Genomic DNA, 139264 nt, shown 5'->3' with positions numbered 1-139264 from the left:
AAAACGAAAGACAAAGTCAGATAACACTGAAAAATGGACGAGCTGAACGACAGTCAGGAGTAGCTCTTCCCTCCATGCAGATATCAGGTGCAGTGAAGGAAAAGCACGACATGATATTTACATTCATGAGCTATTTTGAAGTCATCATTCTTATTCCATCATACTAAAGAAATCAACTAGTACTCTGTGTGATGTATGTGTATAACTTCTACCACTAGGGGGAGTGCGTTAACTGTGTTATGTGGGATTGACCTATGGAGAATTTCTAAGAAGTAAACTCTCTGGGGCTCTGTCCGTGTCGACAATATACAATATTACACTCTGGTTTTGAAGTCACCATTTAACAGCTTCTTCAAGCACTGAAAAAGCACGTCATCTAGCAAAAGTCCTTATGATGAACATGAAATGAAAATTATTCAACTGAGTGGAAACCAAAAATAATACGGTGATCCTAACTATTTCATATGCTGTGTTGTGATCAAGAGAGTCAGAAAACAGGTGGCCCTTGTTGGCATGTTGATGGAATAACATTTTCACTTATTAAATATATATTTATAATTAAAATTATAAGGAGCTCATAAATGGCAGCTGGTTTTACAGTTTTTTTCCCCAACTGTTTAAGAACAATTTTGAAATCAGGGCACTGTCAGATCATGTGCCGCAGCAAGTCAGCCTCCTCCACCGTGTTGAAGGGCAACGCTACCTGCTACCCTTCTACATAGTGGACAAAAATGTCCAGCTACTTCTATGATTTCGTGCATGCATAGACATGGGCATCGCCTCAATTAGCCCAGACGTCCATCATGTGGCTACAGATGGTGAAACGATTTTCTGTACATAGATAATCACCCAGTTTCAAGATGTTTTCAGTGACAAGCTTGGTGAACTCCCTGTCACGTACACCATGACTGTAGATCCCAACGTCCTGTCTGTGGTCAAGAGACCCCGCCATCCCATGTGTAGTGTTGAAGAGGCGGCACAGATATCAGGGGCAACTGTCTTCTCTCTCTTGGCAGAGTGGACAAAAAATCCAGCAAGTGAGGTGTTTCAGCGTACAATGGATGGTTACCCCTGCTCCATCATAGTTGATGACGTCATTGTGGAACAGCTGAACATGATATACATTTAATAAAAGTTCTTGAGCAAGTAAGCGAGGTAAAATTCCAACTCACACCACAGCCTGTCCACAGCGCCCAGTGACCACCAACTGTGAGGGCACCAGTGACAACGGTTCACAGTACATGGCATGAGCTGGACATGTCTGCTGTCGAAATCCAAAACATGTGTCACGTCAGGATAATGTTCTCATGATATGGAGCATTTTTGTTAAAAAAAAAATACAATAATAATTGATTAAGAGTGTTCTGGTAAGGTTTATACATTGACATTATTATTAGTTTATAGTGTACAAAAGCCAAACGGAAAGGATGTAGTGAATTTCTGTAATTATTCCCATCTACAGCCGCCTGTATTGTTGTGTGTGTGTGTAGTAACAGCTCTGACTGCGAATCAGAGCTCCGAATGTTAGAGGCTTGTCAATCAAGACCTATCGAGAACTGGGCATGTGTGTGCGATCCAGGCCTGCTTCCTGGTGTGGTTCTTCAACGATACATTTTGAAACGGACAGTTTTACACTTATGATAATTAAGTGGATTTCTTTGCATTGCGTTATTTATATTGTCCACTAGATGTCTCCAAATATTATATTTTTACGTATTTTCGTCAACATAACTATAGTAACCGGGGAGAGAAATAACAGGTTCAAATTAACAAAAAATAAATAAATAAATAAAAGACTCTATTAATCCCACAGAAATTTTGGTTGTTACATCGGCATCATAGCAACAAAACATTGGAAGCCTCTTTTGCACGGGTCAGTGGAAAGTATCACTACAAATATCGCGTTTTGAAAATTGAATACAAGATTTTTGAGGTTTATCCTTGGTCGAGTTTTATGTTAAGGATTTATATCGAGCTCAGTAGTAAAACACCTGCATTCTAAACAAAAACTAAAACAAAAGTTATGAAAACTCCTTAAATTGTACGTGGATATTTCCTGTCCCTGTAACACCAACTAAAGTTCAATAAAACGTATCGCCAAGTTGGAGACTTTAGGTAATGCTTCACAAAAATGAAAGCCTAAATATGACAAAGATATGACAAACATAAATTGTAATCCAACCTTGCGTCAGAAACACTGAAGGGTCGGCAGCTGGTCAATAGGGGGCACTGCCTCACATTTCATGGTTCTTGCACTAAGTCACGTGGTGTCACATTTTATTTAGCTTTTAGCTAATTTTTTATTTAGCTTTATTTAGCATATTTAGCATTTTTGATTGATGATCATTTATCATTACAGTTTTGCATATGCGAGTGTTGAAGTGTGCACTTACTTCACGTGACTGATACAATATAAATCATAATTTTGGAGGACACTGCTAATTCATTCCATACTGCACGCTAGGCACAGGCAAAGTGCTACTGTAGCACAACACCACAGCAAATGACAAACAATGACTCACTCAAAGTCACTTGCCGCACAGCGAGGTGGGCGCACAACCAATTGGCGAGAGATTGTGTGGCCAGGGAACAGGTGGAAACTGTGGAAGATCTTGCACGCCGCTGCTAAAGGCGGAAATGAGGGTTTATTTAATTGCCAAGTGATGGCTTTTGCATTTGCCTGAAGGCAAGCGGTAGTTTCATGATGTTCATGAAACAAGAAACATGAAACATGACGTCTTCTCATCTGACAATGAGAAGATAAGTCGGTGGGATAAGTTCCCTCCCACCATAGCCGAAAAGTAGACGACCTCAGGAAGCAAGCGTCCGACATCCTGACGTCAGCCGAGGACAAAGAAGCACCTCCAGAAAGGACATTAGGAGCGACCGAGCAAAGTCGATGCCGACGATGAGTATTGTAGGAATACACACCTTTAATGTATCTTCCGCGTGTTTGTTTACTCGTGAGAATGACTACCAAAAACCCACAACTTAAAATCCAAAAGAATTTATTCCCTGACAGAGGAGTCTAATTACCCTAACAGAGCTCTGGGTCCACAACTACACCTGACTTAGCCTTAGCTCAAGTAGTGTAGAGTGACAAAGACTATCTCTGGCCGTGACCCTTTTAATACACATTTCAGTTCATCTTGGGGTGTAGTCTTCACTGATGGTCCTAGTCTCTTGGGGTCCCGGCTGCCATGGCGCCACATTCGTGATCTGGGGTCGACACCCCTTGGTTTGGAGCGATGTTGATGAATCCTCTTGTTGTTGCCCATTTCCTGGCCCTTTTGGGTAGAAAGCTGTAAACTGGCTCGTCCCATCTCTGCCTGGCTCCATAATTCATCCTGCTGACTCATCGCTGCCCCAGAGCTTCCTTATCTTCCACTTTCCTTCACTTGGGGGAAGGTAGATGTTTGTCCCCACAAACTCAGGCTCAACTCAAGCTGTTTGGACCGGTTCTGGGTTAGATGTCTCCTGGGTTCCTCAATGGTCCTCATACCCGGTGGTTCCTGCCTTTCATAACTCACTCTTCCATCCACGCATCTTTCCCACACGATCCTTATCAAACACATACCTCTCATACTGGATCAAACTGAGGTTACTTTACCCATTATCACTGCATCTGTTGGATTCAATCTTTCATTAGACAAAGCATTATAAAACAGTTTATTCAATAGAAGATACTTGATGAATATGATCATAGGTAAAATATCATGATTCCCACAGGATGCCACCTGGCAGATGTCCTCCATGGAAGCACAGCCGACGAGAGCGTCATGGCCCTTGTAGAAAGTGCTCTGAGGCCCTCTGGGACCTTAGCACCCACAGCAAGGTATGCCTTGTTGATGGCTGAGCACACCCAGTCGCTGAGAAGAAACTGCTCTCCCTCTGAGACTCCCACCATGGCAGATAAACAGCCTGTCCGTCAGTCTGAGACCTCCAGTTCTGGTGGCATAACATGACAACGCACAAACTGGACGCAACCGGTGCATTCTGCTAAAGGATGGAACGACAGCAAGATGACCACCTGTGACCGGTAAGCCGATGTGATCACCTTCGGCCTGAAAGCAGGGTTAGGTTGGAGGGTCACTGAGTCCACTTCACCTTCAAAAGGCATACACCTAGGATTGACTGAGAGACTCACCTGCTTTGCCGTTGTCAATGCCAGAAGCAACACTTTCTTAAGTGTAAGATCCTCCAATGAAGACTCCACCAAAGGTTCAAATGGGGAATTACACAGACCTTCCAGAAACACTTGAAGACTTCACCTCTGAGTGTCATGCTGTCATCGGATTAGAGGATCCCCAGGTGTTATGTGGAATTCGTGGGATGCAGTGCACTCTTATGGAGATTGACAGCAAAACGCAGACGTACGGCATACGCTCAGGTGCCTCCTACCTGGATGTCGCCAGAATGAGCCAGTCGTCCAGGTAGGTCAGGATCCTCAGATCTGAGAGGCTCCAAAGCTGTGTCCTCCACCTCGGAGAAGGTCCTCGGAGCCAACAAGTACCCGAACTGGAGTCGGTTGAATTGAGCGTGATCGCTCCCTACTGCGAATGTCAGATAACATCTGTGTGAGGATGGGCACATTGTCATCCAGTCCCTTGGCCTGACACACTAGAGAAGCTGCCTGACCATCAGGGTTCTGAGCAATCATGATACAATGTGAGTATCTAACCTCCGAAGATCCAGGATGGGTCTCAGTTTTCCTGATCTCTTCGGGATGAGGAAATACAACAAGTAAAACCATGTCCTGTACTCCTCCGACGGGACTCTTGAAACTACCCACTTTAGGAGAAGAGTTTGTCTCTTGTTCTAAGCGCACCCATTCCTGATGAGAGAGGGTCACTATGCTGTGCACCCCGTCGAACACGAGAAGTTGAGGACAAAACTGAAGCGCATAACCCGCGCCTAATGTTCTGTCCATCCACGGAGAAAGGGGACTACCCAAGTCCCTCCACTCCCGGAGAAAGTTCGACAGAGACGCAGCCAAGTCAGGGGTAACCGACCTCCATTCCGCGAGCTCTAGGTGCGGGGGTCTTGTCTATCAGTTATTCAAACTCCGAGAGACCGTGGCTCCACAGCGGTCATGTGATGACGTAAAACACAAGCTGTTTGTGGAGCATGCGCATTATCATCAGAGCATGTTCACTCCCAAGAGTGTGCAAAACAAAATGACAGCTAGATGCACGTGGAAGCACTTCATTAGAAGCCCATGGCGCTGGTGAAAGCAGCCTAGCTCTTTGGCTGATAGCTCACCTGGACGATGAGCGAAGAGTTTACCTCAAGCACCGGGTGCCTCTAAATAAAAGCACTTGAAACAGTCCGTATACCGCACTCAGCCCCCAAGAAAAACGTCAGGCAACACAAACACTGAGTGAGTAGGCACCTAGCATCAGATGATGAGAACAAGTCAAAAGCAGAGTGCAAAAAGAGGTTGAGCAGCGGAAGACAAGGGGGTTATAGGTAGTGGGCGGTGGCTACCTGGGCGGTGTGTCATCAATCTAAATCTCAGGTCGAGGCCATTGACTTGATGTGGATTAAGCTGCAGCGAAGGCTGTTCAAGGGCGGAGCACACATGACATAGAACCAGCAGAACTTTGCAAGGGAGGTTGGTGTCCAAACGCGCTGTTAATTACAACAGTCAGTTTCATTTTCTCTGTTCAGGACTTCTGTATGTTCCATTTACGAACTTGACATGTGTGTGTGTTGTGAGTATTGTTCATCTTCTATTTGTGGGACGGTTTGTGCCTTTCCTTGTCGCAAGGGTTATCTTCAGGAATAAAGAGGGATCACCACCTTCACATAGACTGAAATGTAATGCATGCTAAAATGACAAAGGCAAACAACGCCAAAGCGCTTTCTGGGAGTGCATTCACCGCAACTACAGACATCGGTTCTTAGGCATCAGAGGACTCAGGAAATCGGGTGGAATCCAAGACAGTGTGGGTAGAACAACAGTAATAGAGATCATTTATCCTCTTCTGGTCCCCATTTTATATAATAGCAAATGTTAGAGACTCACGTCTTGTGTGCAGTCAAGATGTGTATCTCATCATTTGGGGTCAACATGGTCTGTGGCAGGGTCAGACTGGAGCAAAGCACGCTCAAACTCAGCCTTTGTGACGGTTGTGCACAAGTATGAAAAACATACATTAACTCCAGTGGAAGAGAACAATGGCTCAAACACACTGCACTCCATAAGTCACATTGTCTCAAATAGGATGGGGTGTATTGTGTTTACACAAAGAATTGACAGACGCCGGAGCATCGTTGAGGACGTTGAAGAAAACGACTTCTTTGCGTCTGTTGTTGCAGTGTCACATAAATTCCACTAGATGTCAGCAAGATCTAATGATAGAATTTCGTCAGAATCAAACCTGAAAGAAAATTATTAAGAAGCAGAAATTGGCACAAAGAATCCATTTTCCATCTTAATTAATTCCATAGAAATTAGAGAGAGAGAGATTCGACCGAAATGAAATACTAGGCGATGTTCTGTGTCATAACTCATCTCTGAAAGAGAAACTGAGAAACTTTCATTGAAAACAATGGAAGGATGGAAGTGCATGCAGGAATGCAGTAGGGAAGACAGGTATGTCCCCTGTGTGAGTATTTCCCTGGTACTGTTGGTTTTAGACAATCCAAATAATGGTTACAGTTACAGTTGAAATATAACAAGGGATAGCTTTAAGAAAAATACAATTTCCCCCATAAAAAAACGCCCTTCAATGGATCATCAGTGGTTATCCTCACTGTTATGATCTGTTATTAATCTGATATAATGAAGTTTCTGTCCTGGTCCTTTTCTGATTTGTCTGATGGAATATTACATCACAATTCTCTGTAGCATTTGTCTCACACATCTGTTCTTGATCAAACAGGAAAAAAAATAAGAGTATTTTTTTGCCTTTTGATGATATAGATATTACAGACCGCCATACCATAAATGTACTGTTACTAATTTGACAATTGTTTTGCAACTGAAGAAGTCATCTTGCAGAGCTCTGGCTCCTTTAGCTGGAAGTGAGTATGTTGCCCCTCTGCACTGCCACCGGGGACCCTTTTGTTGGGAGGATTTCATAGTGCTGGAAGGAGCACCATATGAAGGCATGATGGCATGATGAGCTGTCAGGAAAGACAACATCTGAAAGTCACTGACAAAACTGAGAAATTACTGCGAATCTGGACGACTTAGGTGGCTGCTGTGAAGCCCCCTGAATTTTTGGTCTCGCAAGATGAAAACAAAGCATCATGAAAGTCATCTTTGACCCTTAAAAATCAAATGTTCAGGGTTAATAAATCAACCTCTTAATTCCCAGTCTAATTTTGGTGCTGGATTAAAATGTCCCACCGAGATTAAATGTCTATTAAAAACAACATATGTGTTCCTTTATCCCTAAAAAAAAAAACAGCTGCGATCATTGGGAAATATTTTTTGTTTGTCACGCAATAAATAACAAAAAATGGTGTTATTTATATGCAGCGTGTTTCATAGTCGTGCAATAACTGTCTTGGAGTTTCACACCAAGATCAACATAAATCAAACCGAACCTTGAGTAAGCCAAGCAAGAGAGTGACAACAAATGTTTATAATTTTGTCTTGAAGAATAGAGTTTTTTTGGTCTGCCCTGGGAGATCTGAAGAGTTTGTCTTTCAGATGTCAGTGGGGAGCTCGATCCATCATTTGGGGTCCAAGACGCAAAGCAGTCGCGAGTTCCTTGAGCAAGCATTTGGCACGGCTTTATGATGCTAACTTACTACAGAGATATCGATGCTCAGTCTAAGCAATTGTTTTGGTGGTGCTGTTGGCTTCTTTTGTGTTAAAAGATATCAATGAATGACCAAAGTGTATTTAAAGAGCACTTTTCACTGACAGTCACAAAATGCTTCACACGCAATGAATGGAGAGTGAAATCATGGCTAAAAGAACGATAACACAAACAGCAGTACAAAGACATGAAACTGGAGCATGGAGCTGATCAAGCTTGCTTGATTTGTGGAGACAACTGAACATTGTATTTATGTTCCAGCCACAAATCATTACAAAGTCTTTGGTGGCAGATTGTAATCAAATCATAAACACCAGAGATTTTATTTTAGAGTTGCTTCTGAGCAACGATTCGATTAGTATCATGGTTTGAGGGTGCGCATGAGAGTCAAAGATGACATTGGTTCATTTAGAACGATATTCAAAACGACTCAGTGGCTTGACATCGATTGAGTAGCTTTTAAGATGAACATTAGAACCAGTGTAACTTGTGATTGTCATAAGGGAATCAAGTAATACTGGTTACAAAGAAGTCAATAATTTATGGATTCACATTTTATATGAACCCAAACTTTCGGCAACAAATGCTACACTGAAAACAAGGCCAGTCAACAAGGCACGCATCCTTGTGACACTGTGCTGCATTCACCCTAATGCTCAAGAAACAAGTAAGAAACTGTACCGTAGTCCGGTAACAAAGTCTTGATACTCCACCTCTGCTTGAGCGGCCTCTTTTTCATTCATCCCAGGTTTTTATAAAACATGTTTTTCACAATACCATGACATTCAGTTGAGTAAGGAGTGAGTAAGTTTTTTTTCTTTCAATAAACACGAGTATTTTTCAACATGTTAAGCCAAAGCAAGCCAATATAAAAACACTGGTTTCTGGTACTAGGCCGTAATGATCACCAGGGTTTTATTTCATAGGGTCTGTTGTATCTGTTAAACCGCTGTGGTCAGCAACTAACAGTGACAGAGCCGAAGCTCATCGCTGGGCAGCTAAGGCCTGTGTCATAGCACGGGAGTAAGTTAAAATCACTCACAGCAAAAGCCATACTTCTACATCAGTCCACTGAGCTGCTGTCTGAGTGCATCATTTATTGTGACCAGGACACGCATGCGATGGGTGTGATGGCCTAAGGGTGCTGTTTTTTCTGCCCCTGAAACCCATAGAAACACAGTGCCACTAAATGGCCAGACATAGTTACTCCAACCACATTGCCCAATTCTGCCAGGGGAGGCGTGGTTTTTATTAGATGTTTCTCGAGTCCAGTCATTTGAGGTGCCAAATGAAGATAAATAATTAGAAGCTTTTGTGTTTCCAATTTCTGAGCCATGCAACTGTTCATGGTTGTGAAATATTTTTGCTTGTGTTTTCTTTTTTGAAGCTTGGGTTTTATGGACACTCTGGCCATGGCTGTTATTATGCAAATGTCCTGTCCTCATCACGTTTTTGTCAGTGGTTGACGTATTTTACAACATTCATCAGAATTTTGTCATACTAAAAGACATATATGAATATGAAACAGTTAGCGAGTTACATCAGTTGCCCGTGTATGTCAGTTGTGATGATTGTTGATGACTTATTTCTCTGTAACTGACTGAAAAACGGTGACTATTGTAAATTTTGTCCTCACACATGTTGTGTCTGCCGCAAACGTCGTGATTCTGTGTCTCTTGCATCTTCTCCTGGTCCGTCCGTCAATCTGTGCCTCTGCCACCTTTGGCACATTTATCGCCGCCCGCCGCCCACTCGTGCCAAACCTGGCAACCTCAACCTGGCAACCCAAAGCAAGACGCTGCTTAGCGCCGTTAAATTGACTCATTAAGCCGATTGCACCCTGATCTAGTGTGTGGGGCGTGGGCTGATGAAAGGGCACGTTTCACAAATCACACCCTAAATATCAAGTGGGATTCATTGTTCAGAGTTCATTGGCGGATGGTGTGTTCTTCTGCACCGCAGCAGGTTTGGCGAGAGGCTAAAATTGATAATTAGAGGATTGTTTCTAAACCGTCAATATGAGATTAACCTCGTTTTTACCCTCCAACGACACGGACGCGAACAACAACAAATCCATGCAGTAAGTTATTTGCGCGCCGTCCTCTGCTGCTTATTCCATTTTCTCTTTCAGAACAAGTGACAGATGGCGAGTTGCTCTCCCCCAGGGGGGAGCCAGTCTCTGTGAATGCGGCCGCATGTCAATCACCGGCTCTCATGTGATGGCTCTTGCCAATGACGTGCCAGCCATATGGGCCTGGCATCAGAGCTGGTATGTAACCCACCCCTATGAGAGAGGGAGAGAGAGACAGAGCGAGACAGAGCGAGTAAGAGAGAGAGAGGGAGTGAGGGAGAGAGGGACTGAGGGAGAGAGAGAGGAGTGGAGGTGTGTGAACAGAACGCAGATCTTCGCTGACACGTCGTCGGTGCAGGGAGGGCGGATGAAACTCACACCCGCGGAGAGATGGTGTAAACAAACCCGCTTCTATCAGCCCCATCACCGAGCGCCACGACGGAGGTAGGTGCTCATCACAGCGATCCATCTGGGATTTGTCAGATAAAGGTGCGCTAGTTAGGGGATGGAATTCGGTAAAAAATTAATAAATACATACACACGGATAATAAGCGTCTCTGTCAGCGATCCTATCGCATCCACGTATATGTGACTTTCACACACCATCATGCAAAGATCTCCGCAGCGGGCCGCTCCTGAAATGATTTCATGATGTCCTGTCGGATCTAAATGGTGATACGCACGCGTGTGATCGCTCCGTGGGTGTTGAATTCTCCACAGAATGTTCCTGCTAATTGACAAGGTATTGGTTGGCATTAATCACTGCATGCTAACGAGATTGGAGGAACACTAACATTTGGAAGAAATAAATTTCTCAATATATCAGTCGCAGTGGGTTAGCCATTTATGATGACATTTGTCACAGAACAAAAGCCGCACACATGATGAATGTTTTATAATCATTACAACGTTTGCAGTTGTGTGCAACTACTTGGCTCACTAAGGTCTAATTGTTATTTCATGCCTTAAATTATTATTATTATTATTATTATTATTATTATTATTATTATTATTATTACAGGATGATAACAAGTTAAGATATCATTACAAGATTGTCGATTTAAATAGATGACATTCAACATCGTGGAACGTTTGTTGACGCATCCGACCAGTTAAATCTTCAGAATTTAGCAGGCATGCCCTTTATTGAGAGGGAGGGATGTGGTCAAATTAAAAACGGGCGTATTTCAACAGTCGTTTGTTGTTTAAAATGCAGAGTATGTCAAAATGACGGCCTCTGGGTTGACGTGTTTTTTCTAAATTTTAAAAGTTTGCACTCCAATGCCTTTGATTGTATTGTAGGGGGTTTGGCGGGGGATTTTTCTGTCTGCTAGTCGGAAATGTATCCATGTTAGGGTTGATTGGAGGGCCACATGACTCCGCTGAGGGGCCCATGAATGGCCTTTTGACGTTGATCGGTATCCCCGAACATAGAGCTTGAGAATCGTGTGTGCTCATGTGACGTCACACCGCAGTTCTCATACCTAGCCTGCGTATGTGTGTGTGTGTGTGTCCTGCAGGTTGCCAAGATGTTGAGCCGTCTGTTCAGTGAGGTGCTCCCGGACGTCCAGCGACTCGCGGCTGATTGGGTGGAGGACAACGACAGTGAGGACAGCAAAGCCAAGGACGACGACCCATGTCACCACCTGGACGAGGACCTGGACGAGCCCTTGGAGGGCAGCAGCCGGGCCGAGTCAGAGATGGCCGGGGACGATGATGACGACGAAGAGGACGAGGAGGTGGAGGAAGAAGAGTGCGGGGACGAGAATAGCGGGGACAAACCCAAAAAGCGAGGCCCCAAGAAACGCAAGATGACGGCGGCGCGCGTCGAGCGCTCCAAAGTCCGTCGCATGAAGGCGAACGCGCGGGAGCGTACGCGCATGCACGACTTGAATTCTGCTCTAGACAATCTGCGCAAAGTTGTTCCTTGTTACTCCAAAACACAGAAACTGTCCAAGATCGAGACCCTGAGACTGGCTAAGAACTACATCCTGGCTCTGGGGGAGATTCTGCGCAACGGGAAGCGCCCAGATGTGGTGACGTATGTGCAGATGTTGTGCAAGGGTCTGTCGCAGCCCACCACCAACCTGGTTGCGGGTTGCCTGCAGCTCAACACCCGGAACTTTCTGACAGAGCAGTGTTCGGAGGGGTCTCGTTTCCACATGCCCAGCTCCCCCTTCTCCGTCCACCCCTACTCCTACCGATGCTCCCGCCTCTCCAGTCCTCACTACCAGCCTGGCGGAAGTGCGCTCAACCTGCGCGCCCATTCTTACGCCCCTGGCTACGAGTCTGTGTACCAACCCGGCGGGACGTCCCCAGACTACAGCAGCCCGGACTACGAGGGTCAACACAGCCCACCTGTGTGCTTGAACGGGGCGGTGTCGGGCAGACAGCAGGACCCCTCGGACTCGGACCGGAATTATCATTACTCTATGCATTACTCCGGACTCTCTTCTTCTCGAGCCAATCACGGCTTACCTTACGGACCATCGGGGCCGCGCAGCGGCGGCGCGCACACTGAGAACATTCCGCCCTTCCACGACGCGCACTTGCACCACGACCGAGCGCCACAGTACGAAGACCTTAACGCGTTTTTCCACAACTGAGTTCAAGCAATCAACCGATTCTGACAATCCTCATGTGTGCGTGCGTGTGTTTTTGTGGTCAGATTTGGAAAAGAGACACTGACTTTTGATGACATTCTGTAGACCATCCCGACATTATCCCTCACCGTTGTGCATCAGCGTTCAGTGTTGTCTGTACAGAATGGAAGAATTAAAATGTGTACAGACCTAATGTTACGTCATCAAGAAAATAAATAAAACATGTTTTATAATTGTCTGACGTGATGGAACGACATTATTCTGAGCCACAGGGAACTGCCACGCCTGGGACTGGGAAAAAGACAGAGAAAAAAAATAGATATATTTTGATTCCAATCAGTAAATCTATATTGACGAAGGATTTTTTAAATAATTAATGCTGAGGTTATTGTTAAAAATAGTTGTTAACATCAATTTTATGGAATTTCAAACACAAAACAAATATATGTGTTTATGTATTTATTTTCTATATATCTATATATCTATATATATCTTTTTTATTGGAAAAAAACTTGAAAATGCCACTACATAATCAGGAAAGCAAAACACTGTGTTACGCATGAAAAATTCTTGAAAATCTGCCTTTTTAGAAGGCGTTCCAAATTCGAACTATTCCAGTTAAAACTGATAACATTAATGTACAAAATATAATTTAGTTTCCTACATAATATTATCGAAATAACAGGTCGACATATCAGTAGTAAATTGATTGATTCTAATTATATGCATACTTGTACATGCATAAAATGAATGTTAGAAATTAAAGTGACTCATCTAATGAAAAACAAATAGTGACAACCAGTACAATAATAATAATAATAATAATAATATAGGCAACCCTGTATTTTAAAAAGAATAATAATAAATACGTCCACACGCAGGTACACCATGTGTTCATATAATGCGTTCACGTGCGTTTTCTCCTCCCTTTCTTTCTTTCTTTTTTATGCGAGCCGTGTTTCATCTAGGTATTTCAATCGACGAGTATGAATAAATGTCAATGATATTATTTGATGTTTGTTAACATTGCCATGGGTGTTTGGTTTCTTGCTTTCGCCCATCGAAAAATCTGGACACTTTGTAATGGCCAACGGGTTATGAAGTAACTTTCATAGGTGATGGGCCTGCATTTTTTTTTTTTTTTTTTTTTTTTTTTTGAATTGCGCCTGCCTTTCTCCATATGGCGCATCGAAGAACAGGAGTCAACTTCCAGCACCGCGGGGAGGTAATTAACCCACGAAAAAGCAGAAAAGGCACACTCACACAGCAATGGAGTCAAAGTCCATAAAGGGGTCTCAGAGTAAACTGTACATCGCAAGGACAAGATTTTAATTTTAATGACCTTACGACGCATAGAAAGAAAGAGAATTTTTGTGTGTGCCTACACTTGTGTGGGTGTCATAGAGAGTGAGTGTGTGTGCGTGCTCGCGCGTGCGTTTGTGTGTTCTCGTCCCAGGTGTGAACGGTGGAAGAGTTTATTTCGTGCGCGGGAGAACTTTGGGAGAGAACGGAGGTGATGAAAATGCTGGCAGAAGTTGAGCCTCGCTCTGAAGCCAGTTAGCTAAATGTGCGAACACCAGTAGAGCCAGGTGAAAGTCAGGACCAGTAAAACCCACCTCCGCCACCGGCGCCATGATCCCGGTGCCAGCTGCGACACGTGGCAGCCATGCGGCCCCTGCCAAAGTGGCCCTTGAGGGAGGGGCCCGGTGTTTCTTTCCTAATTCACACAGCATCTGTTCCTGATTCTGTCAAGTTAGAGGTAGACGGTCTGTAGTCGGCCGCGCGAGAGCGCTCACGTGGATGCACACACACACACACACACACACACACACTTACACGAGGCGTGTGTTCAGAGTGAAACGGAGATTTAAAATGCATCCAAGAATATTTAAATGAAACATATTGTTATAGCGATTTGGATGAAAGTAATTCAAACGTGCACACAGCAGATAAAACGGCTGTACTGAGATTATTATTATTATTATTATTATTATTATTATTATTATTATTATTATTATTATTATTATTATTATTATTATTATTATTATTATTATTATATTGTTATTATATAATAACTGCAGTCTCACGTCTACTAAATTGTACAAAAATAGATAGAAATAGATACAGTAAATGATTTGAAAATATATGGACTCCATCTCATTATTTAATTTTTAAATTGTTCGTAAACTAATAATAACAATATTAATACTTTTAGCATGTGCGTTTTGTACTCCACGTGTTGCGTTGTTAGGAGTTCTTGTCGACTTGTAATAACATTTAGGGTGTGTTTAGTCTGTTCATGGGCATAGATGGCGTAACCTAAATCCATCAGATGAATTCATGGGAAGTAAATTGGAGATAAAGTCTTCAAAAGCACGTTTGTCAACGACATCAAAACCGTGCAATTACGGTAATAGAATAATCCCCAGCGCAGCTGATAACACTGATCTGCTATAATCGCAACAGAGAAAGTTGAGGTGGTCCTGGCCTGCGGACACAAACCTCCATCTGGAGTGTGTGTCTGAAATTCATCGGATTAGGAATAACGGTTATGGGATTCATTAATGTGAGATTCATCTGTGAATTATAATTGATGTGACCAATCGCGACTGAGACTGCGGCGCAGGGAGGAATTTAAGCCAAAGCGAACGCGTGTGCCTTTGCCGGATGTAATGAGTCAAGTGCCCCGGTCTCTCTGCTCTTGTTTTGGCCGCATTGCATTTCAGTGTTATTTATTACAGTGCTGAAATGTCATTGGTTTATAATTTTCGCGTAGCTCTTCCACCAATGCATAATGTAGTGTGCATATAGACTTTGGATGAGAGTATTGTGCCAGTCTATATACGTCTATATACTTTCATCCTCGTGTCGGAGGACACATAGATCGTGTACAAATACGTGAGGAACATGGTGTGTGATACTTGAAAGGAGTGACATGTGGAGGTGTACATCATTTTATCTTTGTCGTCATGTCTGCACACCAGATGAAGAGGGAGGACACACAACAGGAATGAGAAGAGCTCAAACAGATGAGGTTTGGCCGCTCATGTGACTAAATTTTGGAGTCACCTCCACCAGTGGGTAGTGTGGGCACCGCTGCATCAGCAGCACCACCTGCCAGACAGAGAGAGCGACACGCCCAGGTCTGCGAAAAGAGATGGAGCTGAATTCCGCAGCATCTGTGGAAGAGAAGCAACATTTTGGAGTTTATCATTGTGTGATTTGTTATGTATTTTTGGTGTTCATGATGGTGTTACCCGAATGACTGTCCCAGCTTGTGGCTAGCTGTTTTTGTGCTACACAGAAGAGCAACGTGTACGTGCGAAGGGATCACACCTCAATGCAGCTCTCATTGTCTCTCCCTCTCTCTCACACACACACGTAAATACACACGCGTTTGTTTCGCTATTTTTGTGAGGACCTTTCATGCCCCAGCCTCTCACCCTTAACCAGGACTCCGAGCCAAACTTACTCCCAATTACAATAAACTACTTTGACTCACGTTTCAACCCTCTAAACCTTATGGGGACATGCCAAAATGTCCTCAGAAAGCAAAATGTCCTCACAAGAAGGTGGCTTGTCAAGACTTGGTAGTGACAAATATGGCAAAACATGCCCACGCACACGCACACGTTGCAGAATGAAACCAAGTTTGATGTGTGTGCTTAGCAAAGTATAGAGGTTGTTGTCACTCTGCACAGATGGTGGGTGTGTTATTTATTTATTTATTTTGGAAGAAGAAGAGGGGGAGTGTGATGAAATGGGGGGGTTCAGAAAGAGAGGAGGAGGGTTGCATCTGATGCTGCCATGCCACGGTCACGCGGGCAGCAGTAATTGGCCTCCATATTGAGGGGCTTTGCAGTGCTGCAGGGTGGGCAAACTCCCAGCTGGACCTGTCAGATGGTATTCAATCCAACTCATTGCCCTCACTCTTCCACTCCTAGCTCCTCTCCATCCTCTTCGTCTCCTTCCTGTCCTCCTCCTCTTCGGCCATAAACGCCATCTTTACCCGTTCCACTTCCTCCCACATACCAACTTTAATCAACTTTCCCTCACACTTGCCCGTGTCTTTAATCACACACTTGCTTCTCTCTCACACTGTCCCTTTACACGTTTTGTCATCACACTTCTTTTCCTCATACTCTCAGCTCTTCACTTTTTCAGAGGGGTGGTCATTTATATGTAATACTTTCAGCTTAGAAAATACATCACACCCTCACCCTGGTTCACACGTACACACAGGCACACTCTTCCTTTTGGGTTCAATCCAAGCACGCAAAAATAAAAATAAAATGAAGAATACACACATTTCGTGGATTGGACAAAATGCTTACAAGAAAGACAAATGCGTTTGGGCTATTTTTACCGAATGCTTGAAGTGTTTTTGGGCCCATGTAGAAAAAGATTGATGTACATATTATAGGCCTCAAAGTTCACTACAGATGGTCCACGGAGACTCCTACCTAAGCTCATCTGTCAATCTTCCCATGATAATTTCAAAGAGGAATGTGGTGAGAGCTGATCCCTGAGCCCTCTTCTGCCCTTGGAGCCCTCTGTCACTCCTACAGCACACTCCACCACTGTCTCACTGTCCTCATACATTTCCCCCACATGCCTCACACACTTCTTTGATGCCCTTGACCTCCTCATACAGTACCACACTTCCTCTCTCTCTCTCTGTCATTGGCGACAGCGGTGATCTGTCTCTACATGAAACCATACTGCTGCTCACCAATGTTGACCTCCTCTTAGCCAGGACTCAACCACTCTTTCCCACCCCTTCCTAGTGTTGACAACTCAATCCACCTGTAATTGCTGCTACATTTCTGAGCATCCTTTGTGTTCTTTATCAATGGCACCAGGACTCTTAACCACCTCTCATCAGGGACGCTCATGCCACTACTTTTTTCCCCTGACAAGCAACTTCTGCTTCAGTTTTACAAACCATTTACTACAAGTGAGCAAATGTGAAAAATGTGACTTGAGTAAACTTTCATCCATTGATTCCAATGTCTTCCCCAAGCTTTGGTCATTGGGCCTGCAGTAGGCGACACCCTGGACAGGAGATCTGTCATTTTCAGGACAAACAGAAAAGGACACATCACACCTATAACAATCACTACAAGACTCCTATTGTATCTCATCTTGCCATCAACTCTAGCACTAGCTACATTGCTTCTACTGCGTCACGTGATGCTACATTTGATGCATGTATATATGTGGTTTGATACAAACCTCATGGCTATATTTGAGCAAACACAGGGCTCGTATTGTTAAAACTACGTCATTCGAAAGCCTCAAAAGTCTCTTGTGACATAACTACATTATCATGTATGATGTAGGGCAGTTATTTTATACCTTCGGCATTACCTTAGGTGGTACTCAAATGTACAACCTGTATAAAACAAATGTAACCTCTTTGTGTGCCTGAGGTTCATCAGTTTTGAAAGAACAAGATGGCTTAAGCACTGCTGTGAGTCTTGTTTTTATATATATATATATAGTATATATATATATAGTATAGTATATATAGTATGAAATGTGGAACATTGGATTTCAAGACATTTAGTTCAATTTCATTAAGATTAAGATGACATACTACTAGTTGTAGAAACATTATTCCACTAAAGATGTTCCTGATTCGGAATTTAGCTGATTTTTTCTGGTGATTCAATCAGTTATCGCTCCAACTCCACACCTGTGTCAAAGATCAAGCTACGTAAGGAAATGCAAAAACTGCACTTGCATTCAATCAGTATCAAAAGATAAAAAAAACTATTAACACTTTCTCTAAATGATGAATAAACTAACATTATGACCGTTTCTATTAAAAATGTGGACAGTAACTTGTCCATGACAATTAATTCTATCAGAGTACAGTACAAGTGTTCTCAACACTGTTACATTCAAATGGTATTTGCACGGAGCTGTCTTGATATTTTCATTCTGCTGTTTGTTGTGCTGTTTCCATGTGAGCAGCTCATCTACACTGAAACCCAGAAATGTCACCTCAAATTCAAAAGCCAATAAAATGTTACCGTCAACATTTCAATTAGAAAAGATCATATATATATTTTTTTAATTTAGAGTGAGTGTATTGCTATGTAGCCAGTTTATAATTTTCATCATTTCCTTTTCAAAATTTGTGTCAATGTGGGACCCAGAACTGAGCCTTGAGGCACTCCACATTCTATCCCTCGCTTAATTGATTTAACATTATCTATCTCCTCGTACTGTTGCCTGCTGCTCAGGCAGCTTTTCTATCCACCCTTAAACAGGGCCTCTGATTCCATATCCTTCCAGTTGTGAGACAATATATGATGGTCAATGGTTTCAAATGTATCGCATACTATTTTTATGGTTAACTGCTGCTGTTATGTCATCAATTAGACTCATCAATGCCATATAGGCCGATCTGCCTCTCCTGAATCCAAACTGTGTCATTCAGTAAATTGTTTCTTTCTAAGAATGTCACCTTCACCTTTCACCTTCACCTTCACCTTCTTCTGCCGCTTATCCGGGGTCGGGTCGCGGAGGCAGCATTCGGAGCAGGGAAGCCCAAACTTCCCGATCCGCACAAACCTCCTCCAGCTCCTCCCGGGGGATCCCGAGGCGTTCCCAGGCCAGACCGGAGACATCATCTCTCCAGCGAGTCCTGGGTCTTCCCCGGGGTCTCCTCCCGGTAGAACATGCCCGGAACACCTCCCCAGGGAGGTGTCCAGGGTGCATCCGGAACAGATGCCCGGGCCACCTCAGTTGGTTCCTCTCGATGTGGAGGAGCAGCGGCTCCACCCCGAGCTCCTCCCGGATGACCGAACTCCTCACCCTGTCTCTGAGGGGAAAGGGAGGAAACTCATCTCAGCTGTTTGTATCTGCGATCTCATCCTTTCGGTCATTACCCAAAGCTCATGACCGTAGGTGAGGGTGGGAACGTAGATCGATCAGTAAATCGAGAGCTTCGTCTTGTGACTCAGCTCCCTCTTCACCACGATGGTCCAGTACAGCGACCACATCACTGCTGCCACTGCACCAATCAATCTCACGCTCCCCTTTTCCCTTACTCGAGAACAAGACCCCCGAGATACTCCGCCACTTGGGGCAAGAACTCTCCACCTACCCGGAGAGAGCAAGCCACCTTATTCCGGTCGAGAACCATGGCCTCAGACTTGGAGGTGCTGATCCTCATCCCGGCTGCTTCACACTCGGCTGCAAACCGCCTCAGTGCATGCTGAAGGTCCCGGTCCGATGAGGCCAGCAGAACAACATCATCCGCAAATAGCAGAGATGAAATTCTGTGGTTCCCGAACCGGATCCCCTCCGACCCCTGGCTGCGCCTAGAAATTCTGTCCATACAAGTTATGAACAGAACCGGTGACAAAGGGCAGCCCTGGCGGAGGCCAACATGCACCGGGAACAAGTCTGATTTAGTGCCGGCAATGCAAACCATGCTCCTGCTCGGTCATACAGGCCCTAGCAGAGGGCCCCGCACCCCATGTTCCCGGAGCTCGAACACCTTCTCCAAATCCACAAAGCACATGTGGACTGGTTGGGCGAACTCCCAAGAACCCTCGAGCACCCGATGGAGGGTATAGAGCTGGTCCAGTGTTCCACAACCTGGCCGAAAACCACACTGTTCCTCCTGGATCCGAGGTTCGACTATTGGCCGAAGTCTCCTCTCTAGTACTGGAATAGACCTTTACTACTAGTACTAGTACTGGAATAGACCTTTCCAGGGAGGCTGAGGAGTGTGATCCCTCTGTAGTTGGAACACACCCTCCAGTCCCCCTTCTTAAACAGGGAGACCACCACCCCGGTCTGTCAATAAAGAGGGACAGTCCCCGACTGCCACGCAATGTTGCAGAGACGTGTCAGCCATGACAGCCCTACAACATCCAGGGATTTCAGATACTCAGGACAGATCTCATCCACGCCCGAGGAGCTTACAAACAACCTCTGTGACTAGGTGATGAGAGAGTCGTCCGAGTCCTCAGCCCCCGCTTCCTCAATGGAAGATGTGACGGCGGGATTGAGGAGACCCTTGAAGTATTCTTTCCACCGACCGAGGTTAGCAGTCTCCCCCCGCACTGTAAACAGTACTGGTGAAGCACTGCTTCCCCCTTCTGAGGCGACGGACGGTTTGCCAGAATTTCTTCCAGGCCGACCAATAGACCACTCAGACTCCATGTCACCTACCTCCCTCGGGATCTGGGAGAAACTCTTCCGGAGGTGGGAGTTAAAGACGCCACTGACAGCAGGTTACGCCAGGCGTTCCCAGCAGACCCTCACAATACGTTTGGGCCTGCCCGGTCTGATTGCCTAAGTGGGCGTTGAAATCTCCCAGTAGAACAATGGAGTCCCCGGTTGGGGCACTGTCAAGTACCCCTCCCAGTGACTCCAAGAAGGCTGGGTAGTCTGCACTGCTGTTCGGCCCGTAAGCCGCGACCACCGTGAGACACCTGTCCCCAACCCGTAGGCGTAGGGACGCGACCCTCTCATTCACCGGGGTAAACCCCAACACGAAGCTGCAGAGCTGCGGGGCTATGAGCAAGCCTACGCCAGCCCGTCGCCTCTCCCCACAGACAACTCCAGAAAAGTAGTGAGTCCAGCCTCTCTCAAGGAGTTGGGTTCCAGAGCCCAGGCTGCGCGTGGAGGAGAGCCCAACTATATCTAGCCGGTACCTCTCAACCTCCTGCACAAGCTCAGGCTCTTTCCCCCCCAGCGAAGTGACATTCCATGTTCCAAAAGCCAGAGAATGTCCACACGAACCAGGTTGTCGGGTCCCCCGCCCTTGACTGCCACCTAGTTCTCTTTGCACCCGACCCCTATGACTCCCTCTGTGGATGGTGGCTCCCCAGGAGGGACGGCCCATGTCGTTCATTTGGGCTTGGCCCGGCCGGGCCCCATGGGCAGAGGCCCGGCCAATGTATCTAGTCTTAATACGAGTGTTTCTAGTATTTTGGAGTGACACTGATCTGTAATAACTCAAGTCTTGCTTGTCACATTCTTTGTGTAGGGGAAATGCAATCACAGTCTATGGATGAGAGGAGATGGAAATACAAATTAATTCAAGCTACCTTACTATTGTTTCATATATACGGAAATAATTCACATCTACTTATCACCAAGGTGCAAACTTGGTAGACTTATCTTATTTGTGGAAAGGGAAAAACAGTGATTCACAGTGACTCACAGTGATTTATTGTGAGCAGGGAAGGGTCTTTTAAACGCGCAAAATGTGTACTGTATATTTCGTGCTCCAGTCTCTTGGATTACAATCTTTGAAATTTCCATAGTGGCATTGTTTATGTGTTATGTTTATCAAACTACTTATATTATACAGACCTGTTCTGGACACCAAACTTTTCTGATAGATTAATGTGTTCATTATAAGGATGAGTGCCCCGCTTAAATTAAATACATTAGGTTCCACACGCCTATTTAACAGCCATTTAACGCCAACACCAAGATTTCTTTCACTCAAATATAGTTGTGACATCGGGTGACTACAATACCCTGCGTCTCCACCAGTGTCCCTAATTTGTACAGCGGTGTGGGTTTGGCCACATTTTGTTTTCATGAAACCTCTTAGGCTCAGATACAATATTGAAGTACATCAGTGATATCTGAGAATGAGTGATCTGTTCCATTGACTGTCCGACATCAAGCTGAAAATGTAACACATGTAGCATGAGCATGTAAACCTCTTCCAGCAGTTTTGCTTTTTGCAATTTAAGATAAGAATTACTTAGCAGGAGTAATAGCTTTACTCTGTCTTATAAGGAAAGCCATTTTGATAAGAAGAATGACCTTGTTTGTAGACAACTATTATTCACAATTCTGTTCTCAATAAAATTATTTTCTAACGGATATATTTCAGATGCCATGTCATACGATGCTGAGACTAGATCCATCAATCCATTATCCAAAGCGCTTTACACGAAGTCACCCAATCACCCATGCACAGACACATGGAAGTCGGCTGTGACGCAGCGCGCCATCTGAACCGTCAGGAGCAAACCAGACATGACACAAACATGTCTGGAACAAGGATCAAACCAGCCACCTATCAGTCATAGGCTGACCACTCTACCAACTGAGCTGCAGTATGTTGCCTTATGTTGCTAGGCTGCAGCGCCAGAAGGTCTTTTTAAACAGACTGATGTTTGTCATCTAATTGTGTCTGCAGTGTATTCACAAGGGGGTTGTACGACTGAAGTTGGACTAGCACCATGAAGAAGACCCATTGGGTGACTGGCCACATTTTGATTGTTGAATGTCTGTTTTTGATAGTAAGCATCGCCCATTCATATGGGCCAGTAGTTGCCTGATGTGATTCCTAGTTGGTGCAGCAAGCTATGAGCATCCTGTTCCATGGGCTAGTAAGCTGCTACGGTACCTTTTAGTTGTGTCAGCACATGTGGCTTTATGGTTTCCCACTGTGGTCTCCATGGTGGTATGCCAAAGACAAGGGAGCTCCCACTCTGCTGTACCAACTAGGAGAGCGTTATGCACTATGAAAACAACCATCTGACAATAGCTGTGGCCATCACAGTAACACTACAAAGCATTGTTGAGCCTTACTTTCTTTCTCTCTTTTCCTTTCGGCTTCCCCCTTCAGGGGTCGCCACAGCGGATCATCCTCCTCCATCTCATCCTGTCCTCTGCTTCCTCTTCTCTCAAACCTACAAACCTCATGTCCTCCTTCACCACGTCCATAAATGGCCTTCCTCTCCACCTTCTGCCTGGCAGTTCCAACCTCAACATCTTCCTACCAATGTACTGTCTATCTCTCCTCTGTACATGTCCAAACCATCTCAATCTAGCCTCTCTGACTTTGTCTCCTGAACACTTGACATGTGCTGTCCCTCTGATCTACTGCTTCCTGATCCTATCTATCCTGCTCACTCCCAGAGAGAACCTCAGGATCTTCATCTCTGCTACCTCCAGCTCTGCCTCCTGTCTTTTCCTCAGTGCCACTGTTTCCAAACCATACAACATTGCTGGCCTGACCATGTGTTTTATGTTATATTGTATGGACCAATTCTTGCCAACCACGATCCTTGTGAGGATCATATGACTTTGTGGGGACTTTTGGCTGGACCCCACGAGGTGTTAAGCCTGAATTTGAAGATGATGACTTCAAAATAACTGGGTCATTATAAGTGGTTCAGAGTTCTGGTTACGGTTAGCCTGTCATTCATTTTGGTGTGCTTCTTTTTTGTTGTCTCTTGGTCCCCTGTTGGTTCCGTTTCCAGTTCCTGTCACCCCTCCTCCCACTGCAGCTGGAACCAATTCTGTGCTCCTTACCTGCTTCCTGGTTCCAGACTGCAGCACCTGTTGGTTATTGTTCCCTGCCTTGGTAAGAATCCCTTCTTCAGTATTCTTTTTTATCTCCTGGTGCTTTGGTTTATAGTTAGATTCTGAGTTCATGTCTATATTTTTATCCACCTCTCTGTTGATACTCCATATCTTTAAACAGGTATGATAATGTGAAAATCTATGTGAAAACGATGTGAATGAGGATGCTTGTGGCCTTTTTTTTCCACAAATCTTTATTTTAAAAAAAGTTTTTTTTTCCAATGTTTTAAAATTTTCTAAATTAAGTCTGTTGTGTTTTTCGCACAAAATGTGAATATGAATAGTGAACTAAGTAACTAAGAGTTACCTTGAAATTAAATTCAATTAGAATGGAACAAGACAAGTTGAAAATCTGAGACAAACTGGGTAAAACAAGAAGATTGAAATAAATGCATTATTGTCCGACAGGAGATCAAAATGGTCCCTCTCGGCAGACAACTTGCATTTCCCTTGGAGCTGCTGCGTAATCCACAAAGACATTCACAAGGAGCTGTGAGATTAGATTGTTTCAGCACGTGCATCCTGTTGACTTGTGCGCTTCTATCTTCTCTGAGTTATTATAATTGAGTTTTAGTTTGGTTCAGAGTAAAGGTTAAGTTTTGCCATTTGTTTTAGATGGTTAGGTTTAGAGGGAGAGGCTGGAGATAGGGTTATGTCCATAATGGTGTGTGTGTTAAATGTACTTACTTGTTAACCTTAAGCTTGTTGTCCGAGTCTTCTGTAGTAACCAAGTGCATTTGGGTCCGGCCCTTTGTGTCGCATGCGTGACATAGCTATTTGTTTTGGATGGTTAGGTTTAGGGTGAGAGGCGAGGGAAAGCATTACGGCAATGAGAGTTTGCCACAAAGACAGCGGTGTGGAGGTGTGAGTGTTTGTGTTGTGAGCATCTGTGTGTTTTTGAGTTCGTGCTCATCTCCCAGTGTGTATAAACTCCGTGACAGCTGTTCATTAGTCCATTACAATCCCTCACTGCTGATTCTTCAAAGTAGCAGACACACTCACAGTTTTGTCACACCATATTTGTGGGGACCCCTCCTTGCCATAATGCTTTCCCAAGCCTCTCCCTCAAACCATTAACCAAGACTCTTAACCAAACTTAAACCTTATCATAATGACCTTGTTTGGAAGACATCATCCTCAAATTTAGCCTTTTAACCTTCAGGCGTCCGGCAACACGGCCCCACAAAGTGTTTTCCCCAAAATTAGTGCTTACTAGGATAGATAAACATACACACACACACCTGATCAAGACTTTGATGTTGAGGTGAAAGATGTGAACTGGGTTGATATAATTACAGTTAAGACGATTCCACAGCTTACTGTTTTGAAACTGACTGCAAATGTTCACGGTTTTCAAACATAAACAAACTAAAGCAAATTAGGAGACCAACCTATCCAAATCTCGACTATACAGTAAGCTGCTACTTTTCCCCCACGGTCAAAATCTTGCATTGCAGCTAATATATGGATTTCTACAGGCTAAAGAGTGTCATGCTGCAAAAATATTGTGCCTCATTACATTAAACCGTTGAAATCACAGGCGTTTTATTTACCTTGAAGTGCTCAAAAAGTGCTGTTTTGGCCTGCATGTCCAGCGCTCCACCAACAGAGCTGGTCTCCACCTTCAGACACCTCATCCTCTCACAATAGCCTGAGTCGTTACTTCCACAAAAACGTGGTTTAAGTCCTTGAATAAGTCCTTTTCTTACATACATCTTGCACCTTTGAACTACTGTACAAGCGCCAAAAGATGTCATTTTACACTAAAAGTGAGCAACAGTCGTCTACAGTCCCCTTCTGACACAAAAAACAATACTGTGTTCAAGAATGGAAGCACACTGTAACAAATGTTCTTAATGAATGACAAAGACAGTCATCAGTTACCGGTATTTGTCATTCAAAACAAGAACAGCTGTGATTTGAAGCTTTCCTGAAGCAAAGCAGCAACAGCTCAGATTTAGTTGCACTTAATGACTATTTGTTGAGATGCAGTAATGAGAGAAACCATCCAGCACTTTTATGAATGTAATTAACTGGACTCTCGGCCAAATAATTGCTATTCAGGTTGAATGGTTTCAACAAGTCTGGGAGCCTGACTTCAGGTGAGTCAGATGGTGCTTCCACCTTTGGTTTGCATGTTGGATCATTAGTGTCGATATACATGAAAGGAGTCAAAGTGATCCGCAAAATGGCTGCAGTAGGTGCGGGTATTTGTTTGAACCCTGCCAGCACATAGAGGTTAACCAATCAGGTGACAACGGAAACAAATGGCACCAGACTGACAAGCAACTGATGACAGGTGTCCTCATGATGGGTCGGAACAGAAGCCTGCACCCACTGCGGCCCTTTGAGGACCAGTTTGAAACCCCTGCGATCCACAGGTAACTGCTGCAATTACAAGGCATCCGAACACTCATCTTCTTCTTCATGGTTCCTCGAGTAGCTGAAATGTGTTTTCACCTCACTTGCTGAAACAATTTTTTTAAAGACAGCAGGCGTTCTTCTTTGGTGGTGACAGCTCAGTTCTCACACGCATAAATTGCCCCGATCAGGTCTGCCAAGAATCGACATGGTTCCAGAGAGAAAACCTTGTTTATTTTGCACCACAAAAAGCATGTATCAATGATTTTTTACATGTTGGTTTCAACTACAGAAGTATCTATTCTTGCTCAAGATGAAAACAACTTTCTTAAGGTTACATTGACGAAGATCCACAGAATAGCATGCACCACTTATAATTATGGGCGGACCGTGGATCAATGGTGTGTCTCCAATTTAGCCTTTTTTTTTTTTGGACATGACTACTTAAATCAGAGCTTATGTGGTTCCCATTTGCAACAGGGTGAGTTTGGAGAGACAAAAGTGTGTGAAGCCACTGTGCACTACAAGCTACAATGTCATTGAACTGTGACACAAAGTACACCACCAGCACTGGTAGCTGCCACATGTTGTTTCTCTAGACCAGGGGTGTCCAAACTATTCCAGAAAGGGCCACAGTGGGTGCATGGCTTTTGTTCCAACCCATCGAGCTCACACACCAATCAGGTGTCAGCTGAAATAAGGAGCACCTGACTGGGGAAGCTGTGAATCAACTGCTTACAGTCTTCAGACACCTGACTGGGGAAGCTGTATGCGCCAGTCAGGTTGGAACAAAAACCTGCACCCACTGCTTCCCTTGAGGACTGGTTTGGACACCCCTGCTCTCGAGTGTGCTCTCGTTCTATTCCATCAACCAGGATTCGGGGCAACTGGCTTGTTTTCCTGACTGTTCAAACATATATATATATACAGTTAAAAAGAAACCCATAATAAAGAGACTCTTATTATAGACCCTTAATAAAGAGTTTTGTGTTGGGACACCAAAATGTTAAGAAGGGGTTAGCTACGAATCTCAGTTGTTCGGTTCTGAACATGGAAGCAGGTCAAGAATACAGCTTGTCTGTCTCTGCCAGGCCTCGTGTGAATCATTGTGTCAACAACAGAACACAATACGCTGGTGATGAATAAAACTATTGTTAAACATGAAGGCTTTCTCCTTCTCATCAAAATCTTTACTGCCAGTTGTGCGAAATCATAAAAGAACACACAAGTTCTCCATGCAAAGGCTTGATAAATCACACAGCAAGTTGTCAACATAATCATTTGAGTTATAAGTAATTCCAAGTGTAAATGACCCTCATTTGAAATGAGTATAAGAGCATTTCATTATGCTAAAATACTCACACATGAACACTTGCTAACGTAGTGTCGATGAAATTCGTCCACTCCTATGACACTAAGATCTCCTTCTAGTCGAGATGGACAGTTCTATCAGTAGCAATGTGTTAGTTTGTTCTATAGAAGAGCATTCCAAACTGCTGCAGCCAGCGAAGTGATGGCTTTCTATCGTGAGAAGTGAATCACAATTGAGTTGGATATCTATATTGGACACAGGTCAATGTGGAAAAATATCTGACTATCTGGAACTTGTAACATCAGAACTCACATGGAAGTGCCTCAGTATCAGACTGGATGAATAAATAAAATCTGTGAATTAATCTCTCAGAACTTGAGCTTTTATTATGGTCAGCTTGGACATCTCCATGGAAACAGGAATCCCATAGCCATTCCAGAGTGGATTTAAAACCCACTGAGTGACTGTGTGATGCTGCAACCCATCTACATACATGCACAGCAGCAGACAGACAAACTAAGGTCGTTTAGCAATGCACAACGCCTTCCACACACCAAAATCAAAAGTGTAAGCTCTTCATTCAGTAGTGCTTATAAACAGATCCAACAAAGACCATGCCAGTCCAATGTAGGTACACACACTCTTAGAGACACAAAGAAGCAGTACATTTAAAGTCTATGCTCTCTGTCTTTCCAGTTGGTGGCGGCCAGACGTGGCAGAGTTGGCACAGCCAGAATCGGAATGCCAGGGGGAATGGAGCGCCACATGGCATGTTCATGGTTTGGCCAGCTGGGGGTGGGGGTGTGGGACAGGAAGGGCTCCTGTCTGTGTATGGGTGTGTGCCATGACTGGAAAGGGGTGGCGGAGGGGCTTTCGCATCTCAAATTCCACAACATCTGTTCAATAGGCAACACCATATATACCATGGAAGCTGGTATGTTCCCGGGCAGCTCTGTAATTGGGGGTTGGTGCGTGTGCATGTGTGTGAGCATGTGTGCCGTCTGTGCATGCAGAAGTCTTATTGACGGGGAGGATGAGGACAGAGATGCTAGATGTTAAAGACATTGTCCGATCAGCTTTCTGGAAATGAACTATCCCCCCCACGCCTCCATGAAACGAGACAGAAACTTAAAACAATTTCACACATAGCAGGAAGACCGCAAGCTGGTATCTTATGTGGGATTCCTGATTTGTGGGACATCATAACAGCTGAGCCGTGTCACGTTAGGTTGAAGGTTGGTGATGTCTGTAAAGGGTCATGTGTCGTCTGTGTCGACTTCTCCTTCACTCACAATAAGACTCGATACACACACGTATCCATACGCAAATCTATTCCGCGTTATCCCTGCTGGCAATTTGAGGAAAGGCAACCCCTCCTTCTCCCATTTATCTGGCCCCACTTGCCCCCCACATCCTCACACCCCCACCCGTGGCAGCCGACGTCCCTCGCTGCGTGGCGTACCATCTGTTGCCCCCCTTGTTTCCCCTACACCAGCCTGCCCCTCCCTGCCTCCACTGAATCTCATCTGCCTTTATGAGCAACCTAGAGCCCACGGACTCCATCAAACAGGCCCATATTGAGACACCAGTGAAGAACCTGTACGTATGTGGATCACTAAGGCATTAATGCAGCAAAGTGACAGTGCAACCGTGGATGCCGTGAGTGCATCAATCAACAACATAAAACCACAACGTGTGGGACTTCGGGTGCAAAGTGGAGATGAAGTTGTACAGCAGGAATGAACACAGGGTCCGCTGATTGCTCTCATGAATGTTTAATCTGCGAGGCACTGGTCTGTAAATCTCCACAAAACCTCCAGGCTAAAAGTGCAACCATGCCAAAAGCCTAATTAATTGTTTTTTAAATCTCCCTCCTTGGAGAGGACACTAGTTTTACCTCTTGCTGCAACGCATGTGCAGGGGTACAGCAATAACCGCTTAATTAAGACAACCATTTCTCACACTTGTGCTCAGATGAATGACTTGCATTTCTTATTATCAAGTGTTTTTATGCAACAGTTTGTACCGTGACAGACAAAACTGATGATCCAGTCCCTTACCCGGGTTGTGTGTGTTGTGTGGTGGAACATCATTGGGTTACCCTTCAAACCAGAGAACATTGAATATCAGTGCAATTGAAAAATAAAAGCAGATGACCACTGCAAAATAGGAGATTCACTGCTCCCTTTCCACCAAATGAGAATCTGCTGGCTCAAAATAGATTCTTGCTTGTCTTGCTCTGTATTGCTGGCTATCCACCTCATGTTTTATGCCAATATCCCACTTATCGTTACCAGGCACCTGCAAGAAACTCTACCGCTAAGATCTTCAACCTTCACCCATAGCGCAATATATAGATGTTGGGAAGTGGACTTTTATGACAATGAAGATAGCTTTGTAGCTTTGGTGTAGCTTTCCAGGCACAAGATGTGGGTAAGACCTTCAGAAGTTCTCTTCACTGAATTGCAATAATTGTCAGTTGCTACGTATAACCCTTAATGAGACTGACACACATGGCTGTTTGAGGGGCTTTAAATAGCAATTGTTGTGCGGCCTTCAGGGTCAGCATTGGTTGCAAAAGTCCGCTTCCCAATGTCTATACTACACCATGGGAGTGAGGATGGGCTGCACTTCCTCTGGCAACCACATCACTCTGAAGACCTATCCTGGCATACAGTGTATGATAAGCTTGTATGAGAGTCAGGAGGAGTGCATATAGAAGTTGTGTTTAGAATTCTCAGTGATCGATGGCGACTCAACCCCTAACCTCTTCATGTACTCCTTGATCACATCTGTGAACCTCAGTGGTACTTCCTTTTGTTCAACATGTTCTGTGTCTGAAACAGTAGTAGTAGTAGTTTCAAAAACATATACAGGATTTGTAGAGTCGGTTCCAGTCCTGTAACACTATCATGGGACCTGTTACTGAGGTGAGGGCCAACCCACTCATGACTTTGTTCAAATAATTTCAATTTGTTTCCTTAATCAGGTGAGTGAACAGAGATGATCATGGCTGTTATTGCAAATCAACTTACATTTATACAATTCCTTTTATTTACTGGACTGGAACCCGTGGATTTCCTAATCAGAGGCAAGGTGTGACGAGGGAGGGTGATCGCAAGTTAATAGGAAGAGTGACTTGCTGTGACAACCCCTGACAGAAGGTGCCAAAAGGTAGTTGAAGAAAATGATGTCTCAACATAATAGTTGTGTTGCGTAGTTGCTGGGAGCCATGATCTACGAGGCATTTGTGCTTAAGAAAAGGATGACAAATTGGTGGGAGAAGGGCGTCTGCTGCTTGTCCATTCATCTCAGGTGTTCATGGAAGAACTCTAGAGTGACAGCTCATCCATCATCTCCAAAGCCAGTCCTGCAGCTCCTGGAACAGAACCAAAAGTCAAGCCAATCCATCATGATTCCCCATCCTGGTTTCCTTCTTCCTCTTTTCCTCTTTTCCTAACATTCTGGTCAAGTTTTATGTTCAAGATGAGGACTGATTTCAATCTAAACAGAAAAGAGTGGGTTTTGTCTCAAAGAAAGAGAGAAGCCTCAAGCAGTAGAGAGAAAGGTAAGCAGCCACACAGCAGCTGTCGACCTAATTCCTTCTTAACGCAGTGCTTGTGCTGTGATTAAGAAAGCGATCTGGCCTTTAATTTCCTCATGACACCGGCTAATGCTCTATATCTCAATTGCCTTTGGCCGCTCTTCACCCAGCGGCTTCACAACATCCTGCTTTCAGCAGTCGAATTCCATTGATATGAGCTGAGCTGCTTTCTGCAAAAAGAAAACGATCGACTGCCCCCTCACTGCAGGAAGGATCCCACTCTTCATTCCTGGGACTACATTTGCACAGTTTACTAAAATGTATATGGTGCAGGTTTGTAAATAGATCATGTTTTTTTTATTGTTTCTGTCCTAGTTTTGCGCTCTTTTTTCTGCTTTCTTCCTCCTGTACTGAATACTGCTATGACAGGGAAATGCCCACTTTGCTTGATAGAAAAGGTGATTATTGGCATGTGGAGATGCCAAAATTAGGGGGATGCCAATCTACACATGTGCAGACTACTTTCTCTCAGGTCTCAGGTCTAGTTTTTACAAGGAATTGTAAACACTTTTTTTTTTCAGCTCACACACACAATCACCAAAATATCGTCCTCATCCCATTCCTGAAAATCATTCTGTTTTTTTAGTTATCTTCCAAACAGACAGGCGAACGGACGATATCATAAGGCCACCCCTGGTGGAAATGATTCAACACATGCGCAGTTTATAACTGTCAGCACGTTATTCCAAAACACTTTCCTAGTTGGTGGGCTCCCCACTAACCATCGCAATAAATTGAATTCTGATTCTGATTCTGATTCTGAACCACCACGAGCACCCGATTCCCTGGCATCATCTGAGATTTCACGATTGTGCAAAATAATCCGGTTAAGACGTCCACTGGGATGTTTTGTTGGCCAACTGCTTTTCCACTGTTCTATAACTTGCTTACTACATCCGCAACAGCGGCTCCGTGTGGAAGGTAGAAATTCCTTTGTTTTTACCAAGCACTTTGTTGAACGGAAAATGTGCCGGTCGGGGAAACGGCAAAGAAAAATCATCCCATAATGCACTCTACTCTCAATAATCACACCTTTGCTCTGATGTCAGTCTTTTGTTATTGTGATTATTATTACTATTAAGACTGACAGTTGTATCTTGTGATGTATTAATTAAAATTATAATCCCATAACTTGTATAATGAATGTTGGCAAAGTGACACTACACTGATGATATGTATTTTTTTCTTTTTTGCACTTAAGCAGCGTTACAAACTCTTCCTGCTACCTTTCCATTGAGGGTATTTCTGTTGGGGCAAGCCCCCCCTTTTATGTCATCTAACATTTACATCTGCGTGCTAACAGTTGTGGACCTGTGTGTGATGTTGCCATGTTGCTGGTATTGTTCAGCACATTTCAAAGATGATCTTGGTAACATTGTCAGACTTACATGAGACAAAAGTCTAATATTATGCTCAAGGATGGTGGGCTCTCCCTCAGAATTGCTGCTGGCCCATGACACTATTGCTTGTAGATTGCAAATCCTCCTCATCATAAAAAGTCTGTCTGACAGTCTGTCACTGGTAGTGTTGCCACGGTTACTTAGACAAATCAAAAAAGTCCTTCATCTATTGTCACAAATTTAGGGCTCCTCTGACTGTTTCAGGAAAAATCGATTGTACTCAAAGCAAATAACACAGAAGGCCTGTTTCAGTCAAATAATGTAACGCTGAGTCAGCTTCTCTGACACCAGACCCACTGCACTCACAAACAGGTTAACATGAAGGAACTTGAGTTTCCCCTGATGAAGCACAGGTAGTTGTCTAGGTTTCACCAAGAGGAAAAGACTAAGGCAGCTACAAGTCACCGGTCATTCGCCCCCTTTCTTCAACCTTTAAATATGTTGACCTGTTGATTTTTAAATTTAAGGTTGTATTCAAGTCTAAACTTACATTTACTCTACACCCTAAAGTGGAGATGATTATTCAGTCATGAAGTCAATCAACGAAAAGCAAAGTGTATCCATTTGTATGTCCAACTAATTGGCATGGGCTGTTCTTAATCTAAATCATTTTTTTGTCCCCGACCGGGATTTATGAACGTTATACTATGGTGAATATCTGTGATGTAATAAAGGCACCACACTAGGTAGACAACAATGCTCTTGTTGGCGACTGTGTCTGCTCAGGAGGCAATCAGCAAGAAGGAGAATAAAATTGAATAGATTATGTAGGAAACATGTACACATTGCTGAGAAACCATAGAGAACAATTGGTAAGGAAACAGAAGACACAGTGCAGAACAGAATTGACTCATAGGCAAATTAAGAATTAAAGCTCAAGGTTAAAGAAAGCAAACACGAAAAAGAAAACAGACCTAGAATAAACAATAAAAGAGTGCAGTTCCCTGCATAAGAGCAACGACAATCTGGCACACAGCACTGGAACAGCAGAGCATATGAGCAGGTGGTCTTGATAGTAGAATCTGTTCCAGGTATGTGAGACATTGGGGAGAACACAAGAAGAGTACAGACAAAATAAAGTTGGAACATAACAGACCTGACACATCTGTTTTCAGAAACGATCAGATGCCGAGATAGTCGAAAACAAGCATCAGCTTCTCTGCCTGGACGTAAGGCAGCGATTAAGTAAATAAAAATAATAAAGCTTTATTTATATAGCTCTTTTTGGAGCACTGCTCAGAAAGTACTTTACAGGCAGAACAGTGAAGAATGCCTGCACTTGCTTGGACCACAAAGGTGGATGGCTAAACTCTCAGTGATGTAGAACTACAAAACTATATAAATACAAGCCTATAAAAATTTATTTTGCAGACTGTTAGAAAGATGGCTACATTGTCTGAGGAAGTTCAAGCTCATCAAAGGGAGGAAACTACTATAAAATACAGGGCATCATCTCAGTGAAGATCCTAGCACGGAAAGGTAAAGTACTAGAAGGCAACAAAAGATTATTATATTATACTAGATTTTTTAACTGGGACTCTGGACTTATTGAAAATTGTATTGAAGGATGACGTGTCACTGGGGGTCCGTGTTGGGCGTAGACTGAGGTTTGCACTCTCTGAATGCTTTTCAAGTGTATCCTGTACATGCATTCATTCAAAAACCCCGATCCTTGAGCATAGAAAGGCTTTTGAGTGCTCACTTCACAGTTATGGATTTCAGTCCAAAATTCTGCTCGCCCTCACTGTTGTACTGATCTGTAGAACATGGGGCTGTACAAAATGAGGACATGGATGAATGGCACAACTATGGGCCTCAGCAGAAGAGAAGAGCAGAGTGTCTCAGTGCAGTGGAATATGCACTTCTTGATGCTACACCTGCCCATAATAAAAGTCCACGGCCACAACGTGGCACTCAATTCACAATGCATAATATCAGGAAACCGCTCAACCATATGATGCCATACACACTGTTTGTCGTATGAGCAGTACAGCGGAAACCAGGATTCATAAACAGAACTGCCCTTGAAAGTGCACCATTTGCCCACTAAAGTTGGTTATGACTACTGCTGTCAAGTTCATTTGAGCACTAGGTTAATAGTAAGTGATATAATAAATATAAAATTAACATACAGTATAATAAATTTAAAAAAAAAACAGCATCAACAAGAACTCAAATATATTTCTAATAGATTGATGATGAAAATCTTGTTTACCAGTGGACTCACTATCACAGGAAATGTGGGACACATACAGTATGTATAATATTTGTACTGTCACCAATAACTGTTTGTGTTGGTGGACCTCTATTGTGATCCACCAGTATGTAACGGGGTTTTTTTTAACCCGGTATAAACTGTTACACATTCAGTGACACTAAATGAAACAAGGCAGATGCATCAAGACGTAAACTGTCAAGAGGCAGTTTTCTACAGATTAAATAAACTGTCTTTAATGGTGTAGGCCAAGGATTTATGTTATTTGCCGACGCAAACATGGCAATAAAGCGAATGTAAATACAGAGTGTGCGTGTTCATTGCACATGCACCATGCATGCACCACCATGTGGAGTGTCTCTGAGTGAGGTGGCGTTGCTAGGAGCACCAGGTTGCGTGCAGACAGCGGCAACAAAGTAGAGACGATAGCAGCAGTCTGGCAGTAGAGAAGAAAGGAGTGGAGCAATGCCAAGAAGAATCCCCCTGGGAGAGAGGAAGGAGGGAACCATCGAATCAGACAGACAGAAAGAGAGAGAGAGAGACAGAGGCCACACTGATACCGTCATGTTTCTTCACTGGATGATAGAAGAACAATTAACAACATCATGATATGATTGTAGTCTGTGATAACATGGTATTAAGTAGCAAGCATTGGCGAAGACAATATTATGGCATAGATGTCAGTGTGCATAAGAATTGAGGAACAAGGGAGGTGATGGATTTCAAGGTTGACTGGACAGATGAGGAAATGAAAGAGAGAGAATAAGTCAATCTGTTGGGGTTGGCGTATGCTGTCCCCACTGATGTCAGCCATCCATCAACGCCAGCGTCTCCAACCAGCCCATGTCACTTCCTCGCATGTGTACGTCGCCCTGCTGAGCCGCCACCTTACTTTTCTGTTTGTTGTCTCTTTTTCACATTCCGCTCTTTACTCTTCCTCCTGTGTGTATCTCTTCTTTTGCCTTTAAACGAGGAGTCGTGTGAACAGGCTATGCAAATGAGATGGTTATTACCCCACTGCTCATCAAGCCGCGCAGAGGAGACATTAATAGGCTGATGAATATGCATGTGAATTTGTTAATTAAGTTAATTATTCTGCTGAAAATGCATTCGTCTTCCAAGGACATCTTCCCCAGGATTTCAACCTGCTCTGCTCATTAGTCATGCGATATTTCATACACAGTATGTGTGTATGGAGTGCGTGAGGAGGAGGTAGAGGTTGGGAGAGAGAACGGCGGGGAAGTGAGACAATGCTTTTGCAATGAGTATAACATGAAGAGTGGGACCTGCCCAAGATCAACGCATCTACTGTTTACATTCGGGTTTCATGTTTTCTTCTGGTCACAAGACACATTTTTCTCAACACTCTGGGTTCTATTTCCACAGCTTTCAGCATGTTTTCTGACTCACTTCTGCTTCACTGGTTACGTCTGTCTAATTGGTTAATAAACCTTATTTAAATGAACTTTTTGTGCCAACTTTCCAACACATTAATTAATTGTTTTATCCAATTAAGTGCCGTGTGCAAATGAGCTTCACCACAAATGGTCCTGTAGGGCCATCCCCTCCCTCCTCTGTCTTTGACTCTACCCTTATTCTCCCTTCCTCCCTGCCGGTCTTCCCAGCTGCCCATGCTCTGCAAGGCACTTGGTGCCAAAGAAGCAGAAACTGTGTCCTAATATTGCTGCGCTGCCTTCTGGACCGCATCCAGCCTTCAGGCTTGCCGATCTTAATGTATGATAGCTGAAAAGTAAAAGCCTTTTGCAAACCAAAAACAAATCCGATGGAATGAACATGATTGAATATTGTGAAGACTTTGATAGAAGAAATGCAGTTTGTACTGTACGCTGCTTGGAAATTGTTATTTACCTCTGTGCCATAAAAATATAGTATCTAGTTCACCTCCCAAAATGTTTGAGTATCAGGCATTAGACATGATGATAATGATCCTTCTAATCTAAAGTGTTTTGGCTTATGTGCTGTTGTGTAATAACATTATTCCTGTTTATTCTGTTTCTGTATTTGATCAGGGTCTTTTTAGTCTGGGTCCCTTTTTTGAAAATTTAAGTAATTGGACAGTTCTGAAATTGTTACACTTGCAGTATCCAAACCTTCCAGTTCCAGTATTATTTGAAAATAATAGTAAGGATGCTGCACCATTTTTGTCTTTGTTTGTAGGCTATTTAAAGGGCACATCTTGTGATGTTTTTTTCTCTTCAGTAATAAAATATTAGGTGGGTACATGTAACGGAGCAGCTTTACATGGAAATGAAATGATAAATGTCACATGCGTGTTCCTCCTCCTCACAGATAAAAACACACAACTTCATCTTTCAAGACAATATTTAGCAGCGGTAAAAGGTCCCTCCATGAAGTCTGTAAGCGACTCATCAATCCCATCACATGAACGTGCTTCATGACGTCAAGCCGCTTGATGGATAATGTTAGGGGGTACCGTTTTATGCAGGCATATTTGTAGAATTGGATTTCAAGAACTAAATTCAGAACTAAACTATAATTTTTGAAATTAGTTACGGTGAAGTGTCTTCGTGCTAACACTCTTGGTTAACCATTCGTGTTCCCCTTTAAACAAAAAAAATTACCAAGAGGCCTGGAAAATAAGGGCACAAATGTCAAAATGTCAAGATATTATTAAGTGATTCTTGGCCCATTTTTTTTTTAACAATCTTAAGCCCTTAAGTCACGGGCAAATGCAGAGAAGGTGTGTCATCAGAAACAACAAGGAGTCCTAACCATAGATTGAGGAGATCCAAGAAGGTATCATTGAAATAAGGGAGCAAAAAAACGTTCTGGAAATGGAGAATGAAATAAAATTCTGGAAAAAACCCCCACAAACATGCCTATTTCTGTTATAGGTTATAATGATCCTGTGAACACTTTACTTTAAGATCTCATCTATAATGCATTAATAGTACATTCATGAGCCATGCATTTATTAGGCTTTATAGAACATACTTCATTATCATGTACGGCAATGTACTGTATGACAAGGTTTTTCACGTATAAGTTGAGAAAGATTAAGTAATTGTAATAAAAACAAGACGAGTTATGAAGAAAAGTAAACTTGAGTGAAGCTTGTTAGATGTAGTAAGAGCACAGTGCTGATCACTTCAAGAATGCAAGTGAATCATTCATCTTTTTGTCTGCGTTATTACACTTTGTCCATTAACTGATGACTTCATAAAGTTTCTCATTGTGTGACTCTCAGTCATCACTCCTCACTCTGTAGCTCATCTTCCACTCCACCTTACCATCTCGGATCTCAACTCAGCTTCGCAGGGAGTGGAATTCGTGACGAAGCATTCATTTCCTAGAATTTTAGAGGGGAATGGTGGTCAAAGGTAACTCTGGTTTGATAACATCTTTGTCCCAATTTCTTAGATTCAGACTTTCCTCATTTCATCTCATTTGACATACAACCACATTAAAGAAACAAGCAAACCAACAACCAGAAACTGTTAAGACGCCCTGATCTGTTCAGCGAGGCCTTCTGTTAAGGGCCGCTATGGCAGCAGGGAGTAAGCTTTTCCCAAACTCCGCCCTTCTGCACCTCAGTGCCCTGTACCTACATCCTGAAGGAAGGGGGGTGAGGTTGGTGTTTGGAGGTAAGTTGGATGTGTGATGTAATGGCCAGGTTATTTGACTCTGTCAGGTTTAGTTTAGGTAGACCAATTATTGTGGAAGCTGCAGAAGTTATGCCTGTACGTTTGGTCTTCACATCGTTTCTAATTTCCTTTATTTGTTATTTCCACATCTTCCTATATTTCTGATTTACTTTGGTCAATTTGGGATCAAATGAGCGTTGCCAAGCCTTTTATTTTTGCCACTACTGCAGACCCCCACTGAACACTCAATGGTTTCTTCTAACAGACTTGCTTCCGGGTCTGTGTCCGATGTGGTTCGCAGTTTTTTTCTTCTTTTTTATACTTAGTAATTCTCACATAATAACTATGATCCACAGTCCTCTGTTCAGTCGTTTCCCCTCCTCACAGTCTGAATCCGCTTGTGCTACTGCAGGTCTTGAACCCTGTTCTCATTCAGGAGCTCTGACTGTGTCTGACTGTCACATCAAGCAAATAAATGTGATTTGTGAATCAATGCCATTCAGTCAGCCTGGGAATAAGTAAGTAAGCAATCCAAACTTAGACCCATAAAGCAAATGTGCTGATTTGCTTTATGCAATTGCGCGTCTACTGCGATGATTCTGCAACATCATTAAACTCTTAATCTTTGGCATTGGCATGCGCCTCGCGGTGTCCTTAAATGACCTGTTATTCTGTATAAGCTGGCTGGAATAAGCAGGAGATGATTATTGAAATTATAATTTCTATTTTACATGCATCACACTATGTTAAGAATGACTGCAGGCCGAGGTGCTTGTCTTTGAAGAAAAGCACACACATGAAAACCAGTGAGTGGCGTTCAGGAGGAAGCTTGCATCAAACAGGATATTTCCAATTTCAGTGGATAAGATGTTAGCTCACCGAGGGAAAAGGGGAGGTAAATCACTTCAAACAGCTCATCCTTTGCCAAGCTGCTCATCACCATTCTCGCTCACAAAAACGCACAGAATCTTGTTTTACAGTCTTCCTCAGCATTAGCACTAATGTGTGAATGAGAATGATTTCCTTTTGAAAAATTCCACTGAATATTGTGCCTGTCTTGGGAAAGCTTGAAGGTAATTCATTATGCTTCTTATTCAACATATTTATCAAGTGTGTGAATCAACGATATAATCTTTCAATATAAATCATGGAATGATGTAGTTAGTAATATATCGCCTGAAGGGATTTTTGTACGCACACCTATCACCTCTTTAACATACAGAACAATCTTATGTCGATGGTGAGGTAGTGCTCCATTTGGAGGCTCAGAGCTGAGTCACTCCATCTCGACTTTGGAACCAGTCGAGCATCTTGTCAGGATGTCACCTGCTCTCCATCCTCTGGATGATTTCCAGACGTGTCTAGCTGGGAGGAGACCACAGGGTGTACCCAGGACCAGATGGACAGATTATATTGCTTACGTCTTAAAAATCCCTCAATCTGAGCTGAAGTGGCAATAGAACAGGGACATCAGCGACACACGGACTTAAGACTGTCATGGTTGCTTTTTAGCGGATCTACAATGTCATTGAACTGGCCATATATATATATATATATGCATTCATCATGCAAATATTTGTTTATTGCTAACAAACATGCTAAAAACATAACATTGCAAACATTATTGGCCACTCTTTTGTTGATAACATATACCTTTCAGTTACGTGCAGAAGAAATACAAAATGTGAGACATAGTAATTCATTTTGAAAAACTATTAACCGTGTATAATCAGGATTATTCATCTGTTTGTTTGCCTTTTTTAAATGTATCAATATGTTTACAAACTGTTGCTGAGTAATCAGTCTGTGAATTACATCAGTTAAACACAAAATTGTTCACAGAGCTATATGGTTTCAAAGAAATTAGTTTGCCAGCTAGGTTATATATATATATATCTATATATATAGATATATATATAGATATATATATAGATATATAGATATAAAGAGTCGGACAAACGAATAATGCAGCTTATCAATTGAAACACATAGATCTAAATGACGGGGGGCGAGGGAGGATGTGCACGGGATTCAATCGTTTGAGCCAGGCAATCATAGGAACTACGGACACCTGGTGGTCAGCAAGTGGATTGGTCGGCTGCAAGAAAGGCCCTAGAATATGAAAAAAAAAAAACCCTGCTTTTACACTGGCCAAGGGTGGGATAAATAGGTAAGCTTCTAAAGCGGTGTGAGGCTGTGATCAAAGGCAAGTTTGTTGTTGTTTTTTGTTTGTGGGACTATAGCAATGTAGTTTTGCTTAACCTTGCAGTCATCAAAAGTAGTTGCCAAATCAGTGACACATTAATATTATTAATATTATGTTTAATAATTATTTTCAAAGATCAATAAGCTTTTGCTATTTTTTTATCCAGCATCATGACTGGCACCCACCCACTCTCAGGCAGTTTTCCACTTATTTTATTGCATTAGTTTATTTTGAAATTAAATAAATCGTTTTTTATACTGCAGTATTGTGCTGCTCTCTTTTTGGTGCCGATTTATGTTCAAATGATTGTGGGAAGCCTGCCAAATTTCATTGTTCATTGTTCTTGCATTGAGGACAACCCGCAATACAAATGAGACCAGACATTTCTTAACTTTGCTCATGCTTCTTGCTGCCTCACATCCAATCCAACGTGGCACTGACACACTCAGTAGGATTAGGGAGTTTTAACCGCAGTGCCAGCCTTGCTGCTCGTGCCACCTCTTTCCTCAGTCCCACTTGGCATGGCAAGGTGAACTAGCCTCTGATTGATGGGCATGGTTTCAGCCCGCGACACTCCTCCCCAGTGCCCTGTGCCTTTCCTTTTCCTTTCTCCCACTGCTGTTTTGGCACCAGTGCCCATCAAGGCTTCTGCGCCAGGCCGCCAGCTAAAGCTCCTGGTGGGCACATCAATTACGTCTCAGCACCTCCCCTCTTTATTCTAGCCTATCTTTGGTCTGTCTACTGTCTCAGACATTGCCAATCTGGTCCCACTCCATCTCCTCAGCTGTCTATTTAAGAACATGCATCCTCCATTGATGCTTTAGATCATGACTTGGCTGAAAATAATCTCATCACTAGCTGTGAATTGCTTTGTTTGAAGCAACACGTCACATCTGTGGTATTGCCGGCCCTATTAGAATGGAATTTGTTTCTACTTGTTGTGTTTTGGAAAGATAATAGACATGTATGTCGGTCAACTACTACGTCAACTACTCCTAATTTCCTGTTCTTTGCTGTATCAACTTCTATAAAGGCAAAATGCATAACATGGCAAGCAAACGTGTCAACATCATTGTTGTACTACTGATCTGCTTTTATCAAAAGTATCCGTATCATAAGTATTAATGTAAATGTCAGAATCAGATTTATTGCCATGGTCAGTGGGGATCCCACCAACTAGGAACGTGCTCTGGAAAACGTGCAGTCAAAAACACAATAATACTGTAGTAACAATAAAATAACCACGTATCTAAATAAAAGATTTCAAATGAAGGAACAAAGGACCAGATTCAACCAAAGCGTGGCAGCGTACACCTGAGCCCATTCTCCTGTACAGCTGAGCCGAGATCTCCCACGGGGAGAAAGTCACCCACTGGCTGTGGTCACACCCCGTGTGCGAGCGCGCCCAGCACCTCATCCTGGTTATTGATGTGACTTAACAGAATCGTGAACCTGCATCAAACATTCGGTGTAAAATTGGATTTCAGTGATATAAATCGCGCATGAATGACTAGGATCTTCGAAGACGGTTTGAATGCACTGCTTGGTTTTGGCGACTGAACTGTCACGAATCTTCTCTACTTGCAGCGGTGGTACGCCATCTGGAGTCTTCTTATGAGCATTGTTTGTTTTTCCGTCGTCAACGTGATGTGGACGATAGTTACTACTGGATTAATAAATACATCACTGACTATCAATTACTAATTGTACAAACAATCTGATCCTAAGAACGAGAGATTCAAAATAGAAACCAGCATTCATACCAATATGTTTGTTTTATTAGTTAGTTGCACTGCATTTATATCCCAGTCCAAACACTCCTATTTATTCATACTCCGAATCACAGCGAACAGCTAACAACCCCAAGGAACAGACGACTGTAGCGGGTCGTTGACGACAACGATGACGATGACGATGGTACGGGTGCCTGGACCGGGGGGCGGGGAAACCGAATCGGGAGCCTGCAACAATGGCGGCGGGGCCCGGCGTCTCCATGCAGGGCAGTCCTCTTACCGAACCCGTCCTGTCTGTTCAGCAAGGAGGTAACCAGTCCAAGGGGGATCGGATCAAAACGGAAGATGTTACAGGTGCTTACTGATCAAGTATAAGTGAACTTGTGGTGATTAAACACGTAGATGTTGGTTGGGCGTTGCAGCCATGCTAACAGTTAGCCAATTCAAAACAGCGATTGCATTATTCTGTATCAAATTGTTATTGATATTATATTTTACTTGTCCTCATCCAAATTAAAGCATGACCTTATACATGATTACCGTCGTTGTATTTTCTTTGTCGAATGTGTAGTGACATTGCCACAATGCTAACCGTTAGCAGGATGCTAACAACAACAACACAAACTTCGATCGCGAACTATAAAGCGTGAAGAAGCGAGTGAAGTAACACAACAGAAACCACATTATCTGACATTACCTCACAATGGGCCTATATATAACCTTTAAACGGGTGTTGCCTTGTATGCGAAGTCACTCGAAAAGTTATCCGTGGATTTTGAATACATTTACAGGAAATGTATTAACAGTACACAAATATGAACTATTCATGATGTTGATGATTATTGGGAGTGATCTGGATCACCGTCTGAATCCAGGATTTTTTTTTTTACTTTATAAACAGCGTATACTCTACTCATTGTACACGTATCCATGTATTTGACCCCTTCTGTCGAATTAGCTCAGTCACATCTTGGGATCACTTTTAACTGGTTTCATTTACTCATGCGAGGTGATTATTATTACCTCTGCCAAGAAGGTTGAATTCTTTTATGTTATGTCTGTCAGTCTGTCTGGATTTTTTTTGAAATTATTTTACATTGGGAGGTAGTCCCATTATTTGCATTTGGAGCCAGGATTTTTATTTATTTATTTATTTTTGAATGACACTTTGCCATTGGGAGATTTTGTGGGGGTGGTCTGAACCCACTTGGCAGAAGTTTGTTCTGTCTGCTTTTCAAGTGTTGAAGTTTTAATTTTTTAATTTCATAGACACTGATTTATCTACAGCAATGTCTCTTGAGATTGCAACCTCCTTTAAAACATAATTGTAATGAATAATTCTGAAGAAAGACCAATTATTGTTGATTATTGACCATATTGATGGTGGGTTAAGCTGTATGCTGTACCTGCTTTTCAAGTAAACATTTGTACATTTCTCAAGACAGACCGATCAAATTCTCCCGTCTCCCATCTGTTTTGATTTGTCCTTGGTCATGTTGTGTCATTATCTATAATTATTTGAAGATAATTGCTTTGAATTGTAATAATTGATCAGGCCTAGTATCTACTCACTTGTGGTAGGTAAACCTGAATGCAGAATATTTAAATGGCATTATAGTTAATGCTTCTCTGGGAAGAGTAAGTGGAAACATAACGACAGATAGCAAGTGAATGTTTTGGATCATGTATTATTTAGAATGAGACCAAGATGGCAAACTACACATTCTGTATGTTGTAGCCCCAAACCATCGTGCACCTGCCATAACACTGTGATGGCTGAAAGATCATCCATCTTTGCTACCAGCTCTGCTCCTCAAGTGTCTCCTTATCTCGTTGGTCCTTACATTGTATTTACACTGTGCATTTTCAGAAGCAGAGAAGCAAAGTCGAATGGCTGCACTATTGGAGCGTCTTCATGCAAAACACAATGCCTCAAGACCATGGCAGGAGACATGCAAAGTTGTTCGGCAATCCATGGTAAAGCTTTTTCCCTACCAATTACAGTGAAATGGCCTGGTCTACGTGGTTAAGTGTTTTGTCTACCATGACAGTGGTTTCAGAATAGTATTTCCAATCAGCCCTCTATCTTGCTCTGGTAAACACAAGCCAAGCCATTTTTCAAAAGTTTCACATTCAGGTGGCTAATGGTCGCTGCACCCGACTCCAAAAAGGCGACTGATTCGGTCGTTTCTGTCTCCGCACCTGAAAAAGCCTGCTCATCTGGCTGGGTGAAATTAATCATTATTTCTAGGGTAATTTGCTTAGCATTCCGAATGTCAGGCTTGGACCGCGGGTGTTCCTAACCGTCAGCTGCGCTTTAAGTGGCGTGTTTAATTTGAAGGCGCTTCCATGCACAGCACTTTCCCGTGCATTTGCTGCTGGATGCAAACTTTACATGACAGATTGAAAGAACCTCCAGTGCAGACATTCTGCTGCTGAGTGAGCAGCAAGTAGGGAGGAGCGGATGCATCACAATCAGCAGGGCTTCATCAGTCAAAAGTGCCGCAATGACAGGTAGTGATTGGCATCCATCGACCACGCTGATATAGGCCGATCATGATCTGTGATGATGATGATGGATCGGAACATCCCTATTCCCAGCTGTCATAATGTGATTAGGGCTATTACACCATAGGGACAAGAATTCACACTCCTATCGGCAATACCACAGAGGAAATCATGATTTCTTCGTAACATGGTTTGGCTCAGTGATTAGACTTTCTCTTGAACAAGTAACATTTCAGCAAAGCAGACTATTTTACAGAAAGTTCAGACGATTCCTCTTTTCGCTTGTTAATGTGACTTCATTTTTGTTACACAGGAGAAACGTGGTATGATGAATGCTGCTGGTCATCAGCTGTTGCTGAATTGTCTGGAAACCTTGCAGAGGGCGCTCAAAGGTGAAGCTCTTCAAACACTCAAATGCCTTCCAAGATTTGTGACTGAATGTTGCTGATAACACGGTTGTCACACTCCCCAAATTTCCGTGGCCGATGTCAACACCGCTGATTACCAATACCACAAGACAAACAAACACGTACTTCAAGTTCACTGCGTTGCAACTGTTTTAGACTGTCTTCAGTATTTACTTTACCTGTACATAATAGGAAACTGTTCTTATAAAAGGAGCATCAGTTGCACACTATGTCATTTTCATCAAGAACCATATTTTACCTCTAGTACATGAATAAGAAATAACAGAGTGGCTAGTCATTTTGTGCATTCCAATTTCCAACACTTGCCTAACTTCTTATGGATGTTATTACTATAAATTATAACTATCTGTTTATTTGGCTACAATTGAACAAATTCAAAGCGTTGAGAATTTTGGCTGTGTTAGTGTGTGACTCTCCTCCTCCTTGATCCCTTGCCTGATCACAGTCATTCTCAGACTGGTCCTGTAAAGGATAATTAAAAACACACTTCTTCACCTTTCAAGATTAGATTAATTAACCACTGTTAAAAAGTTCCAACGTGAAGTCCATAAACAGCTGTTTACCAAGAGTGGCACGTCATGAATCCCGGGTCATGCAGCATTATGCAGTAACATATTTCATACAACAAAATTACTCAGAAATGGTTCTTTCACACGCACTCCATGGTTAAGGTGATCATCTTGCTAACGCTAGATAACTCTTAAACCATGGGTTACTGGTCCTGGAGCCCTTTAAATTCAATGTGAGAGTACTCTGTCTGGTGCAGCTCTGGCAGGGCTACGTCTGATGTCTGTATATACTGGTAGCACCAAGCGGGACTCGTAGAGAGCCAGAGAGCAGAATCCCCTGTCTTCCACCTCTGAGAAAGGGCGGTCATCCAGTCCCATGAAATTGATTATTGAAAGCCTTACATTTGTTGTCTTTGCAGGATACAAACTTCACGATTGCTGGCCAATTGATTGGGGCGCCAGTAATAATGATACATCGTTCAGCCCTACATTGTGATCTGCGTTTGTTTGTGGAAATGACACTCTGCTGTTTGTGTGGACTTTTACTGAGGAAAAGTATTAGAAAAGTAGATTAATAGATCCAGGCCAACTTACACTCATGGAAAAAATTCACGCCCGTCTGCAGGGGGGCTTTTTATCAACTTGTAATATAAAGTTTGCATCCTGCAAAGAAAAAAAAATACTTGGCAGGGGCATCAACTCAATGACTGTAATTTAATGCTCCATTTCAATAATCAATTTCACCTTACTATTCTCATTACTTATTATTACTCATCTTTATCCTTCTCTAATTCATCTTGTGTCAGATTGCTGTGTGATATACTTCTGTTATTAGACTTTGACTTATTTTGATGCCGGTAATGTGACTTTGCATTTGCGTTATAACTTTGTTGCTATTTTTTTGCAATTATGCATGTTAATATTTTTATCCATTTCAGTCACCTCGCTTCCTTCCATGACGGATCGTCTTGAGTCAATTGCCCGACAAAACATGTGAGTCTTTTTCTACATCCCTTTCTCTCTGCCATCCATTTATTGGTTCTTTCCCTCAATTATAATTTCATGTATGTATTGCCATCATCTAAATCTGAGTTAAATGAGAGGTTTCTTCCTTTTTATCTCTGCAGGCTGGGCTCCCACCTCAGCCCATCAGGAACAGAGTGCTACATTACATCTGACATGTTTTACGTGGAGGTGCAGCTGGACTCCTGTGGACAGTTGGTGGACGTCAAAGTGGCCCATCAAGGAGAGAACCCCACAGTCAGTAACCATTATTGCTGCAAAATGCTTGTGGAATTTTGAAAGTAGTAATTTTTGGAATGAAGAACGACAACCAAGTGAAGAAGATAGACCGGGACACTGCTGGATGAAGTATGAAATGGAGGCGTTTGTTTGGAAGAAGAGGAAGACAAACGGTGTTCATTGATACAGTAAATAAGGACATGTAGATGATAGGTGTGACTGAGATGATGTGCAAGATTGGTTTAGGTGAAGGAGGCAGACTTGGTGTGGCAATCTCTTAACAAGAAATTTAAAGAAGACTAAAGATAAAGAAGACTACGACTAGCTCAGTGGTTGTTATTAAGTTCTAAAAGTATGAAAATGAGGCGATCGTGCTATTGACCAGTGAAAGAAACACAGGGGAAAGCTGGAAAACAAAACGTAATAACATTTTTATTCATATTTTTATTTCAGAGCTGTCCAGAGCTTATTCAGCATCTGAGGTGAGTAACTGCAAAAATGGCAAATTATATTGGCTTAACTCCGTCTACCCTTTTATCCATTTTCAAATCTTTCGTCTCGTCAATGTTGTTATTGCTTCTTTTTAGGGAGAAGAACTTTAAAGAGTTTTCCAAACATCTAAAAGGACTAGTGGACCTATACAAACTTCCTGGAGACAAGTAAGCACAAAAATACTGATAAATTGATGGGCAGCAATTTGTTCATCTATTGATGGTACAGTTTTTGTTGATTGATTGGATGTTTCTTTGATGTTTTTTCTTTATTGTCACAGTAAACTGAAGACCAAGATGTACATCGCTCTGCAGTCTCTTGAGTTGGACCTCACCAAGATGATGCACATGTTTCGGTAACTTCCCCTGGTCACTGTCAAACACAGTTACTCTTCTATGTCCCTTTTTTCCCTCTTTGTGTGTGATTACCTTACCCCAAGTAGTGTGAATCAAACCGGCAATGCTCGGGTTTGTGCAGAGGGATTAATCCAAACAGCAAAATCTGCACGTATCCAACTAACATTGTAACTGGGCACCTTATATATAACTAGCAAAATAATGGGTAACCAGAAGATAATTGTATGTAGAAATGCAAGTTCTCAGGTGCCGTTTACACTTTGACAAAATAATCAAATCAGTTTTGTGTGGAGTGCGCTGTACATTCACATTATGGTGCTTTTTTGTAAACAGCGTCCGGAGGAGGAACTAGGAACTAGGCACTGAGTCTACTGTGCCTGTGCAGCATTCACCCTCATGCTCTAATAAGATGTCTTTCAGTTGAATCACTGCGGAGAGAGAGAGCAATGCTTTTGGTTAACTTGAATTAATCTATTATTGTGTAAACCAACACAAGTCAGCCAAAGCAAGGCTGTAGGAAAACTCAGTGTGCTGGTACATCACTCTACTGTACACCAAAGTTCTAAGCGCTATGGTCAGTTGATGACGGTGACACAGAGCTAGAGCATGTTGTGAAGGATGTTAAGTGACCAATTACTTACACACCTAGCTAATTTTTCTGCATTCTTATCAGTGTTTACTTCAACAAGTTAGCCTGCTTCACTAAAACTCACATGCTCGACCAACAAAAATAATGGTTCTGAGGTGACACATTTGATTGTGTTTTTTCAACTAGGTTAGCAACAAATGCAACACCAGTAGAGACCATCCTTCATGGCAGTGTGGGTTTGCTGACCGCCAGGAGTGGAGGACATCTTGTATCACTTCAGTGTTATGTGTCCCCTTATGACATATTTGAGGAGGAAATGAGTCTTGATGGGAATGGTAAGTTAAAACTTGCATGTTTTTTCATGGCAGTGGTGTTTTTATTAGTAGTGTTGTGTTTTCAGTTCCACGTTCACTGGGTGTAAGTGTGTCAGTCACTATTGAAGGAACATCTTCGATTTACAAGCTTCCGATTGCTCCTCTCATTACGGGATCACACCCAGTGGACAACAAAGGGTTAGTAACAACGCTATCAATAGTAACTCTCTGATCCAGTGTCTTAGGTTGTTATGTATTTACTATTGGCTGTCTTGTCACTTTTTTCCCTCTTTATTTCAGGACACCTTCATTTTCTACGGTGACAAATTCCAACTGTGTGGACTTACCAGCTTGTTTTTTCCTCAAGATGAACCGCCCCATGCCATTCTCATGGTCCTTTATTCAGAGGCTGAACAATGCTACATGTGAGTTTTTTTTTCATATTGTCGCCGTAGGAGGTACACTGTGCAATTTCTTTGTCTTTGCTATATATGTATGTATTATGGCTGTCAGTAGATTAAAAAATAATTGATCTCGCATATTGGAATAAAAGTGCCTAATTTTTCTTTACACGACTCAATCTGTTTAAAAACTGTTGCTGCAGTAGGTGTCAGCTGGTGTATTGGATTCGTCACAAAAGTATTCATAGAGCTATATGCTTTCAAAGAAATTTGTTCGCTGTAATTTATATAAAATTTATTTTCTTTTGTTAATCACACACTTCACAACTATTTTTTAATATAAGTTAACAGCCTCTTGTCAGTTACCTCATATTTACTTTCGTTTTCCATCTTCTTCTCCCAGCCATCCCAGTTTTTGAGGGGGCCCCAAATCTTTCGCCCCTCTATAAGTTAATCGTCCAGAGCCAGCTTCAAGATGAAAATGGCTCATCACCAGCACCTTCACACAACATGCATTTCTTTTCTGTGAGTACCTATATTTTGGGGGGTTTTTTTGTAACAAGTTGAACAAGTTAAATGTGGAAGGGTGATGTATGAGGCCATTCGTTTGGTATCTTCTGTTCTTTTGATGACTTCTTTATTTATTATGTATTGAGTGTACGCTCAATATTAAATACAAATGTTAAAATATATTACAGTATTATTTTACAATCCAAAACATGCGGCCACCTGACAATGTTTTAACGCAGACCATATTCTTGTTTGACAGATGTTGCCGGATCAGCAACACTGCTACTTCCTAAATGGTGATGCCCCTGTACAGGATGGCCATTCACTGCAGGGTGCACTGCTGACTAAGATCCCCTTCCGCCATCCTGCTCAGGTGCCTCTCCTGCTAGATATAGTTCGTCACCAAGCTGCTTATAATACACTGATTGGCAGCTGTGTTAAACGGACCTCCATCAAAGAGGGTTGGTGATTTTTCACTTTTCACTGCTGTTGAGTGTAATTGTTTTTGATTGATCAACCTATCGTCTCTATTGCATCTGTACCACAAGATGCCGCTGGTCTTCTGCAGTTTGAAGTCTGCCCTCTCACCGACTCCAGCTTCAGTGTCTCTTTCCAGCATCCAGTCAATGAGTCGTTAGTGTGTGGTAGGTAATCATTTCTACGCTTGTCAAATTTGTCTTTCTTGAGATCATTGGGAGATCAGCGTCCGCGTTCTTTTCCCAGTTGTGATGGAGGTGATTGACTCCAGACAGGTTTCCTGCAAACTGTACAAAGGACTTTCAGATGCGCTTATCTGCACGGATGAGTTCATCACCAAGGTAGTACAAAGGTGAGCCTGATATTTCCTTGTCAAGTTAGCAAAGATGCATTTGTTCAAGATGTTTCACGAAATGTGAACCATCAAAGCGTCTGGTGAACTTTGAAACAAGAAGTGTGGGTTGTTCACTAAGACTGACTATTCTTATACCTTAAACAAGGCGTACTTTAAGGCAGGGGTTGGTAACCTCTGGCTTGCGCTCTTTCGACAGAGGAGTTGAAACATCGCCACGTCTAAGTTTCCTGTTCTGCCGCTATAGTAAATGATGTAGAACATGCCGTGCCATGTTTGTCTTTAATGTTTCTTATGCTTCAGGAACAACCCAAATTTCCCCAAGGTGGGATGAATAAAAGCAGTCTAATCTAATCACCCTCAACAGCAGGATCAGTAACGGTAACGTCCCATGACGCTCTGCTGCCCAGCCAACCAATCACATTCGTTGATCACTATAACATGGAATTTTGCAGGCAAATGAGCCTCATGCTGCTAACCTCGAGCCACATCACTTCAGACCAATGAAATGGTGTTTTATTCACATTAAATTCATCACATTAAAGTGCAAAAATTCACTATTTTTGACCATGTGCGCTGCTAAGCTGACCGGCTGTGGAGACTGAACCATGTTGTAGTGATCAATCACTGTGATTGGTTGACTAGACTGCAAAGGATCTTGGGAACTGCTTAGGTCAGTGGTCTCTAACCTTTTTAGTGCCAAGGACCAGTTCAATGTCAGAAAATACTCTAACTGACCAGCTTCAATGGCGAGTGGCAGATGAATAGAACGAATCGCTGTGACATCACTGACGTTGAGACTAGTTTATTGAAAATATAATAATACACGTAGAAAGCATAACCGCACCATGACTCGGTTCTCTTATACACCCATACACAACCACCTTACTAGCAGAGTTACAGTGGTAAAAGACCATTATGATTGGTTGTTGAGCCACAAAGCATCGTAGGTATTTTTCATGTTTATTTCAACTAATCCTTTCTTGAGTTTAAAGTTGCGAGTTTATGTAGAATCCCTTGATGCGATATGATATAAATGCATGTATGTGTTATATACATAATACAGATGTGCACACATGTATATTTGTCAATCAAAACTATGGATCTGTATGGAGCTCGATCTCTGCCACCGACTCATACGAATGTGTATTGGTTACTGTAGACTCAAAACGTGTTTTTCTCCGCCCACATAACCTTTTTTGCTCTCAAAAATAATTCTGGTGCTCTCTCAACGTTGCATGCCGTGCGCTCAATCTCTCTGCAGTTCACTCAGCGCCATACGCTCGCGCTCAACTTTGGATTCACTCTCTTAACCACATGCAGTTACAGAGCTGCCACAAAGTCAGTTACTGCATGAAGTTGTCTGCTGTCATGGTTGAACTTCTCCACCAATCACAAGACGTTACAATTGGAGGAAGGTGGGTCTTGAGGAACTGAGATAGTAATAGTATGTAACGCATGTAATGACTGCTCAATGGGGCTAATCAGCACATTGCAGAGGGCCGTGCATCTTTAAAATTCTCGATTCATTACATGTGTTACATAGCAAATCCCAACATCCCAACACAAAATTTAAAAATATAACCTAAGGCTGTTCCCATTGTCTTGCACCATTTTAATTAACTTATTATTTCAGTTCCTGAAGACCCGCCTTCCTCCCAATGTCTTATGATTGGTGGATTCAGCTGTGAGAGCAGACAACTTCAAGCGGTAGCTCAGTGATTGGCTGAATTTGTGGCAGCTCTGTAACTGCATGTGGTTGAGCAAGTGAAACCGAAGTTGAACACGTGCTTATGACACTAAGCAAGCTGCAGAGAGGTTGAGCGCGCTCGTATGCCACGTTGAGCGAGCAGCAGAGAGGTTGAGTGAGCACATTCGTATGATTCGGTGGCAGAGATCTGCGGGTACAAAAAGGCCAATCTGTGTGTTGCAAAAAAACAATGACGTTATTGGGGGTAATTTGTTGAGAGAGAAATCACAGTCCCTTTCTTAGCATTTTAGCAACCAATTTGAGATCTGAAGTGTAACAATCCAGATTGAAACATTTTTTGTGGTCAGTTTATCAGCACCTGCAAATCTTGCAGAAAGTGCATATTATTTGTGATACTCTATAAATTTGTCATGACATTTCCTTTTAGGTGCATGTCTATTCCTGTGACAATGAGGGCTATCCGGCGGAAGGCGGAGACCATCCAGGCTGATACTCCAGCCCTTTCCCTGATAGCACAGACAGTGGAGAACCTTCCACCATCTGGTAGTCCTACTTTCAACATGGCAGCTGGCGATATGACCAACCCAGTTGGACTTCCTGGACTTACTGGCAGCAGCACCCCAACTGGTGGTGGGCTACCTGGGGGACCAAACTTCACAGGCCCAATCACTTCTTTGTTTGGGATATCAAGACAAGAGAGGCAATCGCAAGGTGGGGAATGCCCCAGCCAGAGTGGGCTTGCTGGCCAGCAGCAGCAGCAGCAGCAACAGCAGCAGCAGCAACAACAGCAGCAGGGTCAAGGTAATTCTGACGATTACAGCAAAGTCACTCAGAATCCAATATTGACGAGTTTGCTGCAGATCACTGGCAGTGTAGGTTCTAGTCCTAGTTCACAGAATGCACCGCCACCTCACCAAACCCCACCCCCTACGTCCTCACCTGCCAGCAACACCAAAAATCATCCTATGTTGATGAATCTGTTAAAAGACAACCCCACTCAAGATTTTGCTGCATTGTATGGTTCAAGTCCATTGGAAAGACAGAACTCTTCTTCTGGGTCACCACGCACCGATGGAATGGGCGGGCCCTGCCCTTCTGGCAACCCCAAGGTTAAGAAGAAGCGCCCAAAGGGACCCGTGATGCCTGCAGCTTCCGGGGCTCCGAGTGGAGGTGGGGCTGCAGGCATAAAGTCTCAACAGACCGCATCCATGTCACAGCACCATTTACAGCATCAAGTCACACATGAAGATGACTTCCATCGCGAGCTCCTATCAATGGATGTAGATGCATCTCAAAACATATTTGATGTTAACTTGCCAGTTGAAGGCTTGGATACCCCTCACAGCATCACTCCTGCTCCCAGCCAGTGTGGAAGCCCACCTTCTGGCCCCAATATACCATATTCACAGACCCATGTCCAATCTCAGCAGCCACAAACAGGTGCTGGTCCCCCCCGGACCGTGCGCCTCTCTAGCTCTGATAGTATCGGTCCAGATATTACAGAGATATTGTCTGATCTGCCAGAGCAACCAGGCAAGGGCAGCAGTGGAAATCATGGCCAGCACAACCTGGCAAGTGGTGGTGAGGATGGGGGTCCACTTGGCACTCCAATTCGCGACTCATCCAGTTCCGGCCAGGGTAGTGCAGTGTTTGACTCAGCAGATATTTTCAATACAAACAGCAACGAGAATCCTTTCACAGATCCAGCTGACCTCATTGCTGAGGCAGCGAGTGACTCCTCCTCCACCAACTTTTTCCCTGATGCTGCTGACTTTAACCCTGACCTCCTGACCTCTGGCCATGGCTTCTCTCAGAACTATTTTGATGACAGCTCTCCAAGTGCTGATGGTGACTTGGACCTTGTCAAGGGGTTTGGAGGAGGCAGTCAACAGAATACACCATCAGGCACACCCCAAAATCCAACTCCCCATGGACGAAGCACCCCAGAGTCCTCATTGAAGGATCCTTTTGACATGGCAATTGTCTTTGGGGGAAACAGTGGTGGGGGCAAACCACTAATGGGTCAAGCTCCAGATCTTGGTGATGGGCGTTCTCAAAGTCCCCTCATGAGTATCACGCCAACACCTAGTGAATTTAAAAGTTCAGAACCCAAAGTTAAACCACAACAGGGACTCAATCGCCCAAAAGAAGATAATGGTGCAAATTCAGGAAGTGGATCAGGATTGGGCAGTATTTCATCTGAGGGTAAGCAAGTTAAACGCAGTAGAACCCCATCCAGTGAAGGAAAGTCCAAAGATAAGCCTCCTAAACGCAAAAAGCTTGACCCAGATGGGAAATCCCCATCTCATAGTTCAGGTGGAAGACCTTTCACCCCTCCTAGTGGTGGCCAAGGCTCTGGAGGAAGTCTAAGTGGAGGGGGTTCAAAGTCTCCCGGTAGTTCAGGACGTTCACAAACTCCCCCTGGTGGTGCCACGCCTCCCATTCCCAAAATAACTATACAGATTCAAAAAGGGACAATAACTGGAGGAAAAACATCTTCTCACAGTGGGTACACCTCCAGCAGTTCAAGCTCAAGCGGTCCAGGTGGATCAGGGGGAATCAGCAGCAGTAAAAGTCACCATTCTCACTCTTCATCTGGGAAAATCAAGTCCAAAGACGGTTCCATGACTCAAGGTAGCAGCTCCAAACCGGGGAGTGGAGGAAGTGGAGCCTCTCAATCCAAAGGCTCCTCTCAGGGGATGGGCGTGGGAAAACCTGGATCCTCTCCAATTACCAAACACGGACTCTCTGGGTCTGGTGCAAGTGGCAGTGGAAGTAAGATTAAGTCCCAGGGTGGTAAACCTTCTGGGTCGTTAATGAATCCAGGCATTAAGCCCAACATCTCTCCATCTCACTCTCGCTCTAGTGGATCTGGGGACAAACTGTCATCCCCACTTAAAATTCAGCAATCTCAGGTAGCTGGAACTACCTCTTCCTCCAAGGCCAAATCGCCCATTGGGTCAGGAGGTAGCAGTACATGTGGGTCAAAGTCTTCCTCTGGTGGTGGAGGCATGTCCTCCCAGAAGCCAATGAGTGGTGTATCCTCAGGTTCCACATCTGCATCCTCATCCAACTCTTCTAGCTCTGGTGCAACTGGCAGCTCTGGTGGCTCTCAGTCTCAGTATGCGGGGAGTGGAGGAGGTGGATCTGGTGGAGGTAGTGGAGCAGCAGGTCAGAACAATGCAAACAACCCAAATGCCAAGGGGAAGTCTCCTAGTCGCAACAAGAAGCCTTCATTGACTGCAGTTATTGATAAGTTAAAGAGTGTTGGTGGGGGAGGGTCAGGGGAGGATGGGGATATTGGACCAACAGGAGGAGGTGGGAGTGGTTCTGGATCTGCCCAAGGTGGCAGTTCTGGTAATCCATTAAATAGTGGATCCACTAATTTAGGTCCATCCAAGCACTCTGGCTCCTCCCAAAGTGGAGACTATAAACGTGAAAAATCTGATAAAGAGGGGAAAACAAAAGTGTCCGTTTCAGGGGGAAACAGCGGGGATAAGAAACTGATGGATCCAAAATCAGGAGGAGGGAGCAGTTCAGGTCTGGCCAAGATTATCATCAGCAAGCCTGATGGTGGCTCACCTAGTATCAAGGCCAAAGTCACACTGCAGAAAGGAGGGGACAGTTCTGCAGAGTCAATGCGTCCTCAGATTTCTAGTCTCAAAGCATCTCCTCTGTTCAGCGGCTCAACGCCCAAACATGACCGCTCGTCCCCAAGTCACAGCCGCTCCCCTGGGTACACCCCACTCAACCATGACAGCGAGAGTGAGTCTGGCAGCAGCTCAGTGGCAGAAAAATCCCACCAAAACAGTCCCAGCTCTGACGACGACCAGGCTATTCGCCCACTCCCCAGTCAAGAGTACATGAACTCTATCCCACTCAGCTCGGGTGAGAAGCACAAGAAACACAAGAAAGAGAAGAAGAAGCAGAAAGAGAAGGAGCGTGAAAGGGATAGAGAGAGGGACAGGGAGAAGGAGAAAAAAAAGTCCTCATCTATGGGAACATCCTCCCATCCAATAAAAGCTGATAGTTGGTCTCGCTCACCCATCTCTGTATCTGAAACCGCCATTTCCATGCACAGCTCGGAGCGTCCTTCCAGATCAAGTCCAATGTACATGAGAAATGAGGATGATGACCTCATGGACTCTGCACTAACTGGAAACCTTTAATTTTACACATGTTTATAATGCCAACCTTTTATGATTGTAGTCCTATTTATTTTATTGCATGTTGAGCTAATGAGTAGCGTTGTTCCAGAGTTGATAGATGTTCAACTGGTTGTGATCAAGGTGGCAGGATATTTAAACAGAGCTGGCTGAACTTCATGCTTGTCTCAATTCAAATAGCCTTTATTTGTCTATGGCCTTGAGAGGAATTGTAACCAAGTGCATAGTCAAATGTGTATTTCATCCCAACCACCAATAATTATGGTTAGATGGACTGTCACATCGTGTAATTTAATTGACAATTCAGAATAGCAAAAGCTGTTGTTGTAAGAAACCCTCGTGACCATGTTTGGTCCAGTTTGTAACACAGTACGTTAGAGGTGTTACCTCGAAGCAAGGATTGTTCGATGTGGCCTTGTTTTTTTGTTTTGTTTTTTAGACTTGTAACAAACATTTCATACTGATGGAGTTTTTAAAGCTTGAAATAAACGTTTCAAGTTCTGTATTCTGTCATGATGATCTGGACCCGAGGGACCACATGTTGTTTGGAGTCAACAATCCAGATTAGAGTTGCTACACAAAAAAAGAGTCATGGTTTCGTATGTTTGGTAAAAAGGTTCTGTTACTGTCAGACTACTTAAGTTTCTGTAGAAACCTAAATGTAAAAATAACAAGCAATTTAGAAAGTATAGAGTTTAGTTGAAAAATACAATTGGAGTACAATTCGTTGCTCTCCATTGTGACACCAGTTGTAGAAAAGTATCATGAAGATATAAAAGATGCTTGGTGTAATTCCATGTTAGGATACTATATCTATCTATCTAGATAGATCGATCTAAATAGATAGATATCATAATCATAATAGTCACATATGCACCGGAGTATCATGAAGAGCAGAGGTTCTTAAACCTTTTGATCTCGGGGCTCACCTTTTCAAGAACAAATGCGTATGGAGCCCATTCAAGGAATAGAACTGAATGATTACTGATTTCATTTGTATTCAATAAGCAGACATGTTAACAAACCAAAGCCAAATGACATGAAACCATGAGATCAGTGCAAAGATATTTGTCATGGAAAAGTCCAAACAGAATGAGAACCACGTCATGTCCATAAAATTTACTAAAGAAAATAAGTAAAAAAAAAAATACACCTGATGCAAACTGTTGAGAAAATTGAAAAAAATGTCATGAATAGAATTCTGAATAAATGTATCTCAGAATTTTTTTTTATCATAGACAAAAAAGAAGATAGGTAAAGTCTAAATGAAAGTATCGTCATAAAATGTTATAATTAATTTTAAGAACTGCTGCAACAGATGCTTTCATGATCAGTTTTTACTGTTGGGGGCGCCATTACTTTCTTTATCATTTTTTCCTTTAAGAACATAGTTGGTATGATCACAAATTTGCTGCTGTCAAGTCAATTCAATAACACACTACTGCCACCACATGTGGTAAGTGTATTCAAACTGAGCGCCTCAAGGCCATCACGGCCCAGAGGTGTAAAGTTTCTACAAAACTTCCCAACCATTTATGATGTGTTTCAACACATCACTTTGCCCAAGTACATTTTTTCTCCCTTTGTTCTGACAACATTGAGCCTAATATGGTCTACTTTATGTAACCACTAGCCACAGAGCTGTATGAATATGTGTGTAGCCCTCTAATGGCTTTCGCTATTGGTTAATCCACATCGAGGCACTGGCCTCGGCCTGAGTTTTGATTGATTGGCTCACCACCATGGTGGACAATGCCCACTATCTATAACCTCCTTGTCTGCTGTGGCTCAGTCCTTTTTGGGACTCAGCCGCAGAAGACAGGCTGACTGGGCAGGCAGTTAGAGTGCTTCGTACATATTCATAGAACTGTGGTTACATAAGGTAACCCAGATTTCTATGTCATATGTGCTCCACCCACTAACGGCCTTGGTTAAGAACCACTTGGAAGGCCGGTGGGGATAAGTCCCCTACCAGCATTGACCTGAAAGAAAAAACCCATACCTCAGGGACCAAGCATCCGACATCCTATCGGTCAGCTGAGGACGAAGAAGCAAGTATGAGCCACGAAGAGTCCACCACGTCTTTCAAGTAGGCATGCGGAAAAGTCGATGCCGACGACCAGGATGGTGCTTGGCAGATGTCCTCAATGGAAGCACCACCGAAAACAGCGGCAGATGACGAAATGGACCTCATATAATGCACTCTGAGGCCCTCTGGACCTCAGTCACCGCATCCACGTACGCCTTGTTAATGGCTGAGCGCACCCAGTGTCCGAGCCGCTGAGATGAAACTGGTCTCTCTCTGAGACTCCCACCATGGCTGATGAACACTTTCCGTCAGTCTGAGACCTCAAGTTCTTTTCACCTTCGGCCTGAAAGCAGGGTCGGGGCGAAGGGTCACCTAGTCACCCTCACCCCAAAAAGACACACACCTACGATTGACTGATAAAGCCATCAGATCACTCATCTGCTTCGCCATAGACAAGGCCAGAAGCAACACTGCCTTAAAAGTCAGATCCTCCGCCAGCAGCACCTTCTCCACCGCCATCAACCACCACCTGCAGATTGATATGAGGTGTAGGACCAGACCATACTCCTCATAAGCTGTCCTCGTCCAGGGCAGCTCCCAGGCCAGTGAAGATGTTAACGTATCGCTGGACACAGCCCATAGGCACTCTTGCCATAACACGCGCGTTTGAGCTGACTCAACCACCTTTTCCTGTCCCGGACTGTGTGGAGATGGTGACGCACAAACCAGAAGCCACCTCATGTGTAACAGCCCCCGTTTCACAGCCTCACTGACTCCTACCTGATGCGCAGTCCTCATCATGGCGATCTGCTCCAGCAGAACTGATATCCACTCATCAGGCGAGAATCAAGAAGGATCCCCAGGTATTATAGGAAGTCCTGGGACACAGGACTCTCCTTTGGAGATTGACGGTGAAACCCAAACATCTGATGTGATTGAGCACCTTCTTAAGCGCTTCCTCTCTGGACAATGAGCCTGTCGTCCAGGTAGGTCACGATCCTTAGACCTGAGCTTTTAAGAGGCTCCAAAGCTATGTCCACCACCTTGGACGAGATCCTCGGAGCCAGCATCGTCGACGCAGGACTCCACCGCAGGGGAAGCAGGGTTCTTTGGTACCGTGCTGGCAGACAACTTTATGGTCACCCACCTGCAGCAGTGGTTTGAGTGATTTGCGCAGGCATTTTGATTTATGTTCTGTTTCATTTCTGTTTTGTTTCATTTATTCTGTCACCCGGACATGCTGCCTTTGGAAACACCTGGGTAGCGCGTCATTTTACGGCGCAGCGGGCTTCAGAGTGTGAAGGGACGCGGTGCTGCAGGCGGCTGTAGAAATGGCCGACTGCAACAGAAGAGGCGCGCAAGTAGACGCACACTGGAGGAGATGAGGATCAGCTGTGAAGAACGGTGCCGCCGGTGGAGAGATTTTTGCCCTGGTTTTTACTGAGACTGTTTCAAGTCAAACCGCGGGTTTTTAGGAAAAAATGCACGCATTAGGTTTGTAGTTGAGTTCAAAATTCTCCGCTAGGTGTACTTTTTATTTCTTTGGGTTTTTTTTAAATTATTACTTTAGACATATTGTTTGATCATCTGCACGCTCATTTACACTTTATGTTTTGGTTAGGTCGCATTCATGTGGTGCACATGGAATTGAACATGAGAATGCACCAGAGTAAGACGGTATAGACGCAATTGATTATTTAACTGTTCATCGAAGTTTCACTGTCACCAAAGAACAGTAAATTTACAACATGGGTGACAAAAACAATGAGAATTTTAGCTAATCGCTGGAACGACTGTTTGCTGCCGCTTTTCGACGGGAGATGGCGCCATTGCTTTTATGTACTGACGGTGCTCCTGCTGCTTGCACTGTGCCAAGGAAGTCGTACCGTTCTCGTCACAATGCTTCGTATTAGAACATCTGTTTTCTTGCATCATTAAAATAGATCCTAAATAAAATAAATTATGACTTAATAAAGCAAGCGTGTCAGCAATATTTTTTAAAAAAAAATATTTTAAATACATTTTGAATATTTAATTTTATTTTGTCATAATTTCCCCACTCAACCAATCATTTACCCAGTTTATTATCACAATACCCAACATTTTTTCAAAATATTACTGTGACCTCTGTGTATTATTTCATGGTTTCAATCGTAATATCTATTTTTATATATGTAAAAATGATGCCCTTCTTACTTTTTGAGTTTTGACATTTCTTTTAATGTTCTCACTGTGCACTAGTTAGATTGTGGTTCTTGTTATGCATCCCTATATACTGTATATAGCTTTCTTTACAGTCTTGTCTTTTCAGAGACTCAAATAACTGTTAGGGCGCATACTTCTTGTATTGGTATGTCTATTCCTTCTTTTGGTGAATTATGATAAAGTCATAGCTTTTGTCCAACTTTTTACATATTTTTTCCAAGGAGAACATATTTTCAATTTATCAGTGAAGCCTGTTCAACTATTCCATCAGCTTCAGGGCCAAAAACACATTTATATGAAAAAGGGTCCCAATGTGTTCCTCTGCTCAGAGGAAGAAAAGCTTCATTCTGACCTCATTCACTGCCATTTAGTCCCCAGTGACACTGCATGAAACAATGGTGGCCTGAGGCTTTGTCATCTGGAGTCTGACCCCTGACTTCACCTTCCTTGACTCCCCTGACCGTCCGCACTGGTCTCAGAGGATCTAATCAAATGCTTCACAGACCTAAAGCCCTAAAAATAAACCTAGTGAAAATAGTTAATAATATGTCGTTTCAGTGGTTTGCGGTGTCATGTGATTTGTTGCTGCAGTGGACTCTTCTGGCCAAACCTGGATGGTCTCAGGGGGCCTCTGTGCTGCATATGTGCTAATTGTCTCTTGTTACACTGCCAGCTAGAATTTTGCAATGTCCTGGCAGCAGATATGCACGGGTTGGTGAGAGTTGAATGTTTTCTATAAACAGACAGGTGAGCACGAAATATGTTTTTAAACCGACGGTGACATGTCTTGTTTCAGAAAATAGCTGGATACATGTAAATAAGACAATGTAAAACATGTTCAAGCCCAAGGCAGTTACCTATTTTCTGAACCTTCACACATCTTATTTTTGAAATCACGTATAAACAATGCATTCAAACTGGCTTTGACGCTGAGGTACATACTTTCCGTGCAGTCCAGCACCCAGTGCCTCCCCATTTGTGTCCCGTCAACCTTTTCAAACCGCTGACGTCAGCTTTTTCCACCCAGCACATTCATTTCGCTATTGTCATCCAGCCGCTTGGTTTGAAGCCCCAATTCTCCCGCTCGTAATCAATCCATGCGATTGTACTGCTCCTCTTTCATCAGTCAAACACTAAGGGCATAAACCCAGCTCAGCATGTACTTACATCACCTCCCACCAGGGCGACCAGGAGAGTGACTCTTCTGCTAGCCATCTCTATCATCGTGAATCACCAAACAGATGCCTTTTTTCCAGGATTTCTTCTCATGTTTCAAGACCCTGTGCAATGCATAACATTATGTATGTTTCTGTCAGCAGGTCCCATCCTGAAGTACAGAAGAAGATGGATGGCCATCATGCCTGAAAGCATAAGCAAAAATGTACATTTATAGTAAGGCCAAGCTAGTTTACTGCTGAAACACTATTTTTGGATTTTCCTGAACACCTATAGTTTTGTAAAAAAAAAAAAAAAAAAAAAAAAAGAACAGGTGCCGCTGCTTTATTTAGGCTCTGGGGAGTTGAGCTGAGGCTAAGTCTGGTGCAGCTGTGCACCCAGAGCTCTGTCCGGGAATAAATTCTTTTTGATTTTAACTTGTTGGTTATTTGGTAATCATTCTCACGAGTAAACAAACACGCAGAAGATACACTAGAGGGGTATAGTCCAACAATAGTTGCCAGAGAAGTGCAGCAAGACCAAAACCTCTGGTCTTGCTGCACTTTCATCATCACCTCCCCCCAGCTAAAGCTCAGCGAGGTGTTTCAGTTTCACTTGGATATGCAGTTGTCATGCAGCATCATGGGAACTCACTAGTCTTTTTTGACATGATCAAGACTCCAAGTCAGATTGAGTGGCAGCGCTGGATTATAAATAAACTGCTGAACAAATCTAACGGCTATATTTAGTCACATTTCATAGGCTGAAAAAAAGACAGAGCAGTAGCAGCAACCTGCAGACAGTCAGTCAGACAAACAGGAGCCAAAAATGAATTAATTAATAAAGAATGGACGTTTATACCAGTCTCCTTTCAGTCATTGTTATTGCTTTTCATACTTATTTGACCATTATATAGCATGGCCACATTATTGCGACGTTACGTACAGTTTTAGGCGTCAGAGAATATTCAGTGGTATGTAATTCCAGCTGATGGATGACGGAGGAAAAATCAATATAAAACAGGTGCAGGCATTCAACCAAATGCTGTGCCAGCATTTGGTTGAATGCCTGCACCTGCACTTGCAAGGACACACACTGATGTCAGATATTCTCAAGGTTTTTATTATTATTATTATTATTAGGAACATATTTTTTTATGGAGCAGTGTGGTCTAGTCACTCTCTGATATGTTTCAAAACAACAGATTTCATGTTACATTGGATCGAGTGAATTATTTACATTGTCATAAAAATGGAAGAGTCTAGCAACACAAGCGACAAATATTTGTTTTGTACAGGACTTATAGAAATAATTGAGAGAACTACTCCACGCCAGGGGACAGTTTGAGCTCCATGGATTTATTCAAGTTCAGAGGGTAGCTAGCGTCATTATTTCACATGGCAGTGCTGCCTTCATGACAGAAAGAAAACAAAAAAACGCCAAGTATGAAAGTTGGAGCTTTTATTCTTTTCATGTTTTTGCTCTTGTTAACACTATTTTTTTTTGTTTACATTTTCACACATGATTCAAAAAGAGTAACATTTGTCTACTTCCTGTTTGACTGACAGCACTGCGTGATTCAGTACATCGGAGGAATTGCATTCTTTGAGGCAACGTTTTTTTTCTTTTTTTTTCTTTTCAGAAAAATACTACGAGTTCCATGGTTCGTAGAACGTTGTTGTGTTGTTACTGTTATGTGCTGGAGCCACATCACGGTCCCAAAGGTCATTTTTTCATTTGTTGCCATAAATATGAAACCAGGCTCTCAACCATTCCAATTAAAAACAACCCACCAGGGAGGGATATGTAGAGTTGAGGAGCCAACAGATTGGTGTGCTGGCACAGTGGCAGCGCCAATGAAGACGGCTGCATTGCATATATGAGTTGCTCTCTCTGAACTATATGAGTCAGTGTGCCAAGGGAATAATGCCTTCACTCATGTCCAGAACTAACATATGGAAGTCGACTCCTCCTGGGGCTGCAGTGATGATACATATGTAGACAGGGGTTGGTAAAGTGACAACTTCTCAGTCATGAAGCCCATGAAGGCGCCATTTACTCAGAGGCGGAAACGATTGAATCTGCCAACATTGCACAATTCCAACCACCTGAAGCGGACAGCTTTTGAGTTAAGAATGGTCTCCTCCCACAGAGCAGAACCATGGTTAATTGATCTATCAGCAAGCTCAGGAAGGAACTGGCAGCGTGAGGGAGGTTTAAAGCCTTGGTTTATCATTGCCACTCCATCATGCTCATGCTCCTCTGCTCTCTGCTGGTGTTGACAGGTCCTATAAAAGCAGATAAATCCATGGGGAGAACTTGGAGCTGATCCTAGCATAAATGGCCTGCCTCCCAGGTAGTCTCAGCTGCCATGCTCTCCTTGCACAAACCTGCAGCAAGTCTGCAGCTCCCAGTCAGATGCAAGACAGTAGAATTCATGGAATCCAGAGACAGTTCTTGGTGGAGAGCATCGTGAGAATAGGACATCCAGGAGCACGCACTCAATGGGAGAATGTTCAAGGATGACGTGGTCCGACACCTGGAGAGCAGACTCCTTTGGAAGAGGGAGGGGCTGATCACGGATTAATCTAACACTGATTCTTCTCCTTCTTCTTGATGTGCTTCTGAAATGTTAAGCCTTGTTAAGATTGGATTGCACGATTCATATCGGCTATGACTGCACATCTGATGGAGATGAAGTTCCCAGATGACAGGAGAATGTCGGTCAACACTAATTGTTGGTGGGTAGTGGCAAATCATTCTCATAATCTTTTTTTTCACTGCCAGGCAGCTCCATCTGGAGGTGATGTCCCAATTTTAACTTATTTTTCCTTTCTTATGTACTGTAGATGTGATGTTGTGTGGGAGGGAGGCTGAGCACTTCATGACTGAATCGTGATTGGAGCCCAGATCAGTTTGTTAGCCAGTTGAGAACTCGACATCTAAGTTAACATTAATGCTTGGAGTCACAAGGTTATAGATTCACCCACATTCATAGTCTTCTTTGGCTGACTATGTTCCTGAGGGCCTTGAAGTACAGTTGTCATAACTTACCTTAATGGTTTGCAATGGTTTGCAGAAGAGTTTTAATGCCGTTTGTGATATTTTCTGGTTGAGATTTAAATTTCAGATGGCTGAGAAACCAATGAAAAGTTCCACTGTCCAATCCAAACCCAATATGCAGTAGATCCGTTCCAATATAGAAACACGACAGCTTGGTGTGGTGCAGCCAGGCTATGCAAACACACACACACCATCTTTGTGACTTAACGTTCCAAAACAAATGGCTCACCTTAACCAGGACTCTAAACCAAACTTAAACCCAATTATAATAAACTACCTTTACTGACATTTTAACCCTCTAACCCTTGTGAGGACATGCCAAAATGTCCTCACAAAGCAAAATGTCCTCACAAGGAGGTGGCTTGTCAAGACTTACTACTCTCAAGTATGATAAAACATTCCCACAAACACACACACACATATGCATGTACTTCTATCTTTGTGGGCACCACTCATTGACATAATGCTTTCCCCTGCCTCTCATGGAATTTGTGGGGTCCAGTCCCCACGTCGGCATTAGGTCCTCACAAGGATAGTGTTTTCTCAAGAATTGGTCCCCACAAGTGAGGATCAACCAGGTACACACAGTCATGTTTCTCTCACGTGTAACCTAACCATCCAAAACAAACGGCTCAGCTTAACCAGGACTCTGAACCAAACCAACTGCCCTTAGGCAACCGGGCAATTATAATCTCAACCAAAGTTTAAAGCTAACTCACAAGGGTGAAGCTATTGTACCTGTTTATCTTGACTCTCTGACAGTGCTGTCAGAGATGGCAAGCCTGAATTGGCGCAATGGACAACATATTTGACTGCTTTCTGCAGATTAGAAAGTAATACAGAAATAATGTGTGTAACTGTAAAAACTGCATTTTTTTATTTATATGTATATATTTTATTTAGAAAGTGTCACACAGATGAGAAAACAGTGGCCATAACTGTACCTTTAAAAAAACATGTAAGCACACTTAGGATAAAAATGTGATTTAACATGACGTGACTTCTCAGACGTTCACTGTCCTGGTAACCGCTGCCAAAATGAAATAGGAAATAATTCCAAATCTATGGCAGTATGTTGAGAGACGGTTCCTCAGGATTCAAAGGAAATAGAACACAGGCTGTTAATGAAGCCACCCGGACCAGAGCTCTCTCCAGAAAAAAAGTGTGGATGTTGAGCGCAGTGCAGATTCCAGTGAGAGACGCTGGCTTGGGATCTGTCCTTGGTACTGAATCAGCACAACGACGTCCTGCCTTTTGCCACTGTAGACTGAGGTTTGATTCAACCATTTCCCCCCAAACAAAGTGAGCGACATCTAACAACGTCCTTCTAGTTTTTGTAGATATGGTCTATAATAATCAAGTGTTTTCATTAGTGCTTCTTTATCCACCCGACTGAAAATCTAATTAAAAAATAATTTCCCACGTGGCCTTTTAAAACTTTCCTTTTGATATTGTGTTTTCCTGGTTTATGCAAGTGCACATAGATGTCTATATGCTTCCCATTACTGTATCCATAGTTGCAACTTGTGACAAGGCAAAAACTCACTTACAGGCTACAAAAATAACCTGATTTTCTTCCTGCCCAAGGATGGTAAACATCCCATTAACTTAACTCTTATAAGACTGAGAGTATCCTCATGTCTGGGGTGTGACATGAATTGTTTCAGCTGTCTGCTTGTGTTGACGTTTCCACTTTGTTTCATCACGTATCATACTCGGATCAGAGGACGAGTTTCTCATGAGGTGCCGGGTCAGTGGTGTGCTGCATTAAGATTATTACGAGCAGAATTTTTTTTAATGTTCATCTGTGGAGTCTCTCACAGAAAAAAAAAAGCTTCAGAGGACCTCCATCAAGCAAATCAAAATGCAAATGTATGGATGGAAGGGAACAAGGGAAGAAATATTAATCTCATCAAATTGCTATCAGCAAAGTATTGCAGATATGATGGAATTCACCTGCAGTTTCAAAACAATTCATATTTAGTGATGATTTATGAAAGCACCCACTTGCATGCACTAATTAGAATGTTTTTTACACTAGGAGCTAAACAACACATTGGTGTTTTGTTAATTAAAATACACTGAACACACCACATGTAAAATTGAAATATCGTAATCAAAACTGGTCATCATAAAAGACTGCAAAAAATTCCGTAGAGAAGAGAACAGACGATTAAATGAAACCCTAACTTGTCGTTTCTGTGGCTTCCAAATTACTTTGAATCTCACTGGAGCAATGTTTTGTGTATTGAACAAGTCTGGCTTTGCCTCTGTCTGAACAAAATGATTTGGATGTCCAACACCCCGCTGCAATCATTAGAAACAGGAAAATAGATCAGACACCTGGAAAGCAGTGTAGAGCCTCTTGTTTCACAGCCCAGGTATTCAGAACCTCGGACAGAGCGATGGGGTCATCATGTTGAATGCATGCAGCCCTGAGTAAATGTGCACCCCAGCATGCTATCTTGTAAACATCAGAGTGGCCCCTTGCTGTACGGGTTCGTGTGCGTTTTTATCACGAGCAGTTGTGCACACCTCAGCACTCTCCCGAGTTTGGTTCTTTCAAGGCTTTTGCCTCAGACAGATGTTAATATTTCAGTCAGCGGTGCCACGGTTACGCTCTTCAGGAGGAATGTCCGAAATGTCATTTCGATCCACAGTAATTAGTGATTTGTCAATTCCAACTGAAAAAAAAAGTAATTAGTTGCATCATACTCAGCCAACTCTCCAAACATGTCTCCATAAGCCAAAGCAGGCAGGCAGCTTGAGGAGGAATAGCTGGTGTAGAGGAAGATCCTCCTTCACAGATTCAGAAATGCGTCTCATTTGATGCTTCTTTGCTCAGTAAATTATTTGAATGTGACTAGGATGTTATTTATTATTCTTTAATGTGTGTGTTTAAATCAGCCCTGGCATTAATTGGACAGTCAGAACTATTTTGTTCATGAAACAAGCATGTCTCAGGCGTCCATGCTTTTTAACTAAGTGTATCACGTGGGCACTATATTGGGAGTTTGGACTGTTAGATTTGTGTGGTGTGTAACCCAGAATAGATGTTTGCTTTTACTTTCTTTCATTTTCACATCAATGTAAAAAAAAAAAAGTAAAACTTCTCTCTCATTTGCCAAAATGTGGATAGGACAGTGTCCACAGAGAAGACCGCCTCTTAACCAACCACGTAACGCTTATCCTCTCTAGTGGGCGTCTCTGGGCCACGCGGACCAGTCAGAGGCCACTGTGGACTCAGTCTCGGTTAAATCAAAGTTGTTGTGTCCGGGGACTGCGGGGTCCTGGTCGGCGATCAGACCTCGTCAAATTCCTTCCAGCGACCATCCCCGAAGGAATGTGTAGCAAGTCCAATTGAGCCAATGGCTTGACACGTGAGCGCCGAGACGGAGGAGAGATGTGTGTTCCATAGCCGAGTTTCGACTTTCGGTGAGGACGTGCGGGGTTTTTACTCTTTCCACCTCACGGTCCAAAGGTTCTCTTGGCCATGACGGAAATAAGTGAGAGGGAGAATGAACCTCAGAGCCGGATGGTTCATCGACCGCCGGCCAGCAGCCAGCCCGAGTCAAAGGTAAGCGCGCACCTGCCTGTCCGTTCGCGGGACATCCGCTCTGAGCACAGCACTACTTCTGCGTCTTTTCATGCGCACGTACTCGTGTTATAGTCCCCGGATAAAAAAAGCTATTACGACCGTTGCGTTTTCCCGTTTCTTTCCTTCCTCGATGTTGAGTCTGCGATGGTTGCAGGTGTTACATAACGACAATAAGCTTCTTTAACTCCTGAAACTAATCCGACCTCGGTTAAATTAGAGTTTACATGAAATTGCGTGTATGTATTTGAACTCGAATATAGAAGTTGACCAAAACAATGCACAGCAACATGCAGGTGGTCGTTGCTGCAAGTCTCAGTATTTGAAACAAATTATTAACCTCCTTGACTCCCTCTTGCTGTCATTGTGTCACAGGTCACGAGGCAGCAGCAGAAGGTCGTCTTCCTGTTTCGTGGTTTTACATGCTTGGTTGTTTTCTTCACTGAACCTTTCTTGGCGATGCTGCATTGCATGAATATGAGCTGAGCAGAGCAAATATTCTCATGGTACATCGACTTATGTTTATCAGTCTTTCGCTCCATGGCAGCTTCTTCCAAGCTATTGTTGTCTGAGTAAAGCCGAGACAGAGAGTATAGCTCCTCTGATCCTGATTTGTCTCATGCCTTCACGCACACACCTCTGAATGGCCTCTCAAGTTTGTCGTTTGTTTTAGTAGGGTAATTCATAGCCGTGGGTTGGAAAGAAACTGACTGAGGAGCAGCTTGCTTCATCACAACACTTGTTTGTTCTCTCGAAGCCAGAACGTTGTTTGGCGGTATATTAAGTTGCGGCAAATTCCAGGGACTAAATCAATTCAGGTTTCTCAAATGTCTCCCGGTGTTGCTTTGTTGCTTCATCATTATGTGCCTTGTTGGCTTGCAACTGTCCACATCTAAACTCATTTTACATACGTTCATCTTCTCTTCTCTATTTGGTTCAATAAATGAATCAATCGGTAAATGAATATTAAAGTACCTCGGTGAATAATTAACCCCAAATTCAGCAAGGTGGCCTTCCTTGTTTCTGCTTGACTCCACACAGCTCAGTGGATGGGGGTCCAGCGAGTGCCGCATGAATTTACGAGCCAATCCAGTCTTGCTCTGGGCTTGGGTCATAATTTACACAAATGGCCATATAGACAACACCCAGCAGGCGTTTGAGCTGCGTCAGCTTTGGAGCTGTGCATGTGCTACAGTGCGGCTCCTGCTAACAATGGATTCAATATTCAATACAAGCAGTCAGAAAATCTTCCATTTCAATCTGTCCCTCAGTATTCACAGTGCTGCGCATCATCTCTCTCATCTCATCCTCAAGCTTCCTTCAGACCTCACTGCGACGCTCTCTCCCTCGTCCCTTGGCTCTCTCAGCATTTATTACAGTGTTAAGTGGGCCTATGGGCTTTCTGAAGTGCTCCTAATAGAGCCATTTGACAGTCCAATGGATTGCTTTCCCACCTCTTCCACCTCCAGGCAAGATAACACCACAAAAATACCATGAATTCACTCTCATCAGTACAGTCACGGTCATGAAGGATATCCCAGTGTGTGCGCGTGTGTGTTTCACTGTTACCCAGATTTGCTTGGCCAGTTCAGTTTCTTTTATCTGAAAAATACACAGTTCTGGACGGTCCATTGCTTGATAAAAGTAGGTTTTGTCCTGCAGTTTCCCACTCCTCATTTTCCCTGTTGAAGTTTCCACAATCTATACAATATAATGTGCCAATATAAAGTTATTTGTGCCATCATGAACAAAAGCTGTTCCGTTAAACATCATCAAGCTATGAATTGGAGGATTTTTTTTAAGCCTAACCTGTAGCTCCAGCCAGGGAAATGACAGAAACAGACTGAACAGTTAGAGGAGAAAGAGAACAAATGTAAGGTTGATTCAACACTTCATCTGTCTCTCACACAACTTCTTGTTCTTTCTCCTGGTGGTCACTTGTCAGTAACTTCTGCTGCTCAGAGGCAAAACTGTTTTTCAGGAACGCGACTAGTCTTTATTCTACATTGAGGGGCAAACGAGACTCAACACTTTCATGAGTCAAAAGAAACAAGATTCATCTTTATACAATTATTCACATGGATCATGTTCACGGCTGAACCTTTCTAACTGCAGATCGAACATGCCCAGTTCCACCGGTACTGTGAGCTGCTATCTATGACAGCGACACATATCTTCATGATCAAGAGCAGAGCAGCACAGACCTCACTACCACAGAACATCACGTGTCTTTGCTCTTTGCATGGACCACCAATTTTCTGTCTGTTTTCAGGCACCAAACTGAAGTGTCACACTTTCTCCCACTGTGAAGAACACTACAGCCAGACTCTGGATGCACACAGAGGTCGTACTTCATAAGGTTCGCTGTGGCAATGAGAGGTCCCCAGAAAAGTAGCGAAACAACGGTCTGTGTGTGTGTAAAGGAGATTGTAAATGATACTGTAAATGTCAAAAATAGCTTAACCTTTTCATTTTTCACAATGTCACCCTGCATGATTCTATTTCGGCCTCAGCCTATGAATAAACGATGAAGTCTGTGAAATTCTGTCCTTGCTGACCCAGCAGAGTTCCAAGTTTGACTTTTTTTCCATGTTTTCTTTTTTATCCTTTGTTTTCTTTTTGGAACCAGATCGTCTCTTCTGGATGTGAGGGCTGCAATCAAGGTTTCGGAATGCATATTTCCTTGGCCCTGTTGAAAAACAAGCCATTTCTTCATTTTATTTTTCTTCATTTTTTTTCATCCTTGTCTGACCAACAGAGCGAGTGGCTACGGCACTCACCTCTCATTGTGCAAGCTTCTTGTGCTGTTAAGCCTTTATGTGGCTGGATGTGGTAATTTCCCCTCCAAACACAACAGTTCCAGCAGATAGTGTCGCATAGAGCAGCGACTGTTCACTTTTAGGTCTTGTATATCATGTTAGTTGAATGTGTTTGAATGCAGTTAAATGTGTTTGTGATCATTTGCTAGAGAAATGTCTTAATGATACCGTCTTGCCATTAACACAGCTTTGTTAAATGTTAGAGATAAACTGAAATGCATGATAGTTATGTTGTTTCAGTTTACAGACTTAAAAACAGACAAAATAAGTCATTCCCTTTCCACAGCTCAAGACGACAACAACACACGTAGTAACACAAATATCAAAGAAAAGACTCATGTCACCAAATAATTTAACTGAAACCTTAGCTACTTAAACAGCTGATGTTTTTACTGGATATCTGTTCGCAAATGATCATTGAATGATAAACCTACAGCAACATCTGCAAGACCCTATACACCAGGAGACCATATAGAAGTGTGACATACTGTGTGTGCTCATAAAGTGTACAAACACTTAATCATTCTTTTATAGAGCAATACAACAAATGTGCGAATGCTTTGCTGAAAATGATTCGTTTTGTGACACGTAGAGCAATCGACGTGAATGTGAGACAGAAAAGTGTGATTGTAGAACTGCATGCAAAACATCTTTTCTTCGTGAAGTGGATTCTGAACTAATAAAGTAATTACACCATATTTATGGGGTTCTAGTAGCATGTACTGAAACAAGCTCATTGTTTTCCATCTCATAGCCGCAAGAATAACGTCCCGCAGTGCAGCTCTGATCGATGATAGAAAACATCATAGACAGCTGACTGCTGTGAGCAAATGTGCGAGTATCATACAAGACTAATGAACAAGCAACTCTAACAACAAGAAAGTGAACAGAAAACATTAAGAACAGAAGGAGGTTGGAAGCATCTCGACCAAAATAAAGAGTTCATTTTAATTCATGGACACATACTGTGAGTTACGCAAATAATGCTGGTCGATGTCAAAAACAGAAATTTAAAGATCCGTACCCCCAAAAATCCTAGGATCCTAGCTGAGGATCCCCCACACCGCGACCGCCCTGTTGTTGTGTGTAAGGTTTGTTGAGGATTGTCAATTTGTGGCTCTGTTCTTCAGTGGAACACTGATGTGAGAATGCCCAGAAGCAGCCTCCGAGTGACTCAATGACTTGAACCACTAACACTCACTTCCTGCTACTCAATCATTAATTTATCCAGGCATTCTTCACAGCAGCCTATTTATAGCAGGCTTTAGAAAACACTTTCACATGGACCCAAACGGTGGCCTAGATGTATACTGTGTCTCCTCACTATACAGAAGAATCTGGCTGCCACACACACCAGTCTTTCTTTGCGTTTCTTGTGTTCTTCACAATGTTGGGAGCAAAGCACATACATACATACTTCTTCAGTTAACCACGGCTTAGTCCTGTTCAGGGCTGCGGGGAGTGCTGGAGCCTATCCCAGCAGTCATTGGGCGAGAGGCAGGAACACACCCTGGACAGGTCGCCAGTCCATCAATTTTAGAGTGTCCAATTAACTTAGTTAGCAGAAAACCCACACATACATGGGGAGAACCCACAACCTTCTTGCTGCACTCCGAGAGTGTTAACAACTAGGCCGCCGTGTGGCCTGTCAGCAAAATTCTCCCTACAAATGGTTTCACTCAGCCACGGAAATTCTACAAAGGTTCAGCAGAAAGCACTGGCTGTCAATTGTGCTGTTCTGTCAGGTTCAAGTGGTCATGGGAGTCGCAGTGACTCATTCACTGCACTTCAGATTCTCCTTGTCAGACTGTCTGCACTGTCGCGCTAACTTGTCGTCTGACTTGAATGACACTTGTAGACATTTGCTTCATTGTTTAAAAGTTGGCTAAAAACTACATACATTTTTAAATAAACAAATTTTCTGAAATCTGTTTCTGTAAATAGCATGCCAACTCTAAGATCTGGCGTGACACTCGAGCAATTGAGGTTTCTCACACACCACACTTGCCATGTCTCACGCGTGTGTAGCTGTGTAACTTCATGTGATAAACGTACTCCGTAATGCACTCATCAGCAATGTGATGAGACCGCAGCAAGTGTTGCAGCGCAGCTTTCTCCCCATCTTGCAGTGCGCACCTCTGCCGAAAATGTTGTAGCCTGTGATCAAAGTGAGCACCTCAGATATGGAAAACAATTGGGTGTGTTAGCTACAAGCTCAACAAATGATCTAAATGAAGGATCTTTTATTTTCATTAGTTGCACAATTTTTTTTACCCATGTGTATTACAAATCAAAGTATACGTGGATACATTACCATACCTTGTTTTGGAGCCGAATGATGTCCGTCTTTAGTCCTTCACCGCCAGACTCTTCATCCTGTGACAAGCATTGCTTCCAGAGCAATGTGATTCGCATAAACAGGGCTGCAGTCCTCCTTTAGCGTGAACCTGCTCTTCTTCCTCAAAAACGTTGTTGTGTTTGTATACTGAGTTGGGTCCCCTGGCAAATGGTCCTCTGGTACTGGTGTTTGAACCAAGCATTGCACTCAATTGCATCACAGTGGAATATATGATAGTACTGTATATTGAAACTATGTTTCATCAAAAAGTTTTCTGTGCACAGGATGAAAGCAGTAATTCTACATTTTACTGAGGTCTTAGTTGGATTTATGTCACAGTACATTGCTGATATATTTAGCACCCTGTGTCAAATATGTTGTTGACCCAAAACAAAGAGTCACTTGATAATAAATGTAGTTGGATAGTTGTGCAGAGAAGCTTAAGCTTGTGAGTGGCGAGGTGCCAAACTTGCAGAGGGGAAGGCAGAAGGCAGTAGTTCAGTAGTAGTAGAATCACAGAGTTGCTGTCCAGCTGGGTTCAGAATCAGGTTGGTATTCAGGCACAAAAAGCAGTGTAGAAGTGGCATGAAGAGCTGTTTCTCTTCATGCTGGCTTAGTGGAGGTCTTGGGACACAGGTGAGTTCACAGTTGATAGGGGCATGAAATTGAGGAAGTAGGTGGTGCAGGTTTTTGTTCCAGCCCAAGTAATCACTTGATCGTCTGTCTGGTGCTGCTTATTTCAGCATCTGACATCCGACATCGTATTGGTCAAACTTTGTGTGCTTCACTTTTTGGAACAGAAACCTGCAACACCCCAGGTCTTCGAGGACCGGATCATATGTTCAATGTGTTTTTTCGACTGACAACCATGTGCATCAACACAGGATCGGCACATTTGATTCATATGTTAAGGAAATGTAACCTTTCTTCAGCTGTGAGTGCAAGTTAAATGGTCTGTTCTTTGCAGATAAGTTATTTTCTCCACTTAGATGGAGAGCTACAAACAGAGCCTTTGTTGTTCTGAGCTCAATTTACGCTCTTAATCGTACCAGCGTTGCTCTGTGTTTGAGTTTAGGCAGTAGTTCTCTCTAAGAACTGGAGAAACGCCTGGCACCCAGAGGATGATCCCAGCTGAGGAGTTGAACATCAGGCAAAGAAACATCAATTAGTAACTGGGCCACTTGCCCAGGCCTAACGGAACCCATTAAGGGAAGCACTGGCTCAGCTCCCTTTCATGGCAAACGCAAAGGAGTTCAACACCAAAAAATCTTTTCATCACTCAAGCTAATTGGCATCTGTGAATTTGGAGCTTAAGAAATAGAGGGACCTATTCAATGATATTGATTTGATCTTGTGTGTAGGAGTGCAGATTGACTGATCCGGTGACTGGCCAAGCTTCAGACATAGTGCCTGAAGAAGATGCTGTGTCAGTGGATCCATCAAGAACCATATGTACAGTAGTTGATTCATTTACATTTATAGGTCAATGTCACTTGTACAGTATATGTTAATATCATCTGCAACATCTGGTCTGTCCCAATTCTCTCACTGTTACGGTGAAGGACATGATGGTCTCTACCCGAGGGCCAGATTTAATGTATTTGCCAATGACCCTAACCACTCCAAACCCCAGAGGTAGGGGCTTAATGAAACAGATTAAAAGCAAATGTTAAGGACTAATGGTTGTGCCAAACTGCACAGGATAGTTTATCAGCCATAAAATGGAAAATCACAATGAGGATGAGAGATCTTAAGCCTGTCTGAAAGAGCAAGGACAGTTTAAGGGCACTTCAGAATGATGTTTCATCCCATTCAACCAGCATATGTGCCTGACCTTCTATACTCTCACATGTACATAAATCTGTTTACAACCTAAACTATCGTATAGTGCAGAAGTTGCAGTGACTTGACCCCTTGTTACCATAATATATTTCCAATTTGTGAACAGGGTTTCCACTTTTGTTCAAATGCTAACTGACTTCAGAGTATTCCGTTCTCAATATCATCATGGACCCGTGAGTAACCGTAGAAAGAGAAATCCAAGTGCATATGGTTATGTGGAACACAGAGGGAGAAGGGAAATGGGAATGTGAACAAATCAATGAACAGACAATGGGGAGAACTGAGAGCACCACCAAACCAGGAGCAGAACCAGCTCTTAATTTGTGAATCATAAGGTGCCGCAACATAAACTTTTCACAGCACTGCAATGACGATAGACACCAGGTACTGGATCTGCCCGACCCTACCACCTCCCTCACCCTTCCCATCTGCAGCTCACGCACGTCTCCCCATGCGCATCATGCTGTGTGAGACGCACACGCCTGTGAGTCAGACATGTGACTAGACTCCATTTGAACTCCTTAGACGGCAGGATCACGTTTCTGTTCAGCTGAATATAATGAGTAATTGTGCTCATTTTGTTGTGACCACGAATATTTGACGATGTCATACTGGCGAGTGTTAATAGGAAAAACACGTCATACTGTCAAATGACACACTGACCTTTTTGTTTTACCTTATGGTGGATGTTTCCGTCATGCGTGCCTATAATTTACTTACATACAGTGAATGAGAAGTCAGCTAAACTGCTTGGTATTTAACAGTAGTAAATCGCCTCACTCAGACAGTTCATGAAAACTCAGATGAGCCTGCTGTCACTGTGATATTGACCATCTTTTTATGTTTCCCCTGTACTTCTGTATTATTTTTATAATACCATTTGCGAGCATAGAATTTTTTACTTAACAATAATAATTTATTAATATATCACATTATTTATGTAGCATCTTCCAGAATGCTGTTCACAAAGTGCTTTAGAATATGTACTGTTATAAACTTGCATGGAGACGATGATGCCACATGCTACTTTGGTCAGTTTTCAGCCACATGTGAGTTGGACCATCACATGCTTGTTTATGTTTGCCGGGTATTTGAGTATTCACACCTCCAATGCTCTTTGATTTGTTCACTTGGGTATTACCTGTTCTCGAGTGACTGTTGCCTGCCGTGGGTTTCTCTTCATGTTTCGTGTTCCTGGTCCTACTGTTTGTCACAGTGAGGCACAGTGAAAGTATGCAGAGATAGTCAAGAACCCCTGAGTAGAACAAACGAAATGAGTCATGGAATCTGAAAACTGTGACAAACAGTAGGACCAGGAACACGTGGGAAATGAAACATGAAGAGAAACCCACAGCAGGCAACAGTCACTCGAGAACAGGTAATACCCAAGTGAACAAATCAAAGAGCATTGGAGGTGTGAATACTCAAATACCCGGCAAACATAAACAAGCATGTGATGGTCTAACTCACATGTGGCTGAAAACTGACCAAAGTAGCATGTGGCATCATCGTCTCCATGCAAGTTTATAACAGTACATATTCTAAAGCACTTTGTGAACAGCATTCTGAAAGATGCTACATAAATAATGTGATATATTAATAAATTATTATTGTTAAGTAAAAAATTCTATGCTCGCAAACGGTATTATAAAAATAATACAGAAGTACAGGGGAAACATAAAAAGATGGTCAATATCACAGTGACAGCAGGCACCTGGTTGCCCAGTGGGGAGCAGGCTGGCCACAGTTCTAATTATATTAAGAATCAGCTAGGGACACTGCTCAGACAATAACCTTAAATGTCCTTTTTGTGATGAGTTATTTTTAGATTTCCTCCTTAGAGTAGTTACTAACAGTGCACATGGAATTTGGCTTGCTATTCCAAGATGGCCATGTACTCTGAGTTATGGTGAGCCACATCCTGGGTGTTAGGTCCTTATCTTATCCTTCCATAATCATGAGAGGATTGTAGTATAATGAAGATTCAGGACCTGGTCCTATTGTTTTTCACAGTCAGACACCACAGCAGAAACATGACGGCATGACGGCACATAGCTGTTTTTGCTACGGGGAAATAGAATGAATGTATGTCATGGTCTTTCTCCTAGTCTGTGCAGGCATTTGTGCTCTTTGCTTGCAGCTGCCGTATTGGTTGAGTTTGTCCCACGCCTTTGTGAGTTTTACTTCATGTGCCAATTTACACAAAAAAGATGAGATGACATCCATAGAGAAGAAAAAATCCTTTCCAACAGAGGACCAGTGCCATCCACAGTTGAGGATGTCTCAACTCAAGAACACATTGCACCGATCCGACTTTTATGGTCCCGATACGACACCGGTATCTGGGCTTTGAGTATTGTCTGATACCGATTCGATACCATTGTTGTAGTACTGACCATCTGTCCGTGCTGTAGAAAAGTGATCATGCTTTAAATCAGCATTATGTAGTTTAAGAGTATTAGCTTTTGAAGCAGCTGCTAGACAGGCCCACTCATATAATAAAACTTTACCTCAAATGCATACTGAGCAGTCTCATCCTCGATTACTGGTTTCTCTTAAAATGCATCAAGTACCTCTCGATCTAGCCATCTTCGCGTGACTGACAACTACCGCACTGCCCGATACTTACTCATTTGCTGCAAATAGAACAGTTTTTGTTTAAGTATGTGTAGGTTAGACAAACGTTTTATTTGTGATTGTGGCCACATGTTCTTGTTAGTCATATTAGTTCACAGGTCAGCTCACGTGATTCTTCACTTTGTCTTTCAGCTGCAGCGTTTGAAGCGCTCTCTGTCCTTCAAGTCAGTCATGCGCAGTAAGAGTATGGACAACTTTTTCCAGCGGAGCAACGGTGACTGTCGTCCCCCCTCTGCCATCATAACTACACCTCCACCGCCGCCTTCTCCTCCACCATTCTCCGGGACCCCTCTAAGTCATGAGCGTTCTGCCTCCCTCTCTCCGTCCATGAGCCCCAACCCATCGTTGTCTGAGTCCTCATATTCGCCTTCCATTAGTCCATCCTTGTCGTTTAACTCCAAAGGTCAGCTGAAGGCTAAACAAGTTCCAGTCAAAAGTCACTTTTTTCAGGAGCACGTCTTCCGGAGGGCAACCTGCTGCCAAAGATGCAAACATACCATCCAAGGTACTGCGTATATACACTCTCACCAACCTCCCTTTCTCTTTTTTCACTGGTAAGATCGCAGCTGCCACATAGTCCTGTGATCTCTTGTGTCAAAAATGTGCTTTGTAGGGTTGATGCAATGACAGGCTCAACATTTTTCACAAACTGCTGACTGAAATTGCGTGCAATTGTTACCCAGTGCTGGGTCCAAATGGGACCAAGTAAATTCTGGGTTATTTAGCGGACTGTGTTGAGAATAGCAGGTTGGCTGAAGATTCTGACCCATTAATGGGTAAAATCCAATCATGCTGATGAATTAAAGCCATAAACAAATGGGTTTCCAGGTTACATGACAGTGATTAAATCGTATCATCATTGGATTTCCAAATGTTATGTATAGAGAACAACTATTTCACAGATTTGAGCTTCTTTTTGAAATGATATTGGACCCATATTGAACACAGTGGTGGTTATCTGTTGGCACAAAACCGTCTATAAATATTTATATTCGGAAATGTGTGTAAGCCCTGCCCATCAAAAACCCCACTATCATGTGGGACTGCATCATGGAGAGGAAGACGTCAACATTGAAACATATGAGGGAATCAGCAAAGTCGAAGAAGTCATAGGTCACAGCATGAAATAAAGGCGATCATGCAGAGCAATGAGCCCAAATCTGTAGATGGACAATGGTGTTGCACAGACAACTGCAGGTCATGGTAGTGCAATAGTTGTGTTCACTTGTCTTTGTGGCTGAAGTTGCCTGGAGGGAAGAAGCCAATAGACGACCATGAATTAAAATAAAGAATAATTATCATGTATCCTTTAAATTAAGGAAAAGAGTAGAATCAGTAATTCAACTGATGTTGAATTGATGTTTCCGTGATCGCACTGAAGTTCCAGTCTGCATTTGTGTTTTTACAGGGAACTCTAAGCAAGGGCTCCGCTGTAAAGCCTGTAAGCTCGCTGCCCATCTCTGGTGCTCCTCTGAACTTTCACAACAGCCCTGCAATGGCAAGGTAAGAACTTTTTTGCCATTGTCTTCAAAGAGCAACAAACAAACTGATTTCAGCATCTTTTACAATGATATTGGGCCACTAGTGAACACAACAGTACGTGTCCCATGTACAAAACTCAAGCTCTCTAAGAAGGGAGACAAGACTTGCCCTAGAAAGTGGACTAAGAAACCATCAGTCATCATAGCCATCTCATAGCAGTTGGTACCGTAGGTCTCTGTAGGAAGTTTTTTTCTCTCTCTCTCCCTAGTGTTGCTCTCCACATACAGTCATCTGGCAGTGTGTTTTATTTCCCACTTTTTTGTCTGAATACAGATATAATTGTGTAATAATTGTGCTTTGTTTCATGGCAGAAATAGGCTGTCGAAACATGCACTCATGACTGACTGTTGGGAATTCTGGAAATAATTATGACTTCACTCGAGATAAGCAAAATGGATGTCTCGCAGAAGACAACAATAATTATCGCTGCTTAATTCTCAAAATAATTTGACATGGATGGTAGCTGACATTAAATAAAGCATGTGCTTGAGGAAGTGAATGAAAGCATTAAAACACAATCACAGCATCCTGTACTGCCCTGCTCATGTGGCTGCAGGTCCAGCGATTAGGACTCTGTGCCTTCACCTGGATAATTCAGGTTCAGTTCTTTCTGATCTTACTTTCTGGTCTTAAATTAAGGATTCATTGTAGGAATGAAGGTTTGCGTCTACTTTTTTTCTTCTAAAGTTCAGAAAAAACCTACACCTGACATCCCCTTGTATACTTGTAGAGCAGGAGTGGATCCAGAGAATTTTTTAAAGGGGCGCACAGGGGCCAACAACAATTATTTCAGGGGGCCACCCAAGTGTAACAAAAATGACGGGGAAGAAAGATTTGTACAGTGAACATAGTTCTGTTAAGTAATCTGCTTTAAACCCCTATTAAATTCTTACAATGTAAAAAAAAAACAAGTGTAATACTATAAATAAAACTATGCAAGTGTTCTGTCAGTGTCAGTTTTGGTGCAGGGTGGCCACTCAGATTGCAGGGAGGCAGGTGCTGTCATGCATGACCCGCCACTGCAAACATGAAAACTCCTAATGGGACTTAATGTCACGAATTCAGACGTTTCACTAAAAGAATAATCGTCTTTACATTCAGATGTTGGAAGTTGAGTGCTAGCTTGATTTGCACTTCCTAAGTGTTGATCTGCAATGAGTCATTCATGTAGTTAATTTTAGCCAAGCTCAGAACAGTACAGGAGACAGAATGTAATTGAGGAGCTATCTTTAGAAAGCATCTCTATTTAGGGAACATGAAACATGTCACTATTTATTATCTGTCTGAACCACGACTTTGTAATGTGATATCTTTATTCTGCTGAGTCACGCAGTGGAGTCATTCATCTGTTGCTAAATAGAGAGACATGTCTGTGGTGTAGTGCTCTAAGAGTGTTTTGTGATGCTTCTGTCTAATGCAGGGAGAAACAGAAAGGTATTACATAATCGTCTTAATAAGCTTAATCGTAATTCAAGTGTCACACTGCTGTTTCTCTTGGGCATTTTTCTTAAACAGACACACATTCCAAAAAGTATTGTTGTTGTACACTCACATCTTCAGAGATTGTTTCCTTCTGGCATAGTGGTCAGGTGGTCAGAACACATTCCCTGCGGAGTGTAAGGTTGCCAGTCACAACCAGTTAAAAGCAGCAATGCATAACATTTGGACATAAATAGATTATTTTCATTTCCTGAGATGACAGGTTTCAGTTTGAACAGTCCAAAGTCCCGGAGTCAGACCCTCCAGCTCTTTGTTAAACGCTCCCTTGGAGTATGTAACTTTCTCTGGGTGAGCCGCCTGAAGCGTGCTCTGAGAGCTACAAAACGCTATTCGTCTGATTCTGAAGTGACGGAGTTTCTACTTGACTTGTAAGTCAGTTTTGTGTTCACTGCTGTCTCAGTTGTGTATGGCAAATCGTCAAACAAATGTCTATATTCTCAGTGAAACAGATGAACTGCGGTGCTAAAACAGGATTTATATACTTTGTGTATGGCAAGCATGTGTGTGTGTGTGTGTGTGTGTGTATGTGACCAGCGCCACATTTCATCATCCTTGACGGTTGTTCTGGAACTGATTGAAGAAGAATAGTTTCTAACTCTGTGTCCACAGTCAACTGGAAATAAATGTGTGAACGGATGTTTTGATGCTCACGCTCCGATCGCTGTTTGTCTGCTCCTTATTGAAACACATGACAGTCACGATGTAATAAAGCCAGAGGAAAAACACTGCTCCTTCATCTTTATTATTCTACAGCGCTGTAAACGATGGTGGCGCACCGCCACGGCTTAGATGAGAGCTGATGAGATGAACGTGACAGGTTTTCAGCATGTTTTCACGGAAGAATCCCATAAGAATCATCACAATGACTGATGTCCGTTGCTGTCAACTGACAACTGTCTCCAACACTCGGACCCTCAACATCGGGTCTCCTCAGGGCTGTGTTCTCTCTCCATGGCTCTTCTCCCTGTACACCGACTTCTGCACCTCCAGCCACAGGTCCATGAAGCTGATCAATGTTGCGGATGACACCACCATCATCAGGCTCATCTCAGGTGGAGATGAGTCGGCTTACAGGAGGGAGGTGGAGCGGCTGGTGTCCTGGTGCAGCCACAACAACCTGGAGCTGAACGCCTAGAAGACAGTGGAGATTATCATGGACTTCAGGAGAATCACAGCTCCTTCGTCCCCTCTCATGTTGGCTGGTTCGACCCATTCCCATTGTGGACTCCTTCTGCCTCCTGGGAACCACCATCACCGAGGACCTCAAATGGGAGCTGACCATTAGGTCCCTCATCAGGAAGGCCAAGCAGAGAATGTTCTTCTTGAGCAACTATGTCTCTCGACAGAGTTGCTGGTGTAGTTCTACAAGGCCATCATCCAGTCCATCCTCACCTCTTCTATCTCTGTGTGGTACAGCAGCGCCACCTCCAGGGACAAGAGCAGACCACAGCGCATTGTGCGTTCTGCTGAGAGGGTGATCAGTTGTAGACTGCCACCTCTTCATGACCTGTATGTCTCCAGGACCCAGACACGTGCAGGTGGGATCAGAGCTGACCCTTCTCACCCTGGTCATGGACTGTTTTGTCCCTCTGGCAGGAGGCTATGGCCCATCCAGACCAGAACCTCCCGTCACAAGAACAGCTTCTTCCCCTCGGCCGTCAGATTGATGAAGTTTTTCACAAAGAATGCCAAAAGAAACCGATAGACTGAAGTCGGACCCGTGGCTGCAGCTTCGTGACGGATTAACTTCTCACGAATGGAAAAATATCAACAAACACTTCAATTTTGAAATGTGCAATATTTGCAAAATTTTATGATCTGGGTCTTGCAGCTGCTTCAGTCTCGCTGGATCCAGACTCTTCTCACTGGCTGAATCATAGAGTTTGATTCTGGATATTGAATGATAGCTGTTTCAAGAGTTCCCTTTGCAAGTATAAGCTTGACGGTGTTGTGAATATTGCCATCTCTCATTACATTTTTCGCTGTTTTGCCACAGTCTTTCCTCATAAACATATAATGTGAGATGGGAGGCGGGAACCAGCTTTACGACAGCCACAAACAAATATTCTTAAACTACCTAATGCCGCTTTAAAGTCCATTAGAGCGCTTCTCTATTGTATTACTTTTGCTGCATTGCAGTCTATTTCTCAACCTGTATTCTCTTTTTTTCCGACTGTCTCTTAGGCTGGAGCTTTCAAAAGAAACTTCAGTTCTCCTCTCCTCACCGTCGATCCCCTGGATGTGGTCCGAGAGGCTCCGCTGCAGGGTGAATGATAGAGTGACAGATAGATGCCAGTTCATATATCAATGACGGAAACTCAATCCCCAACTTGAATAATCAAGTCTCTAACCTCCTTCCTTGATGTGGCCACAGAAGCAGATAACAGCACGTTGGACCCCATATATGAGGCGCTACGCTATGGGACGTCACTGGCGCAGATGAGTCGCACTAGTTTTGGCAGTATTTCAGAGTCACCCTGTCATGAGGTATAAACTCAGCAACCACCCCACTAGCTCATGTTGACTTCTGTCTAGCAAATTTGGTTTCTTTTATGGAGTTGCTTCTGTGTTGCAGGCTGAAGATGCTCTTGAAAACCAGCCCGTTGCTGAGGAGGAAAATATTCCGGGAAGTAAGTCTGTCATTTCAGTAGCTAGTTGGGTCAGAAATTTGGTCATCATTATGCAAGGAACTGAAATAAGTCAGCAAAGATGACCACCAGAAGTGATGAGTTTACACCCTCTCTTGAATCAAAGAATTGGAATGTCATGATCTGTAAACATATAACGTTTTTCTTTAGACTTTGAAAATGGCAGCAGATAAAATAGTAGCACATAATGCTAGTTTCTGTGACTTGTGCGCAAATTTTGGTAAGCTCGACACGTAAATAAGAGTTGGTTTCTTTGGCCTGTCACATTGATGTGATCTGGACTGTCAGTGGTGTCACATTATGGATTCACCGCTACACTGCGTCCTTCCCTCTTCAGTCTTTCGTAAAACCAAGTGATTTAACTGTACTTTATGTTCCACCTGACTGACAGAAACAAGAGATTTTGCATGAATGCCACAATTGGTGACACATGCACACAACGTGGGAAATGTAACCAGTTTGTATATAGTGTGTGTATGTCACACACCTCGTCCACAACAGCAGCAATGGCACGGAGGAAAGGTTCATGTTGGTCAGATGAGGAGCTACAGTACAGTCTTTACTTCAGATCTGGGCAGTTCACAGCATCCAGGACGACTTGTTTTCGGAAAGAGTTGCCCACGTCTACATAATCGAGCAATGCAGGGACTAAGTGAAGAAACTGCAGATCAAGTACCTACAAGTATGGGGGAGCATAGTTAGCAAAAAGCCTCACTTGTTTCCTGCTGCCTCCTAAAAAACCGTTGTCAGTGTGTTTGCCGAACGTAGTCAATAGGTAGCCAATAACTACTGCCATTTGTGGGAGCCGACTTAGAGATAAATAAGATAAATGAAATAAGTATGTCATTGCCGCCGTGTCGTCATGTTCACTTTCCATTACACTACTCACAGTTGTGCAGACACAACAAAAAGAAAGTCACTCTATGATGATGTTGCATGTCAGGCTTGGTCAACGTGATGGCGTAGGTTGGAGGCTAATAAAAAACAACTACCAAAAACTGATCCCATCTCAAGACCTTCCCTGACTAAGCAGTTTTCCTGTAGGTAAACACACACTTTTAACCAGGCCCTTCAGCTTTGATACGTTTGACTTGGTTGCTACGAAGCACACTGAGTGGCCTTGCCATTACATTAAAAAAGACTGAGGCGGGAGGTGAAGCTGTAACCTGAGGATCTCAAGAGATGTTCCTCAACCAGATCAGGAAGATCAGGACCAGTGGGCAATGTGGGCGACTGCCCAAGGAGGTGCAAATCGAGCCACGACCACGTCTGGTGAATCTGCAGGTTGAGCCAGTTTAGTTTTAAAGAAGCAATGTTGACCAGATGTCAACATATTTTTGTCACAACCGACAGATTACTATTGCAGTGATTCAATTAGCATTTGTAACTTCAGATTTTAAAAATTGTGTGTAAATTCACACAAACAGCAACAATAATAATAATAACAATAATAGTAACAAACTGGCTTTGGTGGAGGGAGGCATGAACCGTGGGGTGGGGGTTGATGAACACACATACTGCACATAGATCATCTCGTCATGTCTCACTCTCCCTTCATGTCACTAGTGCTCACTCCTCCTGAAAGTGAGAAAACTGATTCAGAAGACAGGTTCAGCCTGAAGGTGTGTGCCCAACTTTCTCCTGTTTCAGCTGATTTAAATGTTATGATAATTCTCATCATAAGTAATCATAATATGTAATATTATATTACTTTTTCTCAGACTCCAAAGCGCATGGAGGTCCACTCCCTACACACATATGTGGCTCTTTACAAGTTCCTGCCTCAGGAGAAGAATGACTTGGCATTGCAGTAAGTGTCTCGACTATCCTGTCTTTTGCATTTATGAGGAGAAGATGCTGGAGTGTGCTCCTGATCAACCTTTCGGTGACACCCACACCATCTGCCTCCTTGATGAAGCAAGTGTCGAGGGCTGCAGGGTTCTGATTTGCCGGGGGTGTTCAGGGAGACAAGGAAGGACGCAGACCTGCAGCAAGAGTGAGGGAAAGGAGGAAGACTTTGTTGGATACATGCGGGTATCTGTTGAGTGTGCCATGGCTGCTCATGCACAAGACACAAATCAATGCGCCGCATGCTCTTATTCAGCTTGCAAGGGATTACATTTTATTATGCGTTTTACTGGTGACAATAAACCAACACAGACACAGCGAGAAATTTGAGTGACATCTTCTGACGACTTTATAAAATGTTGAAAAGGAAAAGGCTGGTTGTGCTCTGAAGTTGTATGAAAATCAAGTCACGTTTTGTGCCGTGGCACAATATAAACAAAAGTGATGAAAGCATGAAGCCATTGTTTACATGGATTCAACATTTAAAGTGTAATTGTGTATCTGTCCACTAGGTCATGATCTGATAATAGTCAGTTAAAGCTGTCTCATGACCAGTGCACAGGAACAACATGAATCCGCTCATGAGAGTGTTGTTCTTAAGCTCATAGACTTTTGTTTCTGCAGGCCTGGTGACCGAATCCAAGTGACAGATGATGCCAATGAGGACTGGTGGAAGGTTAGCAGCACTGTTGTTGTTGTTGTTGTTGTTTGAATTTAATTGTTGACATGAAAGTCATCCAGTTTTCCTGTGGAGTATATCAGAAGAGTTTGTGTACTGGTAATTAAATTCATATTGTCTTATTCAAACAGGTCACAGCTGACAAGGCAGTTAAGTTGCTCAGAATTATATTAACGTATTGAGCTATTTTACTAAAATAGGGTGAACAAATGCAGGTAGTGCATTTTCCGATGGTCACATATTGTTTGAAATGTTGTTTTTGAGAATGTGCATATCTCTTTTTCGCACTTGTCTAATGTGCATTAGGGGAAAAGCAAGGACAAGGTGGGCTTCTTTCCTGCCAACTTTGTGCAGCGCGTGCGTCCTGGTGAGCGAGTCTGGAAGGTCAGTGCTGGTTTTCCAGGCAACCGAGACAAAGGCCAGATGACTGTGAAGGAAGCACAGGTGAGAATGCTGTCTAGACTAAACATACACTGTCAACATAAAAATTATCTAAATTCTCTCTCTCCTGCAGATCTGTGTGGGAAAGAACGAAGAGACTGAGGGGTTTCTACGGCTAACCAGCGGGAAAAAGCGAGGCCTCGTCCCAGTGAAGAATCTGTTGGAGATCTGACATGTATTTTCCTACATCAGTTTCAGTAGTAGTAGACAGAGTGGGAGGGTGTGGTTACCTGACACCCTGCTCATTGCCCGCCTTGACGCCCGTCACCAGCAGTGGATGGGGGTGTGAACGAGTGGGGGACTGAGATCCAAAGGGTTGAGACACATTGTAGGGCTGCTGTTGATTGACTGTGTGACTCAAATTACGTAATGTATGTAGCATTCACCTTAGCTACCTCACTTGGCTGCTAAAGAGAACAGAGGACTTTCAGACTGAGATCATGTGGCTTCTCTCAATAGAAACAGTAAACACTTGGGGTTTGTAAAGGTTTGTACTGTGTGTGTGTGTGTGTGTGTGTGTTTGTGTGTGTGCGTGTGCGTGACTGAAATGCAATTCTCATGGTCACTCTACTCTCCAGTGGTTAGTAGTGGTGCATTTGCACTCTTCGCTGCTGTGAAAACCATCTCACGTGCATCTTGGGGACTTATGTTCCTTCAGCAAAAGTCCACCAGACTATTTTGTCACTTGCCCTTTTATTTGCTTGAAGTCATCAGTCTCATGCAATTTGTTACTATAAAACATGGGTCAGTGCCTGTAAACAAATGCATTAGGGTTGCAAACACTCTTTTTCATGTTATTTATATTCGGAGGCTCTTAGAATTAACGGCCTGGTGACCAGTCTCTATCACTTATCGTAGCCCTTCGTATCCCAGCATGCAAGGTACATGTAATACTCATTAAAAAACGATTATGTATTTATTCATATTCACTGTACTAAATATCATATCGGAAAGATCATCATATATATATATATATATATATATGATGATCTTTCTTATATGATGTACCTGCCTTTCCTATGTGCATCAATGACCTCTGACATAACTTTCAATGACTGTTCAAATGCCAAGTATATCTATTTCTACGTTTGTCGTGTAATTTAGTATATCTATTATCATTTTTTTTCTTCTAAAACATCTTTTCTTGAACCACTGACCTTCATTGCTGCAATATTTGTACATAGGAGCTACAATTATCATTGTAAATACAATATTCAACTGGCCTTATTGAAGGTCCAGTCCAGAAATACTCAAAAGGGCATTGAACTAGCAGTTCCATTCTGATGTGTATGTGTATATGAACATTAAATCGGCACAAGTCTTTAAAACACTATGCACAGCTCTAGTCATAAATATTCAGCACCACCTGTGTCTCTGAAGTCTGCCTACACATTTGTCTCACCAATATGACCCTCAGTGACTAGCGACAGGGCTGGCTCAGGATCACTTTTATTCAGGTGACATCACTGCACTGACATCACACTCACTGGCTGCTTCTCTGCACATCTACCTGCTGTCACACTCACGTCTCTCAATAAAGTCTGATCTCTGAACTGTCTGGTCTCTTGTTTGACCAAACAACCATCACAGCTGGCGTCTAACAGGAGTGTCAACACTGCATTGGTTGCTGCAGGGGCCATGCTGAGATGCTGGGTACTTCAGGGCTGTGTTCAGGGATCATGCATCGAAATGGCCCATTTTTATGCTTTTGGTGTATGAACAACTTGGTTTGTCTGGGCTCATATGTCCTGTCTCTACAGTGCTGTACTTTTTAGCCTCTGCACTAGAGGGGGGATTGAATCTGTGAGTCTTCATCTCACCCATCACAGCAAACCATGATGCGTACAGGCAGAATTCCACTGGCAGAACACGGGCATGACCCCCTCGGCAGGTGCAGGTGTTTGGGCGATGCTTTCAAGGTTCTTGCTGCAGCTGGTCATGAGTGTCCTAAGAACACCTGGACTCGCTCCAGTCATGGAGTGACTTCATGTGTGGCCTTCCCTAGAATTGCGTCCAGGTCCTAACAACAAGTCTTACAGGGTCTAATGCTGTTGAGTCAATGCAGTTTTACCAGCTCCCTATTCATTAAGAATATCATCTCTTAAATGTTGATCTACTGAGAGCATAATTTAGTCCTAACTCTCCAGAGCATACAGTAATCTCGAAAGCGCTATACAATCATTAAAAAAAAAAAAAAGCTTGTCATTAACGTTACGTACTACCACGTGGTCATATTAGGTATTAGCATGTGGTTTTCTGGTATCTTAATGAAGGTTGGACAAGATAAGTGATGTCAACTCCTTCCTCTTCTCCTTTATCCTTTATGTTCATCCTGTGCAATACGTAAGATGGACACAATGATCAAGGAAATGAGCAAGAGAGGTATTAAATCACATCTCCATAGTCACAGTTAATGTGATTTCAATGGGCTGTCATCGTACCGACCATGTTATTGTTCCCTTCATCATCATCCGGCTGAAGCCACACTCTTATCACTTCCTCAAGCGTCATTTTCACCTCTAATTGCTTTTAACAGCCCAGAGCAGAATGAAGAGTGAAGCAAGAAATTTAAGCAGTAGGCCTTGAAAACGCTACATAATTGTTTTCACATTAGAGATAATCTATTAATTACCTTCCTCCTTATGTGTGCTTGACGGTGGTCCATTAGTTCAGGCTGGGTTGACGGCCAACTGTAATGGAGCGGAGCGCTTCGTCTTGGCTCATACTCCTCGCCTTATCTAATCCCATTAGGGCTCGAGCTTCAGGAAATAGTGGGCCTCCTGGTAATGAAGAAATAGATTGACCGCTCACAAACATGGCCTTTGCACAGAGCTGGCTTTCGTCTCTACTAATCCATCTGCCACTGCTGCTTTGTTAGTACTTTTCTATCTTTTGGGTCCATTAGAGTACCGCAGTGGGGATTAAGACATCTTTTGCTGCATTCACAAATAATCATTCAGGATAACTGCGTACCAGACACATCTTCAGAGGCTCAGGAAACAAAGCGATGCATGAAAAACACAAGTGCTTATGTGTGCAGATGGGCCACTGAGCAAACAAAAACATTTCTGTTGCGCATTGAGATTAATGTGTCATTAATGGCGCGATGTTTTTTTAAGCATCAGTTTCTCGAGCCTTTCAACTCACACCAACACAATTCTGGTGCGTACATGGAGCAAAAGGCCTTTTAATTCTCTAACTTTTAATTCACTAACATTTAATTCCCTAGCATTAATTTTGTACATTCAAACATACAACATAAACATTACAACTGTGCACGTGCACATAACCAGGACACGGCTGCAGGAATCCACAGTACTGCCATGAAGGTGCGAGGACAGCAGCGGGATGACAGTCTGCCTTGTCCAAGCTCAGCAGAATGGGTCTCTGGAACCTTTGCCCTGATGGCAGGATGCTGAACAGAGAGTGGGGAAGGCACGTGGGGCCACATGCAGTGCTGATGGCCTTGTGGGCGTGTGTATGGCCCCAAAGTTACTTGAAGCGATAAATGATTTCTCTTGCTTGAGTGTGACATTGTAGTCTGGTTCTTGCGATGTTTTAAAGAGTGTTCTGCAAATCACTTACCATAAAGGTGAACGTGTAACTTTCTGGAAACAACCTTCTCAAAACTTTTGATTGTTGTATATTTCTTCAAGAGAATTTGACATAAGGCACATAACACTCAACACTGTTGCCACGATATATTCTACAGGTCTCTAACCATCAAATAGAATCTCACGACAGTAAGGAAGTGAAAATGTCAACAGAGTCCGTATCTGCATGAAGCTGTGATGCTTTCATGACTGACTTCCTTCCTAAGTCAGTCACGCTCCTCACACTGACCTGCTCGGTGAGTTAATTCAAAGTGACAGCTGCTGCTCATGGTGATCGACTAACACAGCGAAGTGTAAAATTTGATCATTTTCAAAAAGAACCTTGCAGATATATACATGCTAAACAGACAGGAGGCATCTCACATTTGAAAGTTGATGCAAGTTTCAAAAATCCATATCCACTATCCAAGGTGCCAAGGTGTCTGAGATGTTCAGGGGTATAAGGACAAATTGTATTCTGTAGAGTTGCAGTGACAAGGTATGTGTGAGTATGGTATGCCTTGTAGTGCAGCTGGACGGAATCATAATATTTATTATTATGTTAAAAAAGTGTAAATCAAGATAGAAGAGCTTGCACGTGTTGCTAGAAGCTCATCAGCATGGAAAGAAATCAAAATATGGCTGGATTGAAAGTTTTTGTGTTGTGGTTTTGAACATATGTGCAATGTTTTGAAACCATTGGGGGATCTTCCAGTCGGAGAAAGATGAAAAAATGAAAGGAAGTCAAGGGGGAGATCAAAGTTATTTCTGGTCCACTTTGCCTCATGCCTGGGATGACACATTTCAACTATGTTTGTCATGTAATTTATGATTTATTTGCTTGTGAAACTAGGACGTGATTATTTGGACTACAAATCAAAAGTCGCTTGTATGACGTCACTGCAGAATCTGCTCGCTTGGGCGATAAAGCGGATGCTAAAGGTACTACTGTAACTAAACTATCAAAGGGAGATGACCGCAAATATTAGCTGACAAATACTTACCGTGACCCTGTAGAGCTTGTCCTCCCTGCTGGCTCTCACTCGACTGTCCCGCCAGAGCCATCCGGTGACATCGGCCAATTGAGAAAGCTTTCGAACATGATAGTATAAAAGCAATATATATTGAAAAGTGTACTCCATTTTACGAAATGAATTGATGCTGCTTCAACCAGCATCAATTCATTTCGTAAAATGGAGTACACTTTTCTTTTCTACCGCGTATATAAAATCACATGAAATAAAAGATAGGTAGGTTAGCAAAATGTCGACATATGTATCAGTCACATTTGCTTCGCAATTTCGGCACTCCATAATCAAAGTCAGATGAAGGCCCGGGTACAAACGGTCTTGCCATTTGAGCATATATTGGCTCCCTAGGGAGACATCTCAGTCCTTGTACGCTGTTGCCACCTGCTGTCAGAGTTGACATTACGCAAGATTCATGCAACTGGATGTTAATCATGAATATTTTTTCCTATTTTTTGTGAGGGTCTGAAACAGGGGCACTTAGAAGACCTTCATGAAAATAACAGCGAGCCCCACCCAGGATAAAAGCTGTCCTCAACTGAATGGGTTCGAGAGCCTTTAAAGCCTGATAATATACAGTATATTGTGTGCGCACCACAATTCTGCTCCAGTTTAAGAAGACAAATGAAGGAATGTAGTTCTAAATGAAGTAAAAGAAGCAACAAAAAAAAGGTATCAAGGATATTTTATATTCTTAATCTTTTGCTTTCTGGTGAAAAACTGCAACCAACTCCAATGGTATTAACAAAACACTGGCGTCCACAAAGCAGGACCACATATCCTGTTTATTACAGCCGTTTATAGAAAAACGTGAGTGTGCCGCATTCCTCTTCACTTTGAAGCCTCCTCAGCCAAGCCCTTGACTAGTTCCTCCTTCTTGGCCAGGAGACGCTCCTCTCTTCGTCTGCGAGCCTCTCTGTTCTTGGTGCGCCGAGCCTCAGCCTGGTCCCTGCAAAATTCCAGGAAAGTAAGCATCACGAAGTGGCAGAGCTGTTTATAGATTTGTTATACATTTTATGACAACTGTTCTCAATCATTAACGCAACACAACAAAGGTGAGGGCACAAAATTTAAGACCATGCAAAATAAAGCACCAAAACAATGGAAGTCTAATTTGTCACAAAGAAACAGCTCTTTGTTTCCTGTTGTACATACAGGCCAGAAAACTTAAAGCTGCAACAGGGTTACTGTACATTATTAGAAACTAAGTTGCTCAGACCGTCATTGAAAAAAATCGCTGTCTTTTGCCTACATTTTGTTATTGTGAATCAATATGAGTATCTCCCATACAGCATATACCACGCCCACATGACTCTGTGGTCACCATGTGATGTAAATCTCCTGCATCAGAGTTTTGCAGAAATGTGCATAAAATCTTCAGCAAATAGTTTTAGTCCTTATGACAGATGTGAGGTGACGTGAATGTCCTCTTTATATCAGGAAGCAGTTTTGTTCTACAACTCTAGAGGTGGGACAATATGGGTCGCTCACGATTTGGCCCACACTAACGATAGTATCATGGTACACGATATATATGCGATACCTGATATATTGCAAGAAATTTGATCAGCGATAGATCATGATATATGTGGTTGAAACCTTTAAAAAGGAAAATGTCACTAATTAGGCATTTAATGTACAAGAAATTGAGCACTAAAAAACCTCCAGTCCATTCCTGTAAATATAAGCAATGCACAGCTGGACAAGTTACGTGCATGAACACTGATAACATGGCAATCGGGCAAAAGTAGCAATGTTTCTCCCATCTAGTGTTGAGTGCAAATATTGCGCTGAACAACAAGCACAACTGAAAATGCTGGGTAATCCACTGTGCGTGTTGTAATAAAATATTGATGTTTGCCGTCAGTGTATTGACTATTTATAGTGACAGAGAGTGCAACAATACATTGCAACATATATTTGTTTTCCCACACCAATACAACTCTGTCTGTTTTTACCAAACAACTACTATTAACTAAGAACGAGGGTTCTTCACTCATAGAGACACAGTAGTCACCGCATGGTGTAACCCCCCACATGCTCTCGTATCAGCTTGCATCATATCCTGGGCCACCGCAGCCTCTCATTGGGCCATTAGGCCAGGTCCCCAAACAGACAAGCCTGTATCCCAATGGTTAATGTTTAACAGTGCTCACTAAGGGTTTATAAAGAGTCAAAACTTTGTGTTCCATTAAAAAGTTCTGTGAATTGCTCATAATGTAAAACGTGCATGCAACATAGCTCCAGTTGTTGGAATGCACTAAACAAATTCCTTAGCTTTATATCCCTGTGCAAACCTTAGAAGTTTCAAGGATTTTTCCAAGGAATCAATTTAAATTTAGGATGAGACTGCAGGAGAACTCACGCGAGAAGCTTCTTGCGAGCCCTGTCTGCCTTCAACTTGTGAATGTGCTCCATCAGGATGCGCTTGTTTTTGAAGACATTGCCCTTTGATTTCAGGTAGAGGCTGTGATACCTGCAAAGATGAGACGATGAAAGCAACTGAGGATCACAATGTAACTATCAGTAAGAGCAAGATCAGTTTGTGCTGACATATGCCTGTCGATCTTCTTAGACTCCCTGTAGCGACGGAGAAGTCTACGGAGGATTCTCATGCGCCGCATCCATACAAGCTTTTCGGGCATACGAGCGTTGGCTGTTCCCTTTCTCTTTCCTGGAATAAGAATTGGAATTGATCAAATACGTCTATAACTGTGTGAGCTCCTCAAGTTTTTAGGGCTTTTTTCCAAACAGGAAAATCACTTGTTGCTATTTTACCTTGGGGAGTAGAGCAAGTTGATCAAAGGCGAAAGTTAGGCAATGCAGGAAAAGACAATAATATGCAACACATGACCCACCGTAGCCAGTGTGACGTCCTTTGCGACGTGCAAGTGTGTTCTTGCGGCAGCGAGCACGGGAATGAACTGTCACAGGCTTTTTGATGATCAGCCCATCCTTCAGCAATTTCCTGATTTGCTGGCCTGCAATTTTACACACACAGAAAAAAAACATTGAACCATTGACAGGTACCTTAACTTGGTTCTGAAGAGCAGTCCTACCAAACATTGGGTAAAATCTCCAAATGACAATGGCATGGTTGGTTGTGGCCTACTTCAAGTACAGAACCAACAGTAGTTTAGCAAGTTTCACATAAAAGGAATTACTCACGAGAGTTTGCATTAGCAATCTCATTGGTCTCATTGGGGTCTAGCCACACCTTCTTCTTGCCACAGCGCAGGACGCTAGACGCGAGGCGCTTCTGAAGTCTGAGCATGCTGCAACCACTAACGGAAAAAAGAAATAATAACCATAATTAATTGACTGATTAAAAAATATGTGCTAACGTGCGCAAAGAACATCAACATGACAAAGGTATACAACAACACTATAGAGCACTTTCGAGGATATAGAGCACCTTCAATAAACATAGATGAACACACATAGAAGAACACATACACATAGATGTGTGGGGTTTTTTCATCACAACAGTCACTTACCAGGATTTACTGTAAGTGCACCAAAGACTTTTTATTTTATTGAGAAGGGTTAAATGAAAATGAAAACAGAGAAATTTCGAACCGAAAAGATAGAGCTGCTATGTCTGGTTATCGAACCTGATTATTACTGGTGTCAAAGTCAAAGTCAGGTGTGGCATCTTTAAATCATATGACTATTTAGTCTCGTTTAAACTTCTTCAAAGTAGACATCCTTGATTCCTGTCACAGATTATTGGCAAGGAAAAAAAAACATTCTGTCAGCTTCATCAGCTTGCGCCGAGTTAGTGTAGGCATATTGTTCCTAATTTCCCCTTTTTTGACCCTAGCACTTGGTTTTGCGTGTTCACGTGCCAATAGTGCACGTAGATTCCCAGGATACCAAAGTGTGAATAGATTAACATTACTGAAAAACAGTGGGGGATAGGACAACAGGACATTTTAGTCACGAGCACTACTGTTCCGTTTGTTTAGTTTCTCGTATAACACGTTAGTGACCTGAAGGGTCTATCATGTCTGATCAAACTGACAATACAAAAATCAAAGAGTATGCTATTTCTTAACAATCAACAGTCGACTAGTAATCCTGAAAACAGTCAAATATTATCTTGTTTTAATTATTTTTCAAATATTATTTTTAAAAAACAAATTTGCAACTCTGAAGGTTTCAGAGTTATTTATTGAATTCAAGAGTCATATATGTAGAAAGTGAATGGAATACAAGATGCGGCTTCATTTTATCAGCAAAACGTCACTCGCTCTTGTAGCATAAATGAATCCATTTTCTGACTGGCAGTCTAAATGAGTGACGTAAGACAGACGTATGAAGTCCAACATCAGAAATATTTGACTGATTCAAGCCCACGTCAGACAATGAACCGTTCTGTGAGACCCAAAAAGATGACCTTTGTAAAGTACTACTGTATATCTTTGACATAATATTATGCAGATGGCGTGGCTAAAACGGATCATTCTATCAAGCCATTTATCAGCTTACATTAACAAAGGCGAAGTAAATGCATGTCCGCTGAGGATTTGGCGAAAACGTTCATTGGCTGTAAAGACCTCAAGCAAACCGTAGCAGTGACAACAGCAGTGACAGTGCATGGCATAAAAGAAAAACGTTTTGCCCTCAACTACATCGTTTTCTTGATAAGTAAATGGTAACAGTATTACAACAGGGAACAAATGCGGACAAGTACGCCACCCCTTTGGCAGATTTTTCCGGTTCATCTTGTATTTCCCCTTAATGTTCGCAATAACTTTGGACACGTTTGCTTGAAGCTATTGAAGAAATATTAGACATACGTAGGTAAAACATTAAGATCAACAATCCAACAAAAACGTATGTGCCTGGTGTGTCCCATGTCCCTTGCATGTAAACCATCACTTAGGGACCATCTGCACACATTTCGTGGACACTATTGAAGACCACTTACGACGACATTGACCAACTGGATATTTGTTGATTATTGTTAAGCAGGGTTAGCGCTTGAGCGCTTCAAATGATCCACGGTCGAACGTCAAATGTTACATTTTAGCTTCGTCATACCAGGTTTCTTGACAGTAGGACGGAAGCGTCGTCAGTTGGCGTTATTTAAGACCCACGTAGATGTGTCAAAACAAGACCGAGCCGGGGCAGGTGAAATGAACATTTCAACAACTCCGATAGAATGTTTTGTAAACAAACCACTACAAGACACGAGGGCCAACAGTGTCCCGTTGTATTTTCAACTAACATATCACCACATCTTTGCAAAACACGCTACACCTACCTCACGCTCGCAGAGTTTGGTAAACACGGAAACGTTTAAGTCGCAACCACTGAAGTTTCCAAGAGTCGATTAAATTTGAAACGTCCACCACAGTCACGGTTCATTTGACAATGGCTCTAGTTATCCGTCTACCCCTCAAAAGTAATTAAAAGAATTAATTCGAGTTACGATAGTGACAGAAAATACAGCACATTCACCCTGAACCCCTTTTTTGTAAAAGTGGTACGCTCCATTGTTTCATGAAGTATCACTACCGCCACGAGAGGACGCCATTTGTCAGTTAACCGGCGCTTTGTCCTCCTGAGTGCTGGAGCCTGTCATTGGGGCAGAGGCAGGAACCCTGGACTGGCCGCAGAGCACACACACCATTCACGCACACACGCACACCTTGGGGCAATCTTATAGTGTATCTTACATGTACTTACATGTATATTTTTATGGTTATACGTTGTGATTTCGGTGTACGTGGCGCCGAAATAGGTGATCCGCTCAACATTCCATACTCAAGTGGTAGGATATATCGAAGAAATGTGTGACACTGCCCTCTAGTGCTCACAGTCGCACATGCCTCTCGCCTCTAACGCCGGCGCTCTGCCAAAACAACACGCTGCTCCCTCGGCTCTCTCTGCCTGTCATCCGTTCTTTCAAAGGGTGGCGTGGAAACAATTTTTCCTGCGCAAGGACCCGGCATCACCCAGAGAACCGCTGCTCCTTTGCTGAAACGTTTATTCCAGAGATATGAGTCATTGCGTCTTGATATTCAAGGTAAGTGAGCGCAAGCTTGTTAGCGAGCTAGTGCTAACCGGGCACCGCTAGCTCTATATTAACCGTATCTTGCTTCTTCGGTATGTAGTTCTGTGTGTGTGTGTGTTACACCTTACAGTGATGCGGCCCATGCGTCATTTAACGTGCGCACCGGCACATGTGGTTCGTGGAGGTTTGTCGGTTTACTCTCGTCTCGGTTGACATTGAAGTTGACAGCACCGGAGAGGGCTCTTTGAAACCTGGAGTCCGGTTGCTTCATGAATGAACTGCCGGGGCGAAAATAAACACGGCTTTATCTAATGTTATAGTTGCTCTAATAGAACGAACGGCCGTGATTCTACTCGTCACAAATGCTTTTTTTTTTTAAGTTCTCTCAGTTGGAGACTCGGACATGGTGGTGTCCATTGTGTCTGGTTATCTGAATCCATCTGTCAGACTGGGACTTCTCCTGTTTGACCTGATTATTAGTGACGACCCAGATCTTGTTAGACCGATTATAACCCAAGCCCAATATAGTCCAGGGACGCTTGAGAGAGACAGAGGCATAATGGGTTTATTTAATCTGTAAATTGTCATGGGTGTTGAGATAATGTCTCTTCTCCTACAGTTGTCCCCGCAGTAGATTTCAGTCCTTAGGCATTAGCACAGTAAAGGTAATGACGCTAAGATAAAGATTAGCAACAATTGCAAGCAATTGCGAAAATGTAAAATATGCCATTGTTATGCAGCTGTAACAACATTTCGATCTAATCCAATAAACAGCATACAAAAGTAAGATCGAAGTCACTGGTACTCACTCATTTTTGACTTCTGGCTTACTTTTAAAATAATCCTGTCAACGTGATCAAAAATCTATCTAAAAGCTTGAGTTTTACCTCACACCCAGCAAGAAAATGACTTGAGGTCAGCAGGGTGAAGTCATGGGGAAAATAACTTGCTTTTGTTAGACCTTAAAGCTATGTTTTGTTTTCTGACTACTTTGAATGTATTTCTGTGACTGGTAGCCACACACTCGCACACACAAACCTAAAACGTAACTCACTCTTAATGGTCTGGAATGGGGACTGTTTCAATTGTCATCTTATCCTCTCAACTCTTCATTTTGTTTTGCTTCACTCTATTGTCAAGTGTCCTCCTTTCGGTCATTGAACCCTCTGTGTTTGAGAACCAACAAGTCACAGCAGCAGTTTCAAACACAGCCTTCTATTAGGTATTGAGCTACTAACCAATAAAGGTCTTGCCCTCCACTAGATTGCAAGCAACTGGCAAAAAAACCAAACATTTTTTTGGATTACATTTTCCAGGATGGTGTACCCAAGGCAGCTGCTTAAATTAAGTGCTGCAGAAAACACTGTGTGGGTTGGTCCTTCTCCGTGTCCCAACTGCCTGAGATATCCACAGTTGACCCAACCTGAAGGTTTGGTAGGCAGTGGAATGTGACTGTTTTCCCTCAACATCAGGCCGAACTGGAGCTAACACTTCTAATGAACCCATTTTTGTTTGGCCTCCATTCAACTGGTGAGATTGACACAGAGAGAGCATTTTCTGTTTTCCTCATCGTTTCCCTTTTATAGGTATAGTGATTGGTTCAGGTCTAACAATGTAGGAGATGTACACAACAGCAACCAACAAGTTTGAGTAGTTACTTATTTCGTATCTACAGATTAGCCTCTAGATCCAATTTGTGTGTACTGTACTGTACGCTGTGAAAAGCATGACACTTTGTCTCCTCACTGAATTGAACGAATGCCACTTTGCTATGCAGATGTTAACTGATCAGTTCTTGTTCTTGACAAAAAAACTCTATCATGTTTGAACAGCTTGCTGGCTAGTGGTGTTTTCGTGACCCGAAGCAAGAAGAGGTCCCAGGAAGGGTGTCATGGACGGTTTGTTGCTGCAGGTCAACAATGGGGAGCAGTGGTGCAACCGCTGGAAACACCCTAACGATGATTCTGTGAGTCCCAAATGACAAATTAACATTTTTGGACATCTACAGGTGACATTTTTGATGTCATTTTTCTTGTGTGTAGGAGCGCAGCACGAGCCCTTCGGTCCTGCGGTGTCTTACGAGCACGTGGAAGGAAGGATTGCTGAACAGGAAAAGGCCTTTTGTTGGTCGCTGTTGTCACACTTGCACGCCACAAAGCTGGGTAATATAACACTGACAATTATCGTCTCGATCATTTGACTTGACGAAAAGGCAGCTAATATGTTGCGCTACTTGGATGTGAAGATATCCTCTGTCTTAGCCTGTCTCAGAAACACTCACCTAACGGTGTGGCTTTACTGTTGACAGGAAACTCAATAGGTGCATATAAACTTGCATATGGAGAACACTAATGCCATCTTTATTTATTCATAATATCCTCTGTACACCCAACACTTCAAAATGAGGATAAATGTCAAAATAGCATCCGACATACAGTTCAGCCAATCCGGTGATAGGCTTGTTTTCACTTGCGTTAGACCTCTGAGAAGTGGTTGTTAATGCTTGGAATATATAATTTCTTTCTTGTTTTTCTCTTTTTTTTTTCAAATTTAGGAGAGACTTTTCAACCCCAGTATTCCCTCCCTGGGACTGCGCAATGTCATTTACATTAATGAGACACATACAAGGTAAAGTGAGAATGATTGAAATTCCTCTACATGTTTTGTTGCATAAAGGATTTAATTGTTGCACCAAAAACAAAGCCTCATTACCGGAATTCCTTCTATTGTACCTGTTTTTCTATGTTGTATACAAGTAGCGTATTTGATAAATATCATCCTTACCATTCCCCACTCATCTAAAAGGACGACGCAAAAACACCTGTGAATAATTCATGTTAGCTATCAGTTGACACCAGTGACATGTATCCAATGACTGACCCAGCAAGCAAAACTCATGGAGACATCTTGGTACTTTGTCATAGGCCTTGTTGGTAGTTTTAAAAAGGCCTTCCCCTGCCAGTCCAACTTTCCTGACTCTTGCGTATGTTTCTCATGTTGAAGTCCTCTCCATGATGCAGAAAGTCCCTCACCATAATCGTGCTCCATTTTGAAGTTATTGCTTTATAGTTCTACCGTGCAATGTGATGTCACGATGCGGTGGCTGCTGCCTCCAGCCCAGCTCTGCACCTGCATAACTTATTTGATAGAACCGTATGGCCGAGATGGTTTTGCTTTGCATCAGATCAGAGATATGATACATGATTGCAGATCTGAGTTAGCGCTGCATTTGTCATTGATATCATATTGATATTATTGACTTAATTAAAATGTGTTATATGTGCACATGAACACACTCGCTGTGCTGGACATTGGTGAGAAAAGATTCCATTTTTTTAGCAATTGGATACACCGCTTTGTGATTCATAATGATATGGACTTACTTTTGGACAACTCACTTGAGGATGATGTTTAACGAAGGCCTTTTCCCTCTGGTGCAGGCAGCGGGGTTGGCTGGCTCGCAGGTTGAGTTATTTGCTATTTGTCTTGGAGAGAGATGTTCACAAAGACATGTTCACCAGGAACGTAGTGGACAACGTGCTCAACAAAGAAGGGTAAGGAGCCGTATAAGCACATGTAACTCCAGATTGCATTGTAAAAATAATCTTAATACATGTGTATGTTTCAGGGTGGAAAGTGCCATCACACAAGTGGCAACAGATCTAAGTGCATCAGCTGGAGAGCTTGGCCAACAGCCTAGGACTGTCAGTTATGCAAAGCAGAAAGCCAGAATTCTTCTCGAGAAGATGGCGGCCAACATTTCCCCGTCCTTCATTAGGTGCAGAACCTTCATCTGTTGGTTTTGGTTGTCTGTAGTTCGTCTGGATGGCTTTAAACGCCGTAAGAATTGCCTAAAAGTTTCAAACCACTAAGGGTGTTAAACAATTGTTTTGGATTTTTAGTGCACACAAGTGTGCTTAAGCTGGAGGTCCTGCAATGGTGTGTGTGCGCATGTTAGGAATGCCATTGAGGGGTTAGTAGTATAGCAATTCTCTCCTAAAAATGCTGGAGGTAACAATTGAATGCATTAGAAATTTGCCTTTCCAGATACCACATACATAACCTGTATACTGTGTCCTGTAAAAAGAAAAACATTTATCTTCTTCACCTCCTATGAAATGTTTTTAACGCAATTTGCGTATCCGGACCAGAAAGTTGGTACAGTAACACATAAGTCTGCATAGTCCCCTTCTCTGCTTTTTATACTGTCTGGAGAGTTTTTCTTCACTGATGTTTCCACTGCGCTGCAATCCTGAATGGGATGTATCTCTGTTTCAAAAGTGCTGTGTACGTGTAGTTTAATTGATTTATTGTGTCGCATCTCGTGTGAAAGTTCTTCACTTAAATTAAAAGCCTCTGATGTTTCTGTGTTACTGAGGGACAATGTGGTTGGGCTAGGATTGTGTCAGTGTAGCGGACATGGTGTCACTGTGTTAGTTATCCTGATCCAGATTTGGAAGGACAAAGTTATGGTGCTTTTCAGGAATTGCTTTCTCAGTCTGTGATATTTTCTTCTCATGGTGCGACTTCATGCTCCAGTGTGATGCAGTTTGCGCATGTATGATTGAGACTTAAACATAGAACACCATGAAGCAGGGTAGATTGGAAGACAAAAGAGTACTCAATAGAAAATTTTACATTAATTTTGATTAGCTCTTTACAACTGTTTTGTCGTTATCTTTCTGTGGTTCAGGCTGACAGGTTGGGTTCTCCTGAGACTCTTTAATGGATTCTTCTGGAGTATTCAAATCCACAAGGGTCAACTGGAGATGGTTAAGAAAGCCGCTACAGAGGTAAGTAGCAGATCTCACCTTGTCGTTGCACCATCACAACCGCATGCCCTGTTTCCTCTAACAGTTACTCCGGTTACTTTCTCCTCTTATTACCCAAAATAAGGGAAAAGGTTCAGGCCATTCACTTTTATAAACAAACTGCCATCGATTATAATCCGTTGATGTGTGGTAAATGGATTAAAGAGCAAGCACTGTGAACATGTTTGTCACCCTGGAATTCCCACACTATTGAATCAGAGATTACAGCTAATTGCTGCTTTGTTTATAAGGTGTCTCCCTCCCATTAAGGACGTTTGAGCAAATCATTTTAGCTTTTTTTCTCTCCTGCAGCCTTGTTTTTATTTAGGTGGTAAGGCCTCAGTTTTTGCAGTTCATTGTACCCTGTTGCCATGATAATATAAGGAAATGCTGTCACCTGTATGTCACCATTTCTTTTTTCTTGCTTTGTTTTTAAAATATTCTATAACTGCCTTCAAATATACCAATATTTTTTGTCTGTGCAGGAAAATGTGCCGATGGTCTTTCTCCCTGTCCACAAATCTCACATTGACTATCTTCTCATCACCCTGATTCTATTCTGCCACAACATCAAAGCTCCTCACATTGCTGCCGGGAACAACCTGAGCATCCCGATCCTCAGGTACCTGCTCTGTGTCTTGTTTGACCTGCCCTGCCGCTGTTCTGCTCTGCTGTGGAACAAATGAAACAATATGTGATATATTACACATATTAATATAGGATATTAAAAGGTAATATAGTTAAAAGGGTTGTTCTTTTGCTGCTGCTGTACAGTGTACTATGAATTTGCCGTGGTTCACAAATAACCCTTCCTCACCATCAGGGTTCAGTGCCCTTGCTTTGCATCTTTTCTCTTCACTTGCTGCTTGCAATTGTCTTGATGTATATTGACCTTTTTTTGACAGTACTCTGATCAGAAAACTGGGTGGATTCTTCATACGGCGTAAAATGGAGGAGACAGGAGACGGCAAGAAAGACATCTTGTACAGGTCTCTTTTACATGGGGTGTGTAAAACCTTTTTTTGTTGATTCATATTAATTTGTACACTGCACATTAACGGTAAAGGGAACACACACTAGTTACACTATTACACTAACACACTTCTTGTCCAGCAAAGTAGCAGCGGGTTTACTTTCTCTTGCTGTTGTAAAATGTAACAGCTCACTCAATGGCAATATCCTAATTTAAAAGAATTTATTGAACATTGAGGGGTTTGCTGCAATGGAAAATGTCAATGTCTCAGTGACACATGCCGTTGAGCATCAATTACAGCATGCCCGTGATTTCTCGTGTTGTTTATAAAATATCAATCTAACATTATGCGCAGTTGAAGATCGTAGTGTTGAAGCATTAAAGAAAAGGGATTCACAAGTACTGGTATTGGGTGTCGGTCCGATAACAGGTTTGAGTCCTTGTGCTCGTAGTCATAAAATGCCATTGATACCACAAAATTGATACGCCCAATTTTCGAATGTCAGTTCATGATATATTTTTTTAAATTTGTGTTTGCACTGCAGAGAAACTTGTGATCGTCACCAATGTACCAGCAAAATTTACTGGGGAATGTTGTTGAAATAACGGACGATATATGAAATTATTTTAATAATTAAAAAAAATCAAAGTAACTGTAATGGCGGAAGTACTCTGTATGGGTGAGTACTCAATTGCAAGTACACCACTCGTTGGGGAAAAATGGTATCGCTATGGCATCCCTATTATGGAGTAAAATGATCTATTGTCATTTGTTCTATATTCCAGTCTCACTTAACATGCTGTTGGTATATTATGAAAAGACTTCAGAACTGGCCAATAGAAATGTGTTGGAAATAAAACAATCATATGATCGACATACTTTGATACAATGTACGTTTTATGCTTCATGGGCTTAAAATCAGCTGTTGACAGCTAATAGAGCAAAACAGTAATGTGTGTAATGTGTTCCCTTTCTTCCCACAACAGCTACACAGAAGCTACAGTGACAAACTTTCATGCCATTGTAAACTGTGGCACGCATCTAAATTTTGCTCAGACATGTGTGTCAGTTTGGCGTCTTGCTTTGACTAGGGCTGGACATGAATTCCAGAGCCTCAAGACTATTTCAGGACTGAAGGACACTGCTCCTTTATATGCAGTAGTTGTGTTTATACTAAACACAGTGGAATTCTGTTATACAACAAGGCACCTTTAATTATCATGACAACAGCAGGAGTTTTGGGGGGGTACATGTGAGACCACAGGTGCAGGATTTTTTTGTTTATCTGCTAGATGACATATCTCATCATATTTGTGTCATATCTTTATTTCTGTTTGTCTTCAGTACACAGAGGAGCTGTTGCGCCAACAGCAGTTTTTGGAAGTGTACCTGGAGGGCACGCGCTCCCGTAGCGGCAAGCCCTCTCCAGCGCGTGCAGGAATGCTCTCCATTGTGGTGGATACACTGTGCACTGGAGCCATTGCTGATGTCCTGGTGGTGCCAGTTGGCATCTCCTATGACCGAATTATTGAGGGCAACTACAACAGTGAGCAACTGGTGAGAAGCAGGACTCCTATTACCTTTGTTTTTTTGCCAATCAATGTTCAGTTATTTTCATTGTTCATTTGTTTTGTATGAATCCTAACAGGGAAAACCCAAAAAGAACGAGAGTCTGTGGGGAATCGCCTGTGGGGTCTTCAGAATGTTGAGGAAGAACTATGGTTGTGTCCGGGTGGATTTTAATCAGCCATTTTCTCTGAAGGTACCTCCTCGAAATGACCTTTTTTCAAGTAAAGGATGAGTGCTGCAGCATGCTTCTATTTTCAGTTATGTACATGTTCATGAGTGAATCACTAGTGAATTGATGTGATGCATAAATATTTAACACCCTGGAATTTGTGAAATGTACAGTATTTTAAACAAAAACATAAATGTATGTTGCTATGATTAGTTACTTTGATGAAATGGGTGTAATAACGATTAGTCTCTTGGTACTGTTTGCTTAGAAAATCTATATTAATTATTTATTTTACAAGTACAATATATAGTGTTTCGATATCTGCATAGTAATAGATACAAGAGCATAATAATTTCATACGTTCTCTAACATATACCTTGTCATTGTTCTGTGTTGATGCAGGAGTACCTTGACTCCCAGAGAAACAGACACATTCCTCAACCTGTGTCATTGGAACACGCCCTGATGCCCACAATCATTTCTACGCAGTGAGTCAGAATACACTCCTGTACATACCTGTAAGGTAGCACTTGAAATTAGGTACTGTATTTTATCAGAATTAAATCACTTACTGATATATGTATTGGCAGCATGTTAGCTAGTTATTAATCATTATAATGTAATTATTAGCTTCTTGCTGTGTCGGACTCGATTGTATCCTAGAATAGTCACTAAAGGTTCATCCAAAGTATTTACTCTGTTAATGGTTAGTATTTGGGATGCTTCAATCAGGATCACCGATATTGATCACATGGATTAACATTGAATTTGCAAAATCAAAATTATGAGACAGTGTCCATGATGTAAAAAATGAACTTTAAATCATTTTTATTTATTAGCAATTATTCTGTCAAAAGGACAACATTTAATTTGATGAGAGACGAGGTGAATCTCTGGAGACTGTGCTAGGGTTAGGCTTGGTGAAAATTAAATGAATTAATTTTGCTTATATTACTTTTTTTTCTATTTAATTTTGTGAAATTCTATCTCCCGGACAACGTGTCGAACGTTGTCATGAATGGTGCTCAGTGCGTGCTGCAGACTTCATAGACAAAAGTGAGCAGGTATATAAGCACATTTTGGATGTCACTTCACATTACCCACTTCCATCCGGAGGAGGCAGTGTAGCGTAAAGGAGACTGCGTCAATCGACTTCTTTCCTTTATAAGACCATAGTGTCCTCCATCTCAAAGCAAGCTAAGAAAATGACGTCAGTAATGCATCTCGGGCACCTGTGTTGCTGCACAACAAGTGTTCTTCACCAGAGAGGACATTGTGATGGTGTGACAGAGAAGTGAACCTGCTGCTCCTCCATCACCAATCTCACAAGAGAATGGTCAGTCCACAACACCACATCAGTCCATGTCATCAGTCATAAGTTGTTTGTACCTCTAAAATAAATAAGGCTTTCATTTTATCTCTGTGAAACAACTTTGAGTTGTTGCTCAATAAAAATGTAAGCAATCCATTATACATTTCAAACGCTCCATTGGTGTATTTTTAGTTCCTGCTGTCAGAATGTAAATAAAGAATCGCTGATTGATGACCCTAAATAATGGATAATCAGTTGGGAATTGAATCGGTAACCAGTAGTCATGATCAAAGCAGAAATCAAGTCAGATCGTTCACCCATAAATGCAATTGTATTATATGTTGAGGTGTTATGTTGGGTATTTACATTTGCTGAAACAAGTGTACAGAGTCCCAAAAGCTCTACCAGAGATAAGAGTCAAAAAACAGTTGTTGATTTCTGCAGGCCAGATGTGCAGCTGTTTGAGGGGCAAGAGGACATCCAACAAAACGGAGAACTGCCTGATGACATCTTCAGGAGACAACTGATCAACAACCTGGCCAAACACGTTCTCTTCAGTAAGAAGATTGATTTGCGCATGCACCCCTTTCAACTACTATAAGCCACTACATTTTTTTCACACTATGTACCTCCACAACCAGTCTCAGCTGCAGTGCGAAACTCTGGGAACGCCGGAGCAGTGAAGGAAAGCGCCCGGAACACATGGGCAAAAACCATGCATTGAGTGCTTTAATAATAATAATACATGCAATGTCGCAGTGAAATAGTCGTCAGAGCACATCCCTGAGAAAGCTAAGGTTGCCGATTTGCCTCCAGAATTACTCTTAAATGCATCTTGAAGGTAATTTGACACTAAACTAAATTACAAGGCTGCTCAGTATGTATGATCTTAATGACCAAATGTTCTATAGTGCAATCCGTAAAGATACTAATGAAATGTCTCTGTGGCCGCGTTTACCACTGGGCCGCTGCTCAGCACGAGGTGCCAAGCACTACAATGAAGGCCTCTTCTGTTTCCAAAATACAGTGGTACCTCGCTTTTCGAACGTCCTGGAATTCGAACAAATCGGAGTTCGAACAAAAATTCTGAGATTTTTTTTGCTCCGGATTTCGAACGAAAATCCAGAACTCGAACGCCCCACAACGCATTTTGTTATTGCGTATAACACAGCCTCTGTATGCAGACGTGTCCCGTTAGCTACATTTACTGACTGTTTTTTCTTCATATTGAGGTGTAAAACCTTTCCTGTCTCCTCACTGGACCGTGGTAGAGTGTCACAGGGTAGCTGCTCCATCTCGACACCGACAAGGCTGGAGCGCGCACTCCAGGGTTTGATGTCCTGTTGTCGGCTGGAGCTGGGACAGGGATGAGGCGAGTCTGGGACAGAGCGTTACTTGGTTTATGACTTTGTCACAGCCAAACTGCACAGAAGCGCACATTCAGAGCTGGACACGCACCGGGCACCTCTTCACTTCTGGAGAGACGTCACTCACTCGGCAACCCCTCCCACATGCAGCGGCCACACACATAGACGAACAGCGCACCTGCAGCAGACATGCTACATTCACTCCTACAAAAGACTATTTTAAGACTTGGAGCGCATTATTTCTTTTTTCATTAATTGTAATGGGAAAAATCGATTCAGATTTCGAACAATTCGCTTCTGGAACGGATTGTGGTCGAGAACCGAGGTACCACTGTACATTTGGTAATGTAAGACAAAAAAAAAATATTTTTTTGTGATGGGATCCCTTTTTTTCTGGCTTGATCGCCAACCCCCAAGATTTCTGTGCATGTGCCTGGTGGCATGATGCATGTTCAGAACATTGCCAAGCTGGTTTTCGTTGTTAATGGGTCTCGATGCTAAACTCGTGCAGCTTTTCAATGTCCCAAATCTTTTTTCTTCATAAATCTAGTGGCTTTGTCTTATATTCAGGTGCGCTCAATAATCCTGAAATTGCTGTACTACATAACATGAATAACTGCCTTTTTGTCCGATGATCATAGGCAGGACTCAGTTCTTACCGTCTAAAACATCCCAAAGCAAAGGCATGAAACACAATCCCTCATTATGCAACCTTCATTGGAACCCAGCAGAGTAGCAGCTCCACTCTCTCACAGCACTCAAGACTTCTATTTCATGGTAGCACAACACAAACTGGTTCTCTCAAGTCAATTCACATGCAGAATCCCCTTCTGTTGTGCTCTTTCTCCCTCCTCCAATCAGAGAGCAGCCAGCTGTGTGGTGTGGTGTTGTCACCCAATCAGATTTGGAACTCTCAAAAGGGAGGGGGGTGCACCAGCACTAATGCTTTACTCTCTTGAATGCTGTAGAAGATGACCAATAGTAAACCCTGTGTTCCAAATGACCACATATAAGGCTCAATGAGTTCCTGGTAGATCATTCCTGAAGTTGAAGTGAAATTCATGTATTTTCATAATTGTATTGAAAATGCCTTCTGACCTGTTCCACTTTAACATATTAATTAGTTTCTATATAAACGTCAACGTTTGTTCACCATGCCTTTGTCTTCACAGCGGCGAATAAGTCGTCGGCCATCATGTCGACACACATCATTGCCTGTCTATTGCTTTATAGACATAGACAGGTAAGTTCAGGCCTTTTGTATACTCTCTTATTCTACTATTAGCTTGTTTATTTGCACCACAATGGCCCATTTCACTTCCTGACATGCCTGCTAGACTTCACCTGCCAAGAATATGTTAATGTCACGAACATCAGCTCGCTGCACGTTAATACCCAAGTGGTGTGCTGCTGCCCTCTGCTGTTACATTGATGTGATAGACTGACAACCGGTGTTTGTAGGCAGCAATAGCCAAATTTTCCATCTTCTAGGGAATAACGATGATTCTGTTTTAATTTTTGTTTTTTATTTTATTTTTGAATGGACCTAGTCAAGGTGGGATGTCAAAGTACACACGCAGGCACCCATTTGCTTACATTAGTACACCCACCTCATCCAACAGGACCTCATTGTATGTTTATGTTGATTAATTTAATAACAAGAGGGATAATTCTGCATTGCGGCATGCAATATCTTCAACCGCATTTTAATACTTATTATCAATTTTCAATGGGGACCGGTTAAGATTTCTTTAGTTGTCTCTTGTTAAAGCAGCTGTTCATCCTACGGACTCTAGTCATGGTTTGAAGGAAAAGCTTCATGATACTGTGACTTATGCTAAATTCCTTGAGTCTCAATAACATTCTCTGGTGTTGTATTTACTTCTCACCGCACCACTTTGTACTTCCAGGTTTATCCGTGGACTTCTCAGATTTGACTTAGTGTGGTCTATAGGATTGGGATCCTCTGTTTTCCATTCTGCACAGCCTTTTTTTTCCAATTATGTACCAGCATCACTTTTCTCCATTACACATGTGCCCGCCTCCTTAAAAAGAACAGTGTTTGAAAACGTTATTGATGCTCAGAGCCAGTCTGTTCGTACCATCAGAATAACTGTCTCAGATATATTTAATTTCTCTGATCCAGACTGTTAAAATGTGTGCATAGCAATGAAGATTCGCAGATGGTGGTTGTGATATCATGGTATACTACTTATACCAAACCTAACTCACTCATTTTCCTCTAGGGAGTGGCTCTGTCTAAACTGGTGGAAGACTTCTTTAACATGAAGGAGGAGATACTGTCGCGGGACTTCGACCTAGGTTTCTCTGGCAACTCAGAGGACGTGGTGATGCGAGCTCTCCACCTACTGGAAAACTGCATCAACGTGACCAGCAGTTCTAATCGCAATGGCGAGTTCACCATCTCTCCGAGCCAAACTGTCCCAGCACTTTTTGAGCTTAACTTCTACAGCAATGGCCTTTTCCATGTTTTCATCTCTGATGCCATCATTGGTATGTGAAACTGTGGACATTAGTCCCGCATGCTTCAGAGCTGCCACTTACTTGTTTCTCTTCTGCATATTAAAATGCAGCCTGCAGCATCCTGTCCCTGCAGCGGGAGATGGTTTTGGACTCAGAGCCTGCACAGCAACAAGGCCTCAACAGTCTCCCCCTCAGTCAGGAGAAACTTATCCGCAAAGCTGCTGGACTTTCACACTTCCTCATCAACGAAGTGGCGATTGCCCCGGTGAGTTAGTCGACAATCACAAGTTCTCAAGAAATAAATTGCCACGCATTAATGTTATGTATAATTAAATGAAATTGACAATTTGGGCTGTACTTCGACATTACTGACTGTTAAACTACGGGTCAAGTACTGTATCTCAGACAGTGGCAATTACTTGTTCTGGTCTTCCAAGGGGAAAAAAACTCATCACATTCTCAGTCCCCATGTTGCCGATGTGCTTGTGAAACATTTGGAAAATCTGGGTTTGATACAAGTATTCTCCATTACATTACATTTGCTTGTTGCAGTTCCTTTATTCCTTTATTTATGAAATGTATTAATATTTCACCAGTGTGTTTGTTTATCATTTGTGATATTATTTAGGTCCAAGAAAAACACATTTACTACTTAAAGTTGTGACGTTTGAAATTCAGGTGGAAAGATCACCATTCACAAGGTTTCAGTGATTTAACTAAAAAGTGGGCTTCTCAAAAACATGCCAATGTTGATGTGTTGCTCACATGTAATGCAGAAGAAGAATTCAGCATCCAGATTCAGATATTGGAAATTCAAAACAAGAGCCCCTGGTGATCAGACTTTTTCTGCCACCTGCATTTTGATTTTTCATCCAGTCAACAACATGCTGACATTAAAACAGTATTTGAGTTCATAAAAACTAAAATAAAAATCACCATGATTAATTTGGTTTTGGTATGAAATCAAACAGGTTTTAAGTATTTTTGTCAGTAAAAATAAAACCCAACTATGGAATTCACTGACTGACAAGCACCTATGAGCTTTGTGAGCATTTCAGTTCATTTTTGTGTTGTTGACCTGTGTCCTTCTCTCATGCAGCCGTGTCAGACCATTTATCAAGTTTTCCATGATGCGGTGACCCGTTTGATCCAGTATGGAGTTCTGTACGTTGCTGAGGTCAGTTGAGAGTTAAACTTGCATCACTTGCATTTTTATGGTTAAATGTGTATGTGTAAATACCGTTGCAATGATTATGTGGTTGTATTTTCTTCACCGAGCTTTTATTGGTAAGTTAATTGATGATTGCAGGAAGATCAGGAGGAGCTGAGCCTGAGCCCAACGGAAGAACCATGGGCAAAAACCTTCCCAGAGCCAGTCTCTTGGAGAAGTGATGAGGAGGATGAAGATAGTGACTTTGGAGAGGAGCAGAGAGATCGTTACCTGAAGGTATCAAATGTGTGAATGTTGGAGCAATTACATTCCCACACAGTACATCAAAGGTCGCATCACAATCACACATGCATCTGCGTTACTGGCTAGTAGGTGTCAGTTGCATCAAGGATTAGATGCCCCCGTTCACTGCCCCTTCAGTTATGATTTGAGGGTTCATGTACTCCTAGAGATGTGGACTTCCTAAGATCATCTTGCTGGTCCAAGAGGTGGAATAACAGTGTATATGTCCTCCAGGTGAGCGTCTCAGCAGAACACCAGGAGTTCTTTGTCTTCCTTCAGCACCAGCTCAGCCCAGTACTGGAGGCCTACAGCGGTGCTGCTATTTTTATCCACAGTCTGAGTCAACCCATGCCGGAGTCAGAATACACGTCCAGGCTCTTTAGGTACCTGCTGACTCGGACAGAGAGAGGAATCGCCGCTTATGGTAAGAAAAAAAAATGTGAATCTTGATAACTATGGTCATAGTAATAATATTCTTTAAAATAAAGCTGTATACTGGTCAACGTAACAAAATTGACAAATCAAAAGGCTTATTCTCAAAGAGACAGATCTTATCAAGATGCCTTCAGGTATCAGCTTTGATAGAATTCAAAAAGGGTATTAAATATTATTTTGGTCAGTGTTCTGACAATCGTCTCACGGACGGGCTTCTAAGGCACGGATAGATACTGTACAACTAATCACAATGATATCACTGGCAAAGAGACTATTTTATTGTAAATACATGTAGATAGCAGGGTCTTTGCATAGTCGCAGCATTAACTTGACATGTACTTTTTGACTTAGCTCTTTTTATGCAGCCATACGCAACCACCGGCAGAGTTACTCTGTTGAATTCTGAAAATAGAAATTGGCATGTGAGCAGCATCACTGCATCACTGCTGTGCAGCCCAGTCAACCAATCACAGAGCCAGTTTCACCGAATGTGATCAAAATTCACTGTTTTACAACACTTCTTCAGTCGTAGCGTGGCCATACCATAAGTTTTTGGTTTTACTTCATTTTGAATTTGAATTCATACTGCCATTTGTTGACATCAGACAGCATGCACTTAATAAAGTGATTGCCCCTTCCACCCATCCAAGCCTTGAGCTTGTCTTTGACCGGCTGTGATTGGTCAGAGCTGACACATGTGGCTCCGCCTCCGGTATAAATATGATCACTGCCTGTCATACTCCCTCTTGCTTATTCAGCTCTCCACTGGATTAGGAGCCCGACCACTTTCGATTTGAACTAGTTGTGGATGACCACAAGCAATGCGTGGATTGCTGTGCCTTCACAACAAAGAGGGCTTCCCACTCCCGTTGTGTACACTGCCTTGGCTGAGGACACGTCGAAACTCTGCTTTGCCGCTGGCGGTGATTCCTCACTTGGGCGGCTCTGATCTCTTCCGACTCCAGTCCCACTTGTACTGCTTCAAAGCCTACGACTAGGGACACGGGAAGTGTCTCAGTGTCCTTCAACCGACATCGTGTCACCTCCCGTTCCCATGCACCACACACACGCATGCTGAATGTGAGCAAAATAGCTGAATAGGGATCAAAACTCACATGTTTCTATTTATCTAATGAAGTGACTTGCCTTTATGTATATTTTGTTTGAATGAATGAATGAATGCGTAAATGTGTGAAAGTTTAGAAACCGGATACACAGCTGATACAACTGTATGCTTATCTTGCATAAATATATGTAAAACAAGATGAACAAAACTGTAGACAATTAGCTTGTAATAAGGGAAAGAGTCATCATAAAAGTATGTTGTTGTTTTTTATTAATCAGAGTCAGCTGAGTAAAACAGCTGCCCAGGAGACCAGAAAGTGTTAGTGTGGCAACAACTACTGACTTCATCTCTATTAATGATTCTTATTTGACTCAGATGTTTGTTTTTATAAAAAATATATTTTTGTCCAAATCGATGTTTACAGCTTGTGTTTTACAAAGCAAGTTGTAAAGTCAGTCGTTGCCATGGTGTGTCTGCAGGGGAATAGACTGCGGGTGAGGTTATGGGTTGGGTGCTTGGCTTTGGACGCCCTGTTTCAAAATCCTAGCTAAAAGCCTGTCTGTGGGTGTGTTTGGTATTGTCTTTTTACTAAATGAAAACTACGTCAAGGAATTGCTGGAAATTACGTAAAGTAAAATACATGCTTTGTTTGCGCTGGCGTGAGGCAGCTATGCAAACTAGGACAACAGTCACATCGGCAAAACATACCCAATACACATGCTTTTGTTGCATAAGAGATGCGCCTTCTATGTCTGCTCATTGTCAAAAGTTGTGACTTGATAATGGGGTGAAAACAAATAGTCTGAGCAAAGCAACCAACAATTTCACAGTATTGCACCAACTTATCATTTTGCTGTCGTTGTTTTTTTCTGCCTTAGTGACACTTTTTAGTTCCCTCCCACTTTTTGTGAGAATCCTGAACAGCTCCGGCTCCTGAACCGACAACTCACCGTGACTGAGTTTATTGAAAGTGATGCCACCACTCAAGCTAAGGTTCACATCACGAAGCTGCACCATGGCAGAGCTCATCTGAGTCGCTATGATGTTTGGCAGATGGCAATTTGTCAGCAAGGCTTTTCTAATTCGCCGCAGTGTGATTGTAGCGGTACGGTGGCCTTGCACAGCTAGACCCACCAACTGTTGCTGTTTATCATCACTGTATGTAATGTGCTAGGAGTGGCCTGATTTGCTACGTTTGGATCTGTTCTGTGTCTCACAATGCCATATCATAATCTTAAATCATGTTCATGTATCATGTTGTGAGTACCGCCTCAGATACGCTATCTGTGATCCCTCTGTGCAAAACACATGAGCAACTTCATCTATGACCTGTGGAAATCCAGCCTCTTTCTAGCTTTTCATGATGACGTCTGAGGCTCAGATGTGTGTCCAGAATCTTAAATTCGAGCCAAAGGCTGTTTGTTTCTTCATGTTGTACACACTGAGAGTATAGAAAGTTGGCCAAGGGCTGGATTGGTAATTGGGCGTTCCGGGCAATGACTAAATTTGGGCTGATGCAATCCAACTCAGCATTTTTTCCAGTGGTCAATGGAACCTTGATGTGTTGATTGACAGCGCACATGTCCACAGTGAGCCGCCAAAGACAAAAATGCCAGTCCAACCCTGGCGCTGACTACTGTCAAATGATATTCAGTTGAAACTTGTTCTATGTCCTAAATTTTCCATTTAGTTTGTACTTTTAAAGTTTACTTTTTTTCCCTCACTCCAGGTGTGTATTGTGCTTGTACATGGATGTGGTATTTTATTCATGTCTTGATTCAGACAGCCATTGTAGATGTTCATTAGCTGTTATTATGAACTGAAGAGAAGAAGGCATCTGATAACGTCTTGGCCGATATTCAAGGCTGTGATTTTAGTATCGGACAAGAACAAGAGGTATTGAGTTATCCTTAGTACATACATGGGAAGATTTGAGACGATGGAGAAAAGGGATACCACTACTCCATCCAAAGTAATGCCGAACAAGGTGGTGATTTTTGCAAAGGTTTTTGAACATTGTTTTATGTCCTCAGGCGAAAGTGCGACTCACTACTTGGTCAAGAACACAGTGAAGACGTTCAAAGAGCTTGGGGTAAGAGATGGTCTTTATGTATGACCAAAACACCAAATTGTGTTTCTGCAATGTGGTTGAAGCTCGCCGAGAAGCAAGTGCAATAAAGTTCCCTAACCTTGTGTACAAAACGAATCAATTCTCAAATTCAACGCAACATCCTATCTTCAAGAAACAAATCCAAATATAGTTGCTCATCTACATTGATATTTTCTGATGGCTTGGGATTCACACAAACATTGGTTCTCTTCAGGTCCTGAAGGAAAGAAGAGAAAATGGCATTACAGCTTTGGAGTTGAGCAACACCTTTCTACCTCAGGCCAACCGCAACAAACTGCTCCACTACATTTTGGGCTTCACCCTCCTGTGATGAAGAAGTGCTCGCACTCCCAGGCTCCTTCCAACAAAGGGCTTCTACTGGTCATTTCTAAACAATCCCAGGTGCTAGTCTGTGGAAAGCTTTTACCAGGAAGTGCCTTCATAAGAAAGCAGCTCATCGGTCTTCCTCCATTGGTACCACTCCATGACTTCTTCATCGACTTTCAGCTGAGAAACTCTAGCTGAGAAACTTTGAACAACAATAGAAAAGATCAGCTCAAGCAGGTCAAACAGCGCTGTTGGCAGCAGCAACAGCGACAACAGCGCACTGTAGGACATCATGTACCTAAGAACACTACCATAAGTCATTCAGTGCTTTTCCACTGTGGTACACCTGTTGCGTAGTTTAGCGTTGACAGCACCTTCCACTACCTTAGTCAAGGTTTATTATTCTAAGCAACCCATTAACAACCAGCCAGTGCTTGAAAATCCCTACACAAACTTCAGCTTCTGTAAGTGCATTAAACACGTGTGGATTAGCTTTTAAACATGATGAATGAGTTTGTGACGATACATTATAAATGTCACCATCGCAACTCGTGCTTGGATTCTTTGATCATGCTCAAGGGATTCAGGAACATTGCCACTGTGTTCAGAGTGAAAACACGAATGATGCCTTTTCTGTGTCAGTGCTGAGACGTTTGGATGTTTGGTGGGAGACTTGTATATCACCACGGTATTTCTGCTCCAATCATTGTGTTGCAATTTCACCTGTATTTAAAAAAAAATCTTTGCTTTCAAGTTTTGCACTTCAAAAGAAAAACATGTCATTCTTGTTCTGCAAAAACTAAATGTGAAGTGCATTTGAAATATTTCACTGAACATCCTGAAAGTCTCTTTGTGTTTACGGTTAATTTTATTTTCCCAATGAATAGAGGTTTATCTATGCAAATCTGACAAAGTAAATCTGAAGTAACTTCCCAAATATGATCAAAGAACTGCCAGTGGTGAAGGTGGTGTCATAGTGAAGTATTTAGGGAAGTCTCTCATGGCTGGTTATGTGATGAACTGTCATTGGGATTGCATTATTAGAATCAGAGAATAGATAAATGTGTTTTTGGTGTGGGATGCTGGAGTGTGCTCGCAACTGCTACAGTAGTATCCCTGAGCCGGCCAGAGGCAGCACTCTCCCAGATGTAGCTCTTGATTCCCTTGTGTACGTGTCCATGCGTAACCCATATGTGATGGTGCTGGCTCTTGGCCTGTCCCGGCCCGGACGTATAACCAGTAATTCCCATTTTGAATGCGGCAAGTGTTAAATATTACACCCGGAGGTGCAAACATTTGCAACAATCAAATTACTGTAAAATCCATATACATGTGCATATGCATATTCATCCTACTTCTACTGTATTAATTCAAGGTGTTTGCGCAGCAGAGAGCAAAGAGTGCAATTTTTGCATTGGTTTCTTTCCCTCTGTTTCACTATGGCATTGATGCCTAACAATTATGACGAACATGGAAGAAAAGAGGAAAAAAAAAACAAATTACTGGGACTCTAACTCTCTGCTGTGCTTGCTTCATGTCTTCATTTGAAGACGTGTTGTTCCTCTGAGCCGCCATTTACATTTTCTGTTCTTACTAACCTGGCCTCCATGGTTTTTTTGGATAATTACAATTCATTCAGCCCTGTCAGACTATTGATTTGAGCCAGCATATTCTGCACAGCTCCAAAACATCTGTATGGTTTTGTGGCAAGTGTCCCTGATGTGGTTTTGGGGGTTTGTGGTTGCTGCTGAGGTTAGGTTTGTGTAAGCAATTGTCAGTGGAGGTTTGCATTGTGTTCACTGTGTGGAAGGGAGATTTGATAATGTGAATCTGTTATTTATTAATGACAACAAATACGGTTGATCTGAAGCCACTTTTTGCTACTGTGTCGACGGTTTGCTATTAAAGGCAGCTGTGAATTGAAAGGAACGACTCGACGCATGTTGCAGGGATGTGAAATGTCCACAATGGTGGCAAGAATTTCTGATGATAATGCAACCCCTGGGCCGTATTGCATGTTCCTTGTCGCTTTTAAACATTGATACTTAATGTAAAGCAGAGAATTGTGTTGCGTGTGTGCGTGCGTGCGTATATATGTGTGTGTGTGTAGAGGATGGAGTTGCAAATGAATGTAATCTGACCCTAGAAAAGTTATTAGATTTGCTGATAGGTGGGAGGATGGAGTTGCATTGACATCCCACTGTAGACAAGAGTTTTGCCTGAATCTGTGGAGCAGGTGCCTTTTAATGCACTGATGTGTTTTATTTAGTTTTTGCTGCACGTTGACTCCATGAGGTTGTTATTTAGGAAGTAATTGAACTTGTAGAATTAGGATCACCAGCTGCTAAAAAAAATGTTTCCTTTTTTCTTGCTTTGAGTAAAGCAAAGCGGTACTGGCTTCAATTTGTTTTTAAATAAATTAATAGGAGATGACAACATGTGTGTTTGATTATTGATCTAATAAATGTTCCACTCTTCCTACATTTGCTATTATGTAACGTCATTAATCGTCACTAAACCAACTCAGGTCTGGTCACTGGATACTACTACAGCAGTAACTGTAGAAGTATGGATCCATCTTAGTACCTGTTGATCTTGGTTTAAATGTCCTGGCTTTTTTTTAAGGCCATTTCTGAATTCACACACACAATTGATACATAAAGGCAGCTTAGCATGGTGTCATGTCAGATAGATATAGTAGCCTTTATTCTTCCCAAACTGGGGAACAGCAAATGAAATATCAGAATCAGAAAACTTTATTCGTAACATGCTCTGTACACAACGTATCACAATAAAATAGAAATTGTGAACAGAAAAAACATGTCAACATGTCCTTCACTGTTTTTTCAGGGATGAATTGTACACTTTTATTGCAACAGGAAGAAAGGTCCTCCTGTAGCACTCAGTCTTTGAGATGGGTAGTCTCAATCTGTTGGTCCATGTGCTTCTGTATTGGAGGGGGTGGGTGATGTTGTCTGGGATGCTCCTTAGTTTCAGGAGCATCCTTCTCTCCATAACCGTCTCCAAGGAGTCCAGTTTCACCCCCACCACATCACCAGCTTTGCAGATGAGTCTGTTGAGTCTGTTAGTGTCCACCACCGTTAATCTGCAGCCCCAGCAAACCACAGCGAACAGAATTGCACTGGACACCATCGACTCATAAAACATCCTCAGCATTGAAGGACCTGAGCCTCCTGAAGAGGTAGACGACTCTGTCCTTTTTTGTAAAGGGCCTCAGTGTTCCGAGCCCAGTCCAGTTTATTGTCTATGAGGACCCCAAGATATTTATAGTCCTTGACCATATCCACATCGACCCCCCGGATGGAAACACGGGTCACAGGAGACTTTGTCCTCCTTAGGTCCACCACCAGTTCTTTGGACTTTGCCACATTGAGCTGCAGATGATTCAGCTCACACCAAGCAACAAAGTCCTCCACCACAGCCCTGTACTCAGTCTCCTCACCCTTGCTGATACATCCAACTATGGCAGAGTCGTCAGAGAACTTCTGAAGGTGGCAAGTCTCCGACCGATAGCTGAGGTCTGTGGTGTAAATGGTGAAGAGGAACGGATAGAGAACAGTGTAATACCGGTGCCCCAACTACTGTGTCTGACACACAGCCCTGCTGGCGCACGTATTGTGGTCTACCCATCTGGTAGTCCATAATCCAGGACACAAGGGGGGCATCGACCTGCATCTCTGTCAGTTTCATCCCAGCAGAGCTGGCTTGATGGTATCAAAGGCACTGGAGAAATCAAAGAACATTATTCTCACCCAGCTGACAGGCTGGTCCAGGTGAGTGTAGACCCGGTTCAGCAGGTCGATGATGGCATCATTTACTCCCAGGTGGGGCTGGTAGGTGAACTGGAGGGGGTCTAGAGATGCTGTGACCATGGGCCGGAGCTGATTGAGAATCAGGCGCTCCAGGGTCTTCATGACATGTGATGTCAAAGCCACCGGTCTATAGTCCTTATTTCCACTGGGATGGGGCGTCTTCGGAACTGGGACCAGGCATGATGTCTTCCACATTACTGGGGACCCTCTGGAGGCTGAGACCCGGGGTGAAGAGTCGATGTAAAACTCCACATAGCTGGTTGGCGCAGGATGCACAGTTTTGATGTAGATGATGAAGAACATGATGAACATATGACATCCACCTTCACCGGAGGAGGACAACTGCAGGACAAAAACAATGAGCCGAAACTGCTGAGATCATGAAGTAAACCCGGCACATGCATGTCCTTCTACACAATATGCAACATCTGCATGTCTCTGTCTCAGTGAGTTTGTGTTGATCTGCTTCTTCTTTCGCTACTTACATTGCACAGAGACTTGCTTCATGTTTTTTGATGTAGCGTTTGTTGCAGTTCATGACAGTGTGCATGCCGTTGAACTCTCAAAACATATTTTCAATGTCATGAGCTACAACTTCGACAGTGTGTGTGGGCTCCTTTAGTGCAAATGACCTTTTTGCAAATGTGATCTAAGATGAGCTGAGATATTTTCTTATAGAGAAACACTGACAGCATCTCGATTCTGCTGCCAAACAACTGCCAGGACACTGTATTATCTAGAGAATGGACTTCTCATACGGTACCTGCTCTCACTGCGTGCACGTTGGTGTGTAAACTGATTGCTATTTCAACAGCAGAAAGATGCTGCGGCTCTACTACTCTGATCTCTGTCAGAAGGTGCTGCACTCCGACAGTGGCCAGCAGAAGGTGCCCTTCGTCCAGCTTGCAGCGTGTGTAAGCTTGTGCAAGCAGGGAGACTGGGAGAGTCTTGATGAAAGCACCAGCAAACACAGAAGTTATTTTCCTCCAAGAGACAGTTTTCCTGCTGGGAATCAGTACCTGTAGGTGATGATGATATCCTCTTATATTAATATTGACTTATTTTATTTTCTGTTTCATATTCACATTGTATTTGTTTAGTGTTTCACATTTTTGCTTTAACTGCAGGATCAAATGACATTTCAAAGTTTGGTTGTTCTTGGAGTTGCAGTGACTGGGATCCAGATTTTTGAGGTGGGTTCTCCTGGTAAACCCAAATTCTTAATCCCATTCTTATATTGATGTGTTTATTTTCTCTGAAGAAGGAGCAAGTGTTATGTGTATGATTGAGATTGACTGCATCACTTTTCAAGTTGGTTCACACACACTCACAGACATTCATGTGCAGTGATTGTTTTCAATATTGCTCTTGTGCTAACATGGACAGTTTGAACTCTGCAGATCATGTTGTCTCTCTAAACTCCAGGCGGACACACGGTGTCATCAGCATTTCATCTGCTTCCACCATGAATAAAAGCATTGTATAATGAAAGATGGAGTTACATGTTTTGTACACCAAATCAAATCAAAGCTCTAATGATCCACTTGAACATGATGACTGTGTCTCTCCACCAGTGGCAGTAGAACAAATAGAACCCCCTTTTTGTTCCCATCAAACAAGTAATGTTGTTGCATGTCTCGCTGTTCACTACAATGGTGTCATCTGTGACCCTGCTCCTTCAAAAGAGGAGAGAGGAACTAGATCAGACTGCGGTGTTGCTGTGGATAGAACCATTGCTGGGACTGAAAAGGTGTTCTGTGTTAATAACCAGCTGGATAAACATCTGATGCTGTTTTTGAACTGCACTTCAATATTTTTTGAAGATACTTAATAGGCAGCTATAACAGTGTTTGAATTATGTATTCATAACTTTGAACGCTCCTTAACAAATTGTGTTAAGGCTGAGAGAATGCTACTGCTGTTTAACTTTCATTTGACCCTTTTGAAATGTTGTTGTGTAAAATTTGGTTGAGAATGGGTGAAGGACCAGCTGTGTAAATTTGGCTGGATTCACATTCGGATTCAGAAGTATTTTGAAGGTATCAATAATGAGCTTGGAATGTATGAGTACAAACTTTATGTGAATTATATATTTAATGCTATTATCGTGTTTCATTATTATTACTATATAATGCATTTTATTACGATATATGCCACGTTTTAAACTAGTATAGTGAATAACTATTTAAATAATGAAGAAAAGTTTTTTTTTTTAGTTTTTTTTTTTTACAGAAGACCATGAACGCAACACGTGATACAAACACGGAAGAGACAGCGCGCAGTTGCGAAGACTGAACTGCTTTTCACAAATCCGTGTCCGCATTCAAGCACCATATGGAAAATAAAAAAAAGCAATATAATGTTATACTAACTCTACATTAGAACCATAAATGGCTGTCTCCTGGTTGGGAGTCCCTATTTCCTTCTGCTGGACGGCGATTTCGATTGCTGTCGCCTTTCTTGGCTACACGGGAGGTGAGTCGATAGATGTAAGAAGGAAAATAAACTCTTGCACAAGGGCTGCTACCTCCACGCGATAGTGACATTGCACCCAAACGGTGGTAGTCGCGTCGTGTTTCTCCACATTTTCAGGGTGGCAGCAGTGTGGATACAGCACGCACACACGCGCTTCAATATGGCTTCAGAATCTGTCACACTTTAGACATTCTCGTTATAGTAATAGTGACTGTTGTTGCTCATAAAGTGACATACAGGAAGTACAGTGTCCATATTCTTCATATAGGTAATAATGTTTCGCCGAAGCTACTTTCATTACCATCTCCTCGGATAGAGAACCTCCTACAGACTAGACACAGGTCACTAGAATTGAGAAGCGCTTGCTCGCACGCTTTATTGACTGCATGTTCTGCTGTAGCGCCCCTCGTGGACGTGGCCGAACTTGCACTGGTTGTGTAACCCAGTTTGTCCTGCAGGTATGCCCGCTGCTCTGCCCGCTGTCCTCGGTGTGGGTTCGCTGGTGAGCATGGCTCTGATCTGGAGGGACATCAGCTCCAAGATGAAGGGTGAACATCGCACTGTGGCCGGTCTTCTTGGACAATATCTGGCGACCAAAGCAGTCGGCTGGATCGGGAGACGACAGCGGCGGAAGCTGGAAGCCGACACGCTGAATGTGAGGAGGGTTCAAGAGCAAACCCTGCTGAGGAGACTGAGGCGGAACCAGGAGACGACTTATGGAAAACAGTATGACCTCGAGTCAGTCACAGGTACACGGGCTGTTGACAGGGTGCCAGCACACTCTCGATCGCTCATAATGGTGCCATAGTAACTGAGCCACATAAACATTGAGGCACAATCAGTTTTGCAAATTCTAATCTATATTTATCCAGAACTTTCTAACATAAAAGCAAGAACAGAAACACAGAAATTATTTTCTTTCGTTTCTTTTTTTTTCTTTTTTTTTTTTTTTTTTGCATTTTAAGGGAAAGAAATCCAAACCAACATGACCCTGTGTGAATTAAGTATTTGCCTCCTGAACTTAATACTGTTTGCGATGACTTTCCTTGTTTCTTGTACGTAGTTGACAGTGGCCAAAAACTAGTTCTGTTCAAACCAGTTTCTGTTGGCATATTCGTGTTAGCATGTTTGTGCTCCCACTGTAATTTTTTTTCTCGTTTTACCCGTTTTACAAAAAAAAAACGTTTCCAATAGTAACTATACACATCCAAGATGGGGTTTGCAAGTGGGTAATTACATACAGTAATTTAATACAGTAACTTAGACTGACATACAGTAAGTTTGTCAGTTGAAGTTACAGCAACAATACAAAAGCAAATTTAAAATAAATGAATAAATAAAAATTCACCACATCCATAAATCTCCTCTTTGGCCTTCCTCTCCACCTTCTGCCTGGCAGTTCCAACCTCCACATCTTCCTACTAATGTACTGTCTATCTCTCCTCTGTACATGTCCAAACCATCTCAATCTAGCCTCTCTGACTTCATCATCTAGTCATCATCTAAACACCTGACATGTGCTGTCCCTCTGATATACTGGTTCCTGATCCTATCCGTCTTGCTCACTCTGAGAGAGAACCTCAGCATCTTCATCTCTGCTACCTCCAGCTCTGCCTCCTGTCTTTTCCTCAGTGCCACTGTTTCCAAACCATACAACATTGCTGGCATGACCGCTGTTTTGTGCACCTTCCCTTTCGTCCTCGCCGACACCCTTCGGGTGCAAGTTTATCTAATTACACTCATCTTTGAAATTATAGAGACAGGAAGTCAACTTTATCCAAGAGAGCAAAAGTGTGACCTAAGGTCACTGAAGACAATTCATGATGTGCAGCCCTTCTGGCCATGGTTTCCAAGCAACAGTACCTGTTGATGGTGAAAAAAGGTGTGCAAAAAACACTCATCACAACACTTTTTGAATTATAACATTTCAAAAGCATCATTTAACACTATAGAAGTGTTTCCAACAATTTACATACATTTACATTCAGGATGTGTAGTCGACTAGCAAAATGATTGTTAGTTGCAGCCCTGCTGAATTTGCTTTGTCTTTCTGGGAAACAACCCCTTGGTGGGATGTGGGTGTCCAGAATCTGGGAACGGCCCCTTAGAGAAGGGGATGGAGCGCAAGACAGCTGCAGTTGCTCCTTTCCTTCTGTGCCCATCTCACTTCCACCTGGCTTCCTGACATGTGGGGGAGAGGGTGGAAAGACACTTCATTGAGTTTTCTGACAAGTGCTTCAGTTAGAGGTTGGTCATGGACTAAAATTCAGTGGGCTTTCCCCCTTTCTGGGTCATTTTTCCAGACATTGATTCGTTCCGGGCCCGTCACCCCATCACCACGTATGAGCACTATCGGGAACTTATAAGACGAGTTGCTGCTGGAGAAGAGAAGGTGATCATCTCTGAAAAGCCACTTATATTGGCCATGACCTCTGGGACTTCTGGAGCCAGTGCAATGCTTCTCAGCACCAAGGCCACCAACACTGAATTCTTCATGCAGGTGAGTTACGCCATTTATTTTTTTAATCAGGGGAATTTTTTTCACGCATTTCAATTGAATGTTTTAAGGTACAGTAGAAATAGAGTCTGTTTGTTTTATGTATTTATGTGTATTTTTCTTTCTCTCTCAGGTATATAGGTACGTCACATGTGTTTTTTACCTTCCAGGGTGTTGCTGTATGTTTAGATGCCATGCGACAGGCATTTCCATCCACAGACAGTCTCCAACGCACAACAAAATTCTTCTATACTCCAACCTTTCGTCAGTCTGAAGCTGGAATTCCCATTGGGCCAAATTCTTCCACACCAGCATCTTCACGCAGCATGCTCAACCTCTATACCACACCAGCCCCAGCCTACGAGGTACAAACAAGCCAACCGGGATTATTATTTTATGACTGTATCATACGTGTCCCAAAAAGTATTTGTCGCCACAGGTCACCAGTGAGAGAGACGCTCTGTACCTGCATCTGCTCTTTGCCCTGAAAGATCCCTGCGTAGGAACTCTGGAGTCCAACTTTGCCTCCACGGTTTTCTATGCCTTCACTGCCTTGCAAGTAATGACTGTAGTTCCGTGTACTGAATGTTTATTGAATCTGAGTGCAGGATGAGATTTTCCACTAAAGAAATCATGTGATTGCGTAAGTGGAATACTCTCGGCGAGTCCTTGGGCCTCATTTATAAATGTTGTGTATCCACTAAAGAAGGTTGTGCAATGTTTTGGATTGATAAAAAACTAAGTTGACAAAATTTACACGCCTCCACGTCAGCAGTGACCCTTTAGGTACTGCGCACACTTTGCACAGTAATAATAATTAGATATTTACAGATTTCACTGCACACTATTTAAAATTTGTATTTGAAAAACAAAAACAAATGTATGCTTAATTAATATTGCCCCACAGAACTTGCCCACACTCAGTCACTTCTCATTGCCATAATGCTTTCCCCGGCCTCTCGCTCTAAACCTAACCATCCAAAACAAATGAATAACCTTAACTGGGACCCTTTACCAAATTTAAATTTATAATGACCAAGTTATTTTGTTAGTTTTAACTCTCAAATTGAGGCTTAAACTTGTTAGGACCGGCCAAATGATCCCAACTAAGCCAAATGTGGACAAAGGAGGTATTTTTCTCCTTTTAACATTTTACTTCTAAAGTTGTGTGCACCAAGTCTAGGTCTACGTTGTTATTTATGCTAAAGAAGACTTTATACTGAACACTAAGCAGGTAAAGGACATGTGCATGTGCTTTTTATAGATAGTTTGTACGCACAAACTGTGTTTTCTGTGTACATCAACCGTAGTGTGCTTCCCTATGCATAGTTTTATAAAAGAGGCCATTGCTCTTTCCCAGTGATGTTTTTAGGTCAGAGCTCTCTTCACCTGGCCAGCTTTGGAAAGCACACCTTGTATTTAATGCATGCGGGGCTGGAGTTGCAGTGACTTCAAATCTCATGTAACCATTAAGATCTAAATATCCTACCATCATTCGCAAAACGCATGATAGTGTCAGTGACTTGAGCTCTGCGATTGTTGATTTGTAGAGTCCCATCATTGTACTTTGATGTAATATCTTTGTCAGACGCTAAGAGGCACTGTTTGTCTATGGCAAACTAATTCTGACACAATTGAACAATTGTAGACGAACATGCCTGCCAGTCCAACTTTCCTGACTCACGCATGTGTTTCAATTGTTCTCATTTCCATGATGCAGTAAGTCCCTCATCATGAAGATTGCTTTATTAACTTGTTCCGTGTCTGCGACGTCACATCTCTGAACCCACCCACCTCCTTATCAGACCAAGCCGCCGCAGAGATTTCGCCTCAGATCAGAGACGTACTGTCTGATTCAAGTTAGTTAGGTCACCGTTTCACGTTGTTATGATCCTAGTCAACACTGGCTGATGTACACATGAACAACTGGAACTCACAATGATGCATGTGGGTGAATTGATTGATTTACTTATTTGCTCTGGAGCGATGTCCGTCATCTCTGGCAGAAAGTGAGCTGTGTCTCAGCCATTTAACCAGTATTAAAGAGGATCGAACCTGGCAATTTAAATTATAAATGATACATACAATTATATAGGACTCCTATTGAGCATATCAGCGTCACTCAAAGACGCTTATCTTTTTAATTTTTTAACATATAATTTGATAAAATTAACAAGAATTATTAGCAATGAAAATGAAGATAATTGTAGCTAGCTTGTAGAGATGTCACTTCCAGGTTGATCTGGCTCTGACCGCATCTGTGTCCTGCAGGAGCGCTGGCAGGAGCTGGTTGAGGACATCGAGAAAGGGACGGTCAGCCACACTCTGGCTCTGGAGGATGATGTCCGAGCCAAACTGGAGGCTGTTATTAACCCTGACCCAAAGAGAGCTGCTGAGCTCAGGGCTCAATTCTTGATGGGAATCGGGGGCATTGCCAAACGCCTGTGGCCTCACCTGCATCTTGTCCTGGCTGTAGATTCAGGCTCTAATCAGATCTATGGCGAAATGTTGAGGGAGAGCTTCTGCCAAGGAGTCCCTTTCTACTCACCCTTCTATGCTGCCACTGAAGGTAAGTGTTTCCATTTTTGCTGGGAAACTGTCCTGTAAAAGTGCCTCCACTAGTTCCCTTTCTAAATTTCTGCTGCGGCATGTAGTCCTGAAGCTTGGACAGGCCTTTCTTTTGATGAAAAAGTAATAATTTCAATGTTTTTCAGATCAAATTTAGGATATTAAACACAGACAAAAACCACTCAATTAGCATATAAAAAAAGTAAACAGAATCATGGGAATTTCAGAATAGTGGGGATTTCCTGTTGTCTACAACTGAATGGCGTTCAAAAAATTATTCACCGTTTCCCCACGCTCTTGACCTGAGGAGGTTAAACTGTGGGCTTGCGCAGGTCTGATTGGAGTCAATCTGTGGCCGCTGCAGCAGAAGCGCTGCTACCTGTTGTGTCCTCGCTCCATGTTCTGCGAGTTCCTGCCCGAGAAGAGCCTGGACGAAGATGCTCCTCAAACTCTGCTGATGGACGAGGTGAAGGAGGGAGACAGTTATGAGCTTGTCATCACTAATGCCTCCGGACTCTTCAGGTTTGGACCTTTTAAGTACCATTTTCAAACTGCCATTTGAAGGACTCATTTCACACCAACTAGTTCTTGTGGCTTCTGGCTGCGCCACAGGTGCATTTCGGTGCATCTCCATCAGTTCCCAGATATGCTTTTGTTCCAGAAATGCCTCATCAATGTTGTTATAGGCGCTGCATTATGTGATATGTTAAAACTGTACCATCATGAGCCAACTGCACACTTTATTCATGTTTCAGGTATCGCATCGGAGACATTGTGAAGGTAGTTGGATTCCATAACCAGTGTCCCATTGTGGAGTTTCAATACAGGTACATTTTGAGACCTTCATTCATTCGATGGTGTTCACCTGAATGTTTCAAGTCATGTGTAATGATTAATGATCATATTTTGTCATGTAATTATTTTTATTAACAATGTACTCCTGAATAAAAAGGCATCACTTCACAGCAACGGTATGTTGTTGATGTGAACATGAAGCTACAAATATCTCAGAGCCTTCTGGCACGCTCTCTCAAAACGCACTGAGAGACAATGCATACTGACTGATCAACACATCTATCCCTCTCGAGCTGAACAAAATTCCATTCACACCAATCTGAATCTGTTCATTTTATTTGGAAAGATGTGTTTGAATGAAGCATTTTCATTCAGATCACACATTTTTCCATTTGCACTGGTCCCTGTGCATGCAACAAAGGATGTTTTCAACATCCATCAATCCATTTTGTCTGTGTCTCTCTCCATTTTTCTTCATCAGACGTGGGCAGATGTTGAACGTTCGAGGAGAGAAAGTGTCTGAAACTGTATTTCTCGCTGCGCTGAAGAAGTCAGTTGCTCTGTGGCCCGGGTGTCAGCTGGTGGACTACTGCTGTGCTGAGAGCGGAATCCTGGGTAACTCTATCACTATCTATCACTGCAGGATTTGAGTGTGGTTGGACTCACAAAAGATTCTCTTGCTTTGTTGTGGTTCCAGGAGATTCAATAGGGGGCTCAGATCCTCACTACCAGGTCTTTCTAGAACTAAGAGGAGTGAGGAACCTGACTGAGGAGCAGAGATACAAGGTGAAAACCAATCTGTTCCGTTTTTAGTAGTCTTCTCATTTTTACTCACATGGAATACATGACATGGCTGGGAAGTGTAGCATGCTGTCACCTGTGTGTGAGACGTGTCTGCCTATAGGAAGTTACAAAGAATCATCTGGCAGTTTTGACAGTTAGATGGGTTTGGAAGATATTCTTCACTGCCGTCTCTGCTGTCTGTCAGTGACACCAGTCAAATCACAAGTTTGCTTCTTACTACATTTTGATGGTTTCATTTTTGCCTCAAACGCTCTTGTGTTTTGACTTTCACAGCGTCCACAAGCCTTACATTTGCACATGTAGAAACTGAGGTCGACGCTCCATAGTAATGCACCATCTTGAAACTCCTTGGCCAATAAGGGACAAGAAACTGCTCTGCCTTTCACATTTTACGATCACATTATAAACCCATGTGCCGCTAATGGTTATCGCTGCTTCACCAGACTCGGCAAGTTTCAGAAGGATATTTGGAGGACCACACGTATTCTAAATCCACATTGCAGGAACAGGATTGTTGTATTGCTCATCCAGAAAAAAAGATGGATAATGAAAAGAACAAGGATTAGATCAGTAGGGACTGATATTCTGTTCATGACTGTTACCGCTGTGTTTGTTGCTTAGTATTATTTGGTATAGTAGTTAGCTTAGCTAACAAAGGTAGCATTACTCATGAACCAGCAAGGCTTGTGCTTTGAGTCAGAGCGGCTAAAATGCTGTGAACACACCGACATGTGTTGCGTGATTCCATCATGGTGATATTAGGCCGTCATGCGGTCGCTATCTAGGCTACTGAGCGTATCTTGGTTACTTCCTCGGAGTCCTCGGCTCTTCCTCCACATCATGGGAATGTGTGTGGCACTTAATAACAGCACGTTTGCACCACCATTGAATGTCCACAGTAACAAACGTTCAGTAACAAACAGATCACGACAGTGTCGCAAACGCAATACGTTACGTTTTTTTCCACTCTGTGAAGTCGAGTCCTTTTGCTATCTGGCTAGAATTAAGTAGATGACATCTTGGCTTTCTGAATGGTGAAGGCTACTGTAGTTGAGTCTTTAGGGGAACATTTTCACTGTCTTGGTGAAGATGTTTTGGAAATAATTTGATGCTATTCACTTCATTGACTTCCTCAATGCTTCAATTCTGATAGATTTTTACAGAAACAGATTGACAAAAGGCCAAAACACCACTTGCTGTGGAGTGATGAATATATACTCTATAAGACACCCCTCCATAAACATTTCCCCCCACTCTCTCTGTGTCTCACTCTCCTTTGTCCTCTTTCAGCTGGACATTTGTCTCCAGCAGGAATCGAACATCTACAAATCTTTCCGAATCAAGGGCAGCATTGGGCCAATGAGGGTACAGCTGGTTGCTGAAGGTGCATTCAAGGAGCTTCGGAAGAAAATGATGGACTTCTCCAACACTTCTCCAAATACGTTCAAAATGCAGCGAGTGCTGAGAAGAAGAGAGTATGCAGATTTCCTCCTGGGGAAAACGGTTTCCTGAAAGTTGCCTCTCAGTGTGACGTGATGGAGTCAGCTTGAAAACACATCTGTGTGTCTGTGAATTCATCACTTTTTATATTGCTTATTTAAATAAAGTGGCTAATCAATGTCATGAATTTATGCCATTTTCTCACTTATGTTGACTTAGCCTGAGTACACCATTCCTAATGTGGAGTTTGATGGTGGCAGAATAATGGTGTTAAGCTGCAGGAAGGAGTGGTCTATGTCATAGCAAACATGATATCATGAAGAAAAAGCATGGAAATACTGCACTTCATACTTCAGCACCCTGTCAGATGTGCAGAGGGGCCATCACAGATACCTCGACTGTAATTTATGGGCACCGCTGAAAAGATGAGTGCCCTATCAACAAGTCTCCTCAATTCAGTCTGGATAAGTTACCACATTTCCAAAAAAGTATGCTGAGAAGTTTGTGAAAGGATGCATAAGATGTTTCAATGTAGTCCTACAGTTTTAAGGTATATAAACCACCTTCTTCAGAGAGGCTGATGAAAACAATTATTTGACTGAAATATTTTGACTCTTTTTTCAGCTTCAAATATTCAGTGTCCCAGTAAAATGAACGATATCAATCAGAAAGTCAAGAAGTCATACTCAAAGTGTGAATAAATGTGTCAAGGTCGGAGAGGAAATTAAAGACATAGATCATGGAAATAAACAAGCATTACTCCAGCTGACTGCTTTTTACTCTGACTTGCTCAATAACGCACTTACCATGAATGGAAAAATGTTACTATTCATATTATAGTGTATAACTGTCTGAACTCCATTTTTAGTTATCAAAACAATATATCCAAAACTTTGTTTTCAAAACTCGATCTAGAGCCAGCATTAAACCTATATATATATATATATATATATATATATATATATATATATATATATATATATATATATATATATATATGTGTGTGTGTGTGTGTGTGTGTGTGCATGTATGTATAGTATCGATGTGATGTATTTTGGTGTGATTATATCTGCATGATAACAGTGAAGTTGAACTGTCTTGAAGATCCACCAGTAGATGTGTAGCTTCAGCTCTGTCACTGCCACTGCTCTGTCCTATCAAACAACCTTTTTCTCCCAGTGGAGCTCTGTGGTATTGCCTCCCTCTTGACAGTCGTCTGCACGTGTCCACAGGATCTACACTTGTAGCTCAGCTGCACAGCTGCTGTAAACACGAGTTAATTCATTGGCAGCTCCTCACGTTTGAGAATGGACAGCTGGATTTCTCAATGGGTCATCTGGGTGAAGGACAGTGTCGTTAAATGAAGGAGGATGTGCTGACTTAAACCACCACAATCACACACAGATTAAATCTGAGGATTAATATGCTCAATTACTGACTGTGGTTTCTCAACTCCACGTCAAATTAAATTAAGACACCATTTTATTTTAACTGCATAGAATAAATAAATAACTAGCGTGAATGATTGAGATTACATTACATTAGATGGCCTTTATTTAGAATGGCCTTTGCTGACGACAGGGAATCATCCATGGATCTTCAGTTGACCACTGCTTAGTCCTGTTCAGGGTTGTGGGGAGTGCTGGAGCCTATCTCAGTAGTCATGGGGCAAGAGCTGGGATCGCAGGACACACACACACACACACCATCCACACACTCACACCTTTATAGAGTGTCCTAGAGAGAGACCTAGAGAGCATGTCTTTGGATTGTGTGAGGAAACCAGGGTACCCGGAGGAACCCAACATTTTCCTCACTCTGCCTTCACAGTCTTTATCTTCTCAGTCACCATCCTCATTCAACAGATCACTGGCCTGTCTTGTTCAGACTCAGCACGTGGCATGATGTCAACTACCCGTGAACTCCTCCCTCCTCTCTTGGGAGTTACCCTGTGCTCCTCCCTCTTCAATACGTGTTTATCTATGTCCTCTAAGCCAAATAAAAAATCTGTCACTGGCATGTCCATCACTCCATACTTGCCCAACACTTCCTACTTCACATACATGGCCATTGAAGTCTGCTGCTATTGCCACTCTCTCCTGCTGTGGAATATTCTGGATCACCTCATATTGCTTCATGCTCTGTGACTTCTGTGCATTTGTTGTAGCCTAGCATGTTTTCTCTCGCTAATTCTCACTCTGTTCTCAATTTCCCTCATCTCACTAGGGATATAAGTGAACATTCATGAAATTCCTGTCATAGTGTAAATCCTCTTATTCGAATACAGAAACAGGAACAGACTGTTTGCTTTGATGTAGCTTAACATGAAGAGACCTAGGTGACATGTGGGAGTTAAAAAATATATTAAATGAAGACCATATACATACAAAAAAAGAGTGTTAGTGGTGATAAAATGACATCAGTGGTTATTGCCATTATATAGAGACTTCCACATACTTGTGTTGTAAACCTTCTGACTGGAACCAGAATTCGGTAAATTGTAGCCAGGTTCATCTTTCAGCTGCTCTTGTGACGGCACAATAGGTGGATGGCATGTTTAATAAATGAGCTCTTCAGCTGCAACAAATGGAGACTGAGCTACAAGACAATGAGTAGGTCTACAATAAAGAGTTGTCCGCTGGCACATTCTTCAAAGCCTCCTCCTGATCCTGCTCCATCATAGCATGGAATGTGGGCACCCTCAACTTGCATTTGAAGACACCTGGGTTTTCATCTATCCACTGGACAAGCCAGGTAGAGATCCTGCACGACTCTGGACTGATCCTGCAGCAAAGTAAAATGGCACATATGCCATCACTCCCAAAACACAAGATACCGTTGACAATACTGGTGTTATTCAAGTCTAATGAATACCAAAAGTGCCTTGTTCCAGGTCCTACTGCAGGGCAGCCATTAATTGTGATTTGATCAGGAAAATTCAAATGACTGTATGAAGTGTCATCTTACCCTTCAATGGAGAACCTCTCCATTAGCTGCACACACCACCACTTCCGGGCACACGCCATGTCTCTCTGAAATACACATTAGACTTCAAACTAAGAAGGCAATGTTTTGCTGTGACACGTGACTTAAACTCACCTCAGAAAATGCAAATGCTAGAGCCTACTGTCAAATAAAGACAGTGTTTACATTTAGAGATGGATGAGATAAATATGTGAGGACATGTTTACCATGGGCATCATGACTCCACAGTGGTTGGAGGAGGTTTGTTGAGGAAAGCCCTAAAAAGACACAACATAACGTCAATGTACATTTACAAAAAAAAAAGTTGGCTCTGCCAATTAGATGCTTACATCAAAGTCACTGCCAGTTTTCTCCCGCCATGGTCCGGTATCAAGCGATGTGGTGATTTGTATAGGAAATAATAAAGCGCACACAGTTACATTCCACGTAACCACTAATATACCGAATAATTTGAAGGGTCTTACCCAAAGCCATCGAACATAGCTATAATATGAACTGCTTGTCGCAAGACAAGGCTAAAACACCAATCGGAAGCCACAGAACGGGGCTCCAATACGAACCATGAGCCACAGAACAAGCATCCAATACGAACCATGAGCCACAGAACAAGCCTCCAATACGAACCATGAGCCGGTGAACAAAGCTTATTTCTCCAACCATGCTGCAGAACAGGACCAATGACGACATTGTTTAATATCCAGCAAAAGATTACACTAGAGGATCTCTTTTTCCTTTACCAGTAACACCTGCAATGGAAAGAGTTGAATATAACAGTTCCACAGACACATAAACATTGCAGGAATTGAATGAATATTGATGAATGATTTTTCACTCAACACATAACAAGTAGTGATGTGATTGGTTCTGTTGCACTCCATGCTGGAAACATAACGGCATCCTTTGATCTCATTTTGGCTTTAAAAAACAAAACAGTCATCACATTTTCATGTGGGAAACATTCAGTCTTCAGTCTTCAGACCAACTAAAGGGTCTACATGATCCAACTTCCAGGTGGGCATGACAAACATATCCACAATGTGAACGCCCTTCCCCTGAGTAGATCAGACATCAGTATTTATATACTGTATATGCCAAATTATTACATATACATCACATCGGTGAGCAACTTCTTGGACGAGCCTCAGGAAGGCATTTCCAATCTAAAAGTGAATGGGGCGAGACAAATAAATTATTCGATGAGCAAGACATTATCACTCTTAGGTTTCCTTCAATACAAAGACCATCATAAATGAACATACAGAGGAATCCATGTATCGCTGAAGACCCAAAGTCCAGAATTCCTTGTGAACCAGACAGATGATCGCCATCCCTGATGATAAGTTCCTTTGCAGGACGACTGGTGTCCAGAAAATTGGACAACTGGAGTGCAAATTCATACCATGCCTTTAGTGAATAAATTAGGTTTTAGCTAATGAAATCGTATATATCTCTCCAGATGAACGAAACCGATCTTTGAGGCTTCCTGAGATGAGGACATCATCTCCAACATTGACTGTGCACACTTGAACAAACTTTTTCTTATGTGCAGCATATGATTCTGTCTTTCCTGTGCCAGTTCAATGTTGTGAAGGACCTATCAAGTGAAAACGGTATAAGTTTGTCATGAGCAAGACATTTATATCATGAATCGGACACACCTCCCATTCAGGAACCTTATTTTAGCAACTGTGCCGTCCATGTCCTCCTCTGGATCGCCAACCTCCCATGAATCTCCCATCGGACAAGCATTCATCACTTCAGGAAAGCAAGGATGTCAGTGAAACATAAGGGTTGAGATGATTTATGATAACTTCGGATAACGTAACACACCTCACTTGCACTCTTGCTGCACAGTGGCTCAGCAACAACCCACTTTGTGTAGAGGTCTGTCACTGTCATGATGTATTTGTGGCCTCGAGCAGTCTCAGAGAGAGAGAGGGCCAATGAGGTCCAAGCCAACCACATCCCACGCTTCATTTACCTAGCGGAATATCAGCAGTTTATATATTTAGTGATCAAAAATGTTATGTACTCCACCTTGATTGGATACAACGTTGGTGTCTGTGTGCTAATGGGATCACTGAGTTGGCAAAGAAAAGTAACTTTTACACAGCTTTTTCAACTTATCCAGTTATTGTATTTGAGTACTTACCCAGTCATACACGTCCTTCTTTAAAGTTGACCAGTAGTAGCCAGCAACAACCTTGTCTCTGGCGGCTCTCAGACCATGATGATTTCCTTTCCCTGGATGACCATGGCATTCGTGAAGGACAGTCTTCATTTTCCTCCTCAGACAAAAACACCAAGCAAAGATATTGCTGATGAGTTCCAGTGAGGAACATCCTGCCATCTTCCAAAATAAACACAATATTAAATTGGAATAGAAACATAACATAACATGCATCTGTGACATGCATGTACATACAGACACCCACTCAGAATATGCTATTAGTTCATTTTTTCTCTCTTTTTCTGTCTCTTCTCTGTCTTTTTTCCTACTTTGTGTATGTCTTTCATGTTTCTTTTGTTTTTATTGCATCTATGCTGTCAACATGAACATTTTCCCATTGTGGGAAGAATAAAGGCATGAATCTATCTAGTTTATACATGGTGTTATGGCATATTAATTATTAATAAATCATTGATATGCCTATTTTTTCAAAAGTATTAATACATAATTAATATAAGAATAATATGCCTCAATTTGTTTTTGCAATTTACGTTATAGAACATGAAAGATTACTGCTAATGTTGCTATTTCCTGTCAAGGTAGTAGAATGTTCATACCTTTCAATATAAAGTTGCGAGCAGAGCCGTGCATTTCTTGCCAATTGTCAATCTTTGACACGCTGGTGTCAAAGACACCGGTCAAGAGAAACGTCCTCGAAATTCTTCTGCTTCTACTGCTGCTTTGTTGGATGCCCGCCATTTTGGTTATCTCAGCATTGCAGGTAAGTGTAGTCGCCATTTTGTGCCTCACTCGTCTATGGGAGCCGGATGCCTTTATCTAGGGAGTTCTGGCAGCTATTTGCAGAGTCCAGCCATGCCTGGCCTCCCAAAATGCAAGCTCCAAGATGGCGGCACCCTTACTGGTAAAGTTAAACAAAAACGAAGTGTCAGTACGCAGTCGTCTCGTCAAGTAAAAGCGAGGGAAGCAGCGCCTTCTGGCTTGTTGATACCTAGTTATCAGCCCTTTCGTTCCATATGTCTCAATAAATACAGGCAGTCTGTCTATTACTCTCTAACTGTTTCGCAACTAACAGACTTTCATGCGGAGTGTCTGACACGATGCCGTCCGCTATCACTTTGGATGGACAGAACGCTCAGAAAAGGGTATACGCTTCAGTTCTGACATCAACCTCCAAGCTTCGCGGGAGTTTGAAGGTCTGATCCTCGCTCACCTCAGGAGCAAGAATGTCTGAACATTGAAGTCTCATCGCTCCTTGAGATAGGGGCGGTGTCGCAGGTGCCCAGGAACAAAGAGGGAGCGAGATTTCTGAAGAAATCTGGAGGGTTGAAACCCATTCTAGATCTCAAGGTGCTAAATCATTACATCGCACAGCGCTCAGAATGTCGACGATCCGTCCACTGAGTGCATCAGACAAGACTGGATGATGTCGATTGATCTGACACATGCTTATTTTCATGTGCTCATCCTTCCCCGTCACAGACAGTACCATCGTTTTGCAGTAGGGGAGACTTGTTTTCAGTTCAACCGTCTCCTGTCCAAGTTTGTTCATGTGGCTGTGGAACCGTGGAGGGCTTGGGAGATGAGGATTCTGACCTATACGACTATACGACTAGCTGATCCTAGCATCGTCCAGAGAAGAAATAAGGGATCACAGGACCGTAGTCCTGAATCATATCACGAGTTTGGGTTTGGGGAATCAAAAAAAAAGAGTCTATTGAGCCCCACAGTGAGGGCTCACAAAGTGATCAGGAGCTGCCTTTTTGGGACTCCCTAGGCCTGTTGGAGAGGGGTGTAAATCTGGGATGTATTCCGCGTTACATTCACCAGGTTGGGGGGGTACCTTGGACCAGAACAGTATTGGAGCAGACAAAAAAAAGTTCTAGAAAGTCATTGTAGAGATGATCTGGTACCGCTTTGGAGTTACGGTTGCAGACCTCTTCGCTACTCGAGTGAATGCGAAGCGTCCAATCTGGTTCTCTCTCAGGTCGTCGGGGGGCCCGACACTGGGGGTAAATGCATTGGCGCATCCAACCTGGCCGAAGACTCTTTTGTTTGCTTTTCTTCCTCTGTGCCTGCCCCGTATAAGGGCGCAGGGTCTCTCAGTGCTGGTGGTAGCACCAGAGGGGCTGGGAACCAGGTGGTTCCTGAATTTGGAGAGCTTGACTGTGGGGACTCCTTGGCCAGGGCCCTGACTCAAGCGAAGGGAACCATTCGTTCTCTCGTCCCATACTAGGTTGCTGTCTAAAGGTTTGGAAATTGAAAGGGTGAGAATGGGCTCACTTGCATTATCTTAATCGGTGTCACTACCGATTCAGAGTGCCAAGGTGGCATCCACCAATAAGGCGTAGACTTCACGGTGGAATCTCTTTCTGAAATGGTGTGAAGAAAGGCACTTGGTGGCGTCATCTTGCCCACTTTCAGGAGTTATAGGATTTTTGCAGAAGCTATTTGACAAGGGTTGAACAACGGTGATGCTTAATGTGTTTGCTGCTGCTACTATCACTGTGAGCCACCAAGGATATGGCTGTTTTTCAGTGAGGAGCCATCCATTGGTGAAACGGTTTCTACTGGGTTCTCGGAGGATTAGGCCTCTGGTCAGGAGCATCTTCCAACATTGGAGTCTTTGTGCAGATCACCTGTTGAACTGCTGGAATCTGCCACTTTGGTGCATTTGAGCCTTAACACAGTGCTTATTTTGGCTCTGACTTCAGCAAAGAGGGTGAGCGACTTGGCTGCATTTTCAGTTTCAGTTCAATTCAGCCTGCATGTCTTTTGGGAGTGACAGAGATTCTGTAACCTTGTGTCCTAACCCTGCGTTCAGGCCAAAGATTGTCTTCTTTTAGGTCCAGCGTGGTGTCTCTTTCTCCCTCCTCCCCATCATGATGAGGAGTCTGCCCGGTTGTTATGTCTGGTCAGAGCGCTGTGTCACCATGTGGATCACACGCAGTCTCTTCGTCGCTCAGACACATTATTTGTAAGTTATTGTGGTCGTTCTGCTGGGATGGCTCTGTCAGCACAACGTCTGTGAATCTGCTTACAGAGTTAGGGGGGACGGAACCTCCCGTGGGTCTGAAGGCCCATTCCACGAGAGCAGTCTCATCATTGCCATTGCTATTCAAAGTTGTGTCTATGGCAGAAACATGTCAAGCGGCATCTTGTATCTTCCACCTTCGCCGGGGCAATCTCAGGGACATGTCGCCGGGATCTGTGGCTCATTCAGTGTTAAAGAGTGTGGATGGACCTTCTCTGGCCCTACACGATGGGAGAAAGGGTTTGTCTCGGGTTTGGCTGATAGTCGGGTCATGCTGGGAGGAAACTAATCACTACGGTCTTCGTCAAGGTATATAATCAATAGCGAAGCACGTTAGAGGCCGGAGCACTATGACATAGAAATGTTAGTTACCTGAATGTAACTTTAGTTCTGTGAATACATGCGAAACCCTCTAACTGTTCGCCCAGCATGCACTGTTCTGTTGCTGAGTTCACAGGAGCATGAGTAGCAGCTAACAGGGTGTTTATGTGGGAGAGGTGGAGCGTATCTGGGCGGTGAGTGTATTATCAATTCTCAGGCGTGAGACGGGGCCTCGGAGGGGAGGTAACCAATAGTATTCATAGAACTGAAGTTACATTCAGGTAACTAACACGTCTCATCATTGTCAGTCTATTGTCTGTGTGCTTAAACTGAAACAGCTTAACTTCTTTGTCCGTGGCTTTCTGAACACCACATAACAATACACACTTGGGTGCCACTCCGCCCTTTGTCATTCAATAGTGAAATTTATTGACATGCACATACCAACATATAATATAAATAATACATACATATAATAAATAACAAATAATACACAAACCAGCAGCTGGAGTCACACAACATATGGCTAGGAGGGGGAATATCCATGATTTCCCCCCGAAGTGCCGACACTACACATCACACTTGGCATCAGGACTGAACCTGCCTGCAGTGCTTCAGTGTGGACAGTGTCCTTGGATTCTTACTTGCTATTCAATTCATTCACTGTTTGGCTGAGTCTTCTTTGTCTGAATTTCCCATCAATGCAAGTCAGCCTTGTATTGAATCCTTCAGGAGCTCGCGAATAAAAGAAAGTTGGGAAAGTGTTTCACTGGATGAACTACTGGTCATAGTGTCAAGTCCGTGTACTAAAGCTCCACAAATGATCAGTGAGGTGGAAGTGTGTCATTTGGCGAGTGCACTTCCAACTGTGACCTGCACGTCAAAGGTGTTAGTCAGCTCTACGACTGCACTAGAGGTTTTGCTTTTCAGACGGGTAATCAGAA

The 139264-nt window shown here is 42.7% G+C and overlaps 6 protein-coding genes across 9 annotated transcripts; 5 read left to right on the top strand and 1 right to left on the bottom strand.

The window, feature by feature from the left end:
• Positions 1–10125: 10125 nt before the first annotated feature.
• Positions 10126–12685, top strand: LOC128759099 (neurogenic differentiation factor 2-like). The gene is made up of 2 exons (XM_053865769.1): positions 10126–10290; positions 11367–12685. The coding sequence occupies exon 2, from the start codon at positions 11376–11378 to the stop codon at positions 12450–12452; it is 1077 nt and encodes a 358-aa protein (XP_053721744.1). The 5' UTR covers positions 10126–10290; positions 11367–11375; the 3' UTR covers positions 12453–12685.
• A 29798-nt stretch (positions 12686–42483) lies between these two features.
• Positions 42484–56807, top strand: med1 (mediator complex subunit 1). The gene is made up of 16 exons (XM_053866592.1): positions 42484–42618; positions 44135–44241; positions 45086–45164; positions 46648–46702; positions 46837–46969; positions 47405–47433; positions 47539–47610; positions 47724–47798; positions 48575–48723; positions 48789–48900; positions 49003–49127; positions 49507–49628; positions 49873–50074; positions 50162–50257; positions 50337–50442; positions 52581–56807. The coding sequence occupies exons 1-16, from the start codon at positions 42501–42503 to the stop codon at positions 56320–56322; spliced, it is 5322 nt and encodes a 1773-aa protein (XP_053722567.1). The 5' UTR covers positions 42484–42500; the 3' UTR covers positions 56323–56807.
• An 11195-nt stretch (positions 56808–68002) lies between these two features.
• Positions 68003–88198, top strand: LOC128759626 (SH3 and cysteine-rich domain-containing protein 2-like). 2 transcript variants are annotated; one of them, XM_053866731.1, is made up of 12 exons: positions 68003–68176; positions 68253–68348; positions 78135–78507; positions 79411–79505; positions 83229–83310; positions 83419–83531; positions 83620–83674; positions 85259–85314; positions 85414–85502; positions 86165–86216; positions 86526–86663; positions 86734–88198. In XM_053866731.1, exons 2-12 carry the CDS (start codon positions 68265–68267, stop codon positions 86830–86832), a joined length of 1236 nt encoding a protein of 411 aa, XP_053722706.1. In that variant the 5' UTR covers positions 68003–68176; positions 68253–68264; the 3' UTR covers positions 86833–88198. The 2 variants fall into 2 exon arrangements, with proteins under 2 accessions (XP_053722706.1, XP_053722707.1); XM_053866732.1 differs by lacking the exon at positions 68253–68348 and having other exon boundaries at positions 68003–68206.
• A 3744-nt stretch (positions 88199–91942) lies between these two features.
• On the bottom strand, positions 91943–96661 carry LOC128758847 (60S ribosomal protein L19-like). Of its 2 annotated transcripts, none has more exons than XM_053865248.1 (6): positions 96328–96526; positions 94450–94565; positions 94140–94262; positions 93835–93955; positions 93647–93757; positions 91943–92230 (listed from the first exon to the last, which is right to left on the bottom strand). In XM_053865248.1, exons 2-6 carry the CDS (start codon positions 94553–94555, stop codon positions 92113–92115), a joined length of 579 nt encoding a protein of 192 aa, XP_053721223.1. In that variant the 5' UTR covers positions 94556–94565; positions 96328–96526; the 3' UTR covers positions 91943–92112. The 2 variants fall into 2 exon arrangements, with proteins under 2 accessions (XP_053721223.1, XP_053721222.1); XM_053865247.1 differs by lacking the exon at positions 96328–96526 and adding an exon at positions 96551–96661 and having other exon boundaries at positions 91944–92230.
• Positions 96662–96997: 336 nt separating this feature from the next.
• Positions 96998–118059, top strand: gpam (glycerol-3-phosphate acyltransferase, mitochondrial). The gene is made up of 21 exons (XM_053866249.1): positions 96998–97315; positions 99136–99269; positions 99346–99465; positions 99858–99931; positions 100744–100857; positions 100932–101081; positions 101997–102096; positions 102600–102736; positions 103020–103119; positions 104433–104645; positions 104737–104850; positions 105229–105314; positions 106583–106695; positions 108678–108748; positions 109752–110019; positions 110100–110254; positions 111089–111166; positions 111299–111436; positions 111677–111866; positions 114977–115035; positions 115268–118059. The coding sequence occupies exons 2-21, from the start codon at positions 99195–99197 to the stop codon at positions 115382–115384; spliced, it is 2472 nt and encodes an 823-aa protein (XP_053722224.1). The 5' UTR covers positions 96998–97315; positions 99136–99194; the 3' UTR covers positions 115385–118059.
• Positions 118060–121484: 3425 nt separating this feature from the next.
• Positions 121485–129979, top strand: ghdc (GH3 domain containing). Of its 2 annotated transcripts, none has more exons than XM_053865315.1 (11): positions 121485–121688; positions 122147–122437; positions 123992–124188; positions 124356–124550; positions 124625–124744; positions 126457–126754; positions 127086–127275; positions 127509–127580; positions 128030–128163; positions 128246–128334; positions 129643–129979. In XM_053865315.1, exons 1-11 carry the CDS (start codon positions 121604–121606, stop codon positions 129862–129864), a joined length of 1893 nt encoding a protein of 630 aa, XP_053721290.1. In that variant the 5' UTR covers positions 121485–121603; the 3' UTR covers positions 129865–129979. The 2 variants fall into 2 exon arrangements, with proteins under 2 accessions (XP_053721290.1, XP_053721291.1); XM_053865316.1 differs by lacking the exon at positions 121485–121688 and adding an exon at positions 123446–123570 and having other exon boundaries at positions 122299–122437.
• The last annotated feature ends 9285 nt before the right edge of the window (positions 129980–139264 follow it).

This window comes from Synchiropus splendidus, chromosome 5, assembly GCF_027744825.2.
Source record: "Synchiropus splendidus isolate RoL2022-P1 chromosome 5, RoL_Sspl_1.0, whole genome shotgun sequence".
Lineage (NCBI taxonomy): Eukaryota > Metazoa > Chordata > Actinopteri > Syngnathiformes > Callionymidae > Synchiropus > Synchiropus splendidus.
Note: the sequence above shows the minus strand (reverse complement) of the source record. Positions and strands in the feature narration are given on the sequence as shown.

Bases quoted from the DNA above. Each gene is read 5' to 3' on its own strand.
- gpam (XM_053866249.1), top strand. From the start codon at position 99,195: ATGGACGGTTTGTTGCTGCAGGTCAACAATGGGGAGCAGTGGTGCAAC. The intron at 102,097-102,599 runs GTAAGTAGCAGA...TTGTCTGTGCAG, and splicing joins TTAAGAAAGCCGCTACAGAG to GAAAATGTGCCGATGGTCTT. The intron at 108,749-109,751 runs GTAAGTTCAGGC...ATTTTCCTCTAG, and splicing joins TGCTTTATAGACATAGACAG to GGAGTGGCTCTGTCTAAACT.
- med1 (XM_053866592.1), top strand. From the start codon at position 42,501: ATGGCGGCGGGGCCCGGCGTCTCCATGCAGGGCAGTCCTCTTACCGAA. The intron at 44,242-45,085 runs GTAAAGCTTTTT...TTTGTTACACAG, and splicing joins AAGTTGTTCGGCAATCCATG to GAGAAACGTGGTATGATGAA. The intron at 45,165-46,647 runs GTGAAGCTCTTC...TATCCATTTCAG, and splicing joins CTTGCAGAGGGCGCTCAAAG to TCACCTCGCTTCCTTCCATG.
- ghdc (XM_053865315.1), top strand. From the start codon at position 121,604: ATGGCTGTCTCCTGGTTGGGAGTCCCTATTTCCTTCTGCTGGACGGCG. The intron at 127,581-128,029 runs GTACATTTTGAG...TTTCTTCATCAG, and splicing joins ATTGTGGAGTTTCAATACAG to ACGTGGGCAGATGTTGAACG. The intron at 128,164-128,245 runs GTAACTCTATCA...TTGTGGTTCCAG, and splicing joins TGCTGAGAGCGGAATCCTGG to GAGATTCAATAGGGGGCTCA.
- LOC128759626 (XM_053866731.1), top strand. From the start codon at position 68,265: ATGACGGAAATAAGTGAGAGGGAGAATGAACCTCAGAGCCGGATGGTT. The intron at 68,349-78,134 runs GTAAGCGCGCAC...TTTGTCTTTCAG, and splicing joins GCAGCCAGCCCGAGTCAAAG to CTGCAGCGTTTGAAGCGCTC. The intron at 86,217-86,525 runs GTTAGCAGCACT...AATGTGCATTAG, and splicing joins CCAATGAGGACTGGTGGAAG to GGGAAAAGCAAGGACAAGGT.
- LOC128759099 (XM_053865769.1), top strand. From the start codon at position 11,376: ATGTTGAGCCGTCTGTTCAGTGAGGTGCTCCCGGACGTCCAGCGACTC.
- LOC128758847 (XM_053865247.1), bottom strand. From the start codon at position 94,555: ATGCTCAGACTTCAGAAGCGCCTCGCGTCTAGCGTCCTGCGCTGTGGC. The intron at 93,956-94,139 runs GTGGGTCATGTG...TTCTTATTCCAG, and splicing joins AGGACGTCACACTGGCTACG to GAAAGAGAAAGGGAACAGCC. The intron at 92,231-93,646 runs GTGAGTTCTCCT...GGAATTTTGCAG, and splicing joins GCTCGCAAGAAGCTTCTCGC to GGACCAGGCTGAGGCTCGGC.